The 144,179-nt window shown below is 42.8% G+C and overlaps 1 protein-coding gene across 1 annotated transcript; it reads left to right on the forward strand.

Annotated features, from left to right (window-relative positions):
• The first annotated feature begins 14,152 nt into the window (after nucleotides 1-14,152).
• On the forward strand, nucleotides 14,153-81,014 carry LOC311233098 (uncharacterized protein). The gene is made up of 10 exons (XM_084319974.1): nucleotides 14,153-14,235; nucleotides 16,620-16,713; nucleotides 25,503-25,785; nucleotides 36,743-36,970; nucleotides 46,511-46,571; nucleotides 57,190-57,302; nucleotides 62,031-62,067; nucleotides 75,692-75,840; nucleotides 76,171-76,225; nucleotides 77,400-81,014. Exons 2-10 carry the CDS (start codon nucleotides 16,652-16,654, stop codon nucleotides 77,570-77,572), a joined length of 1,161 nt encoding a protein of 386 aa, XP_084176100.1. The 5' UTR covers nucleotides 14,153-14,235; nucleotides 16,620-16,651; the 3' UTR covers nucleotides 77,573-81,014.
• Nucleotides 81,015-144,179: the final 63,165 nt, after the last annotated feature.

The raw sequence follows: 144,179 nt of genomic DNA on the forward strand, positions 1-144,179 counted from the left end.
GAGCCTGTGTCTGTGTCTCTAGTACCGGCTTCCTGCTGCTCGTCCCAGACAGCGAGGGGAAACATTGTGGGGCTCTTTCTTGTTAGAAATTCGCCGTCACTGTTCTCGGGTTCTTTACGAGCATACACGCTGTTTCATAAATCGGCGTTTGGTCTTACGAGACCCATCAGCGCTGGCCCAGGGGGGTTTTCAATGATTGAATCCGCTTTTTGGGACCGGCGCGCCTTGGTTGCCCAACATCATAAAAACTGCGTTTTTTATGCGGTCGGCTGGGAAGGAGATTTGTATCTCTACCGAGCGCCAGTGCACTAGGTTAGACTCGAGGACTTGCATACATCTCCGGGGGGAGATGACGGAGTAGATCAAACATTGGCAGGGGGTTTCACGCCCGTTAGGTGGGCCACCGGGAGCGGTGCGTTCGCGTACTGACCGTCTTGGTGGCGCCCTCTGTGATGTTTTGGATCGACACGCGTACCTACCCCCCTCTTAGGACTGGGGGCGGCGGCGTGACAAGGGCACGGGACTTGTCCTGGTCACGCCGGACCGGATCAGTTTAACCCGTTGTCCGCCGGGGCGCAGACATGTTTTGGTACCCCGAAGGACCCTGGGCTTTTCCGGGGGGAAAATGCCAGGGCGGGCCGGACGTCACAAGGGTTGATGTCATGACTGTGTGTGTCATATAGATGCCACTACGAGTTGCCCTTAACAGTGGTGTGCATTGGTCCATACTATGTTGTACCTTTTTGCACAATGTTAGGTGGGTTGGTCCTTCTCCATTCGTTTTCACCCCTCCCTCCCTGCTAAACTGGGGATGGGAGGGGGCTGTCGGGGAGGCTGCTTCTGTCAACTCCTCTATGCATCCCTGCCCAGGTCGGGCCTTGCCCTCGTTGACCTGTTGGTCAACGTTGACCTCGTTGACCCTTTTTAAACCTGAAACGCCTTGAACTGCATTGTATAGCCTGTGTATACACGCAGTTATGTTTCCGGGGTTTCTTAATGGGTTAAGGGAGCAACCATTTTCTGTTAATAAACATAGGGGGGTGGTTGTCTCCCCGGTGTGTTGGTAGCAGAGTCGACCCACCGGTTGAGCCCGGGTCTGACCCCGGCTGCCCGAGAGTATGCCCCTGCATGTTTCATGACGTTTGCCAATTGTGTCAAACTCTTTCTCTGAACCTCGACCCAGCGGAATTAATAAATTGGCGGGTCAGGGTTCGTGGTGGAATCTGTTCGCTGGCGGAGTTGGCTAACTCCCGACTCCGCAAGGTTCGTGACCCCATGGGATTGTGACATGGTGCACGGCATACCGAACACCCTTTCCGCCGGGATACTGTTCTTACAGTTAGCCCCTTAGGCACCTGTCTAGTCCGCAGTGCTCCGGGCGCAGGTCGAGTTCTGCTCTTGTTAAGACCTGTCGGCCTGGATTGAGGGATCAACCTCCTTGGAGGGTTGTCTCCCCGGTGCACCAGCTGGCCCCGTGACATTGTGGGGGGGAAAACCTCCTTGGAGCGCTTCGGAGCGGCGTGCCAGGTGGAGAAGAGCCTTCACCTATTGTAGGTCCTGTCCGATACGCTGGCGATGTGGGGGGTGGTGTCACCAGTGACCGTCTGGTGGGGTCTCGATGCCGCAGCCTCGTTGACCTCGCCAGGTCCATTTTTCAGGGTGTCCTGGCCCCCGGGATGTGGCCTGGGGCTGGGGCCTCCTCCGCGCCCCGCTGCTACGGCCTTGCCATGGGGTCTGGGCTTTTTGACCCCGACCCCGCGATGTTGGGGGCTGTGACAGGGTTTTTTTCCTTCACGTCCGTTCCCTGGTGGCGTGCGGGATGCGCGACCGAGTAGTCGCGGGCCCTTCTATACGAAGGTAAGTCCCACGGTCTGCTCACCCTGTGCGTTTGAGGTACTGTTCCCTCTTCGCACAGTCGGGTCCGGTCTCCCTCTCGTCCCTCACTAGGGGAGGCAGGGGGGCCCGGATCCTCCCCGGTATTCTGATGGTTGTAGGGGACCTCAGCGGGTACATCTGTCCGGCTTTCCGCTCTGCTCCGCTCTTGTGTTCCAATAGAGCAGAGCGCAAAGCTATACGAAATATAACGAAGGTTATCCTGGCTATAACCCTAGTTATACGAATATAGCAAGCGCTCTGCTCTGACTCACTGAGGACCTCACTGTGTCTTCCGTTTCAGCGGTGAAAGACTGGGGAAGGAGCTGGTAGTATGGCCATGGACCCGCTTATGTGTGAGCGGATGTGGGTGTGGTGTGGGGGTGTGTGCATGTCAGTGGCGGCTCGCCACTAGGGGCGCACGGGCGCCGCCCCCCCTTCAGGCCCCTGGTTATATGAGAGTAGAACAAGAAAAATTATCTTTTTGTTTTTTGTTTTATAGCCCTATAAATAATATAAACATGTTTCAAATGAATAATATTTACTCATTTTAAGTATGTTTGTGTTTCCAATGCACAATATAACTTAATTTTACAAAGATTAATAATAGTTTTCCTGAACAGGAAGTGACGATTCTGTCTGATATAGACCTTTTCATTACCGTAGCCGCAGGCATTTCTCCTCGCCGTATTTCTCTCTGGGCTAGGCGCAATTGCACCTGAAGTGCGCGTGCCCGCCGTGCACTGGTTCATCACTGTATCCGTCGCAGCCACGCGCTGTGCGTTGAATATGATGTATTATGATGGAACTCGGGCGCTGGTTTGAAGCGACCTAGCAAGCAGCCGAGCGTCTAAAAGCTCTCTGATTGGCCGACGCGGTACTTTCCGTAACCGCAGTTTGCAACATGAGTTCAACAAAATGAGTTTATGCTGTTGTTGTGTTGTGTGATGCAGATATTTGTCTTGGAGCTTGATGGCAAGTTCTTTCAACGGTTAGGCTTAGGCACTCTTTCAAAGTTGGTTAAGGTTAGAGTTTGTCTTAGAGCATGGCGATAGAACACCAGGTAGTTTGCAGGCTGTTCGAGGCGGACATGGACAAAGGCACTCACAGTACTTGTTGGCTATTAACAAGCTATATTATGGATGCAGTGTGGAGGGACATGCATGGACAATGGATGGACATCAACACAGGCTGGATGGACAATGCCATGGAGTGGATATACTTTATCAACAAGCCCTTCTGCCAACAACAAGGTAGATTAGCGATCTTTCTCTCTCTCTCTCTCTCTCTCTCTCTCTCTCTCTCTCTCTCTCTCTCTCTCTCTCTCTCTCTCTCTCTCTCTCTCTCTCTCTCTCTCAGCCACTCAGATAACGCTTCTCTCTCTCTCTCTCTCTCAGCCACTCAGCTAACGCTGGCTTCTCTCTCTCTCTCTCTCTCTCTCTCTCTCTCTCTCTCTCTCTCTCTCTCTCTCTCTCTCTCTCTCTCTCTCTCTCTCTCTCTCTCTCTCTCTCTCTCTCTCTCTCTCTCTCTCTCTTTCTTTTGGATTGAAAATACGTGGATTATGGCTTGTTCAATATCGTCTATGTTTGAATGAATGAATGAATGAAAACTTTATTAACAGATTGCAGAATGGGTACAATACAGTACGGCTCAATACACACAATTGTTAAGGGGATGCAGACCTGAGAAAGACGTTTGTCTTGTTTACATCAGGGTCCCAGATTTTCGATTCATATCGATAGTTTAATAGCTAGCCTTGGCTCGTTTAACAATATGCAAAATATGTGTACAGCCCTGTACTCATACTGAAGTTATTCTTGGTATATAATACTACATATACTAGGTCTGATTGTGTAACGAATCGATTCCACGTCGCGCTGTGTGTGAGAGAGAGAAGGAGAGAGAGGGAGAGATCTGCGTGTGTTTGGAGACGGAGCGAGTTTTGTTTCTAACTTTTCTATTTATATATTGTGTTTCAAGTTGTGAATTAGACTATACTTTATTTGACTGGTTGTGTGTTGTTGTAGTAACAGCTGAGCGACTCGTTCATAAGAGCCGATTCATTGCCGTGAGCGTGAGTCGAATCGCTCACGTCTTGCCATGAGTCGGTTGCGGTACTGTACATGTTTGCAAAATGTTTTGGTATAGCGCCCCTAGTGGAGAGAGAACCAGCAGCCGCTACTGGTGCATGTGGTTGAAAGTTTTCATGATAGCATATGATTATAGGGACAATAGAGCGGAGCGCTCGCTATACACATATAACTAGGGTTATAGGATAACCTTCATTTTCTTTAGTATTACTCAGTAGGACTCATTTATATAGTTTACATTCAGTTTAATCACCTGTACATTGTATACTGTTAATGCACTTTACTGTTACATTTGCACTCTGGTTGGATGCCAAACTTCTTTTTGTTGTACTGTACTTTTAAAGATTTTATTTATAGCATTTTCAGCTTTTTTGGTCAACACAGGACCTTTTGGCCACGCAGGACTGACAGAGGAGATGGGGTGAAACGGGAGGAGAAGAGGGGAAGACATGCGGCATATGGCCACCAGGTCAGGGAATCGAACCCGGGGCGACCACTTCGCGACTCAGCGCGCTATGTGGTGTGCTACTGGAGCGGCCCATGACAATATATTTTTTATGTAATATAATTTAATCTTATACTACATTTACTCAGTAGCTTTGTTATATATTTTCCATATAATAACTTGTACATTGTATATTTAATGCACTTTACTGTTACATTTGCACTCTGGTTTAGATGCCAACTTATTTTGTTGTACTGTACTTGTGCTGTATAATGACAATACATTTTAATGTAATTAGTATTATGCTCTTTGAGAACCACGGCTGGACGACCTCACCACTAACTGTTATGTGACACACAAGTCGTTATACTTTTGACCATTTTCTGCATTATTTATTATACTATTGTATTTGTACACAATAAACCTTTGACCTGAGCAGGTTCAGTGCTATCACTGACGTTATTGTTGCTGATTGCTGGGTGTAGTTTTCACTCTTAAATTCAATAGGTTATAGAACTTAATAGGTTAATAGGTTGAATAGGGCCAAGCGTACCTCCGGCGAAATCTCAATAAGAATCTGCCACCTGCAATGAACCCAGAGGAATTTGGATGGAAAAAGGACACCTGTAACAGGGCACTGATCCCAATCCACCTATGAGAAGATGTCAAACTTGTCCCAGACTATATCCTGAATATGATCTGGTGTGGCTGCAAGAGTGAGACCCCTTGTACCTCTACGAAGTGCAGCTGTAATGTGCATGGTTTGCCATGCACAATGTTCTGTACATGTTTCAGGGTTGGATGCTCAAGACCCTAATATGTAGCATATCTGCAAGATTTGTCCTTCACACCAGTGAGTGTGTCCTATCTACTTATTAAGTTTCATCCAGCAACCTGAAAGTGTAGCAAGTCACCCAGCATGAAACCTCAACTTTAGACGTTTCATCCTCGACTCCGCCCCCTGCTGTGAGGCCACAGATATTACACCCTCTGTTAAACCCTTCACCTCTGTGAGGCCACAGATATTACACCCTCTGCTTAAACCCTTCACCTCTGTGAGGCCACAGATATTACGCCCTCTGCTTAAACCCTTCACCTCTGTGAGGCCACAGTACAGCTCAATACACACAATTGTTAAGGGGATGCAGACCAGAGAAAGACTTTCGTCTTGTTTACATCAGGGTCCCCCATTGTAACTGTACATTGGATTATTGACGAAACCTTACTTGGTCCCAAGGAGAGGGGCTCGTGTATTATTGGGTTAGGACATTTACTGTACATTGGAGGGGGTTGGGTTAGGAAATTTACAGGGGCCAGTTTTGAATTGCAGTCTCCCGTAGGTGCTCTTTGAGAGTGGTTTTGAAAGTGGGTAGCTAGTGATTCACATTCCTTTACAGCTGTGGGTAGGGCGTTCCACATTGATGTGGCATAATTGCTAAACGTGTTTTGTCCCTTGTTTGAGCCGAATCTGGGTTTCACATGATTTGTGGAACTCCCTCTGGTGTTGTGGTCGTGGTTTTCACTGACCTTTGGGAAGTATTTCGACATGTACATGGGTACCTTAGTCGTGTAGTGTATCTTGTAGACCAGGCCCATTGCAAGTTGCTGTACTCTGTCGTCTACTCTAAGCCATCCTATCCTAGGTTGTCAAAGTGGGCAGGGTGAGGTGGGTTCTTGGAGTAAGGTCAAGCAGTAGTCTGACCAGTTTGTTTTGTGATGTTTGTAATTTTGTTTTTAGCGCCTTTGAGGATTGAAGTGGGGATAAGTAGAAAGGGGGGTAGGTGTAAGTAGCAGGAGGAATGGCAGAGAATAGAATACATTTAAGAAAAAGGAGAAAGAGTTCCAGTAAAGAGTAATTAACAAGATAAATAGTCTACTTAGCACTCTGGTGGTCGGAGTCTTCCTCTGAGAATTCCGGGAGCATGTCTATGTACCAGGTGTAACTGAGGGGTACAATTGTACTGTATTGAGAGTATGGTATTATTAAACCACTACTTAGTTATGTACTTTAATTACTGGCCATACAGTACACGGTATATCTGGTGAACACCCACACAAGAATACAACAATGACACTAAAGTTCTATTTGGAGGGATTTATTATTATAGCAGCAACGGTAGGTTACAGAATGAGAATTATACTTGCGCTTGTAAGGCGAAGAACACTTAAGTAGGTCAAGAGCGTAAGTCCATGAGCATAGTAAGATGGGTATAACTGACGCCACCTGTAGCATAAGAATTACATAAGGCACACTCGTAGTCAGCTGGAGACACTAGGGGGGTTCCCTCCGGTTGTAAGCCGGCAGGGTAGAAGAATGTTCGGGAGCAAAGTCTGGGTCAACGAGGAATCAATAAGCTCCAGCTACGGGAGTCGGTACTGTACTCCCCTGATCGGCAGACAAAAGCAACAGCTATAATCCAGTATGCACGACAGCATGGACGAAAGCCAGCCAGCCTCTGTGGTCCTAGAGGCGGGCTCGATGGTGCTCCTCACAGGGTAGATCCCACACAGCAGTGGGGTAGACGGTTCTCTGCTCCAGCAGCCACAGTACCAAAGCAATATAATCCAGCCGGAAAAGGCTCTGCATTCGCCGGTGTAGATTCTCCTGTGCACTATACTTCACATTAAACTATGTCGAACTTGACGTTATTTCACTAAACTCTGACACTTTTACTATCCTATTCGCACATATTCTAAGTGCTCTATTTAGACGCAAAGTTGCTCACTTCACTTGGTCGTTGACTCGTGGTGAAGGCTTTACTGGTAATGAACGAACGATGAACTGAATGAACTGCTGCTGTTTCCACCTGCGCCGTATTTATACGTAAGGTGAATAATCTAGTGCCAACCTCAGTTCTGTCTCGTATTACTGCGCAAACCTGGACATGTTGAGACATGCCTTGGCGGTGGCTTTGAACTCGCCATTGGGGGTATGGTCGTTGGCGCCTAGGGGTCGCTGTCCAATAGGAGAACGAGTATTATGGTCTGGTTTGTACCTAGGTAAAGGGATATTCCGTGTATATATACAAAGAATATACAAGGGATATCAAACGATATACAAATATTATACATGGGATCTCAAGCAATAAATATATTCGGTTTAATCTGACCCTTTGTAACAGCCGCCTCCTAATTAGTCCGCACCTAATTAGATAAGCAGAGACAGATTAACCGTCTTGTCAACTACTCAATGTCCGTTGTGGGGAGTAGGGCAATTCACAAAGTCAGTGGGTCATGGTCGTCATCAAGGGAGTCAGGGAGCCTTGGCAACTCTATCAGCCTCGCCACGGGTCGGGTGTATGTCCGTCCCTGGATAAGAACTTCTGCCGCTCTGACCTTTCCGTCGGCACCAGTGATCACTTTGCTTACGCGGCCGGCCGGCCACGCAGCTCGGGGTAGTGACTGGTCTATGATCATGACGATTGTGTCCACTTTTAAGTTGTCCCTGTCCTTGACCCGCTTCTGACGGGCTGGACGGGATGGAGGGGGGCTTAGGAGGAAGCGGGCCTGAGACTGGTTGATCTGTGCTTGGCTGTGCCTCCACATCCTCCGTCTGTTCCTCTTGTTTGGTCTGTACCCCGTCCAAGGAGGGGCCGGTTCCGGCCGCCCCATCAAGGAGTCGCTTGGGGTGCTGGGTTCGAGGTCAGCTACGTCTGGAGCGCAGCTGAGGGGGGTGGAGTTCGGAACTCCCTCTTGTGCCCACGGTTCTCTCACAGGCCTCTCGTCTAATGTCAATAGCCTCTCAACGGGCTGTACGAGAGAGTGGCCTGTGTCGCTCACCTTTGTGTGCAGGCAGCGTGTAGACGTGGGTTGACTGTCAAGTCCGTAGAGGGGGCCCTGGAGCGTCCACCCCAGTCGGGTCTGAACCGCGACTGGGCATCCTTTGGGTCCGATGTGGGCCGCCTCAATTGGGAGAATGAGGTCCGCGTGGTCGGAGCCGATGAGCAGGGTCGGTGTGGCGCCGTCGATGAGCGGTATAGGTAGTTGACGTAGGTGCACGTACTTCGCCATCAGCTGTGGGATGGGGTAGGTGTACTGTGACAGGCCTATGTCGTGGCTGGTGAAGACGTTGGTGATGCTATACTGCTTCTCGGGCTGGTCCACCACTGCTATCTTGAAGGAGACATTTTCACCCTTTATGGTCTTCTGGTCTCTTCTAATGGTACGTATTGTCATTGTTCCTTTGGCACCCCGCAGACCCAACTGGGCTGCGGCGGAAGCGAGGAGGAGAGTCTTTTCAGACCCATCGTCTAGGACGGCGTAAGTGTCCAGGACCTTGTCCTCGTAGCTCAGGAGCACTCTGACCACTTTGATGAGCACTCGGGGGGTCCCGCTATGCTGGTCTATGTGGAGCACTCCTGTTGGTGGGTTGCCTTGGATCTTCTGGAGTGGTGCCGACTCGCGGTCGTCCGAGTAGCACCGTGACTCCCAGTGTCTGCTGTAGCAGTCGGTACACCAGGGGGCGGTCTGGTGGATCTTCGGTACTGGTGCCACCGCCTCGGCCTGATACATCACCGTGATGGGCCCACTTTGTTGTCCTGGCGGACGCTTGTTGATGTCATGCAGGACCTCCAAGTGGGCGCCGTCACACTTGCTGCATCTCTTCTTTAAGCGGCACTCAGCTGCCATATGGCTGCGCGCGCAGCGGAAGCAGCGGCGGTTGGCCTTGATCCACTGACTCACCTCGTCCGTGGTCAGCTTCTTGAAAGTGTCACATTGATACAGCCGATGTTCCCCTTCACAGTACTGGCATTCAATCTTCCACTCCTCTTTCGTCGAGGGGGTGTTGTGGTTCTTGTGCTGCGGTACTGATTCGGCTTGGTGCAAAACGGTCACCGACCGGCGGTTATCGTTAGATCTCCGAGGTCCATCTCTTGGGCTTGGTCCACTCCACACGAACGTGTCCAGTCGTAGGCTGCTGACCTCCCTGGCGAGGAAATCAGATAAGTCTAGGAGGGATGCCTCTGGGCCGTTGGGGTCGCGGTGGTCTCTCTGCCGCCGAAAACGCTCTTGGCGGGCTGGAGGGAGCTTCTCTAGTATTCGTTCTACATTAGAGTTAGCATATAGTTCATGTCTCCCTTTTTCCCTTTGGGACCCCAGCATCCCTACCAGGGATTGTACCTTGATAGAGAGGTCATCCAATGCTCTATTGTCTTTGGCTGGGGGGAGACGGTCAATGTCTCTTATTTCTTGTATCACGTAGTCCCATATGCGTCCATAACGCTGGTCGAGGGCCACTAGAGCCGCGGAGTATGGGGTGCTTGAGTTGGAATATGCCAGCGCTATATTATGCGCTCTGGGCACCTTGAGATGCTTGAGGAGGATGGCATATTTGTACGGCTCATCGGGGACGTCGGACATCATAGTCTCCAAGCACATCCGTAATTCCGTGTACTGTGCTCTGTCCTCGCGCGTAAAGTCTGGGAACGTCGGTGTGCCAAGGTACGATGCCATGGATGGCTGGCACATCGGTGAGCGTTGGGGAAGAGGCCTCCTGGGCGAGTCTCCCCGTACGTGTTGTCGTGGGTTGGTACTTGGTGGGTACCAGGGGCCGGGTACCCAAGTGCTGTTCCTCGGTGCTGACTGTACGTCAAACTCACCCGTGAGTTGGGTCGGGGGTTTGTAGTGCAGTGGCTCGGGGCTGACGTCGGGGCTGTACTGGGCCTCCTGGTCCAGAGTACGTTGCTGCTGGTCGGGGCTGTACTGGGCCTCCTGGTCCAGAGTACGTTGCTGCTGGTCGGGGCTGTACTGGGCCTCCTCTTCCTCTTCCTCTTCCTCTGCTAGGTCCTGGAGTCTTCTAGTCAGTCTCTCGGCGACGTAGGCCGGTTTTTCCCGGTTGCTGGGTCTCGTATGGACCGGTCGGGGAGGGGGTTCGGAGACGTGGACAGGATCCTCCTGTTGGCGGGGTCCCGGGTCGCTTGGTCGGGTAGGGGAATGTGCCCTAGACCCTTGTCGTGATGATCTCCGGGAGCTCCGTGCGGAGAGAGGGGGTGTCGCCATGGCAATCAATTGTTCTACCATCTGCGCCTGCAGCCGGTCGCGCTCTGCTTCGCGCTGTGCATTGGCGGCGTCGCGCTGTGCATCGGCGCGGCTTCTTTCAATGTTCTCTTCCGTCTGAAGGCGTCTGGTCTCCAGTCTTATGCGGTCGTCTTCACTCCTTTGTTGCGCCTGGAAGCGCTCTCGCTCGGTTGCAGCGTGTTCGCGCTCGCTCGTCTGTTGAGCCTGGAGGCGTTCTCTTTCCATGGTAGAATGTTCGCGCTCACTTAGTTGTTGCGCTTGAAGTCGTTCGCGTTCACCCTGAAGCCGATCGCGTTCGGTGGAGGCTGCCAGGGTGGCGATGAATGCCTGCGCCAGCATCTTGTCCGCTTCGCTGGGGGAAGACACTGACGGAGGTGATCGGCTTCTGGCAGTGCTCGTTGGAGATCTGTTCTCTGGGGGCGCCTCGAGGTCCGTCTCCTGGGCGCGCTTCTCTTCTGGTAGTGGGTCGGGTTCTGTCCCTGGAGCGCTTTCTTTATCCTGGAGCTCTCCGGGGACCGTCCCGTTGACGTTGTCTGGGGGTATAGTCATGTCATGTCCCCCCTGGTCCCCCCCGTGGGGTTGGTCAGTTTCGTTAGAACCCACTGGGGTCTCTACTGGCAGGGTCGCCTGGTCGGTAGGTTTTGACATGCTTTGACTATCCGCTTTATTTATTTTATCCGCATTTAACGTCTTTATAAAGCTAGGTATTAGACTGACAGCGTATGCCTCTAGATAGGGAGGTGGCTGACGTCTGCGCTGCGGGCGTTCTAGCTCGGGAGAGCTGCTTGGGGAGTGTTCACCGCTGGCCATGGTTAATATCAATATTATATTAGATATTACACTGATACCCTCCGGCTCGAAGGACCAATTGTAACTGAGGGGTACAATTCCCTGACTGTATTGAGAGTATGGTATTATTAAACCACTACTTAGTTATGTACTTTAATTACTGGCCATACAGTACACGGTATATCTGGTGAACACCCACACAAGAATACAACAATGACACTAAAGTTCTATTTGGAGGGATTTATTATTATAGCAGCAACGGTAGGTTACAGAATGAGAATTATACTTGCGCTTGTAAGGCGAAGAACACTTAAGTAGGTCAAGAGCGTAAGTCCATGAGCATAGTAAGATGGGTATAACTGACGCCACCTGTAGCATAAGAATTACATAAGGCACACTCGTAGTCAGCTGGAGACACTAGGGGGGTTCCCTCCGGTTGTAAGCCGGCAGGGTAGAAGAATGTTCGGGAGCAAAGTCTGGGTCAACGAGGAATCAATAAGCTCCAGCTACGGGAGTCGGTACTGTACTCCCCTGATCGGCAGACAAAAGCAACAGCTATAATCCAGTATGCACGACAGCATGGACGAAAGCCAGCCAGCCTCTGTGGTCCTAGAGGCGGGCTCGATGGTGCTCCTCACAGGGTAGATCCCACACAGCAGTGGGGTAGACGGTTCTCTGCTCCAGCAGCCACAGTACCAAAGCAATATAATCCAGCCGGAAAAGGCTCTGCATTCGCCGGTGTAGATTCTCCTGTGCACTATACTTCACATTAAACTATGTCGAACTTGACGTTATTTCACTAAACTCTGACACTTTTACTATCCTATTCGCACATATTCTAAGTGCTCTATTTAGACGCAAAGTTGCTCACTTCACTTGGTCGTTGACTCGTGGTGAAGGCTTTACTGGTAATGAACAAACGATGAACTGAATGAACTGCTGCTGTTTCCACCTGCGCCGTATTTATACGTAAGGTGAATAATCTAGTGCCAACCTCAGTTCTGTCTCGTATTACTGTGCAAACCTGGACATGTTGAGACATGCCTTGGCGGTGGCTTTGAACTCGCCATTGGGGGTATGGTCGTTGGCGCCTAGGGGTCGCTGTCCAATAGGAGAACGAGTATTATGGTCTGGTTTGTACCTAGGTAAAGGGATATTCCGTGTATATATACAAAGAATATACAAGGGATATCAAACGATATACAAATATTATACATGGGATCTCAAGCAATAAATATATATATTCGGTTTAATCTGACCCTTTGTAACACCAGGGATAATACCTCTCTCAGGCTTTAATTATATGGTAAGGATAGTACCTCTCTAAGGCTTTACTTATGGTACTACCCACAGGGGAAGGGTTAATTAGATGGGAAATTATTATTAAAGAACAAACACGTTATCACACTCAAAGAAAATGAAAAGGTGGGCCCACTTTACCAAAACAAAAGTCCTATACTAATGCCGGCATGTAATGTTTATGGGGTACCCCTATGAACTGTAGTTAGCAACGTTAGCTTCACCCGTAGGCCGCATCACACTGTGTACTGTGCAATAAGATCCTGAGCATCGAAGCTCTATTGTACTCAACCAAGATGGCGGCCTCGCCGTGCCACCACTGTCCGGGTAGCAAGATGGCGTCGAACGCTCTCGTCACGGGCGCTAGCAAGCGGGGCTGGAGCAGAGGGAGCAGTAGCGGGCTGAGAGCGCGTGCTGGGGGATGGTGACCTCTGCCGGACGGGAAGAACTCCCGTGCTGGGCTGACGACAGCCGGTGCAGAGCAGATGTCGAACGCCGGCGAAGACTGGTTGTTGATGGCCGGTGCTGGGTAGACGTGCGACACTAATCTGGCCCTACCTTAACTGAAGCTACTTTGTGGGTCCCAAACAGCCCTCCTGCTAGCCGCAACATACAATGACGCAGGGTGCCTCTAAACACCGGTCCTCTTCAAACCACGCTGGCTGGGCACCTCACTGGAGGGAATATCGTTAACATAAGCCAACACTTGGCTATACCACGTTTCTTCTAGGATAACTCGTTGTATCACTAGGGTTATTCAGTGGGGAAACATGCAACACGCTACTACGCTTACATTTCTAGTATAACCCGTAATATACTCAAGTTCAATACGTTCACCCGCGTAATCCACAACGGGGGCTCTGTGGAGACACGACCGACCAGGTCCAAGTCCAATGCCGAAGAGGCTGGCTCGCCTCACTTCCGTTCCCGTTGACTTGCTTCTCCTGCTGTCTCTCTCTTGTGCGCTTCGCCTGCCACCGCCGCCCCCTGCTGGTACCGCCAACTAGCCCCACAGGAAGCACTGGGTGGAAAGAATATGATCCAGTTTACTGTTTATAATCCATATTCCAGCCGGTGAGAGAAGGAGAAACCTGCGTCATTGTTCGAGGGAATATCAATGGAAACTAGTTAATATGTCTTTGTGCACAAAGGGGAGATAAAAGGCAAGTCAGCACTTCTGAATAATAGCCACATATTCAGGGTGCTACACCTAGTTCTAATTGCTAATGTCAGACACCTGGCTGTGACTGTGTGACATTAGCAGTTAAAACACTGTAACTCAGAATGTTACTGTAATTTTTATGAGATGGAACAAAATCCTATGAGATGTGTCTCTGGGACTGAATCGTATCAGATGGGGTATCAATCTGACTGTTTATTTTCATTGTTGTATTTCATTATTTATTTACATGTTTCATTATTCATTTTCTATTTGACATGTTTTGAATTAGATTCTAATATTATTATATTTTTTTATTATAATTATCATCATACTACTTTTATTATGATTATGGATTTCTTAAACTGAATTTACTGACTCGAGCCCACAACCATTCCAATCCAGTAGGTGGTGATCTCGCGTTCCTGTCCGACCCACCGCTGATTGGACAGAACTCACGGAAACAGATGCTGACAACAACAGGAAAGTCGTCATCGGTTGCTAATGCTAACTGACGTTAGCTACCACATCGGCTGGATTAAGCTAGGGATATTTGCTCACATGTAAGTATCGCTGTAATATCTCCACTAACAGATATTCTTATTTTAATATTAGTTGACATTTCAAACTAAGTGAGACAATCGTTTCTGGGACTCGCGTGCGCCTCGCTGCGTCGTACACGAGCCCCTGCTGTCACAAACTACAGTTTAAACCTGTTCAACTTAACGTTATATCATCTGTTTATCAGTTACATTATTCATCCGCCTTTTACCTGGTTTATTCTTTTTAAATGCAAAGAGCCCTGCGACGGTAACTATGTAAAACAGTCACCCTAATTTTACATATTGATTTACATAGTAGTAGTACTAGTAGGCTACAGAGTATTGATTGATTGATTGATTGAACATTTTATTAACAGATTGCAGAATGGACTACAGTACAGCTCAATACACACAATTGTTAAGGGGATGCAGACCAGAGAAAGACTTTCTTATTGTTTACATCAGGGTCCCCCATTTTCAATTCATCATAACATAATATGACATACATGACATACAGATAGACAGTACTGCTACATCTATACATTTATGACATACCAGATTTACAAATACAGTACTGTTTGTGATACAAAAATAGTCTAAAAAAAGAGAGTATATACATTTGACGTAGAAACTGTACATTGGAGGAGGTGGGGGGGGGGGGGGGGGTTGGGTAGGTGGGGTGGGGGGGAGAACTGTACATTGGAGGTGGGTGGGGGGGGGGGATGAGTAGGCGGGGTGGGGTCTTGTGTATTATTGGGTTAGGACATTTACTGTACATTGGAGGGGTTTGGGTTAGGGGGTTAGGTTAGGACATTTACAGTGGTCAGTTTCGAATTGCAGTCTCCTGTAGGTGCTCCTTGAGAGTGGTTTTAAAAGTGGGTAGTGATTCACATTCCTTTACAGCTGTGGGTAGCGCGTTGGTTCCACATTGATGTGGCATAATTGCGAAACGTGTTTTGTCCCTTGTTTGAGCCGAATCTGGGTTTCGCATGATTTGTGGAGCTCCCTCTGGTGTCGTGTTATTCACTGACCTTTGGGAAGTATTTTGACATGTACATGGGTAGCAGTTAGTTGTGTAGTGTATCTTGTAGACCAGGCCCATTGCAAGTTGCTGTACTCTGTCGTCTACTCTAAGCCATCCTAGGTTGTCAAAGTGGGCAGGGGTGAGGTGGGTTCTAGGAGTATAAAGGTCAACTGGTCAAGCAGTAGTCTGACCAGTTTGTTTTGTGATGTTTGTAATTTTGTTTTTAGCTCCTTTGAGGTGCTTTGGTACCATGAGGTGCAAGCATAGTCGTAGTACCCTTGAATGAGTGCTCCTGCCAGTCTTCAGGGTATTCTTGTTTACCAGAGAGGAGATCTGGTACAAGAATGTAGTTCGTTGGTTGACTTTTTTATTACATTTGATAGTATTAAAAACTGAGTTATTTGGATTGATATGGTATGAGCCTGCTGGACAGAGATTCAGGAAACAAAGGTGAAGTCAATCGATGGTATTTATTGACAGGAACACACGGAGAAGAGAAACAGTCCTGGAGCCCAACCCTCCATGGGGCTGCAAGGCCTAGAATGATGACACAACCATGGCTTTTATCCTATGTGGGAGTTCCAAATTTAGCGAGCCACTGGTTAATAATGGATGATCAGACAGGCTTGGTTGTATGGTAGTCTTAAGGATGAATCTGGTTTGCTCCTCTCACCTCTCACTGGCCTGTGGCCGGAGGCCGATACAGCCATGCATGCACATTAGGTCACACAGGTCATCAGGTCAGAGTATTTCTGGGTGCCTGGCTTCGTCACTGGACCCCACAGCCACATTCAGCCACATTCCAGAGAGCTGGATGTCAGAATCTAATCCTTCAGGGGAATATTAATGAATCTCCTTACACATTGGATGCCATTTTGTCACAGGAAAGATTTGCCTCTAGGATGGAACCTAGGTATGTAATTTCATCTTTCCTTGTGACAATATTGTCACCCACTGTAACTGAGAAGCCGTCGGCCTTGCTGAGTTTGTTATTTGAACTGAAGAGAATGGACTCTTTTTTACCCATGTGTAAAATGATAGTTTGTTGTCAGCGAGCCAGGTGCAGATTTTGCCTAGTTCCGTAACTGTTACATACTGATTTACAAAGTAGTAGGTTACACTGTAGTCTACTACTATGCAAATCCGTATGTAACAGTTAGGCTACACTCTACTACTATGTAAAACAGTATGCAACAGGTTACACTGTACTCTACTACTAATTGTTACATTTATGTAGTAGTACAGACTAGTGTAGCATAACTGTTACATACTGGTTATTCTCTCTCTCTCTCTCTCTCTCTCTCTCTCTCTCTCTCTCTCTCTCTCTCTTTCTCTTTCTCTTTCTCTTTCTCTTTCTCTTTCTTTCTTTTAATGCTTCCAGTGAGGAACACAACCTGAATCTCTGTAGCCCTCATGGAACATAATGTTAGCGGCCAGACTGAGTCTACTCACCATGGAGGAGCAGAGGATATAAGGTACAATAGGATAATACAATATAATAGTGTATATGTGAGGGATAATCAACAGTAGGTGTTGGTTAAGTAAGGGATAATAAACGAGTAGGTGTGTGTTGAGTAATGGATAATCAATGAGCTGGTGTGTTAAGTAATGGATTTAATCAATGAGTAGGTGTGTGTTAAGTAAGACAACCACCTGCCACTTTATGATAGTAAGTAGGGGTGTAAAGGTACACGTATCCGTACTGAACCGTTTCAGAACTGGATCTTTGGTTCAGTACGCTGCGCGCTGTGTACCGAACGAATGCAACGGTACATTAACCACCAACGGAACGCACATGCAAAACCTTTTTTTGCATGCAGAATTTAATTCAAAACTCCAAGTTCACCCCTTCCAAAATATATCTTGCACAAATGACCGGATGTTCGTTCAGCCCATGCACAACACTGAGAGATTACCTGAGTCATAGTGTGGCGAACACACACACACCCTCTCTCTCTCAGTGCGTGAGGAGGATTGGTGCTAGATTGAGCTAGATTGGGCTGTCTCTCGGAGATCAAATTAATGATAGTTTGCGGTAGGGCTGTCTTAAATACTTAGAAGTAGGGCTGCAACGATTAGTCGACATAATCGACGATGTCGATTATAAAAAATCGTCGACGAGAAATTGTTGCGTCGATTAGTCATTAAAAAAAATTAAAAATATTTTTTTTTTTTTTTTTTGCACTACCTATCTTTGTGAGAGTGGCTTCTCAGGGTTCCAGACAACATCATAACATGATGATCCCATAGCAAATTTTGGACATTGAAAACATTGTTCCCCTGCAGGAGATGATGATCAGACTAGACACACAATACATTACACACGCACTCCTCTCACTCACACACAGCGATCAGAGTAAGACACACACATACACACTCCTCTCACTCACACACAGCGATCAGAGTAAGACACACACACATACACACTCCTCTCACTCACACACAGCGATCAGAGTAAGACACACACACATTCACACTCCTCTCTCTCACACACGGCGATCAGAGTAAGACACACACATAGGGCTGGGCGATATGGAAAAAAATCATATCGCGATAACGATATGATAATTTTATTTTATTTCTCGATATCGATAATTATCGAATTGTTATAAGTATAATTTTTTTTTTTTTTTTTTTACAACAGATGTATGTTTATTTTGCAGCAATTCTTTGTCATTGCCGCCATCTTTAGTGTTACATCCCCTCACACTCCAGTAGGGGTGGGACGATACATCGATCCAGATCGATACATCGATGTAATTATCAACGATCGAATCGGATCGATGCAATGTAATAAGATCGATTCATATCGATACTCTTATTTTGAAAATCCTGTGGCGAGTCTCATATCCGCCCAAGAACAACAGCAGTAGCTCCGTGTGTGTAGACGTTACAGCATAGCATTCTCCCTTTCTGTGTGTGTGTGTGCGCGCGTCTTTGGAAAGACCAGATGAGGTCAGAGGAGTTTGATGTTTAAATGTTATTTAAACATAAACAATATAATACATAATAAATGTAGGCCTATACATGATCATGCAACATCAACAAATTGTTGTAGGAACGGTTTGGGAGAGGGAGGTAGGGAGGGGTTTTAGGTTGTGAGTTTTGAGTTCCAAAAAATGGAGCTTAAAGTTTAAAGCTCAATATATCAAAACGTGGCACTTTACAGTGAACAGGAGGTCTATTTGTATTAAAAACAATAGATTGATTTTCCTTTAAATGTCTGGAAGAGCTCAAAAATACAAATGTCAAATGATATTTTCGTTACCGTTTTTTAGTTGATCTAAATGTTACTGATTGTGTTAAATGGGCATATGATATCATCTCATATCGATTGCAGGCACCTGAATCTAATCGAATCGTATTGTATCGTGAGAGACTTTGGTGATATCGGCAAATATCGTATCGTTGTCCAAAGAATCGATATCGTATCGTATCATGATGAAACTGGTGATTCCCACCCCTACACTCCAGTTCTCAGGCTGCAGCTGGTTTAAAAGCTAAAGTAAACCGGCTTCTCTGCTGGCTGTGGCTCCAGAGGAGTTGAACAGTTCTGGCTCTGCTAGTTTATTTTCGATCTTTTGGCGCTTTTTTGGTGGACTGTGCACTGTGACTCGTGACTGGAGTCTAGTTCTGCTAGCACACATAGCCTACTGTGTACAGACGGTTTCAAAATGTATTTTAAATTAGAAAGCAAACAAAATAAATGGACAAGAGAAAAAGAAATCTGAATTTGGTCAGTATTGTCATTTGGACAAGCACAGCCATTACTTTAAGTTGCAGGCAAGAAAGACAAGTCTGTCCACTGTCTCTGGTTTTAAAACTGCCCTGTTGCAGGTAAAAAAAGAAAAAAAACAACGATTTTTCGATTTTTTTTTTAATTTCGATATTCGATATCGATTATTAAAATATATCGCGATATTTATCGTTATCGTTATATCGCCCAGCCCTACACACACACATTCACACTCCTCTCACTCACACACAGCGATCAGAGTAAGACACACACACATACACAAATTACACAGTACACACCTCTCACTCACACAGCGATCAGAGTAAGACACACACAAATTACACAGTACACACACTCCTCTCACTCACACAGCGATCAGAGTAAGACACACACACACACACATACACACACACACGGACTCCTCTCACACACAGCAAACAAAAGTTATTTAAAGTACACTTCCACTTTAATTTGTATTATTTAATTTATTTATCTTGTTATGAGTGATTGCTGTATTGTTCTTCAAATACATTTTCATTTAAAGTGGCTTAAAGATCCAAATTCAAATGTTTCATGAGTCATTATTTTAATTTGCTATGGGATCATCATGTTATGATGTTGTTGTTTGGTCCTGACAAGAGTCTCAAAGTCTGGGGTGATGGTAGACAAGCAACTCTGAGGTCATGCTCAATGTCCAATCTGTTCCTCTGCTCTGTCTTCAGCTGGACCAGAGCTGAGAAGCCACTTTCACAAAGATGGGTAATAAAAAAAAAAAAAATCCTTTTTTTTTTATTTATTTTTGTTGTTGTTGTTGTTTACATTGGTTTTCGATTAGTCGACTAATCGAAAAAATAATCGGCAGATTAGTCGACTACCAAATTAGTCATTAGTTGCAGCCCTACTTAGAAGCTTCGAAGCTTCGTTCGATGGGCATGGGATTCGAATATGAAAATAAAATTAGATTATTAAAAAAAAATTATAATTTTTTTTGTGTGCAAAATCATCTCTGCCTCTCTTTGTTAACTACAACAAGCAATGCTGTTTGTTATTTAAAGGGGAACTATTTTACTATTTCTTTCACTATTTGGGCACTTTTACACAATTCCTGTGAGTCTATGGAACACCTCTGTATTTATTTTAAATTTTTTTAATTCATTGTTTTGTATTTCTAATCAAGTACTCAAAAACAGCATTTTTCTACCTCAAGATCTCGAGCCGTTTTGAGGCTGGGCTCCAACCACTGTGTGGCCTGGTGCCTGAGTTGCCACATTATTATGCAGCTGAGACATCTCTGACATCACAGATCAGCACATTTTCAGATGACTCAGTTCAGTGAGGGTGAATATTGTGAGAGGAGAATTGGAAGAATGCCCCAATATGAGAATTAGAGACATAGATCATATTAATATAAGTCCTATATCTAGGAAACAATGCTAAACATTGAAAAAGGCCATTTATAGATAGTGTCCGACCCCACTTCTATGTTTCAATAAATTATTTGCATTTAAAACTATTAACGCTGACTCATTCCTTCAGTCCACTCAAAATTATGCTAATATTCCTTATGTTATTTATGATATTAATTTAAAATAGCATATGAGAGTATTATAATAGTAATAATAACACATGGCGATATACTAAAAAGCTATTTATAATTTTGGCTGGTAAGTCAAAAAGTTAATTTTGTTCCCTGACAACAAGCAATGCTGTTTGTTATTTAAGATGAGGTCGGACTCAGCACTGACAGATTTGTGTTCATTGTGCTGCTTTTATAAAGCCTCAAATGACGGCTTACAATATTTCATGAAAACAAAGTGTTTTGTTTGTCTAAGATTTAAAAAATAACGACATAAAAAAAAATTGAATATATTTTTTTTAATCTCGAAGCTTCGAATTAAAATCGAATCTCGGCCCTGAAGCTTCGAATTCCAAAAAGAAAAATTCGAAGGTCAGCCCTAGTTTGCGGCATATAGAACGGACATTCATACACAGCAACACGCCTCCAAATAAGTTGTGATTAGGCCTGCCACGATAACACATTTTGCTGGGCGATTAATTGCCCCCGAAAATATCGCGATAAGCGATATTATTGCGACCGGTTAGAGATATTTTTTTTGAGAAATTTATTTCCCAAAACTTTTATTTTGAAGCCCACCGCTCCGTCTTTTCTGGTTTTAGACTTTTATTTTGAAGCCCACCGACCGGAGCGGAAGTATTGTTGTTATTATCCTAGCAGCATCTCGTCCGGTTCTGTGTTTTTGAGCTAATGATAAAACAAATGTTGAGATTGTTGGTGAGCAACTAACTTTAGATTAGTTTTAACGTTAGCTACTAACGTTAGATGCAGCTACTACAGGCAATCAACGATGAGGAGGAAGCGTCAAAGCCGTATAGAATAGAATAGCCCTGTGGTGCGTAGGCACGGGAGCGCAACTCGATTACCTGTTATAATAAATGTATTCATGTTTAACTTGTCCCCGTGTCCAGTCCTTTGACTAGTCCCACCCGTTCATTGTAAACAATGATGCATGTAATTGTATTAACGTTATTCTGTGTTGTAGCTATGCTATATGTTGTATTTCGTTTGTTAGCTATTTAGCTAATGTTGGCATTGAATGAGCATCAACACTAGATCTTTAATCTTTATTTAGCAGTCCAGTTTCTCCGGGCAGTAGCGAGTAACTACTTGGGTCTAAAAATAGCTAACGTTACACTACAAAGAACGCTATTTGGTTAAAAGGAGCAACACTATTGAGAAATGTAGTTAAGCTATATGTGGCGTTGCTAGTGCCCCACGGAGCTCCCGTGCTGTGCTCTGTAGTAAGGCCAGTGGCCCCCCACACGGAGTGACTGACGAGGGGTACTGGACTGGTTCCGCCTCATTAAAACAAACGCGCAAATAGCAATTAATCGCGCCCGTCAAAATCATTGCATTAATTTTAATTATCGCGGCAATTAATCGATTTATTGCTTATCGCGGCAGGCCTAGGTGTGATAAACATGAATTGATATATTTTCCTTGGCATGAAACGGGAAATATAATTTACCATTAGGGACCTGCATGCAGTGATGGGCAAGCTACTTGGAAAATGTAGTAAGCTACACTACAAGTTACTCTCGATTAAATATAGCTCAACTACAATGGAAGCTATCCCCAGAGAAATGTAGCAAGCTACACTACAAGAACATGGCAAAAATAGCGAACTACATTGGCACTACTTTTTTTTTTTTTTTTTTTTTTTTTTTTATATACTTCATGATCAAGTTTCCACCAAACAAATAGGCAGGCAAAAAAAAGGTTCAGTTTGATTGTTTAAAACTGAAACAAGCCCTCGTCTGGCTTTTTGTGTCATCCTTTTAACATGAACTTGTATATTATGTACAAAAGTTAATAAAGTATGAGGAAAGAACTGTGGAAACGTAATAAATAAAAGGCAGTGAAACAATAATCAAATAAACACAAATATATACGTTTCTCTATTGGAATGGAGACTTTTCAGCACAGGATAAACTACTGTTTCAACTCAAACCACAGTAGCAAAATGACAATAACCTGGCCTAACTAATAATAACTGTCTTACTTCATTTTACTATTATGCTACCATGTCTATACTACTACCAACTATGCTAATATGTCTATACTACTACAGTATGTACTCAGAGTATAACACTCAAGCTTGACACTGCTAGACAAACAATACTACTTATCCTTGGCTGCTAGATATGTACCACTCCTGCTGACTTGTTGTACACAATTTGTAAGTTGCTTTGAATGAAAGCGTCAGCTAAATGACTAAATGTATTTAAATATGTAACGCACAAAACATTCCATGGCCCCACAAAACTGGGGGGACCCCCAGGTTGAGAACCACTGCTCTAGGTGATCTTTTCCCTCTTAGTGTATATGTTAGTTTGTTTTTTCTTTTCTCCACCCCCATAATATTGTTAATTTTCTGCCTACAGTGAAACATGATAGCAGCTATCTGTTAGTTAAAGCAAGTGCACTGGCTTGTGTGCTGTTTGGGAACAGTTGACAATGTTTATGTAAAGCTTTTCATCAGCTCACCTGAATATGTGTTCTCAAGTTAGTGCTGGACGTGTGGGAAGTTGAGAGCAGCTTCGTTTTTGGCTGACACAATAAACACCTAAACACATATGTTTTAGGCGTTTTTTCAGTCAAACTCATACATTTTCCCAGATAGGGCCATGGAGAGGCATTGTTGTTATTGACATCATCTTCATCAATGCCATCAGCCCTGGAAACATCGAATCCCTCTGCCTTTTCGCGTGGACTGGTTCATGTAATCTGTTAAATTGTATTCATTCATTCAGTAGTCTGTATTTTGATTTTCACTTCCTGCTTTGCGGAGCTGGAGTCCCGCCCTATCCTGCCTCTGATTGGCCTACCCGTAATGTTTTGGCTTAACCTTACCCAATCGTGAGTCGTCATACTCGTATCTAAACCAACCAACCAATCATAGTGGGTTTTCTCCGGGGATTTTTTTTTCTTCTCGCAAATCTTTATTTCTGTTTCTCCTGATAGTAGCGTGTAGCGTTTCCTCACGCTACGTCACTACTTCGTTCTAAAAATAGCTACACTACAGAGAACGCTACTTGGTTCAAAAGTAGCGACGCTACCATCACGCTACTGAGAATTGTAGTTAAGCTATGTAGCGTCACTACTTGTAGCTAGCCACTGCCCAACACTGCCTGCACGACGCTTCTTTCTCTATTCAATAACGTTTTACCCTGAGGGATGATTTACAATAAAGTGTTGAAAAAGAAAAGTAGGCTACTTACATTATTGACGCTAGAACTCCCAAAATAGTGTTAGCATAAAAAAAGTTTACAAAGCGGTCTCGAGGTGCCACAAGTTAATCAAAATCCAAAGTATTTCCAACCGGGGTTTGAGAGTGCTCAGAATGGCTTTCCATACAAATCACTGTCTTCGCAAACAGTGGTTGCGGTTGTTGTTGTTATTACTACTCTTGCACGTTATTCAGTTCAATGGCGTTGCCATGCAGCGCATTCAGGCCCACGCCCACAATCTAATATATATATATATATATATTTTTTTTAACAAGTCGATTATTAATTTGAATATAGAATACGGTTCATTGACAGCCCTACTTAACAGTTACTGCATCACCCCTGAGTGGAACATGAAAAGCCAAATAAATAAATAAATTTTCCCCACTGTACTGAAAACCAATACCGAACCGTGACTTCAAAACCGAGGTACGTACAGAACTGTGGTTTTTGTGTATGAAAGGATTGTGCAAATCTAGGAGTAAATTCCCTCTCCACATATCAATTTGCTTTGCGAGCTCTTACCTTGGCAAAAGAATAATCGCTCAAAAGAATAACACTGCGTAATTGCAGAATAACTAAAAAAATAAAAGTATTTCTATTCTATTCTACTACGTGCGTAACTAATATACTTTTATGTGTATTAACACTCTTTAGACCGACTGACTAATAGACTAGGCTACTAGGTTACATAATATTTGTGCAAGGATGTTTCTCTCTGTGTACGTCCCGTCCTTGCAATTCAACCCGCAACAATGAGTAATACAATACAGAGTATATAATGGTATAATTAGATAATACAGTATAGAGTAGGGCTGCTTTATTAATCAAATTTTTATTTCAAATGTGATTTTGGCTTCCTACGATCATGATAATAAGATAATCGACATAAAACTATTATTGTGCTGCATGCCGTGTAATGCTCTCATTTTGTTGAATTGCAACTCTGCACTGTGCATTCAATATGCAGTGCACTCCATCACATCCAGAGACCACCAACTATAAAATGAGAAGGATCACTGTGGTAGTTTTGAATGGGGAAATCTGTAACACTAAAGATGGCGGCAACGACAAAGAATTGCTGCAAAATAAACATAAATTAGTATATATATATATATATTTCTTTATCGATTCTTCCAAATGGCATATCGTTTCAGCCTTACCTGTTATGTAAATGTTATGTAACACACCCTCCCTTCACAGCCGTACGCTCCGCCCCTCCTCTCAAGTCCGAATATGTATACCGTTACACCCCTAATGTATGGTATAATAAAATAAATAATACAGTACAGATTATATAATAAGATAGTACAGAGTATATATAATAAGATAATAGTTTCAAGTTTCTTTAATAGTTGTCATACAGAAGTACAGAATACTTTCATACTTTCTTACAATACAATACAGAGTATGGTATATATAAGATAATACTGTACAGTGTACAGAGTATATGGTATAATAACTAACATCATGTGTTGAGTGTATTTAATACATTAAATCCAATTGGATTTAATACAATAGTAGGGCTATGCTGGGATTTGTTGTTTATATAAATATTATGAAAAATGTGGGCTATAACCTTGCTATTTATATAAATATAATGAAAAATGTGGGCTATAGAATTGCTGTTTATATAAATATAACAATGTCAGCTATAACTTTGCTGTTTATAAATATAATAAAATGTGGACTATAATTTTGCTGTTTTATATGGTGCAGTGCTAATTCGAGGCTTCGCCCAGACGACGAAAGATGCACAGATGGAACGCACAACGAAGAATGTTTCTATGACTGCGAGGAAAGTCTGGAAGCTTCCGACGACTCGGAAAAGGATGATGAGAGGAGGAGAGGAGTGGAGGGAGGCAGAGAGAGGAGGACAGAAATGAGGAAGCAGGAGACACAAGAGCACACAGGAGTTTTCACGAACTGCAGTGATCTGGAGGAGACGGTTGAAGCGAGCGTCCTTTGGGACCAGGTGAAAGGTCTCCGAGAAGACTCGCTGGTAGGACCTTATTCTGAAGAATTTGATTTGAATCTGAAATTCATGGCATTACTCAAATCTGTGAACAATTATTGCCCTTCCCAATAGGGCTGCAACTAACGATTATTTTGGTAGTCGACTAATCTAACGATTATTTTTGTCACACCCTCCATCTCTGCTTCCTGTGGGCGCGGCTCCTTTTCCGGGCTCCAGTGCATTTTTTTACCTCACATGCTCAAGTCTGCACACCTGTGAATGTCACCCTGTTGTCCAGTCCCTCTGCCTTAACAGTTAACTTAACATAACATGATCCCATAGCAAATTAAAATAATGACTCATGAAACATTTGAATTTGAATCTTAACACATTGGTTGCCAACAACAAGATTTCTCGTTATTTCTCGCCATGTGTTGGTTGCCAATAACGAGATTTCTTGTTATTTAATCGTTATTTATTTTATTAGCGATATCCATTCATTTTTCATCCATCCAGCCTGACGTTATCATTGGGAATGGCTCTGAGCTCGAAAAGGGCAAATACCGCCCCCTATCGTCTCAGGGATGGTAATGCACAACATTGGATCTGATTGAGTGGCCATGTGCATCAGAGAAAAACTCCGGTCCAGGGTTTCCCCATCTCTGGCAAGTAGTGTCTGTTACCACATTCACTGGGGAGGCTCGGAGCAGCTTTCGATTATGCATTTCGGACTATAACGTTGGATGAATAAACTCGATCAATATTTGGAATGGCGATCAGGAATTGGATTAATCTTTTTGCAGAACATCTGATGTGAGGTAAGGACTCTATTTTACCAGTATTGTGTTAATTGGATTTTTTCATAGCGATCACAACGTGTGTGTGTGTGCGTGTATGACGTTAGCGCTGACCAGGTCATAGATAATAGACTTTTCAGCACGCTTCTCTAGCGTGGATAAGTACACATATACTATCGATAATCTAGCGTTTATTTGAAAACGATTCATAAATCAGCCGAAAAATGACAACGTGTTTTGTGTATTCCACTAAAGGGCTATTATCGCGGGATTTCTCTGAAATTACTAGAACTCTCCGAAACTATACTCATATTCAAAACGGAAATGTACCAATGAAAAAACAATCCGTTTCGTACATGTTGACTGCAAGCAAGTCATTGATAAGCGAGGGGTGTTTTAGACCCATAGCCATAATTTAAGATATAGTTTAAGCGTTCGCAAATATCCCTGACCTCCCATTGACTAAAGCGCTGGCACTCAAGGGGTTATCTGGGCAAAGGGGCGTGGCAACCAATGTGTTAAGCAACTTGCTTAAAGGGTCTATGTACTGCTATTCCTAGCACTATTTGGGCAACTTTACACAATTCCTGTTAGTCTTTTGTAGACATTTGTAAGTTTTTTTTCAAAAAAATGCATTGTTTTATATTTCTAATCAAGTACTCAAAACCATAATTTTTCAGCCTCAAGAAATCAGGCTGTTATGGCCTGGCTCCGCCCATAAGCACTTTGAGTGACAGTCAGTCCACGGTCTGCACTGGTAGAGGGAGGGAGGGAGGGGGGGGAAGAGAGGGAAGAGAGGGAAGAGAGGGAAGAGTGAGAGTGAGAGTGAGAGTGAGTGAGAGTGAGAGTGTGAGTGTGTGAGAGTGTGAGAGCCGTTAATGACAAGGCCCCCTCTCTCCCTCCCTCTCTCTTCCTTTCTCTCCCTCTCGGCTCTCGGTGATGAGAGTCCGTGGCAGCTTGTGGTTATTTTTCTTTCTTTCAATCTCCCGTTTGCGGGTGTGTGGCGCGCAGCCGGCAGGTGCCCCCTCTCTCTCCATCTCTCTCTCCCTCTCTCCCTCCAGAGCGCACGGGCCCCACTCCGCCTCGCAGCTGAGGAAGTGGCTTCCTCCACTCGCTGTCTAGTCTAGGTAGAATGGGGGCGGGCATTAGCTCCAACCACAGAGCCAATCGCATCACCCAGCGGCCGTATGACGTATATCAGCCGTTCAAATCAAAATGGCCTGATTTACTGGAGGAGAAAAGGGGCTGAGCTGAATCAAAGCAATCCGCCAATATGGTATTTAGACACTAAAATTGATTGATTGATTGAAAACTTTATTAACAGATTGCAGAATGGGTACAATACAGTACAGCTCAATACACACAATTGTTAAGGGGACGCAGACCAGAGAAAGACTTTCGTCTTGTTTACATCAGGGTCCCCCAAAAAAACACATTGATACGAACTCCTATTACTATAATACAATGCTAGAGACTGAAAAATGACATTTATAGTACATGTCACCTTTAAATCAAAATGTATTTATTTTTTCCCTCCTTTTTCCGATTTTTCTCCCATCCCACTGTTAGTCGTTATGCCAATTCCCAACCCCCTTCCTGGTTGTTGCGCACTTTCCCCTACTGTCCGAGAGGCCGGAGACTGTCGCATGCTTTCCTCCGACGCATGTGCAGCCAGCCGGCAGCCAGCCTGGCCGCGCAGATTCTCACTGGGAGAGTGTAACGTGTGGGAGGCCGCACTACCTCTCACCAGATCCTACCTTCGCTGAGCAGGCGCCCCGACCGAACTGTAGGGGTCGCTGTCCACAACGCCCAGGACCCACCCACGGCTCCCCTCCCCCTAACTCAGCCAAACGAGTTAGTATAGCGATCAGCCCGAGCCAAGGCAATGCTGACTCTCCGGGAGTCGAGACCGCAGCCTCTTGCATTGGTGACAAGCACAATCTCCGCTACGCCACCTGACCGCCCCAAAATGTATTTGAATGACATAAATACAATACAACAATCAATCATAACAAAATAAATAAATAAAATACAACTTAAAGTGCAAGTGTTTAAAATGTAAACAAAGAAAAAAAATAAGTAGCAGCATCTGCCCCCAGCACCGTGGCTGATGGGGCTGTAACTTGGTCCAGGAGGGTGACGTGGAACAGCTGTAGGGGGAGAGGAGGATGAGTCAGATCAGACGGACTTCTAGGTCTTTTGTTTGCTGTGTGAGAGGAGTGTGTGTATGTGTGTGTGTTTTACTCTGATCGCTGTGTGTGAGTGAGAGGAGTGTGTGTTATGTGTGTGTGTGTGTCTTACTCTGATCGCTGTGTGTGAGTGAGAGGAGACTTGGAACTTGGCTGGCTACAGACAGCTCACGTTAGCACAGAATGTCGTGTTTTTGCAGACTGACTAGCTAAGTAAGATTGTGACACACACTGCCACATTGAGTATGTGTATATAAAAGCAGCAACGCTGTAAGCTTTGCGCTGTTTAGCTAACGTTACGTTACATACAACATACCGCAGCCTCGGCATAACTGAAATAGCGTGCAGCAACGCTGTAAGCTTGGCGCTGTTTAACGTTACATACAACCTACCGCAGCCTCTATAAGCCTCAGCAATAGAGTTCGCGTAGCAAGCATTATCCATATCCATGAGACGTTCTGTTTTCCAACATGTAAGCTAACGTAAAAAATACAATACTATGGCTAACTATCTAAAACGTACCCATGTTCCGAAGTCACCATGGCACCCCGTTCACATTCTTTCTTCTTCTTACACGGGCCGTTACTACAGAATGCAGTCAGACAATGGAAACGATACTGCAGGGCTGTACGCTAAGCTTTTTCACTAGGGGCACACTTGCCCCTAAATGAGAAATTTAGGGGCAAAAAATATTTTTTAGGGGCACATTTTTAAATAACAATTTTACCATTATTTATATCGATTGTTTTTGATAAAAAAAATTTTATTTTATATAATTTTTTTAATAAAATATATATATTATATAATCATACTTGTAGTTGTATTATCTGCGAGACATCGCCACCACGCAACAAGTCTAAATGCTCGCTATATGCAACCAGCTCCACTGTCTGTGTGTACTCGAGTAGCCTCCAGCTACGGCCAGGATTCCCCGGAGCTGCAGCTGGACCCTATACTGTAGCCTCCAGCTACGGCCAGGATTCTCCGGCGCTGCAGCTGGACCCTATTGACTATATTCAGCGTGCCCTCAGCTAGAGCTGCCGCGATAACCGCATTACCGCGGTATCGCTGTTGCATCACGCTCACCGCAGAGTTAGGCTGAATACCGCGTCACCGCTGTTTTTTATCATAATAATAAAGTTGGCTTGCGGCTCTGCAGATATACCCTACTCGGTTCCAAGCGACCCTATTGGGTAGAAGTGGTACCAGAAAAGTCATGTGAAACATTGCAGACCACTGACTGGTCAGAAGAGAGACGCGTCACACTTTGTAGCCTCAGTCTGAACAAAAACAGAACGCCGGCGCCGCCATCTTTACTGCCTCGCTAAGGATGCATTTCGTTCAGGATTTGTTTGCGACAGAACCAAGCAATAAACAAAAAAGAATGGATTCACTGTGTATTCTGCCTTATTTATTGATGAAACAAAACCGACATCAACCCAATTTACCACCGAGCGGAGAGTTTAGTGTCACAACAAGATCGCTGATGTGTTAAGTTTGTTGTTGTTAATACTACCGTCAGCCGATATACACGAGAGGTAACGTTAAACCCGGGTTTGCTTGGTAGAATACACAATGAGAGGTAACGTTAGCTTTGGCAGAATAGACGCAACGAGAGTCTGGTTAATGTTGTTATTGATTGATTGATTGATTGAAACTGTGTTAAACTCTGGCTTGCTGCAAGCCCTCGGACATCTATGCCCACGGAGCTTTCAGTGTACACAAGCGAGCGGCCCCGCCTGCATTCCCACACGGAGACAAACGGAGTAGTACCTGGCTGCAGTGGAAAAGGAACGAAGTACCAGGTGCCTAAAGCGGGTCGAGTCGAGTAGGTACTATGCAGTGGAAAAGCGCCATTAGACTAGAGGCAGGCTATAAGAGTAGACTACTAAAAAAAAAAAAAAATGCATTCAAACTTTTATTTTTTTGTGCGCACTGTGCGGTAATTACCGCGGCGGTAGGAAATATTTCGCAAATTCGTGCGGTAAGGAAAATATCAATACCGCGGCAGCTCTACCCTCAGCTCGAATACGCATCAACTCTGTGCAGGGTTAGAAATAAAAAAAAAATTCAAGAGCTTTTTTTGCCCCCCTTAATTGATTTTCGGGGGCTTTTTTTGTATTTCGGGGGCACAAAATTTTTATAATGAAAATTAACATAAAGATTATAAAACATTGTTGACACTTTTTTTTACAGTCTTCGTCCCTATGTTTGATAACGTAATGTTAATGTCTCCATATATAGGGCTCTACGCGAACCTTTTTCCCAAGGAGCACATGTGCTCCTAAATAAAATGTTAATAAATAAAATCTAAATACAAATTTAGGAGCACACAAAGAAATTTAGGAGCACAGTGACAATTGTTCAAGTAACACACACACACACACACACACACACACACACACACGATGTGTGACATGGCTTGGTTTCATGTTTTGAGGTACCTTCAATTATCTGTAAATAATACATACATACTCTATCTAAATAGATTAAATATGATTGTCCCTGAGGGCAAGTTGTGTTGTTGTCTTGATATACCTACAAATAGCAGACGAATAGCCGGTTGCCTCTGGATCAATGAATGTCTAATATTGAATAATATTATTAGCTATTTTATTTTTAACATCCCTAATTCCAACAGTCAAGAGGCTTGTTTCAAATTGATACATGAAAAAAAACCACACACGCAACAACATCCACCTCAAACACAACAAAAGAACAGAGCATCTCATGAACTTATGTCATGGACTCTATGGACTATCAGCTGAACTCGCACCAATGCATAGGGAAATAGTCAGACATCCCAGAATTATTTCATAATACAAAGTTTCTGAATGGACGTTTGGATTAAAATCATCCCGAAGACAGCACTGGAACGTTTGAGTATAGGCTCTGGCCAGATCTATCAATGAAATACGTTGCACGCTCAGCGCTGTGGAATGAAGGAAATGCGCATTGGGATCGGATTTGGATGTTATTCTTTGAAGTTGTGTTACAAATGGAACAGTCTTTCCCCGCCGAACACAAGTTACTTAACGTTACACAGGTCGCGCTATGCAGATGCTTAGCTTGCTAACGTTAAGATAGCAGTGTAACTTAATGTTACACTATGCATGCTTGATGAAAGCAGAGCTCTCTGTCTGTCTGCGTTCGCACCTCTAAAGTACCCTGTAACACGCAGCGGGCCCCGCCTCCCTCCCTCCTTGCAACACGGTTCCACCCAAAAACTGAATTTCAGTCCAGTTTCTGAACTATTAACAGCAGAGCTGTTTTGTAATCTTCACTCGTCTCGCACACTGCAAGTAAATGATTTTTCCAGTTTGCACACACACATATTATTAGGGGCAAATACGAGGGAAATGCTCGCACTGTAGAGCATATATATAATTATATATATAATTAGTAAACTGTCAGGGGCTTTTCTTGCCCCCCTTAACTGATTTTCGAGGGCATTTGGTCAATTTTCGAGGGCATTTTTGCCCCAAGCCCCCGTTAATTTCGAACCCTGACTCAGTGTTATAAGACATTGATATCAGGAGCTATCTGAACTATTTAGTTTAATGGGACGTTTCGTTTTGAACAGTAAGCTAACGCGAGCTATCATGCACTACTAGACTTACTGGAGCATTTGTTGATAGCTATCAGTAGCTAGCCGGCTGGCAGGCTCACCGAGGTCCCAGTGTTCCACTAGAGACTAGTTGTTACGAAGGATCAGATTAAACCGAATATATATATTTATTGATTGATATATATTGCATAATATTTGTATATCGTCTGATATCCCTTGTGTATTCTTTGTACATATACACGGAATATCCCTTTAACCTAGTACAGACCATAATATTTCGTTCTCCTATTGGACAGCGGTCCCTTAGGCGCCATTGCCATACCCCCAGGGTCTAGTTCAAAGTCACCGTCAAAGACATGCCTAGGCATGAATGGCTCTGCGCAAGGATACGAGACAGGAATAGGGCTGGTACTAGTTTGTTCGCCTAACGTATAAATACGGCGCAGGTGAATACAGAAGTAGTTCAAGTTACCCAATAAGTTGAAGCCTCACCCACGATACAACGTGCGGTGAAGTATGGCCTGTTTGGCCCCAAATAGAGCATTGAGACCGCGTGCGAATTAATAACTGAAGTATCAGAGTTTAACGCTGTACCGTCGAGTTCGACCTATTCTATTAAGTCAGTAATAGTCTATTTATGTATAGTGTATCGTGCGGCTACCGTTCTACAGTGACCAGCATCACCAACGTTTCCTCGTACCAGCTAGTGTGCTTATCCAGGCTGGGCTGCTTACCCTGGCGCTTTCACCCGAGGAGCCCTAGACGAGGACCGTGTGGATCATGTACACTGGATAACCTACCGACGACTGCATAGCCCTTTTCGGCTGGATTATATTTTGCTTTGGTCCTGTAATTGATGGAGCGGAGAATCGCCTACACCCACAATTGTGTGGGATTTACCCTGTGAGGAGCAACGTCGAACCCGCCTCTCAGAAGCCTGAGGCCGGCTAGCTTTCTTCCATGCGGAGCTGCATGCCACGGAGAACAGCTGTATTCGTCTGCGGATCAAGAGATTATTGCACCGTCTCCTGTACTTGGAGTCTCTTTATCATCGTTGACCCAGACTCTACTACCGACAAATCCTCTCCCCTTGCTGGCTTACAACCGGAGGGACCCTACCAGTATCTCCCGCTACCTTACTAGAGTACCATAGATATAATTCCTAAGATTCAGGTTGTATTATTATCTCCTGCGTAATATGAGAATGGACATACGTTATTGATTTGCTTACGCACATTCCTTTGCCTTATAAGCGCACCTTAAGTAAAGTATATTATGTACTATCATTGCTGCTAATAAATACTTAAACCCAGTTTTGTGTGGAACCGTGTCATTGTGGAGGTGTTCATCATGATATACCCGTGTACTGTATGGCCAGTAGTAATGTACATAAGACAGTAGTGGTTTAATGATACCATACTTATTAATACAGTCAGGGAATTGTACCCCTCAGTTACACTAGTGTTTACAACAGCCACGGGTGCGGGAGGGAGGAGGAGCAGCAGACGCCGCAGCTCTCTCCGTGTGTCTGAGTTCAGTTCGGCTCACCAGCGTTTCCGTTAGAACATATTCGTGCCGGTCTGTTTGTCCTGCAAGATTTCTATCCCCGGACATATTCGAGAAATGCCGGTCAGCCTGGTTTTCCTTTTTACCGGCTGAATGCCACCATCGGCGCCAATGTTAACGTTAATATCGCCTAATCTATGTTTTAAATTATGGCTATGTGTCTAATCTGCCCATCGCATTATCAAAGACTATTTTCCAGTCAGTGCTGTCAAGGCTGTTTATCGCGTCGTTTCCGTTTCAGAGCATTTAGAAAAGCCCCCGTTTTCAGATAAAAAACAGCTCATTCTGGAGCATTCTATGAAAATCGTCTTTTAGTGGAATATTCCACAACGTTGATATTCGTCGGCCTTTTTATGAATCGTTTTCAAATAAACGCTAGATGATCAATATTATACGTGCACGCAAGCACATTACGGCCGCGCGCGGATAATCGCCCCGTTGATTTCCTCTCGGACTTTTAGTGAAACCGAAAGAAGACATTTCACAAAACAGCTTATAACTTCATCAAACTTACTCTGATTATCCTACCACTGATAACATAGAGTCCTTACCTGACATCAGATGGTATCCAACTGGTATATTCCAATTCCTGATCACCATTCGAAAAAATCGATACGTGTATGGATCCAACGCGATACTGTAGAACTCCATGATCAGCGGGGATCTGAGGTTCCAGAATGAACTGTGTCACTGGTAACCCTGGCTGGATCAGTGAACTGGAAAATGTGGATATAATGTCGCACCTCAGCCAGGATAATTAAACTTTCCACTCGGGCCTGATATACCTGTTTGTCGTTATGGTGGCCAGACAGGCTCAAAAAAAGAAAGAAAAAAAGATTCACATCCGAGCGGCGCCATCCGCGCTTTATCAGCGTGAAGCAACATGTAATGATTGTTTCGTTCATCGCATAGGCTATTTAATTAGATCCTATTTTAATACAATTCAAATAATAAAATTGTGCTTAGAGAAATTATTTTCACCGGACATTAATGACCGGAGATATTTAAATATTCGGACTTCAACATATTTTGCCGGTCAAATACCGGTAATTACCGGCTAACGGAAACGCTGCGGCTCACTATAGGAGGTCGAACGCGTCGAAAATATGAAACAATACTAACTTTACTTTTCTTCATAGCTAAATCAGACAGTCAGCCAGTCTATCAGAGTGAGTGCTCAGTCGATTGTTCCCGCTGATCATACCTGCTGAGTGCTCACTGCTCAGCTCGCGTGAGTGACGTCATCGCGTCATCACACGCCTTGGATAATTTAGGAGTGAAATGCGAATGCAAGGCTTGAAAGCACTACTCGCAAGCCCGCCCCCAGATAATATTTACCAATCGCAACGGCCAATTAAAGGGGCAATTCGCGACGATATCATCGCAGTGTACAGCCCTGTACTGCCCCCAGCGCTTCCTGTAGTGCATTTACAAATGAACATTTGCGTCTGATTGTTTTTATACAACGCATCGACGCAAAAATTCCCTGTTGACAATTTTTTATGATCGACGTCGTCGATTATGTCGACTAATCGTTGCAGCCCTACTTCAAAATTATTTTAGCCAAAAGGACCACACAATAATATGGTCTCTATCTGGTGTAAATCTGGTGTCTATCTAGTGTTAATCTGGTGTCTATTTGGTGTTATCTGGTGTCTATTAGGGATGGGTGCGAGTAATCGATTATTTAAGTACTCGCCATTTCAACCGAACTCTAGTATAGTATTTGAGGGTGCTCAATTTTCTTTTCTTTCTTTTTTTTGGGTTACCACCAAATACGTCAGTGTTAGACTAAAGTCCAATGCACACGGCGGGCGACCGACATCGCCTGGCGATGCGATCGTCTGTCGCTCAACGACAATCGCTTAGCACCCCACAGCAGACCCGACCGTTCACATGTATAATAAGCTATTATGTGTCGCTCTGTTTAGCTGGGGGGTGTTGTTACTTGTTTCACCCCGGGAGATATGAGAGGACGGACCGGACGTTAGGTTGTCGTGAAGCAAGCATATTAGCAGGTAGCTGTGTTGTGCATTACGAGGGAAGTATTAACCTGTAAAACCCATATTGAGCTGGAATTAAACCACCATATACGAATACAACCTCTCCTCATTCTTCCTGACATTACTGCATGACTCATCGCTACAATACGTTCACTACCACCGATTGGACAAGTATTGTTATGCACCTGCTGAGAGAGAGTGTTTTTTCACGGAAGACACTGTTCTGTTCTCAACCATCATTTTCTTTGGACAATAAACCTTATAAACTACATCAGCTGCAGCCTGGACATTAAACTCTGTCAACATCCACAACTTATTTTGTTACCCGAGTATAAAAACATCTAGTAGGTGCATCGTGGCGCATTGTAAATCTATTAGTTAATGACAAACGGCCACTATAGCTTCTCCAACTAACGTTATTTATTTAAATTGTTCCTGTTAATAATAATGAACATAAGTAGCATGGTAATAATATGTAGGTTATTGATCAATGAATGTATTGATAAATTAATGGTGTACAAATGATACACCAGTAGAACTTCTTTACTACTGTAGAAGTCATGTTATTTCCTCATTGTCCTTGCTGTGTCGCCTGCCGTCGCCTAAAAAAATAGGATCAAGGCGATTTTTTGCCAGGCGACAGAAGTTGCTGCGCGATCGTCGCTCTAAAATCTCCTGCCGTGTGGGTTCTCTCATTCTTAACAATGGACGCGATACAATTCTGTCGGTCGCCTCGCAAAAAAAGTCGGCCGCCTGGCAAAAATCGCCCGCCGTGTGCGTTGGACTTGACTCCCAAGATGTAGAATCTCCAAGCATGGTTCAGATTATATGATAAAAAAAACTGTAAAATAGCTAATCAAACAAACTGTTTCTTTCCAGCCTTCTTCACAGGATGAAACGAGAGGGGAGAGGACGGAGGAGGAGGACAAGACGGGAGAGGAGAGGACAGAGGAGGAGGAGGACAAATGGGATGAAACGATCGAAGAGGAGCAGAGAGCGGAGGGAGATTCAGATGGAGAGATGAAAGTGGAGGAGAGCGAAACGCAGGAGTTTGACGACGAGCGTCTGAGGGAGGAGGAGGAGAGCTTGACGGAGGAGGAGAGAGAGGTGAGGAGAGGAGACAGGAGGAGGTGATGAGATGGTAGGAGAGGACAGGAGACAGGAGGAGGTGAGGAGATGGTAGGAGAGGACAGGAGGAGGTGCCACGAATACGCCCCACAGCGCAAACACACCCACATGCAGGCACTCGCGAGGTCCGTGCGAGTACAGCGCGCGTGGCCGGGCACACAGAGTCAGACTTCAGAGCGGCGAAAGTGCACTGCAAGTCCAATGTAAAAGGCACATTTACATTGGAACAGCTGCAGGGTCATTACAGTTTTCTTTCGTTTTCTTGTTCGCCCAATAACGTTAACCAAATGAAACCAATGGAAAGAAACACACACGCGTCGCCGACACACACACACGCGCCAACAAACACATCAACATTCTCCCCCGCCGGACTTACAGGCACAATCAAATAAAAAGAAGAAACATACTTTTCCGGACAGATCATCTGAGCTCCACTGTGTTTAAATCCAAATAATCCTCTGCCATTGTTCTAATATGTCATCTGTTCTCTAGTATTCAGTCTGGTCGTGAAGTTAAATTCTCTCTGGAAGTGAAACTGAAATTTAGCAAGGATAAGTTTAAAGGGGCAGTAGGCAAGTGGATGCCTGAACACAGAATGGCACCAGTATCACTGACTACCACAGCAAGCCTATAGAAAGTTATTCTATTTAATAATAATTATTATAATAATTATCATAAATATAATATATAAATTAAAAAAAAAATATATTAACACATTCATGGCCATTTGAATGCGTCTAAAATCACTGTAGACGGCCAGCATTTCTAAACAGACTTGCATAGTCCGTGGGGCTGTTTGTAGAGCTAAATCTATACTTTATAGTATTGCTATCTGTCCATTCTCATTGTCAATTGAGACCATAAACCGTCCCTTCAAAATGGCTTAAAGAAATAATTTTTTCATCAATACGTTCTCATTTTATAGCATCTTGAATATAAGCGTTATAAGGGATTTCGGCTGGGATATTTCCTGGAACGCGAGATACAGTTATACAGATAACGTTAAATCCAATGGCATTTCGGATATACAGAAGCTACAGTTAAAACTCAAACTACATATGATCGGTATGATGGTCCACCACGAATGCATGAAAGGGGGGGGGGGGGGGGGGGGGGCGGGGCGGGGGACGTTGTTTCTGATTATTGATTACCAATAACCGCGTTAGCGTCATTAGCCTCATTCGTTGATCGGGTGGATGGCTATCAAAACAAGCCCTGATCAGCATGTAATTTACGTGAAAAAGATCTTACCGTGGGCCGGTTGGATCCCCCAGAGCATTTCTCAGTTATCGATCACCATCTGGTAGATCGATATGTCCATTGGCTGATGATATATTCCTGTACTGCATAGTGAATTCGGCGTCGCAAAAGGTATTCCAAGCTACTATGCTGCACATCCAGAATCCAGCTAACTGGAAACTCCATTGAAAGTACAAAAAATAGTGCACCGTTCTGCCACAGGGCACACTGCATTATCGAGACAGCGCCCCTAAGAGGATCTGGCCGGTAATGCACTTTTCAGAATTCGAAGAGGAGGGTAGATCTGCAGTGCAGCTCGGTGACATCGAGTAGGTTAATACAATGGAATAAAAGCCAAAACAACCTTGCCACGGACATGTCCGTGGTTGGTCCTCAACCGTTGGATTCGAAACACGGATTTATACGTGGCCGGCCCCGAATGTGTTAATAATAATAAGTATGAATATTTTTTTTCTGTTGTACCGAACTCGTACCGAACCGTGACCCCAATACCGAAGTACGTACCGAACCGTGGCTTCTGTGTACCGTTACACCCCTACCGGACAGTAATCCAGATGTGAAAGGATCAGAGCCTGGATAACATGGATCACTGACTCTGGTGTTAGGAATTCTGCACATCTTCTAATTAACGCCAGCCCTCTCCCCATTTTTTTTGTTATGTTATGTTATGTTATTTATATGCGTTGACCATCTCGGATCACTGTCCAATGTTATACCTAGTAGCTTTGCTTCTTCTACCTGTTCAATTTCAGTTCCCCCATCATTATTTAAAATTTTGGATTAGCAATTAGCATATGGTGAGAACCCATTAAAATACATGTTGTTTTTGCTATGTTTAAAACCATTCTATTCGCTCTAATCCACTCTTCTACTTTTTGTAGCTCTTTATTTAGTGCCACACCCAGATCTTCCACAGAGGAGGACGCCATGTACAGGGTTGTATCGTCCGCATATATAGCCACCTTCGCTTGCTCTAAAATTAATGGCAAATCGTTTGTATAAATGGTGAATAACAGAGGTCCAAGGCAGCTTCCCTGCGGAATTCCATACTTAACTTTTTTCGCTTCAGATAGGCTACCGTTAAAAAATACTCTCTGATTTCTACTGTATAAGTAGCTAGTTATCCATGAAACTGACGATGAAGCAAAGCCATAGGCTTTAAGTTTCTCCAGTAGTATGTCATGATCCATGACATCAAATGCTGCACTGAAGTCTAACCACTGATTCTGCTAATTTCTTTCTATCAATATCCATTAGACAATCATCTACTAGCTGTGTCAACGCTGTCGCTGTTGAGTAACCATCCCTATAGGCATGCTGAAAATCAGTATTCAGTTCATTGTCATTGAAGTAACTCTGAATTTGTGTAAACACTATTTTCTCCATTATCTTCGCTAACACTGGCAAAATGCTCACAGCGCGACTGTTTGCACCTGACAGGTTGACTTTTGCATTTTTCTGTAAAGGAATGATTTTAGCCTCCTTCCAGACTTTTGGACATATACCATATTTGATGCTTTGATTTATAATATGTGTGACCGTACCTGCTACATGCTTTGCTGAAACCTTCAGTAGTCTACCATCCATGTTATCCAGGCCTGCTGGTTTTTCCTTTTTTATATCTGACAACATTTCCTCCACCATTCTAGTGTCAACAGAACATGGACTAAATGAGTTTTTTTTTTATCTTTCATAATCCTTTCTAATATGTTATTATATTTTACTTTACTTATTTTTTACATTACCCATACACATATTATTCCTTAGAGTTTCATATTATTCCTTAGAGTAGGAGAGGACAGGAGACAGGAGGAGGTGATGAGATGGTAGGAGAGGACAGGAGGAGGTGAGGAGATGGTAGGAGAGGAGAGGAGACAGGAGGAGATGGTAGGAGAGGACAGGAGACAGGAGGAGATGGTAGGAGAGGACAGCAGGAGAGAGACGAGGAGACGATAGGAGACGATAGGAGAGAGAAGACAGGAGGAGAGAGTTGAGGAGATGGTTAGAGACGGGAGACAGGATGAGAGAGGTGAGGAGATGGTTAGAGACGGGACAGAGGAGACAGTGTAGGAGCCAAAGCTATATATTTAGGTTACTGTATTATATGAATGTTTAAACAGGACATGTAATGCTATTCCTAGCACTATTTGGGCAACTTTACACAATTCCTGTGAGTGTATTGAAGACATCTGTATGTTTTTTTTCAAAAAAAATTCATTGTTTTATATTTCTAATCAAGTACTCAAAACCATCATTTTTCAGGTTCAAGATTTCAGGCTGTTATGGCCTGGCTCCGCCCATAAGCACTTTGAGTTACAGTCAGTCCACACAGTCTGCGACTGGTAGACAGAGAGAGATAGAGAGAGAGAGAGAGAGAGAGAGAGGGAGAGAGGGGGAGAGAGGGAGAGAGAGGGAGAGAGAGAGAGAGAAAAAAAAAGACAGGCCGTTCTTTTTTTCTCTGCCTGTCGGTGTGCTGCGCGACAGCTTGTGGCGGGGGGGGGGGGGGCCTCCCTTCTTCCCTCTCTCTTCTTTTTTTCTTTCTATCATCGCGCGGACCTCCGTGCGGCAGGTCCCCCCCCCCAAGTGCTCCTGAATGCTCTATATCTATCTCTCTCTCTCTCTCTCTCTCTCTCTCTCTCTCTCTCTCTCTCTTTCTCTCTCTCTCTCTCTCTCTCTCTCTCTCCCTCCAGAGTGCACGCAGACTATGAGGAAGTGGTTTTCACTCGCTGTGTACAGTCAGTCTAGGACTCTAGGTAGATTGTGGGCGGGCATTAGCTACAACCACAGAGCCAATCACATCACTGTCTGCTACCCAGAGCCTGAGTAACGTCATTCAGGCCTTCAAATCAGGATGGCCTAATTTACTGGAGAAGGAAATGATCTGAGCTGAATCAGAGCAATCCGCCAATATGGTATTTAGACACTAAAACACATTGATACGAACTCCTATTACTATAATACAATGCTAGAGACTGAAAAATGACATTTATAGTACATGTCCCCTTTAATAGTGATTGGATTTAGATAAAGTCATTGAACCGTCGTATTTGTCGTAATAGAACATTTGTGATACAGTATGATGTCATGGTTGAACATTCTAGAACATTTGTGAAGATGTCATAGCCGAACATTCTAGAACATTGAACATTCTAGAACATTTGTGGTGATGTCATAGCCGAACATTCTAGAACATTGGACATTCTAGAACATTTGTGGTGATGTCATAGCCGAACATTCTAGAACATTGGTGATGTCACAGTATGACGTCATGATAAGAACGTTCTGGAACATTCGTGATGTCACCGTATGATGTCATTGAACCGGCGTTTTTGTCATAATAGAACATTCTAGAACATTTGTGATACAGTATGATGTCATGGTCGAACATTCTAGAACATTTGTGATGATGTCATAGCCAAACATTCTAGAACATCGAACAATCTAGACCATTTGTGGTGATGTCATAGCCGAACATTCTAGAACATTCTAGAACATTGGTGATGTCACAGTATGACGTCATGATATAACGTTCTGGAACATTCGTGATGTCACCATATGATGTCATAACCGAACATTCTAGAACATTTGTGTCTCTATATATATATTATATTAGTGCTGTCAGGCGATTAAAAAAATGTATCTAATTAATTACAGGATTTGTAATTAATTAATCTAATTAATTGCATTTTAATCGCATAACCATTTTATGCCTGATATTCTATAATCATATTTCAAATAGCATGTGTCCGGATGGCAGAATTCAGTACTGTATCTACAAAACCTTCTGTTTAACACTTTGAGTGCCACTCACGGCTTATCTCGTGTTTACGATAGTTACGTTGAAAGCCACTCACGAGATTTCTCGGATTTTTTTTTTTTTTTTTAGCGATCTGAAATCATATTGCATCATGCGAGCCTACCCGCCGGCGATCAGATGTGAAAAAACCGCCCCCTATCGTCTCCCAGATGACATCAGGGATTTTGGAATGCACTCATTGAAAATGGATGGGGGAAAAAAAATATTCCAGTCCATATTTTCCAGTCCACTGATGCAGCCGGGGTTACCAGCTAGAGCCCCCGGAGGTCGGGGGTGGTAATGTGTACTTTGGCGCACGCCTCACATATCGGCATGTAACTCGAGAACCGCTGAACGGATTTTGTAATCTGAAAGGGCAATTGACAGGCAACAAATAGGGCTTTAATTCTATCTATATATTGTATTAAAAGAAATGCACACATGAGCCGCTAGAGGTCGGCAAAGTGGCGTGTCGCCAATCGTCCTCATGAAGGCCCACATGTGGGCCCTTGGATATTAACACATTGAGTGCCAGCGATGACATATCTCGTTTTATCAGCCCCCCTGGTGAGTGCCGACGACGACAAATGTCGTTTTATTTTTTTATTAGCGATCTGAATTCATATTTCATCAACCGAGTCTCCCGTTGGTACAGCAGCCCCTCCAGGAGCTCGGATGGGAAAAAAGCGCCCCCTATCGTCTATCCCTGTGTAACTGCAGGTCAGTCGATTAGACTGACCTGGGATCTGTAGATCTGTAGAGGTGGAGCCAACTGTGGAGCCATTGATGAACATGGAAGTGATCGCGAGTTGGAAAGCAGCGTGGAATATATATTTACAGCAGCCAATAATCAATCAATAAGCGTGATCGATATTTGGAATGGCGATCAGGAATTGGAATAATCTTTTTGGAGAACATCTGATCTAAGGTAAGGAGTCTATGTTACCAGTCTTGGGGTAATCGGAGCTGTATTCACTGAGATAACAGCGTGTCCCTCTATGTGTGTGTGATGAGGAAACGAGAGAATAGATTTCTCAGCTTGCGTCTATAGCGTGCATAAGTACACATATACTATCGATAATCTAGCGTTTATTTGAAAACGATTCATAAATAGGCCGACAAATGACAACGTGTCTAGTGTATTCGAGAATATTCCAATAAATGCAGTTTATGGGGGAATCTTTCAATTTTCAGAAAATTTTCGAGAGAACGATAGCTTTTCGAAATGCTATAAAAAGGATATGAACCGATTATTAAAAAAAATATATATATATCCGTTTCGACTGTTTACTGCAAACAAGTCATTGATAAGCGACGTGCAGATTAGACACATAGCCATAATTTAAAACATAGATTAGCCGTTTTTAACGCTAACATTGAAGTGGATGATGGCATTCAACGGGGTAAAAATGTAAACAAGGTCGGCACTGAAACTGTTAACACATCCCACGCCGGAAACGGTTTACGACGTGTTTCAAGTTCATGCGAATTCTGCCAATCCACGGCGTACAACGTTATTGAGATCATATTTCATTTTTTCGCCATGTTATTCATAATTCCCTCACGGAGCCTCGTCTGATGCAGTGGGAGCATGCACAACTCTGCAACGCTTCAATACTGCCACCTGGTGGATGATCGGCGAGTTGCCAAACCGGAAATGGATGAGTCAATATCGGTGCGTCTGGGAAATGCGTCCGGCACTCGCATATTGTTGCGGGACTGTATACACACGTCCGTGTGTAGCGATCGCTGCCATAACGCAATAATCGATACGATTTGGCCGTGTATTATGATTATACAAACCGGAAAAGGATTTAGGAGATCGCGTCAAATAAGTGGGATCATTTTCCTCCATCTCATCGTCGAACGGTAAGAGGACACTGACGTCATTTTCAGCGCGTTTGTTTATTCTTATCCATGCAAACTGCTCTGATCAATATATCACCCATACTACATAAAGCATTTACTGACTATCACGGAATTATAAACGACCCCCCCCCCCCCCCCCCCCGTTCATCCGCGCATGATCAGTCATAACGTTTAGGATCATGTACAGTTGACATTTTTTATATAGCATGTATCGCCAACAAACGGCATTTGATAATCTATATATGCGTTTATGCCTATATCTCACGTTCTAGGAATTACTGCAGAAAACGATAAAACATATTTATATTCTAGACGGTATTTTCGTATGAATCTATGAATGAAAAAGTAAAACGTTCCTACATCCTGAACGATAGATAATTGATGTTGAATGGGTCATAGTAATGTCAATTTAGCAATACAATTTAAAAAGTTATAGCCCTGCAAAGAAGGTGAACATCTCCATAGGCTTACAGTACTGGCAGAGAGTGGTATAAGATGCTCAAATTGCATGGCAGGGAATGTGTTAAGGGGTAATTTTTTTTGTGCCAAGAGTAAAGACCATAACCCTATCAAAACAGCAGTCAAAGTGTATATTTTCATTTTTACCGATGTTTTGTAAGATTTACCGAAAATAAGAATTTATCGTAAAGATGCTAATTATATCTCTTATCGTAAAACCGTGAGGAAATGACTAAATCCAGATTTAACCCTGCCATTGGAAAGAGGAGCCTTTTCCCTATCCATAGATGTATGATTTGGCCATAATAAGGTCAAGTTCAAGGTCAAATATGAATTTATAATTAAAATCGATTATCATTTATTACAGTATCTACAAATCCTTCTATTTAATCATCTAACCTTTATTAATTAGCTTAGATTCTTTTGTACACTTGATCTCAATAAGGTGGTGAATGAGCTCATGGAGTGAAATCTCTTTGTTACAATTGTAACATGGTGTTATTCACCGGCACAGATGCAAACAAATATCATCATTTATATTCTCCTTTTTTTCATTACAAATTACTCAAGCCTAGTAATTTCTAAAAAATAGGGCTACACCTTAACAAGGTGCTGTACGTGGTATTTATTTGTTAAAATAAGTGGTCTACATGTTAAAATAATCACTGATATATTATATAGAGTGTTTGGTCAGTAATATGGGTCTCCTAGTCTCGCCGCTCTGCAGTAAACAGAAAATACACGTTATCCAATCGGGAGAGAGAACGCCACACTGAAAAAAAAAATTCGGACAAAAATAAGCTTAGTTTTAAGCAAATGTGTGCTTCATACAGATAAAATAAGCTGCCAGTGCAGTAAGCAAACTGGCTTGGCAAGATTTCTTGAAATAAGTAAAAAAAATAAAATAAAAAGATCTAGGGTTCTCTCTCCAGAAAAAGAAATATCTGTTTACTGCAGAGCTGAGGGACTGGGAGACCCATGTTACTGACCAAACACTATCAGTGATTGTCAGACTATAGAGCTATTTAACACTTATTTTAACAACAAAATAAATACCACTTACAGCACCCTTAACACATTGGGCGCCGGGGGTTGTGCCCATCAAAGTACCCAGTCTGCCACTGTTGAAAGCCTATGGAGATGTTTACCTTCTTTGCAGGGCTATAAAATTTTTTATTTTATTGCTATATTGACATTACTATGGCCCATTCAACATCGATTATCTATCGTTCAGGATGTGGGAACGTTATATTTTTTTATTCATACATTGTTGTGTTAAAAGCGTCGAGAATATAAGTATGTTTTTAATCTTTTCTGCTGTAATTCCAAAAACAGTAGTTATAGGCCCTGAAGCATATGATAGATTATCGATTGGCGTTTCTTTCCTATACACGCTATATTAAAAAATTCAAATGTATATGATCGGTATACATTATGCTTCATCATGCGTGAAGGAAAGGGGGGGGGGGTCGTTTATAATTCCTTGATCGTCAGTAACGGCTTTATTTAGTATGGGTTGATATATTGATCAGATGGTTTGCAGTGAAATGAATAAACAATCGGGCTGAAAATAACGTTACTGTCCATTCGCCGATGAGACTGGAGGAAAAAGATCCCAATTATTTGACGCCGATCTCCTAGATCCATTTCCGGTTGGTATGGCGCAATAAACGCCGAAATCATATCGATTATTAAGTTTAGAAAGCGATCCAAATACACTATAGTGTTTGTCTGGATCCACGTAACAAGATATCACTGCCGGAGGGATTTCCTCGACGCACCGATCGGCACTTCCGGTTTTGGCGAGAGTGTAACTCGCCCGACCATCCACCAGGCGGCGGTATTGAGGCATTGCAATCTCATACAGGGTCCCACTGCAGTCCGGAGGTTGGCTGGATGAATTATGAATGCCATGGCGAAAAAATTAAATATTGATCCCAAAAACGGCGCAAGTCGTTCTTGGCGTTCAACACATGGCGGGCAAAAGCGGCGTAACTTGTTCTTGGCGACCAATGTGTTAACTGTTGTTATTTTAACATTATTTCAATTTAACGATGTTGTTTTAAAATGTTATTTATCTTTATTTATATTGTTGTTTTAACGTGTTATTTAACTTGACATTCTTTGTGCTACAGAGGAGGAGGCAGGAGAGCACGGCTCTGAAGGAACAAGGCAACACACGCTTCAAATTAGGAGGTCAGTCTAACTGTCTCTCTCTCTCTCTCTCTCTCTCTCTCTCTCTCTCTCTCTCTCACCGTCTCTGTCTTTTGGAGATATGATGTTTTAGCCTGACAGCAGTCAAATATCTTAACAGCTACTTTGAAAATGTCACCAACCAACCAAAGCATTTAGAGAGGAACAACGAGTTGAACTTCTGAATGTGGACTGACCCTTAACCTCCCCCTTAACTAGGGATGCCCCAATCGATCGGCCACCGATCATTATCGGCCGATAATCAGTATAAATATGCGATCGGTGATCGGTGATAATGCTTTATTTTCGCCGTTCGTCAAAACCGATTGAAAAACATGATCCAATTCTTAGCGGAGAGATCTCACTTGCTGAGTTCTGTCTCAGACGCTCCGTCTCCTCCTCCAGCCCCTCCCTTCCCCGTGTAAACAAGCTCGGGCAATAGTCTGCTCTAACCTAGTGCATGCAAGCTCTGTTAGCTAACATTAGCTACCGTTACTGTTTAACACTTTGAATGCCCAACCCGAGTTTTCTCGGGTTTACCCCCCGCAGGTTGAATGCCCATAACGAGAACATTAGTTTTTTCTCGTTTTTTTTTTTTTTATTAGCGATCTGAATTCATATTTCATCGAGTCTACCATTGGTAAATCAGCCACCCCAGGCGCTCAGATGTGAAAAAAGCCCCCCCTATCGTCTCCCAGATGGTAATTCACCCTTTTGGATTGGACTCAATGAAAATGCATGGGGGAAAAAAACCCGGACTCCACATTTTACTTCTCACGCATGTAACCGGGGCCGATCAGCTTCATGTTGGACCCTCAGCACAGCGTGTATACGCTGTTTTATAGTATACGCGTGGGATCAATAAAAGGATCGATTTTTGGAATGGTCGATCAGGAATTGGAATAATCCATTTGGATACCATCTGATCTCAGGTAAGGAATCTATTTTACCAGTATTAGGATAATCAGACCTTTTTTCACGGAGATATAAGCTTTCCCCCTATATGTGATATGGCTGTTTTGACTGCGAGTGATCAGGAAATAAGAGAATCGATTTACAGCTTGCGGCACCAGTGTGCATACGTACACATATACTATCGATAATCTAGCGTTTATTTGAAAACTATTCATAAATAGGCCGAACAATGACAACGTTCTAGAATATTACAGTACATCAGCGTTTATCAGGGATTCTTTTTTTTCCTTCTTGAAAACGAGGGCTTTTCTAAATGCTATAAAACGGAAATGAACCGATAAAAAAACAATCCGCTTTGACAATGTTGACTGGAAATGGGTCATTGATAATGCAACGGGCAGATTAGACACATAGCCATAATTTAAAACAGATTAGGCGATATTAACGTTAACATTGAAGCGGATGGTGGGCATTCAAGCACTAAATGTGCGCATTCAAAGTGTTAAACAGAATGACCCAGTCAACTATTCACTTTTAGTTTAATACATGAGGCATTGTTAACGGTATCTAGCCGGCTAGCTACTGATAGCTCCTGATATCAACAAATGCTCCAGCAATAGTCTAGTAGACGTGCACGTTAGCTCACGTTAGCTCACGTTAGCTCACTGTTCAAAACGAAACGTCCCATTAAACTAAATAGTTCACTGAGGCGTTGTCTTAACGTTATCTAGCCGGCTAGCAGTAGCTACAGATAGCTCCTGATATCAATGTCTTGTAACATTGATTCGATGCGTATTTGAGCCCCGGCTTGCATCGTAGTCACAAACGGGGCTAGCTGAGGGAGTAGGGTATATCTGCAGAGCCGCAGATATACCCTGCTGAGGGCATGCTGAATGTGATTTGATCAAAGCAGAGTATACACACAGACGGTGGAGATAGCGAGCATTTTGACTTGTTGCGTGGTGGCGATGTCTCGCAGATAATACAACTACAAGTATAATTATATAATATATATATTTTATATAAAAAACTAAAAAAATTATATAACATTTTTTTTATTTTATTTTGATCAAAAACTATCGATATCGGATCGGTATCGGCCGATATGGCTCAATACGATCGGTGATCGGTATCGGTGGCAAAAAACGTGATCGGGGCATCCCTACCCTTAACACATTGAGTGCCACGGACGCGTTTTGTTAGTTCATGCCGACCATTGAGTGCCCCCGACGCTATATAGCGTTTGTTTGACCTTTTTTTTTTTTATTGGCGATTTGAATTCATATTTCATCAATCGAGCCTCGGGTTAGTGCTGCAGAGTCTCTCTGAGCTCAATTGGGAAGATACCGCCCCCTATCGACTCCCTGTGTAACTGCACCCCATTACTTTACACTGATGCAGGGGGGGTGGCCAGTTTCCTCATTTTACTTTTCCGTCAAGCCAACTGAAGGATCGATTGTGCTCGCCGCCCCGGAAAACGCGTGGATTATGTATTTACAGTACCAACACTGTAATCAATAAGCGTGATCGATATTTGGAATGGCAATCAGGAATTGGAATAATCTTTTTGGATAACATCTGATCTCAGGTAAGGAATTTATTTTACCAGTCTTAGGATAATCAGAGCTGTTTTCACCTATATCTCAGCGTTTGCCCTATGCGTGTGTGTGTGGCTGTGATCGCTGATGAGGAAATGAGAGAATCGATTTTTCAGCCCGCCTCTATAGCGTGCGTAAGTACACATATACTATCGATAATCTAGCGTTTATTTGAAAACGATTCATAAATAGGCCGAAAAATTCCAGTAAATGCCTTTTGTCACGGAATCTATATATTTTCCAAAAAAACGAGGGCTTTTCAAAATGCTATAAAACGAAAATGAACCGATTGAAAAAAAAATAAAAATAATCCGTTTCGACAATGTTGACTGCAAACAAAGTCATTGATAAGCGACAGGCAGATTAGACACATAGCCATAATTTAAGACGGAGATTATGCGATCACAACGCTATCATTGAAGTGGGTGCTGGCATTTAACCATGTTTCCCATGTTAATGGCTGGCACTCAAACTGTTAAAGGCCCACTTGCAGGTTGTATTTTTGTTCAATAAACAATGTGGACTAGGCCAACGGTGACTTTCATGAAGAGGGGGAAAAAAATATCGAAATTGACCCAGTTTTAGCGTTTTTATCAAACATTTTGTCCACCCAACCACAACCACCACGCACATGCATATTTTAATCCATGTTTCATAGCGTGCGTGTGTCATCGTAATGATGACGTCACACCAGGTATCAGTAGGGATGGGAATCGAAAACCGGTTCCAGTTGGGAGCCGGTTCCTAATTGTCCCATTCTTGGAATCGCATGCCTCCGTGCAGGGTTAGAAATTAACATTTTTTTTCAAGGGCTTTTTTTGCCCCCCTTAATTGATTTTCGGGGGCTTTTTTTGTATTTCGGGGGCACTGAATTTGTATGATAAACGGTAGGGGTGGGACGGTTCACAAAATGGACGGTTTGGATCGTATCACGATTTTGGGGTCACGGTTTTCAGTTCGATATACGTTAATTTTTATTAAAAAAAAATGTAACACTCAAATCTAAAAATGCTTCTCATTTATTAAAAATAAAATAAAAGGTTTACAGTGTTTACAGCCTTAAATAATGTTTGGCACACAAAGACCGAACTGACTGAAAAATATAGGCTACATTTGTCAAAGTATTAACTTAGTGCAAACAAACAATATGCTCAGCCAGCACTAGACTTTCCTTTCTTTAATTAATATAAACACACAAAAACAATGTCAACCATGTTTAAATTCCCTGATTGTCAGTTCTTAACACTTTGATTGCCTAAGGCTAAATTCATGATATACCATCCGTTGCCAGCTCTATTTAACATGGAGAAGTTCCCCTTCTTTGCAGGGCTATACCTTTTTAAATTCTATTGCTAGATTGCCATTATTAGGGCCCATTCAAGGTCCTATATGTATTGTTCATGGTGTAGCAACGTTAAACTTTTTCATTCACATATTCATAGTAAAGTATGGTCTAATGTATAAGTATGTTTTCATCTCTTTCTGCAGCTTTCTCCAGAACGTGATTTATAGCCCCAAATGCATTATATTGATGATGAAATACAGTTTGATAGCAATCGGCGCGATATAAAAAATTCCAACTGGACGGACTTCTGGAAGTTACTACACGTCATCTGATGTTGACCGGATGGGCGAGGGGGCGTTTATAATTCCGTGGGCAGCGTTATACCATTCATCTAATGTGGGTCATATGTTCATCAGATCAGTTAGTATCGAACACGGTAATATTACACGCTAAAACTCACCCCAGTCTCCTCGGGCCGTTGGGCGATCAGCGTGGGGTAGACAGTTTTCCATTATGGGATGTCGAAATACCCGGTCCATTTCCAGGTTGTATAATAGTATATACGTCCAAATCATGTTGTTTATCGAGTTATTGGCAACGGATCGCTATGTATTGTGTCGAGATCGAGTCCCGGGACCTATAGCGAGTGCCCGGAAGTAATATGGGTGATCACCACTTCATCCACATGACTTCCTGTTTGGCGCTTCTGCCGATCGGCCACCAGATGGCGCTCTTGAACCGCTAGAGGATTGAGAGGAGCTCAGAACTGTGTGTGAAGGCTGCAGAGGGGAAATATGATTCCGATCACAGATTTTTGAAATATTGAGATTAAAGACGAGTTAGGGCGTCCTCGGCAACTTTAGCATGGCTAGGAAAGACGCCTAAACACGTTTTCGGCACTTAAAGTGTTAATGGAAAGATTCGTTTTCTGCTTGAAATTATTATGTTTCTGTCTACATTTATTTAGACTAACATTATTTAAATATTGAGTACAACTGTGGTGGATTACGTAATTCGGTGAGTTGGAACTATCTATGGGTTGGCGCCGGGTCCCCACGGACATTTTAGCATGTGGCACCTTCAGCTCCGGTCACGTTAGGAGGAGTTCATAACATCAACAAGCAGCGCGAAAGCGGCAATAGTCCCGGTTGGTGTTAGTAAAACACAGTTGTATGTTAGCCTTCTTGGATGTTGAATAAACGCCTATCATTGTCTTTAAACACCCCGCCTCTCAGACTCCCATTTCCTCCTCTGCTACAGTAGCTAGAAGCTACGGTGACATTTCATTGACTGTACAGTATTAGCTTGCGGGCTGCGTCGGGCTACCATAGTTAAAACGTGCGTTGTGTTTACAAACTGCTAACGCTATGGCAAGATGTGTGTAGGCCTATGTAATGTTAATGGCTATGTTTTTAAAGTCGTAATGAAGATTGATTTATATTGTGCGTGCCATTTTTACACAAACTGACTAGCACCAGTGCTGCTGCTGCTGCTGCTGCCTGCAGCCAGTGTAGAACACCGGCTCCGCCAAATGATTTTTTTTATTTGCGCGTCATCTGAACCGTACGATACACAGACGCTCCATTACCGGATAAATATATATATATAATTAGTAAACTGTCGGGGGCATTAAGTGCCCCCCTTAACTGATTTTCGAGGGCATTTTGTCCATTTTCAAGGGCATTATGCCCCAAGCCCCCGTTAATTTCGAACCCTGCCTCCGTGACTATCGATTCCTCTATCGATGCCATGTTTTTCCGACAGTTTCGCATTTCAAAACAATAAGCGTTAGCATGTAGCCATGGCAGACTATTTGATTCCTTACGCTCGAAATTGCCTGGGTTTTGGTCATATGCTCCCGAAATGCTCCCGCTGTTTGACTGTTTCTAAGTGCAGTGATTGAAAACTACTTGAATGCTTTAGAACCGAGTCATTCATTTAATGAATGACTCGGTGGCAACAGCCACGGAGCTAGCGCTGGCTAACGCTAGCTGGCGCTGGCTAATCGGGCTCATACAGACACACAGAGAGAGATAACAGCTGACAGCAGGTAGTAATAATAATAATAATAATACATCTATCTTATATAGCGCTTTTCCACAAAAAAAAAAAAAAGGGGTGGGGGCTGTTGTGTAAACCTTGTACTCTTAGTTCACATATAATAAGAGACGTAGCAACACGAGCCCATAGCTTACAGGACAGGGGCCCAGGGAGGGAGGGAGGGAGGGAGGTGTGTGTGTGTGTGTGTGTGTGTGTGTGTGTGTGTGTGTGTGTGTGTGTGTGTGTGTGTGTGTGTGTGTGTGTGTGTGTGTGTGTGTGTGTGTGTGTGTGTGTGTGTGCGTGTGCGTGTGCGTGTTGTGTTGTGTGGGGACCCCGACCGACCGGAGTCAGAGGAATAACGACCTGTTGAATGCAACTACGGTTCAATAGATTCAATTAGTTTAAGATATTGAACTGTAGTTACATTCAACAGGTCGTTATTCAATAGATTCAATTAGTTTAAGAATAAAAAAATAAATAAAAAAAGGAATTTTTTTAAGAGAATCTCAAATACATTCTTTTATTTTTGTATTTTTCTGACATGGGGGCTCAACAATAAATGACAATCAGAAATGTCAAGTTGCATGTTGTTATTCTAACCAGCTTAGTTCTGTTGCATTTCCAATTTATTTATTTAAATTATATCGATAAAATCTTATCAATTCCCATCCCTAGGTATCAGGGCAGCAGGGGGGGCGCTGAGAATCACACGCAGGTAGTGGCAGGAAGCAAAGAGCATTCTTGTTACTACTAGCTGAGGAATCTGTGGCTAGTATCTGTTTCACCTAACACTAGTGCTCCGTGATCATAGCCATTTATGCCGAGTGCATCACAGTCACGAAAGGGGCTACTATTGTATCAACATGCCGTGACGTGTAGCTAGCTAGCTTGCTAGCCGGCATGATGCATGCAGTGCTTTGCCCCACAGGTCTGAGAAGAGGACCTGCAAATTTTACTCGTTCCCGAAACTCCTCTACATGCCCCGATTTAAAATGGTTCACGACAGTAGACACAATGCTAACGTTAGCTAGCTAGCTTGGTACTATGACCCGTGACGGGGATAAGGCGACAGCCAATAGCGCTGCGTACTGAACAACAGGCTGCCTAGTGGTAAATGTAGTTCTTTTTTTACGACATTAAAAATCTTATAACTACCTTTGTTTCAACCAAAAATGCAGTAGTAGCTGGTCCATCAAATTCTCTCCGACGATTAAACCCATTTTCGTCTTGTAAGGCGTCCATTTGGATCAAGGCAATGGCTTTCCTCGCTCGCCAAACAACATTGTAGTGTATGAGAGGTAGGGAAAAGTTACCTGCAGTGACGTCACGGCACTGATAGCGTCTGATAAGCTTTTTTCATTGGCTCCATACATGTTATTCGTGCATGGACATTTTTAACCCTTTCTGAGTGGAATTTCCGGCGTCAAATGGAAAAAAATAAAGAATGAAAATAGATACCAATGATGTAAACTACACATAATTGAAGACTAGGGTTTAACCTGCAAGTGGCACTTTAACTCAATCAGCGCTGCAGCGATATGCATGATATAGGTCTAGAATGCCATTGCTGTAAGTCAATGGGGAGACCACGACTACTTGCGAGTGCTTAAAATATATGAAATATTATATAGCTATGGATCTAATACACCCGTTGATTGTCAGTGAGTTGCTTCCAGTCAACATGCACAAAACGGATTGTTTTTTCATCCGTACATTTCTGTTTTATACCGTGGTGAATAAGAGTATATTTCCAGAGCATTCTGTCTAATCTCAAGAAACTCGAGCAAACGGCGCTTCAATGTATTTCCTTAGAAATCATGCCATTTGTCGCTTGATTCATGAATTGTTCTGAAAATAACGCTAGATTATCGGTATTATGTGTCATCATGCACGAACAGAAGTGGGGGCTGAAAAATCGCTTCTCAGTGCTTTACCTGCAGCCAACTGCAGAAACACACACACACACACGCTCCGATGGTGGCGAAAGAAACATCGGATTAACGCAAGATTCGTAACATAGAGTCCTTACCTGGTCTTTGATGTCCTGCAAAATGATTAATCTAATTCCTGATCGCCATTCCAATTATTGATCGCGTTTATTGATCTAACGTTATATGTCCGAAAAGCATAATCCACGCTGCTCCCAGTCTCCCCAGTCCATGTGTTATAAACGTTACGCTTGCCCGAGAAGGAAAACCTGGACCGGACTTGTTAGATTAGTGTACAGCCCAAGGGGGATGGATTTCAATGATGTGCAATACCGGCTGGAAGGCGTAGGCGGTGGTATTTGCCCTTTGCGAGCTCAGACCCATTCCCAATGATAACATCAGCTGGATGGATGAAAAATGAATGGATATAGCTAATAAAAGAAATAACGATTAAAACCCGAGATTTCTCATGATTGGCGTTCAATGCATGGAGAGTTAACCCGACTTTTTTCCGTGATTGGCGCTGAATGAGTTACGCTTACCCCCCATTGTGCAGAAAACGAAAGCGATTTGCATACCTTTTTTGCAACGCTTAGCTTTATACTTATAGCACATGCATGAGTCTGGTCTCTTCTGAAAGGTAACATTCTGAAGTATTTGAGAAACAGAGGTTTGAACACACTGAAATATAATATTTGTCCTTACTTTTTAGTTGACTTGTTGCAAGATTCCTGTTTTTAAGTTCCAGCATAGAGTTGTGAGCTGGAAAACACTGCGGTTCCATAGCCTGAAGTCTTAACCTGTTAAGCCCTAGCCCTATTTTCTGAAAATCTGCCTAAAAATACATAAGTAAATGGAAGATTGCTCCACTTCTACAAGGGCTATTTGCATGTTCTTGGTATCTATGGACCTCTATGGATCTCATGGAATGTATTCCCAGTGTCAGAAATATCGTTACTGGGCTTGAGTAAATTGTGATGAAACAAAGGAGAATATAAATTATGATTTTTCTTTGCATCTTTGACAGTGAATAACACCATGCTAAAAATGACCAGACATGGAAAACTGCCACTGGGCTCGTTCAGCACCTTCTTGAGATCATGTGTACAAAAAAATCTAAGCAAATGAATAAAGGGAAGATGATACAGTAGGAAACTACCTTTCCCAGCTGATTCCAACTTCCTGCAAGCAAATTACTTCTGTATGGATTCTCTATCACAAAACGGAATGTTATTGGCATAGATTGGAGCGCAGTTAGGGTGTCTACCTTCTGTGAACATTTGGCAACAATCCCTGTTGCAATCCGATCCAAAAATGGCAGAGCCATATCCATTATAAGAATGGAACTGTCCATACAGTAGATTTCATTCACGGTTCTTCCTGCACGCCTGGAGATACTAAATCCAAATTGAACTCTGCCATTTGAAAGAGGAGATTTGTCCCGATCCATATAGATGTGCGAGGTGGCTATAATAAGGTCATTTATAGCCTGGTATTCTATATTCTATAATAATATTTCAAATTGCATGTGTCTGGATGGCAGTATTCAGTACTGTATCTACAAAACATTCTGTTTAATCATCTTCCCTTTATTCATTTGCTTAGATCTTTTGTACACGTGATCTCAAGAAGGTGCTGAACGAGCTCAGTGGCCATTATTAGCATAATAATGCAGGACCTGTCGCAGAGGTCTTTAATTTGCATTCAACGACACTCAATGTTAGCTGCACACAGCGGTTAGTTAGCACACACACACCGGAACACACTCGCATGCATTGTCTTTAGGATCGCCGATGCGATACTCCTCTGCGCTTAACCCATGGTGTTATTCACTGTCAAAGATGCAAAGAAAAATCATAATTTATATTCTCCTTTTTTTCATCACAATTTACTCAAGCCTAGTAACAGGCACAATATTCCTGACACTGGGAATACATTCCATGAGATCCATAGATGTCCCTAGATACCAAGAACATGCAAATGGACCTTCTAGAAGTGGAGCAATCTTCCATTTACTTAGATATGTATTTTAGGCGGATTTTCAGAAAATAGGTCTAGGGCTTAACAGGTTAAAGAGGAACCTCATTTTCAACTTGACAAATGTTTGAAGTTGTACGCTGGGTTTTGAATGCATTCAGTGGGTTTTAGGATGAATTGAGATGACACATTCACATGTGTGGAGTAGTGTCCCTTAACCCTTGTGTCTGAAAACTAAAGTGTTACACTCTTACCATTAGGGGACTAAATGGTCCTCTTCAAAAACTCCATACAAATATTATATGTTGAAATAACTTTCCACTTCTTTTTCATAAATCTTTTATTCAACTTCAACCCTGATCATAACCACCAAATATTCAATTAATTTTAGATGTCTTTTCTATGGGGGATTATTACAGGCTAGCGTGTTTCAATGATTAGCAACAATTCTGATTGGATTTTTAGTTTTTTGCAATGTCAGATTTAACAACAACTATTTTCAGAAAAGTGGGAGTACCCGGTATTTCATTTTTAATCTGACATTTATCCAAGATAATTCAAAGATACACACCTTTGCCACATATATTGGCTACAAACATAACCACTGCAAAGTTAAAAAAAAACAAGAATCTCAAAGGTCAATTTTGTCCTTATCAGACACAAGGGTTAAAGGTGCATACTGCTAGAAGTAGTAGAATTGTAATGTGTGTGTGTGTGTGTGTGTGTGTGTGTGTGTGTGTGTGTGTGTGTGTGTGTGTGTGTGTGTGTGTGTGTGTGTGTGTGTGTGTGTGTGTGTGTGTGTGTGTGTGTGTGTGTGTGTGTGTGTGTGTGTGTGTGTGTGTGTGTGTGTGTGTGTGTGTGTGTGTGTGTGTGTCTAGAGCACACAGAGGCGGAGCGTGTGTACACGGAGGCGTTGGGGGCGTGTCCAGTCTGCTACAGTAAAGAGAGGGCTGTGCTCTTCTCCAATCGAGCTGCCACACGGCTTCACCTAGTAAGACACAAAACACTGCATCTAGTAAGACATAACAAAATATCTTCATCTGGTAAGACATGAAAAGCTATCTTCATCTAGTAAGACATGCAAAGCTATCTTCATCTGGTAAGACATGAAAAACTATCTTAATCTGGTAAGACATGAAAAGCTATCTTCATCTGGTAAAACATGCAAAGCTATCTTCATCTGGTAAGACATAACACAATATCTTCATCTGGTAAAACATGAAAAATTATCTTAATCTGGTCAAACATGAAAAACTATCTTCATCTGGTAAAACATACGAAATATCTTCATCTGGTAAGACATGCAAACCTATCTTCATCTAGTAAGACATGCACAGCTATCTTCATCTGGTAAGACATGAAAAACTATCTTCATCTGGTAAAACATGAAAAGCTATCTTCATCTGGTAAGACATAACAAAATATCTTCATCTGGTAAGACATGAAAAACGATCTTCATCTGGTAAGACATGCAAAGCTATCTTCATCTGGTAAGACATAACAAAATATCTTCATCTGGTAAGACATAAAAAACTATCTTCATCTGGTAAGACATGCACAGCTATCTTCATCTAGTAAGACATGCACAGCTATCTTCATCTGGTAAAACATTAAAAACTATCATCTGGTAAAACATGAAAAGCTATCTTCATCTGGTAAGACATAACAAAATATCTTCATCTGGTAAGACATGAAAAGCTACCTTCATCTGGTCAAACATGAAAAACTATCTTCATCTGGTAAAACATACGAAATATCTTCATCTGGTAAGACATGCAAACCTATCTTCATCTAGTAAGACATGCACAGCTATCTTCATCTGGTAAGACATGAAAAACTATCTTCATCTGGTAAGACATAACAAAATATCTTCATCTGGTAAGACATGAAAAACTATCTTCATCTGGTAAGACATGCAAAGCTATCTTCATCTGGTAAGACATAACAAAATATCTTCATCTGGTAAGACATAAAAAACTATCTTCATCTGGTAAGACATGCACAGCTATCTTCATCTAGTAAGACATGCACAGCTATCTTCATCTGGTAAAACATGAAAAACTATCTTCATCTGGTAAAACATGAAAAGCTATCTTCATCTGGTAAGACATAACAAAATATCTTCATCTGGTAAGACATGAAAAACTATCTTCATCTGGTAAGACATGCAAAGCTATCTTCATCTGGTAAGACATAACAAAATATCTTCATCTGGTAAGACATAAAAAACTATCTTCATCTGGTAAGACATGCACAGCTATCTTCATCTAGTAAGACATGCACAGCTATCTTCATCTGGTAAAACATTAAAAACTATCTTCATCTGGTAAAACATGAAAAGCTATCTTCATCTGGTAAGACATAACAAAATATCTTCATCTGGTAAGACATGAAAAGCTACCTTCATCTGGTCAAACATGAAAAACTATCTTCATCTGGTAAAACATACGAAATATCTTCATCTGGTAAGACATGCAAACCTATCTTCATCTAGTAAGACATGCACAGCTATCTTCATCTGGTAAGACATGAAAAACTATCTTCATCTGGTAAAACATGAAAAGCTATCTTCATCTGGTAAGACATAACAAAATATCTTCATCTGGTAAGACATGAAAAACTATCTTCATCTGGTAAGACATGCAAAGCTATCTTCATCTGGTAAGACATAACAAAATATCTTCATCTGGTAAGACATGCACAGCTATCTTCATCTAGTAAGACATGCACAGCTATCTTCATCTGGTAAAACATGAAAAACTATCTTCATCTGGTAAAACATGAAAAGCTATCTTCATCTGGTAAGACATAACAAAATATCTTCATCTGGTAAGACATGAAAAGCTATCTTCATCTGGTAAAACATGCAAAGCTATCTTCATCTGGTAAGACATACAAACTATCTTCATCTAGTAAGACATGCAAAAATATCTTCATCTGGTAAAACATGAAAAACTACAACTATCTTCATCTAGTAAGACATGAAAAGCTATCATCATCTAGTAAGACATGCAAAGCTATCTTCATCTAGTAAGACATGCAAAGCTATCTTCATCTGGTAAGACATAACACAATATCTTCATCTGGTAAGACATGAAAATCTATCTTCATCTAGTAAGACACGAAAAGCTATCTTCATCTAGTAAGACATGAAAAAGCTATCTTCATCTGGTAAGACATAACAAAATATCTTCATCTGGTAAAACATGAAAAATTATCTTAATCTGGTAAAACATGAAAAACTATCTTCATCTGGTAAAACATATCAAAATATCTTCATCTGGTAAGACATACAAATTATCTTCATCTAGTAAGACATGAAAAGCTATCTTCATCTAGTAAGACATGCAAAGCTATCTTCATCTGGTAAAACATGAAAAGCTATCTGGTAAAACATGCAACGCTATCTTCATCTGGTAAGACATGAAAAGCTATCTTCATCTGGTAAGACATGAAAAGCTATCTTCATCTGGTAAAACATAACAAAATATCTTCATCTGGTAAGACATGAAAAACTATCTTAATCTGGTAAAACATGAAAATGAAAAAAAATTACAACAACAGTGTACACCGTATATAAATGTATCTGGATATATATATCCATACCTACTCATATTAGTTAAACCACTGGCTAGACTGGTTTATTACCATACTTGTACCACTATATATAATAACACCGTACATACATTAGCTTAGCATATTTACTCTGTAGATTTGTCATATACATTACATTTGTTATATACTCCACACAGGGTTCGAAATTAACGGGGGCTTGGGGCATAATGCCCTTGAAAATGGACAAAATGCCCTCGAAAATCAGTTAAGGGGGGCACAAAATGCCCCAGACAGTTTACTAATTATATATATATATTTATCCGGTAATGGCGCGTCTGTGTATCGTACGGTTCAGATGACGCGCAAATAAAAAAAAATCATTTGGCGGAGGTGAGCACTGGCTGCTGCAGCAGCAGCAGCACTGCAGCTGAGCCAGGTGCTAGTCAGTTTGTGTACAAATGGCAAGCACAATCTAAATCAATCTTCATTACGACTTTAAAAACATAGCCATTAACATTACATAGGCATACACACATCTTGCCATAGCGTTAGCAGTTTGTACAACACAACGCACGTTTTAACTATAGAATCAGCCCGCGAGGTAATACAGTCAACGAAATGTTACCGTAGCTACTAGCTAGCAGAGGAGGAAATGAGAATCTGAGAGGCGGGGTGTTTAAAGACAATGATAGGTGTTTATTCAACATCCAAGAAGGCTAACATACAACTGTGTTTTACTAACTCCAACCGGGACTATTGCCGCTTTCCCACTGCATGCCATCACCTCCTAACGTTACCGGAGCCATAGATATATCTATGACCGGAGCTACCGGAGCTGATAATAACATTGCCTGAGCTGAAGGTGCGTGACACTAAAATGTCCGTGGGGACCCGGCGCCAACCCATAGATAGTTCCAACTCACCAAATTACGTAATCCACCACAGTTGCACTCAATATTTAAATAATGTTAGTCTAAATAAATGTAGACAGATACATAATAATTTCAAGCAGAACACGAATCTTTCCATTAAGAACTGACAATCAGGGAATTTAAACATGTTTGACATTGTTTTTTTGTGTTTATATTAAAGAAAGGAAAGTCTAGTGCTGGCTGAGCATATTGTTTGTTTGCACTAAGTTAATACTACAAATGTAGCCTATATTTTTCAGTCAGTTCGGTCTTTGTGTGCCAAACATTATTTAAGGCTGTAAACACTGTAACACTGTAAACTTTTTAATTTCTTTTTAATAAATGAGAAGCATGTTTAGATTTGAGTGTTACATTTTTTTTTATAAAGATTTACGTATATCGAACCGAACTGAAAACTGTGACCCCAAAACCGTGATACGAACCGAACCGTCCATTTTGTGAACCGTCCCACCCCTACCGTTTATCATAAAAATTCAGTGCCCCCGAAATACAAAAAAAAGCCCCCGAAAATCAATTAAGGGGGGCAAAAAAAGCCCTTGAAAAAAAAAGTTAATTTCTAACCCTGACTCCACATATATACCTGTTACACTGTACACTACAGTGCACTTTACTGCTACTTTGCACTCTGGTTCGATGCCACCTTCATTTCATTGTACTCTGTACTGTATACATTACTGTATACATCGAATTTAATTAAGGCTAAGACGATATGCCATTTGGAAGAATCGATAAATCGGGACAAAATTGTCGATAAATATCGATTTTCTTTTTTATTATAATTTTTTTTAATTATATATATTTATTATTATTATTTAAACAACAAATTAATGTTTATTTTGCAGCAATTCTTTGTCATTGCCGCCATCTTTAGTGTTACAGATTTCCCCATTCAAAACTACCACAGTGATCCTTCTCATTTTATAGTCTGTGGTCCGTCTCTGGATGTGATGGAGGAGTGCACAGTACAGAGTTGCAATTCAACTGAATTTACATGAAATGGGGATGTTTTAACTAGACCTAGTATTTTAGTATAGTATAAAGTATTAACATTAAAAAAAAAAAACATGCCAAAAAATCGATGCGATTTCACAGTTATCGATAATTATCAATAAGTGGTCTCACTCTTAAATTTAATGTAATCTAATATTACTGTAGCTGATATATGGGTGCAATATTATGGTAGCTGTAACAGGATCAGTAGCTAACCTGAGGCTTTCATGTTCTCTCCTCAGGACCTGAAGGAAAAGGCCATTGCAGACTGTTCCAGAGGTAACAACAATTATCTGTCTTATCTGTTCTGGTTGGGTCAGATCTGTGTTCTGGTTGGGTCAGATCTGTGTTCTGGTTGGGTCAGATCTGTGTCCTGGTTGGATCAGATGTGTTCTGGTTGGGTCAGATCTGTGTTCTGGTTGGGTTGGATCGGATCTGTGTTCTGGTTGGGTCAGATCTGTGTTCTGGTTGGGTCAGATCTGTGTCCTGTTTATTTCCATATTTCCATCCATGTCATGTATAATTTCCATGAGCAATGACTGACGAGACACACAGAATCACAATGAAATAATGCTAGCTAGCCACCCACATTGTGTGTAATAACTAACTTATAGTTTGTCTGTTATATTCTGACTCTGATCATTTGTCTGTTATATTTTGTCTGTTATATTCTGACTCTGATATTTTGTCTGTTATATTCTTACTCTGATCATTTGTCTGTTATATTATTTTGTCTGTTATATTCTTACTCTGATATTAAAAAAAAAAGGTGGGAAAACAAAGAAATTCCAGGGGGCAATCGCCACTGGAATAACGTTGTTTTTTTACATTGATTTTACACCATTGAACAACATTGAACATTTTTTGTGAAGAATGAGAATCTTCATTGATCTCTTCGTTAGGAATGTAAAGTGTTCATTAGTTCTCTTCCTTTGTCCCATGTTCTCTTTTTTTTTGTTGGGAAGAAGAGGGGTGAAAAAATTTAAAATACAGTTAAATAATAAAACAAATATAATGCAATGAAATTAACACTTTGATCGCCATGGTTAAATTCATAATTTACCATCCCTCGCCAGCTCTATTTGTCTATGGAGAAGTTCCCCTTCTTTGCAGGGCTATAACTTTTTAAATTGTATTGCTAAATTGACATTATTATGGCCCATTCAATGTCTCATATCTATTGTTCAGGGTGTAGCAACGTTATACTTTTTCATTCACATATTCATACTAAAATACGATCTAAAGTATAAGTATGTTTTTATCGTTTTTTTTTTTTTTTAACTTACATTTTTTTATTAAACATTTATAGACAAACAACACGACATATACAATAACATCAACAACACTATTAATCAGACATAAATAATAAATAAAACATTTTAATATCCAAAAGACGAAAAATAAAAAATACTGACTTAAGCAAATAAAAAACATAAAACAGTTGTCATACCTTAAACCAAAATGAAATTAGAAAACATTAAGTGTGTGACATGGGTTCAGAGACCCTCTTTGAACCTCTTTCCTCCTTTACCCTTCGCCCTCTTGTGGTGTATTTGGTTCTTCCTCTGTGATGTCGTTTTCGTTCCCCTTGTAATCCTCCCACTTACCCCATCTTTCTCCAAATTTCTCTTCCTGTAACCTCAGCATGTGTGTTATCCTCTCCATATCCTGTATTTCTTCCACTATTCCTACCCATTGTGCTATTGTTGGTGGGTCTTCCTTGTACCGCAGTCTCGTTATTGCTTTTCTGGCCGCTATCAACATTATCTTTATTAAATATTTGTCCCCCCCTTGTATTCCCTCGTGTGTCAGGTCTCCTAAGTAAAGCACCAGTCCTGTTTGTGGTAATCCGTATCCTAATATTCTGATCATTGCCTCCCCTATCTCCTCCCAATACCCCTTCAGCTTCTGACATCCCCAGAATATGTGTGTGTGATTTGCCCCCTCCTTCCCACACATCCTCCAGCATGCTCTTTGTGTTGGTGTATATTTTCCCTTCAGCTCTGGGGTTATAAAGAATCTGATTATGTTTTTCCATCCAAACTCTTTCCATATCCTCGATCCTGTTGTTGAATGTTGCACCTCGCATATGTTCCCCCATTCCTTCCCTGTTATTTCTATCTCTAGCTCTCTCTCCCATTTCTCCCTTATGTAATCGGTCGTGTGTCCCTTGCTGTTCATTATAGCCCGGTATATTGCTGATATTACTCTTCCTTGCCCCCCTTCGTATGCCCATACTATCATCTTTATTATTCCATTCTGTTCTTCGTCTTTGGCCCCCCTTATTTCTTTGTTGTAGTAGTCTCTAACCTGTAGATATCTGAAGTGGTCCCTGTTTTCTAGTCCAAATTTCTCCTTTAATTTTTGTAGCGTCTGCATTTCCCCCTTCTCTATCATTTTGCATATCGCTGTTGCCCCCCCCCCCCCTCTCCCACCTTCTGAATCCATGGTCTAACCTCCCTGGTTTGAATCTCTTGTCATGTGCTACCCATCTCAGAACCCCTGACTGCTTCTCCAATTTGTGTGTTTTTACTACTCTGTTCCATATAGTCAAGGTGCATTTGGTGATTGGATCTAATAGTCCCTCTTTTTCTTTAAATAGTTCCCTATCTCCCACCAGAGCTTGTACCTTGTATCCCTCCCCTTCTTTTTCAATGTCTTTCCATCTTGCCTCATATCTGTCGTTACACCAGCACGTCACTGCTCTCAGTTGTGCTGCATAGTAATAATATTGTAGGCTGGGTACTGCCATCCCTCCCTCTTCCTTTGGTAGTTGTAGTGTTTTATATCTGACCCGTGGTCTTCTCCCCGCCCATATGAACCTCGATATCAGTCTGTCCCACTCCCTGAATTGATTCTCTGGTATTTGTATCGGTAGTGACTGGAATAGGTACAGTAACCTTGATAGTATGTTCATTTTAATGACCTCTATTCTTGAATTGAAGTCCAAGGGCATTACTGTCCATCTCTCTAAGTCTCTCTTGATGTTCTGATTTATCTGTGTATAGTTCGCCTCAAACAGTTTCTCCACCCCTCTCGTGATGTTCACCCCTAAGTATTTAATCTTGTCCATGTCCCATCTTATCCCGTACTGTTCCCTAATTTCCGTCGTTGGGGTATAGTTCCATGCTAAGGTCTGTGTCTTTGTCACGTTTAGTTTGTATCCTGAGTAGTGGCCATATTCGTTCAGTAGATCCATCAGTGCCGGGAAGCTCTTGTCTGGTTGCCTCATGTATACTATCACGTCGTCCGCAAATAGGCCTAGTTTATATTCCGTTCCCTTTATCCTTACTCCCTTAATGTCCTCGGTCTGTCTGATCAGTTGTGCCAGTGGTTCTATGAAAACGGCGAAGAGCGTCGGTGAGAGACCACATCCCTGTCTGGTAGCCCTCTCTAATCTGATTCTATCCGTCAAGCTGCCATTCACCTTAACCCTCGCTGTCGGTTCTTGATATAGCGCCTTGATCATCTTCATCGCCCTCCCGTTCAGTCCGAACCTCATCAATGTTTTATATAAAAATGTCCAGCTCACACTGTCGAATGCTTTTTCTGCATCTAGGCTAATCAGTACCGCGCTACCACCTTGTTTTTGTATCTCTACTATGTGTAATGTCTTTCTCACATTGTCCTGTGTCTGTCTCCCTTTAATAAATCCAGTTTGATCTTCATCTATAATGTCTGGCATAAACGTCTCAAATCTCTTTGATATTATCGATGTATACATCTTGTAATCCACGTTGAGTATGGACACAGGTCTGAAACTACTACATAATTCTCTATCCTTCCCTTCCTTCGGTATCGTGGTGATTATGGCTTCCTTCCACGAGGGGGGCATTTTTCCCTCTTCCATCGTGTGTCTGAACGCCGCCCCTAACATGGGTGCTAATTCCGTTCTAAATGTCTTGTAGAATTCCGATGGGAATCCGTCGCTCCCCGGAGACTTGTTGTTTTTAGCTCTACTAATTGCCTCTTCCAGTTCTCGTTCCGTAATTATTTTATTTAATTCTTCATTCTGTTCTTTCCCTATCGATGGTAACTCTAGCTTCTCCAGATATGCTTCTATTTCCTCTTCTCCCGCTGCTTTTGGCTGTGTGTATAGTTTCTCATAGTACTCTCTAAATGTCCTCTCTATTTCAGCTGGGTCCCTCAATATTTCATTAGTCTTTGTATCCCTTATTGTGTGTATCGTGTTCAACTTCTGTTGCGTCCTAATTCTCCTTGCCAACAGTCTGGCCGCTTTTGGTCCCCCTTCATAGTACGTTTGTTTCATGAACCTCGCTTTCTTTTCTATTTCCGTCAATAATTCCCTATTTATCCTGGCCTTTACTTCTTTGATTTCTCTGAGCGTTTCCTGTTCTTTTGATATCTGGTGTCTCCCCTCTAGCTTCTTCAGCTTCCCTATCAGATTGTGATATGTCTCCGTTCTGGCCTTCTTCAGCATTGCTGTCTTCTCCATCAATTTCCCCCTTATCACCACCTTCAGTGTGTCCCATAGAATGTTCGGATCTACCGCCCCGTTGTCATTTTCTTCCTTAGATCTGGCTATCTCCTCCTTGATCTGACTCACCACCCCCTTGTTATTTAATATTCCTACATTTAGTCTCCAGATCGTGTTCCTCCGTCTCCCTTCTAGATCTACTGTCAGATATATGGCACTGTGATCCGATATGTCCGCTACTCCTATTCTGCTCTCCCGTACCCTGTAACTGTCCCCCGTCGTCATCAAAAAGTTGTCTATTCTCGCATATGTCACGTGCGGGTGTGAGTAATGTGTGTATTCCCTGTCCATGGCGTGCATCCCCCTCCAAACATCTGTAATTCCCATTTCCGTCATCTGAATATTCATATATCTACTGATTGGTGCCCGTCCTTTTCTAGTACTCGTGGTGTCTAGGTCGTGATTCAGTACTACATTAAAATCTCCCGCGCATTTTCTAGTTCCATCACTATCATATCAAAAATGGTCTCATATAAATCCCTCTCACTCTCTGGGGGTGCATAAACATTCACTAACGTAACCATTTGGCCCTCCATTTTCCCCTTCACCAGAACAAACCTTCCCTCCTTGTCTCTTACTTCCTTGATCAATTCAAATTTGACTGTGTTTTTGATTAACGTGATTACTCCTCTCCTCAGGTTCCGTTTAAAGGAACTATAGTATGCATTTTCATATCCAAATCTCTTCAGTTTCTCATGATCCTGTGCTACCAAATGTGTCTCCTGCAGAAAAATCACTTCCATCTCACTTTTTTTACATTTCAACATCACTTTGCCCCTCTTTATCGCATTATTCATTCCATTAACGTTTAACGACATCATTTTTATACCTTTAACCATTGTCATCTTTCTTCTTCTTTCGTCTGTCAGTCCCCCCCATGTCACATTCATTCCCCCCTCTGGTTGTAGCCTCCGCTCTCTTCACCGAATACATATAATGATTAACATAAATAAAAAACATAAACTTTACATAAAGTGCTCCCAAGGCGTTCGGGGGGTCCCTGTGTCCCCCCCTGTCCCCTGCTGGTGGGTGAGGAGTAATTGCTCTCCTAGTGAGAGGCCTCCTCCTGACGGCTTGGGGGTTTGAAACCTTTGCCCCCAACCGCTCGTCATATTTGTCCAGCATTCTTACTGTTTTTACTGCTGTCGTGCTCCTGGTCAAAAGCGCTCTGTCCTTCATTCTGTTCAAAGACCCCCATTTCCTAGGTCCCCCTCAATGCGGCTCATATGTTCCAATGTCCCTCTTTCCTCCCAAACCCGTGTGTGGTGTCTTCTGTGTACCCCTTTTTATTTTATTTTCCTCCTCTCTATTTTCTATGTGATGTCCATTTATCCCCTTAATCCCTTCCAACTGTGTTACTCTCAGCGTGTGTCTATGTACTTGTTTCAATATGTTCTGTGTTCCGTCTATCATACCTAATTATATTTCCATTTATTTACTCCGTCGGCCTGTGTATTATGTGTCCATGTATACGTTATGTTCGTTCCTATATCCTGCCTCTACCTGCCATTAATAGAGACCCGGCTTGTATTTGAGACCCGGTTACTATTAGAGGAATTACGGTACGTCCAAATCATGTTGTTTATCGAGTTATTTGCACCAATCGGTGTTCACTGTGTCAAGATGGAGTCCCTCTAACGATAGCGAGTGCCCGGACGAAATATGGGTGAGCACCACTTCATCCACAGATCACTTCCTGTTGGGCGATCTGCCGATCGGCCACCAGATGGCGCTCTTGAACCGTTAGAGCAGGGGTGGCCAACCCGCGGCTCGCGAGCCGCATGCGGCTCTTTGCCCGTCAATGTGCGGCTCTTCCATCCATAAAAAAAAATAAAAAAAAAATATTTTTTTTAATATTTTTTTTACTTTTTTTTTTTTTTTACTTTTTTTTTTTTTTTACGTCACTCATTCCATGAGGACGTAGAATAAACATTTACAATTTTTTTTTAAATGGTCCATTTGCATGTTCTTGGTATCTGAATCTAGGGACATATATGGATCAGTGTCAGAAATAGTGTGTCTGTTACTAGGCTTGAGTAAATTGTAATGAACCAAAGGAGAATATCAATTCTATTTAAAAAAAAAAATTATCTTTGACTGTAAATAACACCATGCTAAAATTGACCAGACCTGAAAAATCTAAGCAAATGAATAAAGGGAAGATGATTAAACAGAAGGTTTTGTAGATACAGTACTGAATTCTGCCATCTTTTTTATAATGTAAATTTCTCCACCATTTTTCATCATATTGCAACACCGTTTTTTGCAAGACGTTCACAGAAAGGTAGAGAAACTAACTGCGTTCTGTTTTATGGCAATAACGTTCAGGTTTGTGGGAGATAATCCCAAAAAATAAGAGAAATTAAAAAGTAAATCCAGAAGTCAGATGATTGACAGGGGCTGGTGTGAGCTGGGTAGGGTAGTTTTTCGAAATTTGAAAGCCCTGAGTCTCTTCCTTCAAAAGACTACACTCACTTTTGGATGTGCCACTTCCTCCTGTCAATATGCGCCGGTTTCCGACTCAATGCCCTGAGATTTCTATAATCTTATATTTCACTAATAACAGTTAAAATAATTGGTAAACAAACATAATGCTGAAAATATACACTTTTACTGTATATCTCGGGCTTAAGAGGTTAACCCTGTGAGGCCCAAATTAAAAAGAAATTAGCAACTTCAGAGGCCAGAGGGTGGGACATATAAACACATTTACTATCAAATAGCATTGTGAGGCTGAACAACAGGACCAATTGACTATACATGTGCTTAAAGGGGAACTATCTTATAAATGGCTTTTTTCAGTGTTTACCATTGTTTCTTAGCTATGTGGACTTATATTAATAGGATATATGTCTCTAATTCTCATATTGGCGAATTCTTCCAATTCTCCTCTCACAATATTCACCCTCACTGAACTGAGTCATCTGAAAATGTGCATATCTGTGATGTCAGAGATTTCTCAGCTGCATAATAATGTGGCAGTTGATGTGGCAGTTGGCACCAGGCCACACAGTGGTTGGAGCCCAGCCTCAAAACGGCTTAAGAACTTGAGGTAGAAAAATGCGGTTTTTAGTACTTTATTAGAAATACAAAACAATGCATTTTTTTTTGAAAAAAACCTAGGTGTTCCATAGACTCACAGGAATTGTGTAAAAGTGCCCAAATAGTGAAAGAAATAGTAAAATAGTTCCCCTTTAAAAAAAATTAAATAAACATTATTTTTTTAAATGGCTAAAAGTGATTTTGTAATTTTGCAACCGTGGGTCTCACAGGGTACTTTTAACCCTGTGAGGCCCAAATAAAAAAGACATTAGCAACTTCAGAGGCCAGAGGGTGAGACCTATAAACACATGAAAGGTGCCGTGACTGAAAAAAAAGGTTGAGAAACGCTGGATTATGGTGTGGCTCTTTGTGGTACCACAGTCATTTTTTTGTGGCTCTTAGTCTCTGACTGGTTGGCCACCCCTGCGTTAGAGAGTTGAGTGGAGCTCAGCAGTATATCTCAGGTCCCCAGGGGAGAAATATGATTTCGATCACAGATTTTTGAAATATTGATATCAAAGACGTGTTACGGCGTCTTCGGCAGAATGAGCATGGCGGGGAATGACTAGTTTCGGCGTCTCCGGCGATTAAAGTGTTAAAATACAATTAAATAAATAAAATCAATTAAAGTGGGCGTGCTAGCGTCTGTACAGAGGTGAGGCTCTCATCTCCTGTTTCGCGACGATAAGTGTATAGTTCTTAGGTTTTCACACATTAACTCAATGAGCGCCTAGAGGTCACTGTTTACCATCTGGTAAGAAGGCCAGCGCTCTGTTCAATGGGGTTAATGCCGGTGTTTGCGAGTGCTAAAACTATTAAATATTATAGCTATGGATCTAAGACCCACGTCGATTGTCAGTGAGTTTCTTCCGGTCAACATGCAAGAAACTGATAATTTTTTCATACATACATTTCCGTTTTATACCGTGGTGAATATGAATATAGTTTTAGAGTGATCCTGTCGAATCCCAATAAACTCCAGCAAACGGCGCTTCAATGCATTTCCTTAGAAATCGTGCCATTTGTCGCTTGATTTATTATCATTCTGAAATAAACGCTAGATTATCGGTATTATATGTTTCATCATGCGCGCACGGAAGCGGGCGCTGAAAAGTCTAAACCGCTGGCGCGATAACCCGACTTTTTTCGTGATTGGCACTGAAACAGTTAAGTACATTTCTCCTCTTATCCCTCTAACCTTTCAGCTAAAGTCTGACCTTTCATGTTTGACATATTCTGTCCATTTCGTCCAAATCTGGTAGAATCTTTCCAGTTGGATTCTAATTGAGAATGAAATTTTTTCCATTACATATACCGTACTTTTCGCACTATAAGCCGCACCTGACTATAAGCCGCAGCAGCTAAATTGAATGATGTATACATATATAAGCCGCACTGGACTATAAGCCGCAGGTGTTTTAATGTTTAATTACCATATGTAATTAGCATTGGGACACAATACTGTTGGACAAATAACAAGAATGAACTCATTTACAAGTTGTATTAAGTTTAGCAAATAAGGGAACAGATAAATAACATTTCAATGCAGTCAAAAAAGCAATATTTAGATTTTTACATTTTCGGGTTTGGTCACGTCGAGTCACATATAAGCCGCACCGTTATATAAGCCGCAGGGTCGAAAAATGGGGGAAAAAGCCGCGGCTTATAGTCCGAAAAGTACGGTATATCATGAATTACATCTATCCAGTCTTCAATTGTGGGTGTCTCTGGTTTTAACCATCTTCTCGTGATAGCTTTCTTACTTGCTATCAAAAGCATCTTGATCAATTTCTTATCATTGAAATCCCATTTTTCGAAGGAGATGTTCCCTAGGTACAAGGTGTCAATCAAAGGGGATGTCAATCTAAAAAATGGCTTCTAGGTTCCTGTGTATCTCTAGCCAGTATGGTGCCAAAGTCTGGCATTCCCAAAATATATGTAAATGATTAGCTTCTATCGATCCACAGGATCTCCAGCAACCCACCCCAATTCCCTGGTGTCTTTTCTGTTGTGGAGTGATAAAGAACCTTACTAGGTTTTTCCAACCGAATCCACTCCAGTTATTGGAGCATGTTGTATCCCATTGTTGTGTACATAAACGATCCCATGCATCCTCTGAAATTGACATATTACATTCCTTCTCCCATTTCTCCTTTATATACATTGTGTTGGTTGAATTCAATTTGGCCTGACAGAGTCCACCTAAACGTTAAAGGATACTATTTTTACCTCTTGCATTACAGGTTATGATATGTGATTATCCCATTATGTACATAGGAGCCTACCTCGATACTAGCATGCCGAAAAAAACTTTACACTGAACCCAAAAGAAAAGGAGAAAAAAAGTAAATAAAATTAAGTCAACTTTTGTGACTACCAAGGTAGAGGTCACTTCTGTGACCCTCCACAAGCCTATAAGAGGCTCCAAGGGGAATCCCTCTTCTCGCTGTCGATAGAGGGAACCCTTGAGGAAAACAGTGTTAGGGAGATCCATAGTCCATTCATTTCCCTGTTCTTATTTGTATCTTATTTAGACCGCTAGGTGTTTCATTACTTCTCAGTTCTCAGTCATTTCTAAAATGTGAAGTACATACCCGCTTACCGTAATTCCTCTAATAGTAACCGGTATTCAATTAAAAACCGGGTCTCTATTAATGACCGGGTGCGCTGTTGAGCTAAGCAATTATAAGCCGGCCTCCTAATACAAGCCGGGTTTCATGTATATTAGAGTTATTGTTGTTATATGCTGGCCTGGCTGTGCAGTAAATACCATATAATGGTATGGTGTTAATGTTATCAAGAGAGTAAGCCTACCTCAGAATTGTATAAAACGAAGTTATTATTATTATTATTATTATTATTATTATTATTATTATACCAGTATTGTTGTAACTGAGGGGTACAATTCCCTGACTGTATTGATAAGTATGGTATCATTAAACCACTACCGTCTTATGTACTTTAATTACTGGCCATACAGTACATGATATATAAATATGATGAACACTTCCCACAATGAATCGGTTCCACACAAAGTTGTAATTAAGTATTTATTGCAGCAAAAGGTACATAATATACTTCTCTATTTTACTTTGAATGCGCTTATAAGGCAAAGGAATGTGCGTAGGCAAATCAATAATGAATGTCCATTCTCTGGTTACGCAGGAGGTAATTATACAACCTGAATCTTAGGGAATTATATCTATGGTGCACTAGTAATATATAGCGGGAGATACTGGAAGGGTCCCCCCGGTTGTAAGCCAGCAGGGGTAGAGGATCTGTCGGTAGTAGAGCCTGGGTCAACGATGATAAAGAGACTCCGAGTACGGGAGACGGTGCAATAAGATCTTGATCCGCAGACGAATACAGCTGTTCTCCGTAGCCTGTAGATCCACAGGGAAGAAAGCTAGCCTGCCTCAGGCTCTCTGAGGCGCAGACTCGACGTGGCTCCTCACAGGGTAAATCCCACACACGTGTAGGCGTCGGCGATTCTCCGCTCCATTAATCACAGGACCAAAAGCAAATATAATCCAGCCGCAAAGGGCTATGTAGTCGTCGGGTAGATTAATCCAGTGTACATGTCCACACGGTTCTCGTCTAGGGCTCCTCGGGTGAAAGCGCCATGAAGCAGCCCAGCCTGGATAAGCACTCTAGCTGATACGAGGAAGCGTTGGTGATGCTGGTCACTGTAGAACTTTAGCCGCACGATACACTATACACAAATAGACTATTACTGACTTAATAGAAATATGTCGCACTCGACGGTATAGCGCCAAACTCTGACAATTCAGTTATTAATTCGCACGCGGTCTCAATGCTCTATTTGGGGCCAAACAGGCCATACTTCACTGCACGTTGTATCGTGGGTGAGGCTTCTACTTATTGGGTAACAACACTAAGTTTCTCTAAGACTAAGTGCTTCTGTATTCACCTGCGCCATATTTATATGCACGGCGAACAATCTAGTGCCAACCTCATTTCTGTCTCGTATTCTTGGGCAAAGCCGGGCATGTACAGACATGTCTTGACGGTGGCTTTGAACCTGACTTTGGAGGCATGGCCTTGGTGCCTGTGGACCGCTGTCCAATAGGAGAATGAAATATTATGGTCTGTACTAGGCTAAAGGGATATTCCGTGTATATGTACAAGGAATATACAAGGGATATCAAACGATATACAAATATTATGCAATATATATCAATCAATAAATATATATATTCGGTTTAATCTGATCCTTTGTAACAATTGTGATTGCACTATTTTACTTTATTTAACTTTTTTTGACCACCTGTAATTGCACTGTTTACTACCGTATTTCATACAGTACTTGCTTGGTTTCAATAAATGAACCCAGTACATTTTACTGGGTTCAAACTGACACAAAATGTTGATTTATTCATTATGATCTGTTTGAAAATTAGAAATATAGGCCTCTCTCTTATACATGCCTCCTCCTAATACAAGCCTGGTATCCGCTACAGTTGAAACAAATACAAGCCGGGGTTACTATTAGAGGAATTACGGTAGCTTACCCTTTACCCCTTAATTATGCTCCTGTTATTCTTAATCTTATCTTTACTCATTCTTCTACTATGATCCTGTTATTTCTCCTGTACCCAATTATGTATTTACTTCCTTACCCTTAATCCAATCATTATCATAGCCATGGACTAACATTTATACTATCATTTTCATATAGTTTGTTTCTGGATGTTGGGTCGCTTCCTCTTGTTCGCCTTCCCGTTGTCTGCCATGTCATCTGCTTCAACTGTTCCATCAGTGTCTCCGGTACCTTGATTGGGTTGATGGGGAAGCCCCTTTTAGCCATGTCTTGTGCTGCCTCCCTCACCGTCTCGTAAACCATGGTTTCCTCATCGTATTTCACTCTCAGACGGGCTGGGAATATCTTTTGGAAGTAAATGTCTTGGGCCTTGAGGATCCTCCTCACCTCTGTGTATTATTTTCGTTTTTGGAGAATACGTGGCGTGTAGTCGTTGTCTAGGCTTACTCGCATCCCTTTCCAGGTTAATCCTTTCTTTTGCCATGCCGACCATAATGTCCTTTCTTTGGTTCTGGAGCTGAGAAATTTGACCAGAATTGATCTTGGGTGGGCGTCTGCTGGCGGCTGGGCTGGGCGGGCTGGCGGTGGGCTCTTTCTATCTGTAGATTCGTTTTTTTCGGGTATGTCGAGGCTCTCTCATTATCTTCTCCACAAACTCAATCATGGACGGGGAGTCCTTTTCTGCCCCCTCGTGTCGTGGATGCCATATATCCGGATATTGTCTCGCCTCGCACGGCCCTCGAGGTCTGTTAGCTTGTCGTCCATTTTAGCTTGTAGCTTTAGCATCTCCATGATGTCATCCGAGTTCTGAATACTCTCTTCTGTTTGCATAATTCGCCCCTCAGCCACGTCCAGTCTTGAGTTTGTTTTCTTTAATTCCTCTTTGATAACGTAGAGCTGTTTCTTGTTATCTCTTCTAAAGTATCTTAATTCTTTTGAGTATCATGGCCCAGTCTGCTGCGTCATCCTCATCCTCATCGTAGCTATCTCTAGCTGGGGAACAGCTTCAGCTTCGTTCATTTTAATTTAGCAAGTTTTCCTGTGTTTGTTTCTTTCCTCTTTTCCTAGCGGTCATTTCTGCCCTCTTTATTTCGTTAGTTTACTTTACTTTGGGGTTTAAATTTCTCGTTGAGGGGCTTTTTAAAAAAAAAATTAACAGGAGCTCTCACCTCACACCGCCATCCTGTCTGTCTCTCTTACTCTGATATTTTGTCTGTTTTATTCTTACTCTGATATTTTGTCTGTTATGTTTTGTCTGTTATATTTTGACTCTCGTCATTTGTCTGTTATATTTTGTCTGTTATATTCTGACTGATATTTTGTCATATTTTGACTCTGATTATTTGTCTGTTATATTTTGTCTGTTATATTCTTACTCTGATATTTTGTCTGTTATATTTTGACTCTGATCATTTGTCTGTTATATTTTGACTCTGATCATTTGTCTGTTATATTTTGTCTGTTATATTCTTACTCTGATATTTTGTCTGTTATATTTTGACTCTGATCATTTGTCTGTTATATTTTGACTCTGATCATTTGTCTGTTATATTCTGTCTGTTATATTCTGACTGATCATTTGTCTGTTATATTTTGTCTGTTATATTCTTACTCTGATAATTTGTCTGTTATATGTTGTCTGTTATATTCTTACTCTGATATTTTGTCTGTTATATTCTGACTCTGATCATTTTGTCTGTTTATATTCTTACTCTGATATTTATCTGTTATATTTTGTCTTATATTTTTGACTGATCATTTGTCTGTTATATTCCTACTCTGTTATATCTCATCATTTCCAGCCATTGAGCTCAACCCAGCGTACCTGAAGGCCATCCTGAGGCGTGCAGAGCTTTATGAGAAGACGGACAAGTTGGACGAGGCTCTGGTAGACTACAAGAATGTGCTGGAGAAAGACCCGGGTCACCACGCTGCAAGACAAGCCTGCATGGTAAACTATTACACTGACGCTAGCAAACAAGCAGAGGTTAATTCTCTCTTTGTTTATGGACAGAAGTGGGAAACGTGTTGTTTCCAACCTACGTGTTCGAGCTACAAAGTTGAGAAAACATGAATGCCAACCTTTTGGCAATTATCATTTTTTTTATATATATAATTAGTCTCACAATATATATATTTTTTAAATACACATAATAAATTGAGGGAAAGTGAATATTGATAATTGATAAACAAAGTAAGATTAATTATTATTAGCAGATTAACAATTATTATTGTCTCACACTCTGCCTCTCTCTCTCTCTCTCTCGCTCTCGTTCTCTAGTGTCTTCCCAGGCAGATAGAGGAGAGGAATGAGAAGCTGAAAGAGGAGATGATGGGTATGCTTCTAACCCTAACATTGTACATATGTATGCTTCTAACCCTAACACATTGTACATTAAAGAAACTACTATTTTTTTTATAATAAACTACCATAATTCCTCTAATAGTAACCGGTATTCAATTAAAAACCGGGTCTCTATTAATGACCGGGTGCGCTGTTGAGCTAAGCAATTATAAGCCGGCCTCCTAATACAAGCCGGGTTTCATGTATATTAGAGTTATTGTTGTTATATGCTGGCCTGGCTGTGCAGTAAATACCATATAATGGTATGGTGTTAATGTTATCAAGAGAGTAAGCCTACCTCAGAATTGTATAAAACGAAGTTATTATTATTATTATTATTATACCAGTATTGTGATATTTTACTTTATTTAACTTTTTTTGACCATCTGTAATTGCACTGTTTACTACCGTATTTCATACAGTACTTGCTTGGTTTCAATAAATGAACCCAGTACATTTTACTGGGTTCAAACTGACACAAAATGTTGATTTATTCATTATGATCTGTTTGAAAATTAGAAATATAGGCCTCTCTCTTATACATGCCTCCTCCTAATACAAGCCTGGTATCCGCTACAGTTGAAACAAATACAAGCCGGGGTTACTATTAGAGGAATTACGGTATTACTATTTCAACAATTCATACAAAAGGTAACAACCACATTACGGTCGACTTTGATCCCTGTGAACAATAATTCAGTTATAAAAATGTTTATAACCCGTCCCTAGCTCATACTAAAACACAAACATATAATATTATATTTATAGTTGATTTTGATGATTTATGTTTAATGAAACTACAGTAGTTTTAGAGGCAAATGTGATAATATCTAAACATACCTATCCAGACAAAATCACAATTTTCAGTGGTAGTGCCTCACCTTAATTTCCCTGATGAAGTGTGTGTGTGTGTGTGTGTGTGTGTGTGTGTGTGTGTGTGTGTGTGTGTGTGTGTGTGTGTGTGTGTGTGTGTGTGTGTGTGTGTGTGTGTGTGTGTGTGTGTGTGTGTGTGTGTGTGTGTGTGTGTGTGTGTGTGTGTGTGTGTGTGTGTGTGTGTGTGTGTGTGTGTGTGTGTGTTAGCATACAGTATACCAGACCTTCCATCTTGAGTCCTTTATGCTGACGTTGTGGAGGTTTTGATCTTTGCTTGTTTCTCGTCTCCTCAGGGAAATTCAAAGAGCTGGGCAACATGTTCCTGCGACCTTTCGGTCTTTCAACCAACAACTTCCAGGTCAACCAGGACTCAAATTCTGGCTCCTATTCCATCAACTTTGTTCAACAACAAAACTCCTCTACTACCAATAACAACAACAACAACAACAACAGCAGCACACAATGACGCCATGATAGCTGTATCAACATGACAGCTCTACCAGCACCAACACCATCAACATCAACACCAAAAACAGAAGCACACGATGACAGCTGTACCAACAGCCACGGCAACACCAACTTCAACAACAGCAGCACACGATGACGCCATGACAGCTGTACCAACAGCAACACCAACAACAGCAGCACACAATGACGCCATGACAGCTGTACCAACAGCAACAGCAGGCACACAGTGATGCCACAAGGGCTGTACCCATTGTCACTGAGTCTGTTTTCATACACATTGCTATTCCAGATATTGGCTAATATCCTGGTTAAAGCTAGTGTCTGTAATTCTACCAGATTAAAATAAACACAAAAAAATTTAAACAAAGTAGGCTCTTTTTTATTTGCTAATGTTCACTGTTAGACAGCGTTACAGATTCTACCTATAAGGTGTTATTCAGGATAAGGTGTTTTAATAATATCCCAGATACTAACTAATATCCTGGTTAAACCTGCACTATGTAACCTTTTCACTGGAAAAGATGGCTTCTTCAGTGTCTTAAGTGAGAGTTGGACTGAACAAGAGAAAACCCTGCCATCGGATGAAACCAGTGGAACTGTCACTCTGAGGTCTTCTGGTTGGGCAGCACCAGCGACATGGACTCTCCTCTGCAAACAGGAGGTCTGTGATGTATGTATTAGAACTACTATCTCTATAGCAGACATGTCAATGATACTAATGAAAAACAGTGTCCACACTTGCCATGCTTGAAGTTTTATCCTCTGTTTGTTTCTGTAGAAAACACTTAGTAGTTACCTCCCACGGCCACAGGGGGCAGCTTTAAGGTCTCATTCAGAATAAGGTGTTTATGCACATTCATATTCCAAATACTAGCTAGTGTCCTGTCTAAGGTCTTATACAGGGTAAGGTGTTTATATACACATTAATACTACAGATACTAGCTAATAGACCGGTTTCCTGTTTACAAACATATCGCGTTTGAGCCAATCGGCAATACCAACTGAGTCACGTGACTATAAGTTGCTCCGGACCTGCACGAGGCTCTATTGAGAAACCATGACATTCCCCTGACTAAAAGTTGTTTAAAATGAAAACGGCTGGATGTCATTTAGCCAAATCAGTATGGCTGTGAGTGTGAGTCGTTCACATTTTACATATCTAGCTTTGACATGTATTGATTGTTTAGATCGCTAGCATGCCTAATGGCTTGTGTCCATAGGGGACGTTTTATGAGTTGTCAGCTCCTTTCTGTCATTCATTTCTATGCTGGAGAAGCGTCAGGCGCGCTCCTCTTCCCAGAGCCGCGTCTCGCATTGTATGAGCTCTCGACGGCAGCGTTTTTGGTGGAGCGCTCCCAGCTCATAAAGTTGAAAGTAGTTCAACTTTTTTCGAAAGGAGCGCGCTCATCAATGTAATTCATCGAGGAAGGGGCGGAGCCGCGGCTGGCGCAAGCTCTGGGGAGACCCAGAAAGACGCTCAAAGCTTTTTTTTCTTCTTTTTTCAAAGCGGTCTGCCATAAAAAATAAAGGCTTTGAGTGGACACATAGCCTAACAATGCAAATATATTTTAGTCTGCCCCGTTGTTCTGACCAGTTACGGTCTTATTCAGGATACGGTGTTTATGTACATTAATATTCCATATATTAGCTAATATCCTGGTGGTTAAGGTCTTATTCAGGATAAGGTGTTTATATACACATTAATATTAAAGTGGCCCTTTAACACTATCAGTGCCTACCTTGTTTACCTTTTTACCCTGTTGAATGCCATCATCCACTTCAATGTTAGCGTTAAAAATGCCTAATCTATGTTTTAAATTATGGCTTATGCGTCTAATCTGCCAGTCGCTTATCAATGACTTGTTTGCAGTCAACATTGTCGAAACAGATTGTTTTTTTATCGGTTCATTTTCGTTTTATAGCATTTTGAAAAGCCCTCCTTTTCAAGGAAAATATAAAGATTCCGTGATAAAAGACATTTACTGGAATATTCTAGAATACACAAAAACGTTGTAATTTTTCGGCCTATTTATGAATCGTTTTCAAATAAACGCTAGATTATCGATAGTATATGTGTACGTATGCACGCTATAGAGGCGATCTGAAAAATCGATTCTCTTATTTCCTCATCAGTGATAACAGCCACATCACACATAGGGCAAACGCTGAAATCTCCGTGAAAACAGGTCTGATTATCCTAAGACTGGTCAAATAGATTCCTTACCTGAGATCAGATGTTATCCAAAAAGATTATTCCAATTCCTGATCGCCATTCCAAATATCGATCACGCTTATTGATTCATTATTGGCTGCTGTAAATATATATTCCAGGCTGATTTCCGTCTCGCGATCAGATCCCTCTTGATCTGACGTCTCGCCAGCACAATGGAGCCAGTTGGCTCCACCTCTACAGATCTACAGATCAGTCTAATCGACTGACCTGCAGTTACACAGGGATATACGATAGGGGGCGCTTTTTCCCATCTGAGCTCCTGGAGGAGCTGCTGTACCAACGGGAGACTCGGTTGATGAAATATGCATACAAAAATAAAACGATAATTGTTGTCGTCGGCACTCAATAGGGGGGCTAATAAAACTAGCTATGACGTTGTTGGCACTCAAAGTGTTAAGAAACATGTTCTGTTGATTTTTGAACATCAGAAAACTATATTGTCGCAATATTACATCTCCGTAAAGTTTTTTTTTGTTTTTTTTGTTTAACCTTTATTTACCCAGGGTAGGTTCGCTGAGCACAGATGCTCTTTTTCAGGAACGCCCTGCTTCACATTCACACAGTTCCATTCACACCTGGGAGCTGCCCAGTACAACCAGTCAACACCATTGGCCACTGAGAAACTCCACTGGAGCAGTTGGGGGTTAAGTGCCTTGCTCAAGGGCAGTTCAGCGGTAGTTGTTAAGGGGATGGGAGAGAGTTATGAATTCAGTTCCCCAGCCCAGATTTTTCCTGCCAGTCCCGGGGATCGAACCGGCGACCTTCCAGTCACAAACCCGCTTCTCTAACCTTTAGGCCACCGCTGCCCGAGGTCAAGCTTCAGGTCATGGTATTTTTCACCTCCGTCGTCACATTGAGCTGAAATGAACACAAATGATTCTGTGTTCTCTGATGACATCACTGGATGACTCGTTCAAACTCATTAACTCAAACATCAGCAACTATCAAAGCAAATTAATTTGCGCAATGCATTTACATGTGTTTTTTGGTCAAGTGCCTTCAAGAGTTCCCATCTGTTTCTTTTCTGTGCCCTTGTGAATAAGTACTAATAAATTGCAAATGAATTACGGCACAATACCTATAGGGAGGTGTAGTGGTTACGTCATTGTTGTTTCCCGCGCGGTACACCCCACTTGAAATTGCAATGTATTCTCAATGGACACATTTCTAAATTGTCTCGTTTAAAACTAATAAAGCATGAACATTGGCATGGTGTACCTTTCTGTGTGTATTCATCCACAATCTATAGCTCAACATGAAAAAAGCAATTAATCGTAAAAGTAGCAAAATAACGTTTATGTTTTCGTTCACTGAGAAACTACACAATGGCTGTGACGTGTGTTAGAGTCGAGAGAGTCAAGTCAAGAGTTTTATTTGTCACGGCATACAAGTATACAATGAAATGCGGGTGGTCTTGCCCGCAACGATGTGCAATACAGTGGTACAACATATAATAGAATCCAATAAAAACAACATTGTGCAATAAACAGGTAACATGGTGGGACATCTCGGTATCTGTACATAGTTATTTACAGAGCATATAGAACATGCTAGGTAGCTTTGGTAGTGCAATGCACTGTTACTGTTGTTATACTAATTTAAAGTGGCCTTTCCTTTTGGCCATAAGTGTGTGTGTGTGCGGCATGAGTGTGTGCCCGCTCATGTTAAAGTGGCTGCTAGTGTGTGAGCGTGCACAGCGTGCGTGTCGTGTGTGTGCTCATGTGTGCTTGTGTGTGGATAGTTCAGTGTTCTGTGGCACTCAGTGTTCATTGTTCAAGGCTCTGATGGCCTGGGGGAAGAAGCTGAGCCTAAGCCTCTCTGTCCTAGTAGCTGGGGTTCGCAGGCGTCTGCCTGACATCAGCAGCTGGAACAGGCTGTTATTGGGGTGGTGGGGGTCTTTCATTATTCTGCAGGCTCTGGATTTGCACCTCTTGTTGTATAGAACCTGCAGGGGAGGTAGTGCAATAACCGTGGTACGCTCGGCTGAGCGCACCACTCTCTGTAGGGCCTTCTTGTCCTGTGCCGTGTTGTTTCCATACCAGGCAGTGATGTTTCCGGTCAAGATGCTCTCTACAGCTCCTGAGTAGAAGGACTGGAGTATCTTCCCCGATACTCTGAACTTCCTTAACTGTCTCAGGTGGTAGAGGCGCTGCTTCGCCTTCTTTACGACTGTGTCTATGTGTGTTGACCATGTCAGATCCTCTGTTAGGCGACAGCACTGAACGACAGGTGTGCTGGTAAGTGTAGTTCCTTTTTTACGACAAATTAAAAAAATTATTTAACTTTATTTCAACCAAAAATGCTTAAACAATCATGTTAGTGATAGAAGGGAACTCATTTTGTGCAAAAATGGAAAGCTTGCCAATGTTCATGAGGCAGAATTATTACAATAGCCGATAATACATTTTCCCAATGATAATCCCTATACATGTGGACCGCGCAGGAAACTAAAGTGACGTCAGACTACACCTCCCTATTAGTATAGTAAAATAAGATAATCCTTTATTGATCCCCTTGTGGAAATTCGTGTGTCAAGCAGCATGGGGGGGAGGATACACTGGGGGATGCATAGCTTCACAGTCCTATACAGTCCAGTATCATACACTATAGATACACTTAAGGTGTAGATACAAATACAATATAATAATGTAAAAAGTACAAACACAAGATGGTCCAGTGATATGAGTGTCTAGTGCAAAATACAAGATAGTCGGTACGGGCTGGGTGGCGTAGCGGAGATTGCACTCGTCACCAATGCAAGAGACTCCGGTCTCGAATCCCGGTGTCAGCATTGCCTGCGGCTTGGGCCAGTCGTCATACTATCTCAATTGACAGAGGTAGCGGGTGGAAGTCGATGGGTGGGGATTGGACGTTGTGGACAGCGACTCCTACAGGTCGGTTGGGTGACGCCTGCACAGCAGAGACAGGAAGTATCGGAGGCAGCGTGAGCCTCCCACGCGTTACTCCTCGCCACTGAGAGTCCGCGCTGTCTGGTGAAAAGATGCGACAGGCTGCCTCCTCGTGTACCGGAGGGGACACGTGATGCAAGGCTTCTATCCTCACTACAGCCGACCAGTGGGAGGCATAGTCTAGCAACGTTCAAGACAGGGGAGGGGAGAATTGGCAATACGAAATTGGGATGGGAGAAAAATAGAAAAATAAGGAGAAAAAGTGGATCAAAAAAGATAGTCGGTACAGTGATGTGAGTCTAGTTCTCAAGTCCCGAGTTGTGACAGTGATAGTTCTGGCAGCAGATCCATAGCCTAGATATCAACCATGTCACCGCACTTCTTAGAGAGCTGCACTGGCTTCCCATTGCTGCACGAATCCGCTTCGAGGTCCTTGACCATGTAGCGAGGGGAACGGCTGCCTCCTACTTCCAGTCAATGGTCTCTAACTACACAACCCGCAGACTAAGACCTCGATGCTCTGCATTTTCTGGCCACCTGAGACCCACTCCTGTTCAGGCTCCTATAGTAGGGGGTCATCAAAGCGAGGCAGGCTATTCTCTGTCCTCGTGCCACGATGGTGGAACAAACATCCCACCACAGTCGGGACAGCTGAAACCCACCCAAATTTCCACTGTTGACTAAAAACTAGTGCTGTCAATAGATTAAAAAAAATTAACTAATTAATCTCACAATTTTCTGTAATTAATCTATATTAATCTAGATTAAAAATAGCATTTTTAGATTTAAGACCGAAGCTTGTAACAGATATTTACTTGAGTAAAATCATGGAATTAATGTAAAATCAACACGAAGAAAGTATATTTAGATTAAAATACTATTTTAATAGTAATATAAATCATATTGAAGGATCTCGAGGTTTTTCAGTGTATATAATGTAAACAAAATGTATATAATGACAGCACTGTTTATAGCCATCTGAGAGCACCACAGGCAGAGAGAGAGTGTGTTAGATAAGGATTGAAAGTGCAGACAGGCTTTGGACGTTTAGTGTGTGGTATAGGAACTGATTAACAACCTGCAGATGAGGCTGTGCTGTTGTCATCACCAGCTGATAGCCACAGCGTTTGTTTGGGGTAAGTTAATATCAACATTGCTGTTGCTATAGTGATCTGGGTCAAATAGCTGTGGCCAAAGACAGAGTGTCACATAGGAACGATCATCATTGATGATGATGATGATTATTATAATGTGTTTTCTTCCGCGTGTGAGTTAGAACAGGACACAGCGTGATACGAGCAGACGTGGAGAGAGAGACTAGAGGGTGGTGGGAGGGGCCTCCCCTCCCCCTCCCCCCCTTCTATGCCTCGAGGAGGCTAGCTTCGGCTAACAAAGAAGGGTTTTGGCTAACGACGAGGCCTCAACCACCATTGGACTAACAGAAGCAGCTAGCAGAAGGGACGATAGAATAATGAATTTAGTGTTCCATCAAAGACTTTTCAAGGACAATACGAAATGAGTAACATCTGAGGCTTTTGTTTATGTAATAAACAACGTGTTCCGAGAAAGGTAACATGTCTGACGGTGTGAATTTATTATGATTATGGATTGCATTAAAGGGGAATGACAAAGATTGTACAGCCAGTATGAGAAGACGTCAAAGAAATAAACACAACGCAGAACTACACAAGCCAACAGATGAAGAGGTGATACTGGCTGATTGATCGAAATCTAACAACATTAAGAACAAAAATGTGTTTCATCTTCATGTCAGATTATTTTCAAAAAGGTGCATGAGTCGATGCAAAAAAGAACAAGCAAATATACTGCTGAAAGTTCAGAACGTTGAAGATTTTTCACTCCATAGATTAATCTAGATTTATTTACTTATTTTAATGCTTTAATTAATTTAAATTAATCTCCAAAGTTAAAGCATTAATTTTGACAGCCCTACTAAAAACACTTCTTCAATCAACATCTGAATGTATTATTATTTACAACTTTTTTTAGACAGACGTATTATCTATAGATCCCAAATGATGATGATGTGACACATCAAGTCCTGCACCTTTCAATGTAACAGACAGCGGCCACTGGTGGTTTCTATGTATGATATGTCTATATGGGCACACAGCTGGTTTAAGCAGGCTAGTAGTAGGAGCACGGGACGCACCACTATCAGCAGGGGCGGACCTTCCTACAGGCGATATAGGCGGTCGCCTAGAGCGCCACCCAGAGGGGGGCGCAAAAAAAAAAAAAAAAGTATTTTTTTATTTTTATTTTTATTTTTATTTTATTTTTCTGTGCAGTTTTGGCGCCCCCCCCTCTATATCTGCAACCATTATTTTTACATTAAAAAAATTCTAACATAAGGGAAAATGAGCCAAAAATCTAAAACGGTCGGTCGGTCTGAGCCTCAGCTTTAGGTGTTCACAGTCAGAACATGCTAGAGCGCTGTGCATTGATGGGTATCGGTCAAGTGTTTATAGAATTGAACGTTGAGGAAAGAAAGACTAACGTTAGAGAACTATGAAGAAAAAAGCCAAAAAAAAAAAAAAAAATTACAAAAAGAAGAAAAAAAAACATTTTTGGGGGGGGGGGGGGGGGGGGGGGGGGGCGGCGCAGTGGTGAATCTCGCCTAGGGCGCCAAATGGGCTAGGTCCGCCCCTGGGCAGAGCGAAACACTGTCTAAAAACAGATAAGCCTTCTCATCTCTCTCTTTCTCTGTGTATATCAGTATTAGAATGACTTTATCCGGGCTCAACAAAAGTAGCAGATGATATGCATGCCGGCTACACCAAGGCATATTGTGTATAATATGATTCGTAATGCATTATATTTTCAGACCTCTGGTCTCCGTGGAGACAAGAATATATCATTGACAATAAGAACAATCTGGAATATTCTGGGCTTATCGCTCGACTGCTCTGGGTCACTTAGAAATCTCCCGAAAATACTAGTAGTCATGAACCCTGGGTAGGAAGATCATTCTGGAACATAACAACAGTCTGTTAGTATATACTAGTGTATTCTACAACCTTCTAGAATATAATGCACCATTACAACGAAGGCCTGCAACTCTAACATTAACATCCGGTGTGTATAAGCATAAGCATATGATCAATTGACTGAAGTTTAATCAGGCCTTAATAAGACTTAAAAAAATCAACCACACCTAAATGTATGAGCACAACAAGGTTAATCTAACAATTTAAATAATCACTCCACTGATGTAGAGATTGGCACATTGTAGCTCTAAAAGGCTCTGTTTTTCTCTTTTATCTAATTACTCAATTCTGTTCTAGTGGCTTCTCCATGTTGAGTTTTATTCTATCTCTCACTCCTTATTTTTTTTTTTTTTCTCTCTCTTTTATCTTACATTGTTCTTTCCCATTGTTCTTCATATTAAGGTGTTAATGTTTCTCTACAATCTTTTCCTTTTTTCTGATGTTTCCTACATAAGTTAGTAGAGGGTTCAAATGAATATATCGATGAAATTTTTTTTTTTTTTTTTTCATTTTTCATAATATTTCATTACAGTAAGGGAAGGCGCAAGACCAAAAGCGACATTCTATTGTATTAGAATGAAAATGTTAGATCCTATGGCAATTAGCATAGGAAGATTAGGATTACAAAACTCAGTTTGGGCAATCCGGTGGCCTAAGGGAGGGAGTCATACGCGGAGGATGTGTTTTTGGAACACAGGCCTGTACGACTCTCTGGGTGAGGGGAAAAAAGGGGATTTTTATTTGTATATATCTATGTTTTTAAGCTCGGCTCTCAACGGGACCTCAATAATTGGATGTACATCTATTGTAGCTTCGCACTCCAGAAGCATTACCAAAAATTACACAAAAACATGCATAGATTATGGCTAGTTTGAATATAATGATATGGAACACTGGTGGGATAAACAAACAACACAAACGCAAAAGCGTGCTCACACTGATGAAAAAAGAACATGTGGACGTGGCTCTACTAAGCGAAACGCACATTTTAGAGGAAGACATAGATACGTTAGCGGATAACACATACCATAATATTAGTCACTCTTCTTTTGGTACGAGAACTCGAGGTGTAGCCATAGTCGTCAGACGTAAGTTAAATATTGAATTAAAGGGGGTATGGTCGGATGCGGATGGGCGTATAACTATAGCTAGGATTGTACACAATAACAGGAAAATAGCGTTGGCAGCGGTATATGCCCCAAATTTGTACGAAGAGGGTTTCTTCACTACACTAACCGATGAAATGTTAAACCATCCTGATTACTCATTTATAATAGGTGCGGATTTTAATGCCATTTGGAATCCAAGGATGGACAAATCTTACCTCGCCTTTTCCAGCGAACAAAAAAATTCATCTAAAGCATTAAAGGATTGGTCAAAGATTACAGGTGTAAATGATTTATGGCGTTCACTTAATCCCACGACCCGAAAGTACTCTTGTCGATCGGCGAGACATAACACATTATCCATTCATTACACAACTCAAAGAAGCTCTCACAGTATTCCTACGGGAGAATGCAAACTCGGTGCAAGACCCCAGAATAATATGGATGTCGGTAAAGGGTATGATCAAGGATTTCACTGATAGATTTTCCTCCATAATGCGCAAGAATCAATGCACAAAACTGTCTGAACTGGAAACGCTTTACTCAACGTTATTTAATTCTTTAAAATACAACAACTCAACTAGACTAGAAAATCAAGTTAACGTACTAAAAACAGAGATCAATGCCATATACAGACAACAATCGGAAATGCAAATACGCAGCACAAGACAACAGCAGTACTCCCAAGGTTCTAAACCTAGTCACCTATTAGCCATGCGATTAAGAATTAATGCAAAATTTGCAGATATAACTGCCATTAGAAAACAACAAGTACTTGAAACAGACCCCAAAATAATAAACGATACATTCAAAGAATTCTACTCCGACTTATATAAATCAGAAACGACCTTTGATAAAAACAAAATGGACACATATCTTAATCAAATTATTCTCCCTAAACTTTCGGAGGATGACGCTAAACAGTTAGAAACACCGATCACACTAGAGGAACTCAAGAAGGCCATATCCGAAATGAAAAATGGTAAGGCTCCTGGAAGAGACGGTATCCCATCAGAAATGTACCTTTCTTGTTGGGACATAATTGGACCCTTATTACTAAATATGATCTTATACTCAGTCAAGGAGGGGAGCTTCCATAAACACGACAATATTGCACTCATTTCAGTCCTTCTCAAAAAAGACAAAGACCCCACCGAGTGCGGTAGTTACAGACCCTTAAGCCTCCTCGGAACCGATGTCAAACTGTACTCTAAGGTATTAGCCATCAGATTACAAAAGCATATGACGTCATTAGTTCATCCGGACCAAACTGGCTTCATAAGAGGTCGCCTGATCACTGATAACATAAGACGAATACTGCACGTACTAGATGCAGACAAAGAAGACACCATACCTAAGGCGATGCTGTCCCTGGATGCTATGAAAGCCTTTGACAGGCTGGAATGGTCGTATCTATGGGCAGTATTAGAAAGGATGGGGTTAGGAAAAGGATTCATTGATATGATTAAAGTATTATACAAAGACCCATCGGCCATGATTACAACAGGTACATTCATCTCCAAAATCTTTCCGGTATCACGCTCAGCCAGACAGGGTTGCCCTCTTAGTCCCGGACTATTCGATCTATCATTAGAGCCTTTAGCACAATATATAAGACAATCCCAATCCATAGAACCAATCGTAATCAAGGGCACACAACATAAAATTAGTTTATATGCGGACGACGTAATATTGTTCATGCAAAGCCCCAACACCACGTTGCCTCATCTACTTAAGTTGATTGAGAACTTTGGTGATTTATCGGGATTTAAAATAAATTGGCCGAAGTCGGCTTTCCTTCCACTTAACACCCATGCAAAAAAAGATACAACCCTCCCAGGTGAGATACCTATTTTAAAACATTTTAGATGCTTGGGTGTGGAAATATTTCCCACCATAAGACAAACGGTGAAGCACAATTACACAAAAATACAGAACAAAATCAAAGACGACCTGGACAGGTGGGCAAAACTTAAAAACTCAGTACAGGCAAGGGTATCAATAGTTAAGATGGATGTACTACCTAGAATCAACTTCATCAGTTCAATGCTACCGTTACCCCCTCCAGAGGGTTACTGGAAAAGATTACACTCCTCCACATACAAATTTATTTGGAATAACAAACCACCTCGCATAAAAAGATCCACAGCACAGAGAAATAAAGCAGGCGGTGACATGGCAGTTCCAGATTTTTTCCAATATTTTAAGGCATACACATTAAGACCATTGACAATATGGTTTGATCCCCAGGCATTGGTATCCTGGAGAAAATTGGAAGAAAACATAGTAGCCCCACATAGACTGAAGGACATAGCACACACTAAACTACCAATCAAGCACTGTGAGCGGAAATTTGGCCCCATAATTACCCATGCAATCCGGATATGGCGTGAAACACAAAAAAAATATCCTAACCCACAAAAATGGCATAATCACACTCCCTTATTCAATAACTGTTGTGAAGGATCAGATTAAACCGAATATATATATTTATTTATGGATATATATTTAATAGTATTTGTATATTGTTTGATATCCCCTGTATATTCCTTGTACAATATGCACTGAATATCCCTTTAGTCTACTAAACAGCCCATAATAGTTTCATTCTACCATTGGACGAGAACCTGGCGCCAGCAGCCATACCCCTAGGTTCAAGTTCAATCGTGCCGACCAACATGTCGTGGCAAGCCCGGTTCCGCGTAGGAATACGTCTGGCGAAATACGAATGGTACTATTTGTTCACAGCGCATATATATATGGCGCAAGTAAAGTAGAACTTTCTTCTAGTCCATTAGTTCTTTACCCTCCAACCGAGTAACAGACGCGAAGCCTCACCCACGACGCACGTGTGGTGCAGTAAGGCCTACTTGGCCTCAGAATAGGCATTGAGATATCGTGTGGATTAATAGTTGAATTGTCATAGTTTGGCACTATACCGTCGAGTTGGACGTATTTCTATTAAGCTAATAATAGTCTATTATGTATGGTGCATCGTTCGGTTAGAGTTATAAAGTTATCAGTACCCCCATCGTTCCTGACGTTATCTGGAGTCTTAACCAGGCTGGGCAGACCACTAGTGGTGCTTGCATCCGAGGAGCTCCGGGCCAGGACGAGGAGACCTGTACATTGGATTACTTTACCCGGACGACGGCGAGCCTTCCACGGCTTGGATTATGCTTTGGGTGCTTTGATTATTCCATGGATAACGGCCAACACTGCTGAGTGTTGGAACTACCCCCCGGAGAGTAGTCCAGGTGAGACGGCGCTCTACACCAGTGAGGTCGCCTCACGTCTCTCCGTTGTGGACCGGCAGCTACCGTCCACCAGAGGGTCCAGCTGTATTCATCTGCGGACCGAGGTTCTGTGGGCACCGTGTTCAAGACTTTGAATTCTCCCAAGAAATCGTCGGCCAGATGGGATACCGCCAGCGGCTCTTCTAACCCCCCCCTCCTACTGTCTTACAACCAGCGGGACCCCCCCCCCCCTTAGTGTATCCAGCTATAATCATTTAAGTACCATCGCTATAGTTCCCTAAAGAACCGGGTTGTATACTTACTCCCTGCGTAACCAGAGATTGGACATTCAATGTTGATTTACCTACGAATACTCATTTGCCATACAAGTGCATTTCAAATCATAAATGTCATCAAGTGAACGTTGTATATACCCTTTGCTATATAAAATATTCGATTTGTACATTTGTGTGGACTTCGTTTCATCAGGTGGGAAAGTGTTCATCATATCTATATCATGTACTGGATGGCCAGAAGTTAAAGTACAAGAGGTAGTGGTTTAATAATACCATACTTATCAATACAGTCAGGGAATTGTACCCCTCAGTTACAATAACAATGCACTCTTAATTGAAAAACGTCCTATAAGATTCCCTATATGGGAAGAGCAAGGCATACACTCATTAGGGGATATTTTTAACAACCAGGGTTTTTGTAGTTATGGAGAAATATGCACAAAGTTTAACCTCACCGGGTCCACATGGCTTTTTTACATACAGTTACAGCTATGTTTGAAGTCTCACGGTGTTCCATTAGACATACCAGTTGAACACCACAGATACCACAAATTCTTCTATGAAAGAGAGACATCGAGAGGTTTTGTATCAGGTTTTTATTATCAATTACTAACGTCCTCGTATGAAACCCTCCAACTAGACTCTGTCTGGAGGAGGGATATACCAGACCTGGAAAGTGACTTTGATTGGCAAGGAGCATGGGCAAATGTCCGTCTTACATCAAGGAACCCGGACCATCAACAAATCAATCTTAACTATATTCACAGGACATACTTGACTCCTATAAGACTGAACAGAATGGGTCTTAAACAAGACTCAAAATGCTCCCAATGTACAAATGGAGACGAAGGGACATTTATGCACATGTATTGGGACTGCCCACCAGTTAAGGCATTCTGGAAAGATGTGACCCATCAATTATCAAAACTCGTATCTTGGAATATACCAGTACACCCCTCTGTATTACTATTGAATGATGTTTTTGAGTTTGCAGTAAATCCACAGCTAAAGAGATTGGTTTTATCGGGTATCACAGTAGCTAAAAAACTGATCGCATCACGCTGGTTTCAACCGGAAAAAATGTGCCGGAAGGTTTGGTTTCTTACATATCTCGATGTGATTTATCAAGAAATATCTACAGCAAGAATTCTGGGTCTCAACGAATCCAAAATGTCAATGTGGTTAGAAGTGGTGGAGAGAATAAAAGCTAGCTTATAATGGTAGTGTCTGGTTAGGAGTGAGGGATAATGGAGGTACTATCCAAGGAGGGGTCCGGGAGGGGGGGGTTCGAGCTGGAGCATATGTGTGTAGGGTTTTAGATAATAGGTATTAGGGGTATATCCTGTATAAGGCATTGGTATAATTGGTAATTTCGTTGGATATACACTGTATACGGTAAAATATTATTATAGACTTTTTTTTGTTTTCTGTTTCTGTACTTGCATGTCATTTTAGCCACCTCAATTGTTAGTTTCATTATGCATTGTGTGTTGAGTACTGACTTTTAATAATTTTTGTTTTGCAATAATAAAAAAAAAAAAATAATTACAAGTTTATATGCTTCCCTTTATCTTCTCCACCACAGCTACCCAGACTGCTATTGTCGCGGGTGGGGGTATGTGGGTGTCTGTATGGGGGTGTGGATGTACCTGCGGGATCCCAAGAGGAGGACGTGCCCCGGGATGGTCTGGAGGAGGACCTAAAGGCTTACCTGGCTGATATAACAGGCAAGTGTATATCGGCCTATGATGGGTATTTGAATCACTGTCACTGTACTGCACCATGCTGTCCCTTCTTTCTTGTCTAGATGGAGTCCAGGAAGTCCCGGTGGGAGAGTGGAGAGCCATCCTGGGAGGATGGTGATTTTGTGCAGAAGACAGCGACAGCAGGCGAGTGCAGGACCACCAGGGGGAGGTAGCCTACTTAACGTCATGCAGTCTACACATGTGTGCCCTCTTTCTTACGCAGCTGGGGAGTGTCGTTGGAGGGAGCAAGAAGTGGATTGGCTGGCTGGCGTGGCGGGGCGGTGCCCGGAAGTACTGGCGCTGTTGAAAGGAGGATCAATGGTGGACAGTAGCAGAAAGAAACGGGAGTCGAGAGGACGACACCAGAGGACGCGGAGCTGCAGGAGTACGAGGACACGCAACTCTTTTTGTCTTGTGCTTTTCTCCAGTGGAACATTTTCCTGTTGCCGGCTGCGGTGTCCCCCCCGCTGTGGAACGGGTGGAGCCTCAGACAGGAGAGACATTGTCGCAGCACTGCACGCCGTGAGTAAATGGATACAAGATATCAGAATACGTGCCTGACAAGCGAACTGTTTCCCGAGCGGTCAATGAAGAAATAGAAGAACAGTGACTGCATTGGAATTATGAATAATATTAACAGTGTGGAGCTGAAGATTATCAGAACGGCATGCAGTAAGCCAGTAAAACTGTAGAAGATTTGAGCCCAGTATTTTGGACGCTCCACCCTCTGTGAACTACCTCTCTCTCTTTGTTTTATCATATGGAGAATATATAAATTGTGCATAGTGACGAACCCGTGAACGGGGGGACTTTGCTATTACTGACTTTGCCTTCCATTGCAGGCGGGAGGACATTATTATACGCCCTCGCTTGGAGTATACTAAAACACCCCAGTACGGACAGAACGGTTTTAGCCCGAAGGCGTGAGGGGCTACGGGAGCGGAAGGGGGAGGCGTCCTTCCGGCCCTCACCTTCAGGCCCCGGTCATAACTAAACTTTTTTTGTATTGTTTGTAACTCAGCGCTTCCACTGCCCCAAACCTAGGTTAGGATATGAGAGGAGTATTCTAGGCCTGGTCACAACCCCTAGCGGTGAACAGCACCCACTATTCTATCCCAGCCCCCTTAGTTGCTGTGTGACACTTAGTGTGTATTTACATAACCTGTGTTCTCTATAATCATTTGCCGTGACTCCCCGAGAGATGGTGTGATATATATACCTATTTTAGGCTATTTGCAGTGAACTGTGTTTTGAGGTGTAGTGTGATTCTAGACTAGTGTGTGATAGTCATAGACCTGTGTGCAGGGTGAGCACTTTTATTCACGTGTGTAGTGCCTCAGGGGCGGGGATAGGTAGCGTGGGTGGGAGTAACAGCCTGGGGGTGGCATTGAGCGCTTCCTCCTTTTTAACTACCCTAGGCCTAGGAGGCGTGGGTCTTTTAAATAGGTTAACTAGTAATTATTTATGTAAAGTATAACCATTGTGTTAGATATCTATTTTTCCTACAATAAAAGCTTTTCTTACTGTTTCTCAAAGCATTCTCCCGTGTCTGTTTGTGGTCTTGGGGAAATTCATTGTGGTAGGTCGGCTGAGCCCTTTGGGAAGTGTATCCGTGCATTTGCACACCTTAACCTTAGACCTGGATACTTCCCGTGGGGGTCTGGCGACACTATGCTGGCTTCATTAACACCTAAAATTCGTGCAGTGGATATCTCTATATAAATCACATCGAGATAGGTAAGAACCCATAACTTCCGGCACATTTTATCCGGTTGAATCCAGCGTGACGCTATCAACTTTTTGGCAGCGGTAAGACCGGCCAAAATTAGTCTCTTTACATATACACAGGGTGCGAACCATGGGTAAGCTCGGTGAGCCATTGGCTCCCCTAGATCAGACATCAGCTCCCCTGAAAACATGATTTGTGAATTTTTGGGGGGTCTCTAAATTACTGAAAATAAATGCTATTTTTGCCATGCATTTCTCATTTTTCTGTAATTTTTTGTATCATCATCGTGTATAATAATAAACTTAGGCTATTTTGATGTATGATTAATGATTTGCGCACTAATTCACACACACCATAATATGGCAACATGCATGCTATTCTTGCAATTACCATTCGGAGCGCGGCGGCGCTGCAGCCTGCAGGCACACACAAATCAAACTTCACCCACGTTGTAACCTGTGAGTGACAGTGATAGTTTGACAGGTAAATAAGGTAATCACTCAGGATGTCGAAACGAAAAATGCAACAAGTAAGCCTTTTTTTTTTTTTTTTTTTGGTCTTTTTCCCCCTCCATTTTCCTCCGATTTTCTCCCCATCCCAATGTTAGTCGTATGCCAATTCCCAGTCCCTTCCTGGTCGCTGCGCACTTACCCCCCACAGTCAGATCATCTGGGAGAGTGGAGGCTACCACGTGCTTCCTCCGACACACGTCCAGCCAATCACCGCTTCTTTTCACCTGGCAGCGCGGATTCTCATTGAGAGGGCGTAGCGTGTGGGAGGACCACACTATCCCCCTCACGTCCAATCCGCGCTTAGCAGGCGCCCCGACCGAACTGTAGGAGTCGCTGTTTACAACGACCCGGACCCACCCCGCCAGCTTCTCCCACCCTCTGATACAGCCAATTGTATCAGTGCAGACGGCCAGCCAAGCTGGTGACAACCCCGGAGCTGTGAGCTGGATTCGAACAGGCAAATCCAGCTCAGCTCCGGGGCTGGTGACGAACGCAATCTCCGCTCGGCCACCTAACCGCCGCACAAGTAAGCCTTTTAACCAATTTTGGTTTCACGAAGAAGGTGAAGCAGCCAATCGACTTGACAGAGCAGAAGGCGGGATCATCTACGTCTTCGATAGCAGAGAAATTGACAGCTGCCGACGACGCTGTTACACCTGCTGCTGCGGTGGGGACTATGTCTCTGACAACGCCCGGTGACCGTGCCGGCGCCGGCGGTCGTATCAGAACACAGGATAGCCCTATACTAAGTCAGGAGTCGGAGAGATAATCACGAGATACTGTAGACAGTGTTGGATCTATCCAATCTAACTAAATGGATACTTTTTTTTATCATGGAATGTGCTGTGCAAGCCCAGACCGTCCAGATGGCCGGACCACAACAACAACAAGTGAGTCTATTACAATATGTGTTCTGTAGTTACTGAAACTGATTGAATATATGACAAGATTCAAGAGGTTTATTTGTCACATACATACATACACAAGGCCTACTACAGGCTACAGTATGTCGAGTACAGAAAGCGATCACAGTATCCTCCGACAGTCCGACTCCTCCCTGCGAGGCAAATAATGAGCTCCCGGCTCCCCCGAAGACCATGCTATGGTTCGCACACTGCATATACAGAGGTCGATAACTGAGAAACATCATTCAACAACAATACAGAAGGCAGTGTAGGTATGGTCAGAGATAAAAATTCTGATAATTGAGTGGTTACTTTTTCCCAGAAAATCTTAACAGGAGAGCATTCCCAATACATATGCATATATGTACCAATAGCACCGTTTGAACACAAGGAGCATCGAGAGTCTTGTCTGAGACCCATTAGGTGCAAACGTTTTGGAGTCAGGTAAGTCCTATGAACAAAATTGAGATTAATCTGTTTGTGATCTGGGTTGCGTGATGATAGCCGAACGTTTGCCCAGACTGCATCCCAATCAAAATCTACTTCGAAGTTTGGGATATCCTTCCTCCAAACCAAGTCTAGGGGAAGGACCTCATATGAGGACGTAAGTATGTGGCGATAAAAGTCAGAGACAAAGCCTCTCGATGCCTCCTTGTTATAAAAGAATTTGTGAAATCTGTGGTGCTCAAGTGGAATTTTTAATGGGACTCCGTAAGCCCTCAAAGCTGCTCTTATTTGTAGATAGAAAAAATAAGTGGAACTGGTGAGGTTAAATTTGTTAAATATGTAAGGGATAATGTATAGCTACGAGGTCATTGTCGCAAAATAATTGACCGACACAGAGTTTAAAATACCGAGCCGCCTCGGCGAGGTGTTTTAAACGTCAGTGAAGGTCAATTATTTTGCGACAATGATCGAGTATAGCTATACATTATCCCGCTTATTACATGGCTAACTTACTAACAATATACCTAATTCATTTTACATCGACTCGCAACACTGGTTCTGGCTCCGCTCGTCGCTCCGCCCCCTGTCATCGCCGGCAGCTTCCCTGGCAGCTGAACACCGGCAGTGTCTGATTGCACTGATGTCAGTGGGCTTGATTGCAAACAGCTGCGCACAGCGGTCATTATTGTCCCACAGCGGTCATTATTGTCTGATAACTGACCTCTGACGCGCGCTATTGACCAATCACAAGCAAGCATTTCTGCGAATGTGAAAACGCCATGTAATAAATCTTGATAACTGCGGAAACCATGGTCATCGAAGATATCCCCCAATGTGTGTATGCCTTTCTTTTCCCATCTAGGAAATCTGATAGGTTGTTGTGCAATAAGGAGTAAATTGTTATTAAATAGGGGAGAATACCTGTGCCATTTATGGAGGTTAGTACACTTTTTCTGTGTGTCACGCCATATCCGGATCACATGTGTAATAAGAAGGCCAAATCTCAAGTTGCATTGCTTAATTGATAAGTTGGCAGCCACGTTGGAACTTTAAATCGGTAGGGGGTGCTGGGGGGTCGCCAGATAAAAAAATAAATAAAAATGTAATGTAATTTTTTTTTTTTTTTGGTCAGGCCACTGAACTTAGAAGCAGGCCAGGCCAGTGTTTCTAGTTGCACCAGCGCAATAGTTAGATAACCTAGGTGGGGAACAACCAGGAGATCACTGCAACTCACACAAGTTGGAGAACTATCTCTCTCTCTCTCTCTCTCTCTCTCTCTCTCTCTCTCTCTCTCTCTCTCTCTCTCTCTCTCTCTCTCTCTCTCTCTCTCTCTCTTGCTCTCACACACACACAAAGGGAGCCGCATGTGATTGGTGGAGGCGGGATCCTTACGAAAAACTGCTAATCATTGACACATGCTAGCCTGTAATAATCCCCCCCAGATAAATGTACTTTGCATTTGATATATTGCAAATATATGCCATCACACACACTGGCATTTAAAGGGTTAGAATTATGAAATGAATATGTGGTGTTATGATCAGGGCTGAAGTTGAATAAAATATTGTATTTATCAATTACAAAAAACTGAAAATCCATACAAATCTGTGTTGTTGCTAATCATACATATGCTAGCCTGTTTTTTAACAATAATTTGTGATGCCATCACAAACACTGGCATTTAAAGGGTACAAATAAAAAAAATTCCTGCACCAGAATGCAGGAAATGAAGTCTTTGTAACAACCCCCAGACCCCCTGCTTAAAAAGTGGCCTGACTGGGGCTATATTTCCTCGCCTGAATGATTTCCCCAGTCCGGCCCTAGTTAAAAGCCTCCAATGCTTATTAGTGTGTGTGCGTTTGAACGTTTGCATGTTTCAACCATACATTTCCGTTTAAAATTAAAAAAATTTTTTACCTCCTATAATAGTGGGGGTCGCGGCTCTCTGACACAGTTTTTTTTGGGTCGCGGCCTCAAAAGTTTGGGAACCCCTGGTCTAGCCTGTACCCTCCAGACATGTTGCTGGCCCCGTCAAAACAGTATCCTATCAGCCTCTCCATGGGCAGGTCGAGGCGTAAAAGTATTTTATACACAAAAACAGCGTCTCGGCTGTTGTGTCTGGGCCGGGCATTGTAAAAACCCCAAAAGAAGTTCTGAGCTTCCAAGTTGTCATCGGCGAACTGTATATTACACGAGAATTGTTCTTTTCCATTGAGTGACATCAGTGGTTCCGTCAGCGCTCAAGCCAAAGAATGGGCTTTTGGATGCTTTGCCTCTAATTTGTCGCTGAATATCATGGGCAAACAGCTGTAAGATTTCGTTTTGGATGTTGTTGGACATCCATTCCAGTTGTCTCTCTTTTGGAGCCAATTCTTCAACTCGGGATCAGACTCGGTGCGCACCATTTCCATCATGAGCTGCCATAACGCCCCATCCCTATTTGCATCACCCCTCAGTGGAAGCCCCTGACGCCCGAGGGGGGGTATAGGGGAACAGACTGAGACTACGTTTAGACGGAGAGAGTCTGAACAGAAACCGCAAAAGTCGTCTTGCAGTCTCACTTTTAATTTTGCGTTTAGACTAGCGTTTTGGGATGGAATTCTCCGTGCAGACGAGGCTGTAACGACTCGAGACGACTGAGCCCCGCTGTCACACGATTGGCGCATATGTCACATGACGTGCTGTGAAGACCCGCCCTACTCTGCCTCTGATTCGCAGACTGTGGGTGGGGAATGTGATTGGACCAAAGCAGAGTCACTCACAGACAGTGGGTCCAGTCACTCAGGGGCGGACTGTAGTAAAATCCCACAGACTTTCTACAATAATTTGAGGTTATTGTAGTACAATACAATGAGATTGATTATCTGGACGGAGGAGGAAAGATTCATACTTGATAGAATGGTTGGTCTCCACATCTGGCTTAATGCAGATGAAGAATAAAACGTGTACGCCAGACAAACCAGAATTGTAGTTCAACTCAGCTGATTTATTTGATCAGAGCCAGGGGTGAATAAAAGGTTGACTTCTACATACAAAAGATGATCAGAGAATATTAACAGCTGTCTGTTGTACAGAAATATCACAATCAGGTTTGCATCTCAAACCTAAATACTGCATATCAAACAGTCACTTGGTTAACATAATTTGAACATACATGGTTTACTGTACACATTATACATGAGTAAATCTGGTCTACAGATCAGGGATCTGTACATTACTCTAATCTATAAACAATCATTGGTGTTTCCCATGATTTTACTCACGTAAAATGCAATCAGCTCACAGTTGTTTCTGGGTGGTTTCGAAGCGGTGGGGGAGCCCCCAGACCCCCTTTGGTTCCGGCCTGAGAGCTCCCGAATTATCATTTAGGGCCCTCCTATATACTATAATTTCTAGCCAATAATAGATATGGCTGGTCCAATCCAGCGTCTTCTTGTGGGGGTTGATCTCTTGTGGGGGGTGTCCTTGTGGGCGCTGGCAGCCCCCCCCTTGGGGTTGTGGCGACGTTGATGGGACAGAGACAGAAGGGGCCCATCGGTGGCCCACGTCCGTGTGATCTTTTGCTGAGATGAAGGGACCTGGCTTGTCTCACGAGGGGGGGTGTGACATGATCGCTTTAACCCTTTGGTATGGCTATAGATGTCTAATATCATCCAAGTACAGTCAGTGCTTTCCAAGACTGATACCAGACATCATATGAGACCTTTTGATACTAAACAGTTGATTAATCGATTACTTTGTTTGTGAGTTAGTGTCCATGCTTCAACAAGTCTAAACTGGTCTGCCCTGTGGTCAACCCAGCTGTCTCTGATCAGCATTTACATACAGTCAGTTCGAGAAGGTGTCGTTTGTTCTCTAATTTAGTCATTGCTTGAGTGGGGGTTGAAATAACTGTTGCAGCTGTTATCTGATGCAGCTGTCTCAACTGACAGTTGAGACTGTTTAGCCACTGAGTCCACTCTGCTATTGAAAGGTACATCTGGCTTTACATTTATGGTTCTCTAATTTATTCACACATATTAATTATGAAATTCAACGTCAATATTTACCACATTTCCCCACTTTGACAATTCTCATTGTCACATACTGTATATTGACTTGATTTTCTATACATACCAACCATACAATATAATAATAAAAATCATTTTTTTTCAAATTTCTCAATTTTTTCTTTTTTCTCACATTTCTTTTTCCATTATTCTTTGGTACATATCTTCAATGAGTTTTTTCTTGTCTTCTTCTTTTCTCCCCCACATTCCCCTGACTATGGCCCCCTCCCGGGGAATCCTGGTGACCCATTCATCCAGCTCCCCAATTAACCTATTCTGCCTTAATGAAACAGTGTTTACCACCTACTATCATCAGGCTTTGTTCCTCTGGGCTCACAGCCAGAGGCTTATTTGTTGAAAACAATTAAAACAATGTAATCTAAACATTACACATTAAAGTAAAACACAATTTTTTTTTAAATTATGGTATCCGTTGACATGATCTGTGGAGACACAGAGATTATTCTTCATTCTTTCATACATTTTGCTTCTCCTCTCCTGTTAATTCTTTTTCCAAGTCAGCCCAATCACATTTTGCACAATCAACTCAGTTGGTCTTCTCACCTCTCCCCCCTTTTATGAACATCCCTATGGACATAAACCTTACCACCTCTGCGCACAGACGGACAGGGAGGGCGGAGCACCACGCAAGGGGAAAAAAAAAATTTTCACCATGTCGGCCATAACCTACACCTTACTTTTTACTCTACCTATGTGTATGTGTTTAGTTTAGTACTCTTGCGTTGTGTCATAATCTATACCAGTTGTTACCGTTCAGTCACTTCCCGTCCAACACACCAATCAATCACACAGAGGCCCTTGTTCAACGCTTTGGTTGCACAGTCTCCGACCGTTTTCGCCCCCCCCCCCCTCCACCCCATGTCGGCCAGCCTCAGCTGAAGCCACTGTTTTTAGGCCTGGACCTCGTCATATTCTGTCCCATGACTGTATTTCCATGGATCTACAGACGAACGACTCCGTCAGTCTGGAGGTATGTCTCAACCTCCGGCCTTCGTATTTGGGGCTATATTGAAGGAGGGGTAGAGTCCCAAGCGACCTCTCTCCATAATCCAACAATCTCCCACAGGAACTGACTGAACGGGTCACACCATCGTGTCATAATCTAATGAAATGTATTCCTACACATTTTCCCCATGATCCCCCCACTTGTGATGGTCCATCCTCCCTCTCCGACTGAACTGCAAGGGAACAAAAACACAGAACAAATTTTCCTTATACAATATGTCAAATATTTCTCAAGAGACGCCAAATGGTCAATCATTATGCAAAACGTAATGGGACCACTTAACTGCCATTGATCTGATCCAATGTACCTCACGCTCCAACCGTCCTCCCCCCAGATCATGACAGAGAAACAACAAACAAAAGGCAAATAATCAAAAAAACATTCCAACAGATCTCACATGTAGACCACCTCAATGGTTATTAAAAAAGAAAAGAAAAGAAACCTAAAACCCTACATCCAAACCTCATCACATCTGTCATTGTGATTTTGACACCTTTCAAGCCAGCACAGTCACCCTCTACAGGCTCCATTCACACCCATTCAGGCCACACAATCATAGATAAAAATAGAAAAGAAATCTAAAAATTTAAATTCAATACCTCATCCCTACAAAACATTCAACAGAAATCAACTCAAATGCAGTAAAACAAATGATATGAAACAAATGATAATGGTATAACCCAAGTGGTTCGATACACTCCTTACCTAAACACATTTTGTTATTTTTAAGACTAGTCTCACCTTAAGTGAAAGCTAAGTTGCGTGTGTGCATGCATGTGTGACCAAATTGTGTGAATGTGTGTCTGTGTGTGTCTGTGTGTGTGTGTGTGTGTCTGTGTGTGTGTGTGTGTGTGTGCGTGTCTGTGTGTGTGTGTGTGTGTGTGTGTGTGAATGTGAATGGGTGTGTGTGTGTGTGCCTGTGTGTGAATGGGTAGACAAAGCCTCCTTGCCCCCATCCCCCGCTCAATCATTCACTAAAGGACATCTCAATCTCACACATACATACAAAAATTAAATTTAAATAAAAAATACCATCTGTACCAGCTCAACCAAAATTACGAGCTCCAGTAATCATTCATATTATAAACATATATCTCTCTCATACACTCGTTAATCAACCACAGACCGACAATGGGTTAGTTCCCCTGCGCTCATCTCTTCTACTCTCTCATCCGGCTACACTCATCCCTGGCTAATACAATTCACACTTAATTTCTACACTCCTACCTACTGCCAGAGAGAGTCTAGGAACTCTCCCTCAACGACAGAACCTCAAAGCAGTCCTAGTACCCTGAGAGTCTACCGCTATTCCCCCTAACCAAAAAGCTAGCCCTCCAAAAGTCATAATCCCATTGAACGACTACCTCCCTGATTGTCTCACTCACTCACCCAGCTGTGTTCTGTATTAGCACGCTTCCTGTCTCAACATTTCCCCCGTCATAAAAATAACTGCCAACTGTTCTCTCACTCTACAACTGTCTCCTGCATCTTCACCTCTCTCATCCTGTTGCATCTAATCACTCCCATCCTGTCATAAAAGAACAAACAGCCATTGTAAACAACCGCTGTATGCACGACCCCCCTTGGGCCCTCCTGTAAACACCAAAAAGGGTAACACTCACACATTTCATTCCCCAGGGGCAGCTGTCCCCTGGTTTTTGAATTAATCACACATTCCCAGGGAGAAGTCCAACCCCCTCCCCAGCGTATAAAATTATTAAGGATTAATAAAAACAATCATGTCAAAATGTGTCATCTTCAGCAAGCCTTCATCAATAAATTATCCTACAAGTCGGAGGCTTGTGCCAACATTTCAACAGTGTATTAAAGATTTAATAATCTAAAACAAGCATCAACACATGTCTCAACCATATTAACAGTGTATTAAAAATTTAACAACCTAAAACAAGCATAAACTATCCTGCTTCACAACCGGGCTTGTATCAAATTTCACTATAAAACATTTAGCAACTAATATAAACATTATCCTATTTAAATCAATGGTGTCATTAAAACTATATCAAGTATCAACATCTGACATTCCAACATCACTGCATTCTATACAAGCATCTTAATTCAAGCTACATAAAACACAACATTATTATTCCAAGCTTACAATTGTACACATTACACAAATTAAAAAACTGGAAATGTCCATCAACTCTAATTATTATACATGTAGGCATCCTCCATCTCAGCATAACTTTTGTAGTGGTTAGTCCTAAATGCTCCTTTCTTCATACACATGTGATAAATTGATTTTACTGCAAGCATTGTGTAACTCTAGTGTAGAGCCATTTTCCAAATTCAGCCCATAGCCACTCTCAATTTTAACACGGGTGACTGAATTTGCAAATCTGGTATGTAGTTGTAGCAGTACTGACTGACTATCTGATGAATTGAAACTGGGGGACCCTGATGTAAACAAGACAAAAGTCTTCCTCTGGTCTGCATCCCCTCAACAATTGTGTGTATTGAGCTGTACATATTTCTAATCAATCCCTATACATGTTACCGCTTCCCCTGCTTACACAAAAATACAATGCACAATATACAAACACCGCCATATTACATAATGCAGAACATCCTCTTACCCGTCTCTATCCCCTGAGCGAACTACTTCGAATAGACCCAATCCACGTTGTACCGCGCATGCGCAGTGGCAACCGATGCGGCTGTTATAACGTTGCTATGACAACCAAGGTCTGCCACGACATTCATAATAACATGCCCCGATATTCATAAACTGTCACGACATTTATCACGTTTCTTTACCCCTTCCCCAACATCTTTCTCAAAACTCGAAACGTAACATATGCCGCGCCCCAAACGCCACAAAACAACGGCATGCAAGCTAACTAGCTTTAGCCAGCTCTAATGCGACGTTCAAGGCCCTCACGGGAGCCGTGCCTTTCAAGATCCGTTCACCCACGCAATTCGCTCAGTACCATCCAAAGCATAAACAATTCACACAAGCTTCAAATAACCAACCACTCTAACAGAAAATAATTTTTAACACACTCACACCAACCAACGCCGCACATATAGTTCAACACGAATCCTTTCTCCTACCTTCCCCGCCTCACTTCATAGCACCGCGAACGTTACATACTCTCCACAACACCATGACGTCACCAAGCAGCGAATCCTTAATATCATTTACCACGTTACCGCATTAATAATAACCCTCAAAACGGCCACAATTTTGCCACCCTGCGTCTCAACCGCCTCTTACTTGTAATCGCCGCCACAGTGTTTAATCAATCCTCTCATAACGCCATCGTAACGTCCCCAGCTTCACAGCGGACTTTTCCACAGAGCTAGCCAGCTAGCCCCAACCAACAGCAGGGACTCGCCTCAAACATAATATGTCCGTTGGTCATTAAAATATCATAACAAAACCATTAAGTACTTATCAGTCAGTTCGACCGAATCGTTTTTGTATCACAGCGAACGTAATTAATCAACAGGCCGGTTTCGCTCAAGCTTAAAAAGGATACTATGCCTAAGGACGGCAAATATATCTACATTTAATTTGTGCTATAATCCTACCATAGAACGTACAACGCACCCTGAACACGCCGGCACCCTACACTTCCATTAATTACTACGTTTTAATCCTGCAATCGCACAGACCCCTGCGCTGATCATGCCAGGGCCTAACAATCTTTCACCATACTTGACTTTACATGTTCTGAAATAGTAACAGAACCCTTAGCCCGATGCATTTATGCCCATACTGACCCACTCACGGTCCCCGTCCCGCCTATTCTGTGGCTACAAGCAGGGACACAATGCACCTTGGACCCAGCTCCCCTTCCATTTCAGAACAGTCAAATCTCCTCGTCTTACCTGCGCCCTCTTCCTGAGAATAATTTTAGGGCAATTACATACTCAGAACGCGCTCCTGTCGTATACAACAGAATAACCGTGCTTCCTAGCAAGAAAAGCCTTTTACCTGCCGTCATGCGACGCTATCTTCCTTTACAACATGACCAGATAGTCTGTGCGCCACCACCCTTCTTGGTGCAACTCCCCCGTATAGTTCATAAAGTATATTCCATACGAGTTAACTAACCCCCGTGGCCCGCTGGGCCGAGACCGGCCTCCTGTGTCTGAATGAACATACAAACATAAAAAGCCTACGTTTGCATGTTCACTGCACAACAAGCGCGATCGTCATACCTCCGGACACACAAGCTAAGACACCGCAACCCCCAACCCTGCATGCAGACGCCATATTCACCGCGGGCCCCAAACAGTGGCGTACACAACCAACCTCCATCCTGCTCCTCTCCCTCCTCCATTCAGACAACAAGCCCATCGTTAATCACTTCAAACGCAGCAACACCCCAGCTCTTCGCCCCGTGTCCCCAACACACAGCAAGATCCAGATATGATACATATTACAAGACCCTACCGCACCTTTCCAGGGGGAGACACAAAGGGTAGGGCAGCACGGCACCATTTCTGTAGTAAAATCCCACAGACTTTCTACAATAATTTGAGGTTATTGTAGTACAATACAATGAGATTGATTATCTGGACGGAGGAGGAAAGATTCATACTTGATAGAATGGTTGGTCTCCACATCTGGCTTAATGCAGATGAAGAATAAAACGTGTACGCCAGACAAACCAGAATTGTAGTTCAACTCAGCTGATTTATTTGATCAGAGCCAGGGGTGAATAAAAGGTTGACTTCTACATACAAAAGATGATCAGAGAATATTAACAGCTGTCTGTTGTACAGAAATATCACAATCAGGTTTGCATCTCAAACCTAAATACTGCATATCAAACAGTCACTTGGTTAACATAATTTGAACATACATGGTTTACTGTACACATTATACATGAGTAAATCTGGTCTACAGATCAGGGATCTGTACATTACTCTAATCTATAAACAATCATTGGTGTTTCCCATGATTTTACTCACGTAAAATGCAATCAGCTCACAGTTGTTTCTGGGTGGTTTCGAAGCGGTGGGGGAGCCCCCAGACCCCCTTTGGTTCCGGCCTGAGAGCTCCCGAATTATCATTTAGGGCCCTCCTATATACTATAATTTCTAGCCAATAATAGATATGGCTGGTCCAATCCAGCGTCTTCTTGTGGGGGTTGATCTCTTGTGGGGGGTGTCCTTGTGGGCGCTGGCAGCCCCCCCCTTGGGGTTGTGGCGACGTTGATGGGACAGAGACAGAAGGGGCCCATCGGTGGCCCACGTCCGTGTGATCTTTTGCTGAGATGAAGGGACCTGGCTTGTCTCACGAGGGGGGGTGTGACATGATCGCTTTAACCCTTTGGTATGGCTATAGATGTCTAATATCATCCAAGTACAGTCAGTGCTTTCCAAGACTGATACCAGACATCATATGAGACCTTTTGATACTAAACAGTTGATTAATCGATTACTTTGTTTGTGAGTTAGTGTCCATGCTTCAACAAGTCTAAACTGGTCTGCCCTGTGGTCAACCCAGCTGTCTCTGATCAGCATTTACATACAGTCAGTTCGAGAAGGTGTCGTTTGTTCTCTAATTTAGTCATTGCTTGAGTGGGGGTTGAAATAACTGTTGCAGCTGTTATCTGATGCAGCTGTCTCAACTGACAGTTGAGACTGTTTAGCCACTGAGTCCACTCTGCTATTGAAAGGTACATCTGGCTTTACATTTATGGTTCTCTAATTTATTCACACATATTAATTATGAAATTCAACGTCAATATTTACCACATAGCACATTTGGCGCCCTAGGCGAGATTCACCACTGCGCCGCCCCCCCTCTTCATAGTTCTCTAACGTTAGTCTTTCTTTCCTCAATGCTCAATTCTATAAACACTTGACCGATACCCATCAATGCACAGCGCTCTAGCATGTTCTGACTGTGAACACCTAAAGCTGAGGCTCAGACCGACCGACCGTTTTAGATTTTTGGCTCATTTTCCCTTATGTTAGAATTTTTTTTATGTAAAAATAATGGTTGTCGATATAGAGGGGGGCCCCCCTCTGGGTAGCGCTCTAGGCGACCGCCTATATCGCCTGTAGGAAGGTCCGCCCCTGGCTCTGCCTTGGGGGTTCTGCTCCATGTAGATTCCAGTATTCCTCGGCTTCTTTAGGCGTGTGTAATCCTACCCTACGGCTGTCACTGCCCACGATCGATAGTAGCGCCGGGTATGCTAGCCTTGGTCTGAGGCCAGACTTGAACAATTTCTGCATCACCTCCTTGTAGGGGAGACGCCGAGCGATGGCCTCTTTGCAAAGATCCTCGTAGATAAATATTGGGTTTTCACCATGTTTCAGCTTTCCCCTTTGGTTGCGAGCAATTTTGATGATGTCATCTCTTATTGCCGTCTTCCGCAGAGTAACAATGATGACTCTTGGCCCGTTGCTTCTTTGATCCCGAGTACCGATTCTGTAAGCTTGGTCCACTGTCGGCACTGTGTTTAGAAAGTTGTTACCCAAAATCTCTGATAGCACTGTTGGAAAGTTGTCGTCTGCGCAATTGACTGCTTCATCAAGTCCTACAATGCGGATGTTATTTCGCTTGTAGTAGCGTTGGGTTTCGAGTAGCCTCTCCATCGCTTCATCTTTAACTTCTTGTATTTTCCTCCGGCATGCCTCTTCCACCCTTTTTATCTCCTTTGTTACCTCTGTCATACCAACGTTGATGGTGTTCTCGTTCTCTTTGACTGCCCGTGTAATATCTGTGACCGTATTCTCCACTGTCGTGATTCGCTCGGACTGTACAGCGACCGCTTTCTTAACTTCTTCTAATTTAGCATCGATGTGTTCGAATTTAGTATCGATGTGTAATTTGAAAGCGACCATCTGTTCTTTCATCAGGATAGTCAGTGAGTTGAAGTCGGGTGGTGTAATTGCACTGCTTGTGTCAGTTGATGATATGGGTGCAGTGAGGGATCCGATGGATTTGTTTGCTATTATCTTCTCAAAATCACCTGCTTTATCTCTCACGGTACTTTTTCCTGTCGTTCCTGTTATGTTGTCATCTATTGTCTCCCTCTCGGGGCCAATAGTCGTTGGTCCCGGTGTATTCTCCTCTATATTCCCCTCGTCGGGGCTTGTCACGACGGATCTGCCGCAGCGTCGCCTGTTATTTTTCTTGAACGTGTTTCAATCTGCGCCGTTGGAATTGCTGTTTCTTGTTTCTTTCCAATCTTTTTCTTATCCTTATCCATGTTGTCTTTTGATATAGTTAGTAGAAGGTCTTATCAATACATACGATGTGGTTTAATCTCTTTTGGTATTGTCCAAATAAGGTTTTTAAACTAAATTAACGTTAACGGGAGCGGAGCTATAACCAAATGCGTGCGCTACATATTGCAGCTAAACCGAACTTGTAATTTTCTGATGTTAAATGAAATAGTGGATGTATAGTCCAAGTGGGGGTCCTGAGGGGGGGGGGGGGGTGGGGGGGGGGGGGGAGGGGAAGGAAAGAGCGAGCAAGAGCACATGTATTGTATTTATTATTTTTATGTCTTTTAATCTACATTCATTTTGATTTAATTACTGGACTGTCATTATTGTTATTATTATTCCTGTCATTGTCCTGTGATTTATCATTGATTATTACTGTTACTGTATTGTTTGTCTAGTTTCATGTTAAAAAAGGAAAAATAAAAAACATTTGTTAAAAAAAAAGGAGTAGGCTGTTCATCAACCTCCTCCCGATAGGCCTTCTCGTCATTGTTAGAGATCAGCCCCACCACCACCGTGTCGTCCGCAAACTTCACTATGGAGTTGGAGCTAAACCTGGCCACACAGTCATGTGTGTACAGTGAGTACAGCAGGGGGCTCAGAACGCAGCCCTGGGGGGACCCGATATTCAGGGTGATTTTGCTGGAGGTATGACCCCCCACCCTGACCGCTTGGGGCCTGTCACTTAGAAAGTCCAGGATCCAGGCGCTCATGGCGGAGCTCAGACCCAGATCGATCAGCTTATCAACAAGTCTGGTGGGGACTATGGTGTTGAAAGCTGAACTATATGAACAGCAATCTCACATAGCCCCCCTTCTGACTGTCAAGGTGAGATAGTGTGTTGTGCAGTACTTGGGAGACCGCATCGTCAGTGGACCTGTTTGCCCTGTATGCAAACTGCAGTGGGTCCATGTTACTAGGGAGGGAGGTCTGTAGTCATTCAGGCTTGTTGGAGATTAGTGTTTTGGCACAGGGATTATGGTTGACATCTTGAAGCAGGCAGGGACCACGGACTCAGCCAGAGATATATTGAATATGGATGTAAATACTGGGGCCAGCTGGTTTGCACAGGACTTAAGTATTCGTCCTGTTATCCCATCAGGGCCAGTTGCTTTCCGAGTATTTATACCCTTAAACATCAATCTCACGCTGTGTTCCGTCAATGAGAGAGTGTGTCGTCCACCCCCCCCCCCCCCCGTGGATGAGCCCCCCCTTCCCGCGGCAGCCGGTGCGTCGGTGACGTCGTCATTAGCCGGTGAGCTAACGTCGCCACTGTTCATCCGCGAGAGAGGCGTCGGCACTCACTATTGAGGGGGGACTGACTTTATAATCAGTTATTGTTCGTACTCCCCGCCATAAGCCTCTTGTGTCGTTCTGTGCCATCTGTGTCTCCATCTTGTTTGCATATCGCCGTTTAGCAGCCCACACCTCCTTGCGTAGCATATAGGCTGCTACCTTATACTCTTCCATACTTCCCGTTGCTCGGCCCGAGTTGTAAGCAGCGGTACGAGCATTCAGGGCCACTTGGATGGAATTGTCCACCCACGGTTTCTGGTTTGGGAAAACCTGCACCTTCTTTGTGGGGACAATACCGTCAGCTAATGTTGCTATATAGCTAACAACAACATCAGCGTATTCACTGACGTCACTGGAGCTCGACTGTATCATCCCTCAGTCTACGCCCCCCAGTGCATCCTGTAGCGTGGCCTCTGAGCTCTCGGACCACTGCTTCACCTCTCGCGACACAACAGCCTCTCGGGCTCGTTGTTAGTAGCTTGGTAAAAGAAATATGGCATCGTGATCTGATTTACCTAGTGGAGGCGCTGGTACTGCCTTATAGCCCTGTTTGAAAGGGGTGTAGCAGTGATCCAACGTGTTCCCTCCCCTAGTTGTGCATTTGATGTGTTGGAAAAAGTTTGGCATAACTTTTTTCAAGTTAGCCTTGTTGAAGTCACCGGCTACGATCATAGCCACGTCCGGATGTTTGTTTTGAGGTGCGTTGCTCATGGGACAGGGTTGTACAACGTGCAACCAAGCTTTTGTGAGCAGAAGCATGTGCATGCACAAGCACGGATGTGCACGCACGTGCACACAGGAATGCGCTGCACTCGACTGATGCGTCAACTCGCTAAGTAACCAATGGCTACTTTGCATATCAATAGCGCCGGTCGTCAGGTGTGTTCAAATACGTTCCCAGATACATTCACACAAAACTTGTGAATGAAATGTGTTACATTCCATTTGTAGAGGCAATTAGGCACTGTCTTTAGTCTGTGCTTATGCGAGGGAATATTTATGCGCATGCGCGGGAGCGCGTGCACGCGCCCGGGAGCACGCATGCACGTGGCGTCATTAGCGTGCGTGCAACCAGATTTGATATCAGCAACGCAACACTGCATGTCAGTCCTAAATCACTTTCTGTTGGTGCCGATGGGGAGAGCAGTGGAGAGAAAGGTGCTGTGTCACATACAATTTACTTTACTAGCTAGCTAAATAAACTAAAGCGAAACATTTTGTTTATGTTGGCCTTTATTTAAAACTCGTTTTGCTATGCTAGAATCCAGTCATGGGTTTGGTTATTTATCTGCCTAGATAATTTACTAAGTTTAAGGTAATGTTGGCTAGGATAGCTGGGCGCTGGCGAGAGGTGGCTACCGGCTGATGCCTGCCAGCTGATAACTAACGCTACATTAACTTTTCCGCTTTAGATAGTGCATTGTGTTTGAGAAATGCACGTTATAAATAAAAATCATTATTATTATTAACCTCTTAACTCATTCCCCGCCAACAACGTTTATATACGTTATTGGGCGCCATCCTTTGAACGCCAACCACGTATACAGTATATACGTTATTTGATAGTTTTTCCTTTTTTTCAATATTTTTATTCATTATTCATCCGGGGACCTCGGTGTTACCATAGGGAATGAGTCTGAGATCGCCAAAGTGCAATACCGGCCGCATCCAGCTAGACAGCGGTATCGAGCACCCTTTGAAACCTTGTATCTTGGCCTGTGCAATGGTGAAATGTCACCGGGCTCACTTTTCTTTGTCGGGCGAATGGAGTGGTTATAACGATCAGATTGAGAAGCGTCAAATGCTCCTGATGCATGATGTGTGGTGGATTATGTTGGCGACACGATCGATACCAATACTGGGACTCGTGATCAGATAATTGGAATATTCTTTTTGGGGTACATCCTAGTGAAGGTCAGTGATGTACCTGAACGCGTTCAATGAACGAACGTTCAGGAAAGTGTTCGTATTTTGGGCGAACGTGAACTGAACAGGTGTTTTTTCCGCTAGATGAACGTAATTGAGAATGCGTTAATTCTCAGTGCTGTATAACGGCGTTCAAAAGTGCGTTCATTCTCAGCACTATATTATAACGGCGTTCAAAAGTGTGCCAGATTTCATATGCCTTTCAGCCGAAAACCCAGTTAAAACACCGTAAACAGGCTTTAAAATAATGCGGAAAACCACCCATTCTGGCAACCGCTCTGGGCGGGGCTTCGGGGAGTCTGGTAGAATAGCAGCTGCACTCGCACTTGGCTCTGCACTCGCTCAGAGTCAGACTCTACGACGTCGGTGTATGAGGTTTTATAAGAGTTTTAGTTAAAGTCAGTAATGTTTTGCACTTTGAATATTGAACTTTGAGGTACAACCTTAGTTTCATACCTCAGCCTGGTTCCTACCTCGTGTTGTGTTAGTACGGAGTTATGTCGGGATTGTCGGCACATGTTTATATGTTTGCACAATGACTACTTTCACTTTTGTTACTTTAAGTATATTTAGATTATTATACTTAATAAAGACCATTCAAGCAGCACGTTTTTCCTCATGTTTTTGAAAATATACTGTAGAGATGAAAGCTGCAGCTGCTACTAGTGTGGACTGAATGGGCGGCAGCAAAGCGTTATGGAAATGCCAGTATTCTGTGGTTCTATTATGGGTTGTGGCAATAAATTTGACAAATAATAGCTCGCAGCAACGTATTGAAAAAAGAACTATAAACTATAAATTAGTTCATTTTTGAAACCATGAACTTTAGTTCAAAATTTTGAATTATGAACTGAACTAGTTCATTTAAAAATTTGTGAACTGTGAACTGATAGTTCCACTGGTGAAGGTAAGGGCTATATGATATCAATCCTGTGTTGATCCAACGGGGTCATCCCTATGTTCCCCGGGTCCTATGTTCCCCGGGTTCTATCTTCCCCGCTTTTTTTTTTTGCTTTTTTTTTGAAAAATGGTTCTATGTTCCCCCGTCCGCAAAAGGGTTCTATGTTCCCCGGGTCCTATGTCCCCCGGTAGCCACAAAAGGGTTCTATGTTCCCCGGGTCCTATGTTTCCCCGGTAGCGATAAAGGCTTGCCCCAGGCTCGCCACAGCAGTGGATTTCAAAGATAGTTACTTTTATAGATTCATTTGTATCGCAACGGAGTCACGGATCTAGTCGGGCCACGTAGCATTATGTAGAGCGTTCGTTCTTATTTGCAGTCTCTGTGTGTGTGTGTGCCTTTCACCGAGGAGAGGACTTAACCCTTTCACTGCAGTACACAGCTGTAACGTCTAATTAAGTTATATTTCGTATAGCTCTGCTCAGCGTCATATTGCAATACTCTTCATATCCAGTATTGAACTGAAATAAATTCATACATGTACCTTTACTACCACCATCTGTCTGGCCACACCCCCATCCGCTACCTACAAAAGTAGGGGTGTGGCCATACCATCAGCTCCTTCTTCGAGAAAATACGGCGATAATGTCTTCGTCACTGGGGTGTCTGGAAGATGATGATGATTCTGACCTCCACCGGCATTTTCGTATTAGGGGCTCGCGTCGCTGGTCTAATCCCCACCTGCAGTCCTCCAAGCTGCAGCTGGACAGGTATTACCTTCGGTTCTGCAGCTGGACTGTGCAGGAGGCGTCGGCTGCTGTGAGAAGCTGGCTACCTCTGGGTGAGTGATGTTTTTTGCTATGCGAGCGCCAGTTGTGTTGCTATGGGGGGTTAGCTGCACAATTTACGAAGACCGGCCCCAGACTAGTATCCTTTTTTCTGCCTCTTAGACGGCAGAGGGAGGGTCCTGGTTTGAAGCCCACGGTAGTCAATCTAGTGGGCCGTGACCAAGGTCTGTGGTTAAAACCCGGGATCTTTTGGACAAGCGGATTCTTCTCTGTCATGTGAAGGCCCCATCTTTCAAGTTGAAAGTTACCCTCACGAGGAAAAGTGTGTTTGGTGCTTCTTTATCGGAAGCTCCATGCTCAAGTCGGCTGCAGCCTATGAAGGAATTGTGCCGACACCGCTGTATATCTGCACCGTTCTGGAAACTGTGTTGATTTCTTTTTCTCTTCTCTCTTAGGATGAGGAGGTGAGTCAGACGGCGGCTGTCTGAAGTGCTGGCTTATTGTGTTCTCGTGTGCAGTTTCGGTGGTAGCTGCTTAACTTGCGTGCTAGCTGGGTGAGCTAACTGTTAGCCAGTTAGCTGTTAGCTGCGGTGCCGGCTCGTTATGTTCACTAGGCCAGGAGCGTTAGCTTGTTGCTACCAGTCGGCCTTGAGTTGGCTGTTAGCTTATGCTACACCGTTGAACATTAGCCGTGAGGATAACAGGCCATAACACTCTGACTACGACGTCATCTTTGACAGAGGATGTTAGTCGGCCCTACACCGTGTTGCCCCGCCAGCGAGGACTTTTGTCAACATGGAGAGACCAGTGGTTGCAGTCCTCTCAGCCTGCGCTCATGGTATAGGTAAGAGTCCTTCTGGACACTTAACACCTCTTCCTTCCTTCCCTTCTAAATGTTTTGTAATAACGATGTTTTTTTCCAAAACGTATGTTGCTGCACTACATTGGGGATACGACATGTGTTGTGTGTGAATTGTCTTGTCGCTGGTATAGTTTCTCTCTACCTAGAAAATCGGCGTTGTTTTTTACGTGAGTAAAAATGAACTGGTTGGTTGTGATGAGAACTTGTGTGTTCATGTAACGTTAGTTAACGTGGTTGAGCTCACAACTAGTTGGGTTAATAACCCTGCAAAGCTATGCTTAGTGACATATGATCGAGGGGTGAGTCCTTCTCTCAGCCTGTGATGACAATAAACAGGTAGCGTGTTCACATATTAACAGGGGTACCTGCTCAACCTAGTCGTATCAAGGGAAGGTGGGGAGGGGTTTCCTGGGGCTTCCCCCCCTCCTCTCAAACATGTTTTGTTTACAATATATTGTTTCACTATGTTTGTGGGGATACGGTGTAATCCCTCAGCTTCTGCTGGGGTTGTGCTCCTGCTTGGGAAAAATATTTTTTTCCTAGGGAAAAGATTGTTTTGGTCGCTATCATGTGGACTTAGCAAGGCCTGTGGCCAATATTTAATCGAGGACTTGTGTCTACTCTCGTTATGAAAAACGGCATTCCTCTTACGGTAGTGAGAGTGTACTTTTGCCTTTTTTGTTGTGATGGAGGGTTGTGTGTGTCGTTAAGACCCACAACTGGATTAGGTGTTGGCCTACAGAAGTCACATGTGTAAGCTTTGGTACCAGGGCTCTTAAAGGGGCCCTCTCTGGGTCTGTGTTTTTCTTCTAAAATTCAGATGGCAGGGTTCGCACATGAGCTGTTAAACGCTTCATGTAGCATGCTATGACTGGTGTCATGGCTCTACTTTGTCATTACATCGTATCAGGGGTGAGGGGTCATAAAGGGGTGAACTGGTAAAACCTTCCTCCCCTTTTTCTGATTGGTCAGGGGTTAAAACCCCCTGTCCTTCGGGCTTCCTGTCACGTTGCTGGATCAGCGTGTTACAGGGTAGGGGGGGGGGGGTTTCCTGGTCCCACGCCATATTGGGCGGTGGACCACGGAAATTCCCCTGCCATAGAGTACGTCACTGGGCGAGTTTCTATTGGTAAGACTTCCGTGGGTTATTCAGGCTCCATGTTATGGACCTCTGTTACAGGGAGTTTCAGAGCCTCCTCCTCAGGGAGTTCAGAGCCTCCTCCTCAGGGAGTTTCAGAGCCTCCTGTGAGTTCAGACCCTCCCTCCCAGTGAGGGAGCCTCCTCAGAGTTTCAGAGCCTCCTCCTCAGATTGTCAAGGTGAGTAGAACTTAAAAATAAGTTCTGCTCTGTTGTATGTGTATTGAGCTTGGTGGGTGATGCAACGCAGTAGAGACGTTGTTCTTCTGCTCTGCTCCCTACTGGTAGTGTGTGTATTGGGTCAGAGCCTCCTCCTCAGGGTGTTTCAGAGTCTTCTCCTCTGGGAGTTCAGAGCCTCCTCTGTGAGTTAGAGTCTCCCTCTCAGTGAGGGAGCCTCCTCAGAGTTTCAGAGCCTCCTCCTCGGAGAGTCCTAATCCAATTGTTACATAGCTCAATGTTGCAATATGTTTTTTCAATCTATTACTCACGTGGGAAGTCTCTCTGGGGGTTCCCCGTCCTCTCCTTTTTGGAGTAGGTGGACGGGGTATTGTTTAGGGTTTCCCTGACTCCTCGCCTTAAAGGTCTGTTGAGTCATGGGTTTCCCCCGTCATAGGGGTACGTCGCTCCCCGTCCCCTCTTATGAAGTATGGTTGACGGGGTGATGTTTTCCCTCAGCCACGTCGCATGGGACCCATGTCCGTATTTTTGTCTTTTCTGTAGAAAATAAAAAAATAAAAAAACGGCTTCTTGTCGTTCTCCCAGGCGGCTTGGAGGAACGGTATCTGGTGTCTTGTTAGAATATCCATTGATGTGTTTTGGGTCTCGACGTGTACATAGTGCTGGCCCTGGGTGCTTCTGATAGGAATCACGCATGGGCTTGCATGCCTTGGTTGCTCATCATTAAAACAGCGTTTTTTTTTTTTTTTTTTTTAACACACATATAAACAAACATGACAACACACGATAAGATACACAAGCATTAATATACAGTGTATATCCAACGAAATTACCATTTATACCAATGTCTTATACAGGATATACCCCTAATACCTGTTATCTAAAAACCTACACACATATGCTCCAGCTCGAACCCCCCCCCTCCCGGACCCCTCTTTGGATAGTACCTCCATTATCCCTCGCTCCTAACCAGACACTACCATTATAAGCTAGCTTTTATTCTCTCCACCACTTCTAACCACATTGACATTTTGGATTCATTGAGACCCAGAATTCTTGCTGTAGATATTTCTTGATAAATCACATCGAGATATGTAAGAAACCAAACTTTCCGGCAAATTTTTTCCGGTTGAAACCAGCGTGATGCGATCAGCTTTTTAGCTACTGTGATACCCGATAAAACCAATCTCTTTAGCTGTGGATTTACTGCAAACTCAAAAACATCATTCAATAGTAATACAGAGGGGTGTACAGGTATATTCCAAGATACGAGTTTTGATAATTGTTGGGTCACATCTTTCCAGAATGTCTTAACTGGTGGGCAGTCCCAATACATGTGCATAAATGTCCCTTCGTCCCCATTTGTACATTGGGAGCATTTGGAGTCTTGTTTAAGACCCATTCTGTTCAGTCTTATAGGAGTCAAGTATGTCCTGTGAATATAGTTAAGATTGATTTGTTGATGGTCCGGGTTCCTTGATGTAAGTCGGACATTTGCCCAGGCTCCTTGCCAATCAAAGTCCCTTTCCAGGTCTGGTATATCCCTCCTCCAGATAGAGTCTAGTTGGAGGGTTTCATACGAGGACGTTAGTAATTGATGATAAAAATCTGAAACAAAACCTCTCGATGTCTCTCTTTCATAGAAGAATTTGTGGTATCTGTGGTGTTCAATTGGTATGTCTAATGGAACACCGTGAGACTTCAAACATAGCCGTAACTGTATGTAAAAAAGCCATGTGGACTTGGTGAGATTACATTTTTTGCATATTTCTCCATAACTACAAAAACCCTGTTTGTTAAAAACATCCCCTAATGAGTGTATGCCTTGCTCTTCCCATATAGGGAATCTTATAGGTCGTTTTTCAATTAAGAGTGCATTGTTATTGAATAAGGGAGTATGATTGTGCCATTTATGTGGGTTAGGATATTTTTTTTGTGTTTCACGCCATATCCGGATTGCATGGGTAATTATGGGGCCAAATTTCCGTTCACAGTGCTTGATTGGTAGTTTAGTGTATGCTATGTCCTTCAGTCTATGTGGGGCTACTATGTTTTCTTCTAATTTTCTCCAGGATACTAATGCTTGGGGATCAAACCATGTTGTCAATGGCCTTAAAATAGTGGAAAAAATCTGGAAATGCGATGCCACCGTCTGCTTTATTTCTCTGTGCGGTGGATCTTTTTATACGTGGTGGTTTGTTATTCCAAATAAATGTGTATGTGGAGGAGTGTAATCTTTTCCAGTAACCCTCTGGAGGGGGTAACGGTAGCATTGAACTGAAGAAGTTGATTCTAGGTAGTACATCCATCTTAACTATTGATATCCGTGCCTGTACTGAGTTTTTAAGTTTTGCCCACCTATCAAGGTCGTCTTTGATTTTGTTTTGGATTTTTGTGTAATTGTGCTTCACCGTTTGTCTTATGGTGGGGAATATTTCCACTCCCAAGCATCTAAAATGTTTTACCATAGGTATCTCTCCTGGGAGGGTTATATCTTTTTTTGCAGGGGTGTTAAGTGGAAGGAAAGCCGACTTCGGTCAATTTATCTTAAATCCCGATAAATCACCAAAGTTCTCAATCAACTTGAGCAGATGAGGCAATGTGGTGTTGGGGTTTTGCATGAACAATATTACGTCGTCCGCATATAAACTAATTTTATGTTGTGTGCCCTTGATTACGATTGGTTCTATGGATTGGGATTGTCTTATATATTGTGCTAAAGGCTCTAATGATAGATCGAATAGTCCGGGACTAAGAGGGCAACCCTGTCTGGCTGAGCGTGATACCGGAAAGATTTTGGAGATGATTGTACCTGTTGTAATCATGGCCGATGGGTCTTTGTATAATACTTTAATCATATCAATGAATCCTTTTCCTAACCCCATCCTTTCTAATACTGCCCATAGATACGACCATTCCAGCCTGTCAAAGGCTTTCATAGAATCCAGGGACAGCATCGCCTTAGGTATGGTGTCGTCCTTGTCGGCATCTAGTATGTGCAGTATTCGTCTTATGTTATCAGTGATCAGGCGGCCTCTTATGAAGCCAGTTTGGTCCGGATGAACTAAAGACGTCATATGCTTTTGTAATCTGATGGCTAATACCTTAGAGTACAGTTTGATATCGGTTCCGAGGAGGCTTAAGGGTCTGTAACTACCGCACTCGGTGGGGTCTTTGTCTTTTTTGAGAAGGACTGTTATGAGTGCAATATTGTCGTTTTTATGGAAGTTCCCCTCCTTGACTGAGTATAAGATCATATTTAGTAATAAGGGTCCAATTATGTCCCAACAAGAAAGGTACATTTCTGGTGGGATACCGTCTCTTCCAGGAGCCTTACCACTTTGCATTTCGGATATGGCCTTCTTGAGTTCCTCTAGTGTGATCGGTGTTTCTAACTGTTTAGCGTCATCCTCTGAAAGTTTAGGGAGAATAATTTGATTAAGATATGTGTCCATTTTGTTTTGATCGAAGGTCGTTTCTGATTTATATAAGTCGGAGTAGAATTCTTTGAATGTATCGTTTATTTTTTCAGGGTCTGTTTCAAGTACTTGTTGTGCACTAATGGTAGTTATATCTGCAAATTTTGCATTAATTCTTAATCGCATGGCTAATAGGTGACTAGGTTTAGAACCTTGGGAGTATTGCTGTTGTCTTGTGCTGCGTATTTGTATTTCCGATTGTTGTCTGTATATGGCATTGATCTCTATTTTTAGTACGTTAACTTGATTTTCTAGTCGAGTTGAGTTGTTGTATTTTAAAGAATTAAATAACGTTGAGTAAAGCATTTCCAGTTCAGACAGTTTTGTGCATTGATTCTTGCGCATTTTGGAGGAAAAGCTATCAGTGAAATCCTTGATCATTCCCTTTACCGACATCCATATTATTCTGGGGTCTTGCACCGAGTTTGCATTCTCCCGTAGAAATACTATAAGAGCTTCTTTGAGTTGTGTAATGAATTCCTTGTTATTAAGCAGCATCGATTTAAATCGCCATCTTGGGGCTCGGGAAGATAGTATACCAAATGTTCCTTTTAGGAGTAAATAACAGTGATCTGATAGTGCATTGGGTATCATTTCCACTTCATATTTATCAAATAGTCTCGGGATGCAAAGACATAATCTATTCTGGATAATGTGTTATGTCTCGCAGATCGACAAGAGTACTTTCGGGTCGTGGGATTAAGTGATCGCCATAAGTCATTTACACCTGTAATCTTCGACCAATCCTTTAATGCTTTAGATGAATTCTTTTGTTCGCTGGAAAAGGCGAGGTAAGATTTGTCCATCCTTGGATTCCAAATGGCATTAAAATCTGCACCTATTATAAATGAGTAATCGGGAAGGTCTAACATTGCATTGGTTAGTGTAGAGAAGAAACCCTCTTCGTACAAATTTGGGGCATATACCGCTGCCAACGCTATTTTCCTGTTATTGTGTACAATCATCGCTATAGTTATACGACCATCTGCATCCGACCATACTCCCTTTAATTCAATATTTAACTTACGTCTAACGACTATGGCTACACCTCGAGTTCTCGTGCCAAAAGAAGAGTGACTAATATTATGATATGTGTTGTCCGCTAACGTATCTATGTCTTCCTCTAAAATGTGCGTTTCGCTTAGTAGAGCCACGTCCACATGTTCTTTTTTCATCAGTGTGAGCACGCTTTTGCGTTTGTGTTGTTTATTTATCCCACCAGTGTTCCATATCATTATATTCAAACTAGCCATAATCTATACAAGTTGTTGTGTAGTTTTTGGTAATGCTTCTGGAGTGCGAAGCTACAATAGATGAAAAAAACAGCGTTTTTATGGGGCAACTGGGATGGAGTTTGTCTCTTCCGAGCGCCAGTTTACTAGGTTTGTCTCGACGAATTCTCGTTCATATCTGGGGGATGTTAACGGAATAGATCAAAGCATAGGTAGAGGCAGGGAGCGAAATAAACTTTTTGACTCACCGGCCAGTGGCGGGTAGATGGGAAGAGTCTACCCGCCAAGCATATTTCTTACCTGCCAATATATATTTTATATATACATTTTTTTTTTAAATAAAATATATATTATATAATCATACTTGTAGTTGTATTATCTGCGAGACATCGCCACCACGCAATAAGTCAAAATGCTTGCTATCTGCAAACAGCTCCACTGTCTGTTTTGGCTGTGTTGCTCTTCTAGAAAAATAATCCTTTCAGGGTTGCCTATTGAAATACTGTACACTTTCCTACTGTACACTTTCCTGATTAATTGAAATGGGAGACCCTGATGTAAACAAGACGAAAGTCTTTCTCTGGTCTGCATCCCCTTAACAATTGTGTGTATTGAGCTGTACTGTATTGTACCCATTCTGCAATCTGTTAATAAAGTTTTCAATCAATCAATCAATCACACCTCCAGTACAGAAACATTGTTTGAGTTTGCGTGTCAGGTAGACCATTGATTGACAGTCGAGTCTGCCAATTACATCACATCGCTTGCACTCCGGTGCTGCAGCTGGACCCATTGCCCACCTCTGCTGTTGATAACGCTAGCCAAGTTATTATACACACAGATACACAGTGGGCCAGTGACTTTGGTGTAGGGGTGTAACAATGCATCGATCCTAAGGGGGAAATTCAACTGCATCGATTTGAAAATGTTAGAATAGATTATCGCAATTTTAATGTGTACACGTTATGTTATTATTGTCATGTCCGTTACAGCCAACACACCGACATACGCTACTGCATCAACGTTATGATTAACAAAGCAAGGCATTCGTTTTGTTGCATTAACGTTATATTACTATTGCTATCGATAAATCTAGGTGTTCTAAAATCTATTGCTATTGGTAAGAGAGACTATAATAAGTTGGTGTCTCGGAAAACGAGAGCCCTGATCGCGGAGTTTCAGGAAGTAAACAAGAAAAATGAGGGCTTCCGATTGGTCATTTGCTTTATTTCCCATGAAACCAGTCACTTCACTCTACTGTGATTGGACCGTTGGCTTGAGTGCAATGTGGGACTTGTAGTTTTTTAACGATCTCGCAGCGGAGGAAAAAAAGACGAGAGAGGCTATAATCTGTATTCGCACAGCGTGCGCGTAATTGATTTTTACCGTTCGCATACAAATATTTTTAGGGGCCTGCTTATGAACTACACGCCACGCGGCAGGCAGCCCTCTAAGTGTCATGCGCCAAAGGTAAAAACAGACCGCCCCTGGCGGGCGGCGGGCTTTAGTTTCGGTCCCTGGGTAGAGGGGTCTCACGCCCTTGGGGTGGGCCACCGAGCGCGGTACGAAAGGGACCGTCTGGGTGGCGCCCTCTATAATGTTTTGGATCGACACGCGTACATACCCCCCTCCTAGTGTTGGGGATGTCAGCGTGATTAGGGCACAGGACTGATTCTGGTCGCGCCGGTCCAGGTCAGTTAACCCGTTGTCCGCCGGGGACGCAGATCTGCTGTTCTGGTACCCTGAGGGACTTGTGCTTTTTTCGGGGGGGGGGGGGGAATGCCGGGTCGGCCCGTGTGTTGCAGGGTTTGACGTTATGGAGATGTTTGTGGTTGTGATTACTACGTATTACCCCTCACTGTTGCTTGGTCCATGTTGTGTTGTACGTTGCGCTGCGCTAAGGGGGCCTGGTCCTTCTCCATTCCTTTCCCTCCTCTCTTCTCCTGCTTAAGCATGGCTGGGAGGGGGCTGTTGAGGTGATTCTTATGGAACTCCTCTGGCATCCCTGTGTACGTCCCGGTCCGCCGGGCCCGGTCCGGAATTGTTTCGTCGACCCGTAGGCCTGGGATAACCCCTTTTTGAAAACTGAAACACTTGTACTGCGGTATAGCCAGTGTATACCCGCAGTTGTGTTTTGGAGTTTTTTCTTGAGGGGTTATAGGAACAACCACCTCATGTTTGAACAAAGGGGGTGGTTGGTTCCCTGGTGTGTTGGAGCGGAGTCAACTCTCGGGTTAGGCCGTTTGAGTGTGCCACCGCACGTTTCATGACGTCTGCCAATCGTGTCAGCCTTCTCTGCCTCAACCACTCTAGAGAGTTGGGGTGTTTTTGTGGAGGCTGTGACATGGTGCACAACAATGCCAGCATACGCCCCTTCCACCGGGGTGCTGTTTCAGCTGACCCCTTTGGCGCCTGTCTAGTCCGCAGTGCTCCAGGCTCAGGTCAAGTGCCTGTTGCCTGAATTGAGGGATCGACCTCTTCTGGGGGTCGTCTCCCCGGTGCGCTGCCTGCTCCCGCTGTGGGTGTAGCCTCTTGAGTGCTTCGAGCTTACAGCCATGTCAACCTGAACACACCCGATCTCGTTCGATTTCGGAAGCGGTATAGGTTCAGGCCTGGGTTGTACTTGGATGGGTGACTGCCTGAGTATACCAGGATCAGTGAGCTAGGCGGCGTACTATACGGGGGAAGGGCCTGCTCTTGGATGGGCCCTGTCCAAATACGCTGGTGATGTGGGGGGCGGTGTCACTAGTGACCGCTTGGTGAGGTCTCGATGCTGTCATTGGCCTCTCCAGGCCCCCTTTTTCCGGGGGGGTCCTGTCCCTTCTGGGTCTGAGTCCTCCTTTGCGCTCCGCTGCTACGGCCTTGCCACAGGGTTGGTTTTTTCTCTTGACCCTGTGATATTAGGGGTGGTAACGGGGGTTTGTCCCTTTCCGTTCGTTCCCTAGTGGCATGCGGGTTGTGCGTTTGTGTAGTTGTGGGTACGCCCCACGGTCTGCTCACCCTGTGCGTTGAGTTGCTGAAGTCTCCTCTTCGCGCAGTCGGATCCGACTCCCTCCCGTCCTCCGCTAGGGAGGTTCGGGGGGGCTCGGGCCGTCCCCGGTTCTGATGGTTGTGGGGGGCCTCAGCGGGTACATTTGTCGAGTTTAAGCTCTGCTCAGCTTCTGTGTTGCAATATGACGCTGAGCAGAGCTATACGAAATATAACGTACGGTTATGTATATAACCATAGTTATATGAGTATAGTGACGCTCAGCGTCAGGACTCACTGAGGACCCCTTGATCTGGCCTTGTGGTGAAAATTGGGAAGGAGCTGATGGTATGGCCACACCCCTGCTTTTGTAGGTAGCGGATGGGGGTGTGGCCAGACAGATGGTGGTAGTAAAGGTACATGTATGAATTTATTTCAGTTCAATACTGGATATGAAGAGTATTGCAATATGACGCTGAGCGTCACTATACTCATATAACTATGGTTATATACATAACCATACGATCAAATCGCATTCCTATTCTGCAATTACATAAATAAATGTGTTTTAGGATATTTTAAGAACTACACCTTGCAAAGCACAGCAGACACAGCTAATAGTTGCTGTGTATATATACTACATACACAAAGTAACATACACAAAGTATATACTGTCATGAACCAAACTCAAGGTACAGACAAAAAAAGGGAGACCACACAAGTACTTAAGGTTTTTAAAGAAAAGTTATTTAATCGTAATGGTAATTTAATCATGAAAAACACATTCTATTAACTCATTAATTCAACATGTATTTTTTTGCTACATTATTCTGTAATCAAAGAAATACAGTAGAGATATCTGTCAATAATCAATCCAACATAATACACAAATGCAACCATAATAATAATAGTAATTGTATTGCTTACATACACACACACATAGAGGGAGACTGTTATGGACTCTGTCCTTATATCATTATGTATGTATCCTTGTAATATTATATTGTATTGTATAGGGTATTATATATATTATGTGTTATGTATGTAGGCAGGTTGTATTGTTTTTTTGTCTCCCTCCTGTGTAATCTCTCAGGGTCAAACACCATCTCACTCCAAACAGCAGCAGCAGCAGCAGCAGTAGCAGCAGCTGAGGCTCGTCAGGCAATTAACCTCCACATCCCTTCATATATCCCTGTGTGTGCAGTGTTAGCTAGAGCTCTGGGTTTTGCAGAGAAGGGATTGGGGAAAGATGGCGGAAGGAGGAGCGGCTGGGTTGGATAGCGGCTGGATGTGGTCGGAGCAGAGGAGGTTGAGGTTTTCGGAGGAGATGGTGGGAGGCTTGTTCCGAGTCGGTGGCGTGAGGATGACGGAAGGGGAAGTAGAGTCGCTCCGCCAGGAGGGAAGCGTTTTGCAGATTGAATGTATGGAGTCTGGTCCTGGTGTGCCGGAGCGTTGGTGTCGAAAGCGAGAGAGACTTAAGTTTACTTGTCGAGAGAACTGTTTGATGGGATATGGAGACATGGAGGCGGCTCTAGCATGGAGGGTGGGCTCCCGCTGTCGTGCTGTGTACCCCGGGGATGGCAAGGTGTATCTGGGGTTTGTTTCCTGGATCGAGGGTGAAGACTGCAGGGTCACGTTTGACGGCTATGAAGAGAATGAGCCGATGGGTATGTCCGCCTTGCTGCTCCCTGAGGGAGTGCGTTTGGCGATGGGAGATGAGGAGGGTAGGGGGAGCGGAGGTGGTGGTGGGGTAGGGAACGGCTGTGGCATGGGAAAGGGGTCGGATGATGACAGTATGGAGTGTGGTGCGGGGGGTGAGAGCGGGGGAGAAGGGTGGAGTAAGGTGGAGAAGAGGAGCAGGGATAGTGGGGGGAAGGGGGTGAAGAGGAAGAAGGGTAGGGGGGATAGCTCGAGTGGATCAGATGGTGAGGGTAGAGACAAGGTTGTTGCGGAAGTGATTCATGTAGTGGTTAGGTTTGAGGGGGAGGGGGGAGTGAGTAAATTAGGGTTGTTCGAGTTGCCCAAACTCATAGGTAAGCAGTTAGGAGAGGTAAAGTATGCTATAGTTTTGGGAGATGGGAATCTGGCCATAGGGTGTGTAAGTGTAGGGCAGGTGGAGATGGCTAGGAAGATGAGGAGCATTGGTGGAGTGGGTATAAGTGAGGTAGTGAGAGTAGGGGAGAAGAGGGAGGGGGGATGTAAGGGGGTGATAGCTGGGGTACCGGTCGAGGTTAGCGTAGAGCAGCTGGTGGAAGAATTAGGGAGGGACGGGCGTAATGGCATAGTTAAGAGTGCAGAAAGGATGAAGAGGGGAGCAGATAGGATAGAGACGGAGACAGTAGTGATTAAGTTTGAGGGTAAGGTTGTTCCTAGTGTAGTGTTTGGAGGGTATAGGATGTTTAGGGTTAGGGAATTTGTTCAGAGTCCTCTTAGGTGTTATAGGTGTCAGGAGTTTGGCCATATAGCTGTTTCATGTAAGAGGGGACAGAGGTGTGCTAGGTGTGGCGGGGAGCATGAATATGGGATGTGTGGAGAGGGAGTGAAGCTGAAGTGTTGTAGTTGTGGTGGGGAGCATAGTGTAGCGTTTAGGGGTTGTGAGGTGATGAAGAGGGAGGTTGAGGTTCAGAGAGTGAGAAGGGAGGGTAAGTTGTCGTATGCAGAGGCGGCTAGTAAGGTAGGACAGGGAAGTCAAGATAGGGTGCAGGGGTTTGGAGAAGGGCATGTGGCAGAAAGGGTAGGGCAGGAGGATAGAGAGAGGGTATGGGAGGATAAATTGAGTGTTGTGGCCTTCGTGGCGAGAGTAGTGAATACAATAGTGAGGGTTAGCAGTAGGACAGAGAGGTTAAAGTTAGTAGTTGAAGCAGCAGTACTAGACATGGGTATGAAGGGGTTGACAATGGGGGACGTAGTAAGAAAGGTAGGGAAGTTAGGGAAGAAGGTTGTTGTGAGTGATCAAGTAAGAGAGTTAGGGAAGGGGGTGGTGAGTGTTCAAGAAGGCCAGAGTCAGCCCACAGGAGGCAATGAGTGACTCATAGACAGTGATGCCAGTAACGCGTTACTAAGTAACGCGTTATTGTAATCTGATTACTTTTCCCCGAAAATAGTAATCTAACGCGTTAATCTTTAAAAGCCAGTAATCTGATTGCAGTTACTTGTCCAAATGGCTGTGCGTTACTATTTCGTTACTATCTCATCATAAATTCATAATGCAGGCGGAATGCAGTATTTTATTTCGTTTTCGACAGTCAAAAATACATTTTGAGCTATTTTTCTTATTTGGGAGTGACGTGGTGTGGCAGTGAAAGGGTTAAATACAAGAATGTGTTCCGCGGCGTGACTGGACTCTCTGTCTGTGAGTGACTCTGCTTTAGTCCAATCACATTCCCCATCCACAGTCTGCGAATCAGAGGCAGAGTAGGGCGGGTCTTCACAGCACGTCATGTGACATATGCGCCAATCGTGTGACAGCAGGGCTCCGTCGTCGGAGAATTCCACCCCAAAACGCTTGGCAAAATTAAAAGTGAAACCGCAAGATGACTTTCTGTTCAGAATTCCACCCCAATAGGGATAGGAAACAAAATACTGTCTACCGCTAAAAACAGCACATCCAATTGCATTGAAAGCATCTGGAATAACAACACTAGCCGACGCTTCGACTAGGTACAGGAGGGTTGATGGTGACTTATTTGCCAGATTTACAGTTAATTTACATGTTAAAGAGAGACTGATTGTATGTTTATAGAGAGACATTTATAAAAACAATTTAATAGTTACAGTTGATATAATTGAATAGTTCAGCCTGCATTTGTTAGATGTGATACACTGGTTTTGTAAAACCACTGGCTGGCTGCTCTAATGCTGTGAGCATCATAGACTGTTGCTTTACCATACTTGATGGTACAGAAGCTGAAGCACTAGTTTAACAATTTACGTTATGTGCAGAGAAACAAGTTAAAAACAATTTATGCACTTTCAATAAAGCGTTTAAAAAAAACTGTTGGGGGAACGACGACGACTTTGTAACCTAGTTACTTTCAAAGTAACTAAGTTACTCTGATAATCAAGTAATCAGTAAAGTAAGTTAGATTACTTTTTAAAGGAGTAATCAGTAATCAGTAATCAGATTACTTTTACAAGTAATCTGTGGCATCACTGCTCATAGATTAGGTTTGGATAGGGTGGTGATGTTAGGGATGGGTTTTGTTTTTGTTTTGTGTGTTATGGGGTTGAATGGATTGTACAGTAGGTGGCGGTATGCACCTTTTGTGGTCGCGATCTGACATTAAACCATTGAAGAAGAAAAAGAAGAGGGGAGAATGGAAGACTGGCCCGATTTCCGGGTCGGTAGGTGGCGGTTTTTCTTGTTTATTAATCTTTTGTTTTGCACACAGGGACACTGAGGACAGGAAGATATCCCTGGCTCTTCTTTGAGTGCTAGTTTTTTTGGCCCTTATGCTATCGAGAAGAAGTTGAGTGATACTGACTATGTTGTCAGGACGCCTGATAGGCGAAAGAAAACCTGTGTGTGTCACATTAATATGTTGAAGCGTTATCTTCCCAGGGACAACCTGCAGAACAAAGTACGCCCCCAGGGGCCGCTGTGGGAGCTGCAGTACCAGTGGCTGTGATTTCTGTTCCTTCTACTCTGCCAATGGGTGATGAGGATGGTTTGAGTGGTTGTAAGGTCCAGCAACAAACTCCTCGCTTGTGCAACTCTGAGATGTTGTTGAACCTTCCCTCTCTGATGCCACACTTGGGTAAGGAGCAGGAAGCTGACATGGTGGCGCTCATTCACAGTTATCCTGTTTTGTTTGGGGATGTCCCAACCCGCACTACCGTTCTGGAACACGACATTGATGTCGGTAATGCAAGGCCAGTCAAACGGCATCCTTATAGGGTAAATGCAGTGAAAAGGGATATAATGAAGCAGGAGGTGGCGTATTTATTGGAGCATAATTTGGCACATCACAGTTTGAGTCCATGGAGCTCACCATGCCTGTTGGTTCCGAAACCAGACACTACTCATCGGTTTTGCACTGATTATCGAAAAGTTAATGCAGTAACCATTCCTGATTATTTTCCTATGCCACGCGTCGATGATTGTGTGGATACCATTGGGTCAGCCCGGTATGTGACGAAATTGGATCTTTTAAAAGGTTATTGGCAGGTGCCACTCTCGCCAAGGGCCTCTGAAATATCTGCGTTTGCTACGCCCGATGCTTTCCTACAGTATTCTGTGATGGCGTTCGGGATGCGAAACGCACCGGCAACGTTTCAAAGACTGGTCAACATAGTGTTGGGAGATGTGCCCAACTGTACGGCATACCTGGACGATGTGGTGGTACATTCATTGAGTTGGTCTGCTCACGTGAGCTCACTGAGAACGGTGTTCCAGCAGTTGGCAGACGCTTCTCTGACACTGAACTTGGCAAAATGCGAGTTCGGTAAGGCAACAGTGACCTACCTGGGAAAACAGGTGGGCGGTGGTAAGGTGCGTCCTCTTGAGGCCAAGATAGAGGCCATAACCTTATTCCCAGTACCGACCACACGGCGGGAGCTACGCCGCTTTCTCGGGATGACTGGTTACTGCAGGGGGTTCTGTAAGAATTTCTCCTTAGTTGCAGCCCCTCTTGACTGACCTGATCAGTCCCTTGGTGTCAGGTGGCTTTTGAAAGCTGTAAGGCCCTTTTGTGTAGTGCTCCAGTCCTTAATGCTCCTGATTTTAGTAGACCTTTCTCTGTTGAGGTTGATGCGAGTTGTGTTGGTGCTGGTGCGGTTCTGATGCAGGTGGATTCTGAGGGTTTGGTCCATCCTGTGGGCTATTTCTCGAAGTTTAGTGGCAGCCAGACACGCTACTCTACAATAGAGCAGGAGACGTTGGCATTGCTGCTTGCGCTCCAATTTTTTGAGGTTTATGTGGGGTCAAGTGTGGAGCCTGTGGTTGTCCACACAGACCACAACCCACTTGTTTTTTTGCTCCGCATGTATAACCACAACCAGCGATTGATGCGGTGGTCTCTGCTTATGCAGGGGTATAATGTTGTGGTCCGTCACAAGAAGGGCACAGAGAATGTGTTTGCCGATGCCCTTTCTCGAGGTTAGCTCGTTGGGAGGTGTTTTGCTGTTGGGGACGGTTGAGTGTTTATTTTTATGGTGTTGATGGTGTTATGTTTTAGTCAGCCATGGGCTGACTCCTTGTGGGGGGAAGTGTTACGGACTCTGTCCTTATATCATTATGTATGTATCCTTGTAATATTATATTGTATTGTATAGGGTATTATATATATTATGTGTTATGTATGTAGGCAGGTTGTATTGTTTTTTTGTCTCCCTCCTGTAACCTATCTATCTCTCAGGGTCAATCACCATCTCACTCCAAACAGCAGCAGCAGCAGCTGAGGCTCGTCAGGCAATTAACCTCCCCATCCCTTCATATATCCCTGTGTGCAGTGTTAGCTAGAGCTCTGTCGGTGTATGTTGGTAATTATATCTGGTGGTGTTGTGGTAGCGCTCATTGTTTGTTGTGTGAGCTAGTTAAAGCTCTGTTGAGCTCATGTTTGGTGCATGAGCTAGTTAAAGCTCTGTTGAGCTCATGTTTTGGTGCATGAGCTAGTTAAAGCTCTGTTGAGCTCATGTTTGTGTGAGCTGGTCAAGGCTCTGGTGGTTTAGCCATTTCCTATAGTATTGTACCTTTTGTGATCCTGCCTGTTGTACATTTCTGTTTTACCCATAACCTGTTTGTGTAGTTGATTCCTTGTCACCCAGCCTATGGTGATTGTTTTTCTTGTTTATTAATCTTTTGTTTTGCACACAGGGACACTGAGGACAGGAATATACCCTGGGTCTACATTACCACCACCTGTACTTTGGGGCGTCCGCGCCTGTAAGGGGGGGGGGGGGGGCTTTTATTTCTTTTTGATATTTCATTTGGTGCTCACTGGTAAGTCCTCCTTGCTCTGTGTAGCTGTTTTGAATTTTGCGAAATAAATATTATTATTTAGCAAATTGTCTCCTGCGTTTTGTGTCACTGCACCCTCACCTACCCTGTCTGTGGCCTTGTGTTACGTCTCCCCACTGGGGTACGTAACAGACAATACCAACATCCAAGTTCGGGAGGTCAAAGACATGTGCAGGCCTACACTGGCTCCCGGTAAAAAAAAGAATACATTTCAAAATCCTCATGTTCACATACAAAGCCATCAAATCCCATATGGTCTATCGGTTAGGATTCCTGGTTTTCACCCAGGTGGAATTTTAACCCTTTCACTGCCACACTACAGAAGGTTAATCCTTTAAATCAGTCAGTCGTAGCATCTCTATATAGGATAGGCTAGGATATATATATATATATTATTTAAATTTTTTGTGGTTTAGAGCTCTGGTCTGGTCTGTCAGGTGGTTTAGAGCTCTGGTCTGGTTTGTCAGGTAGTCTCTAGAGCTCAGCAAGGTGACAAGAGAAAGGACACTTGTGGCTCCAGGCTCCTGGGTAGAGCTGTCACTCTCAGGCCATGTCCTCACGTATATGGATCTTTTGCCAAACGGATATTCTCAGGCTCTGTTTAAAATAAAATCCCCGTCCACACCAGTGTTAAAAAACTCCATCCAGACACAAACACATAAACGCATATGAATAGATAGATATAGCGGTGGATTAGATGCAGTCCAGAGGAAACAACCAATCTAGATATGTCACGATTTAATGCTTTACTTCTGCGCACTGGGCGACGGAGAGATACAATGTCAATGTATTCAACGGATTCTGAAACTAAATATGGCGAGTCCTTATCACAAACTATATATATACTAATTACAACAAGATATTCATTAATTGCATTGTACTGTTCACATGCCGTCGTCGCATATATAAGTAAGGATAGTTTAACTTTGAATGACATTTCAGCACGCAGGCGCTGTCCACCGAAGTTATTACTTCAAAGCGCTACTGGCTATATGGATAAAACAAGGTGTAATAAGGATGTTTTAGGTGGTGGTGGTTTCTCTGTTAGGACATAGTCGGTCTGATATATATTAGAGAAATAGTAAAGTAATATTCGCCAAACAATCTGACGGGCAAGATATTATTACAGCCCGCCGCCCGCCACAGTCTGAGCATGCGTAGTGAGCTGATTTTCATTGGCGCCGGCAACTACAAATTGAAATCCTGTAGTGACAGAAAAACCTCTCAAAAAAACAAGTTATGGCGAAACAGACAGCAAAAACGTGATTCCTTTGTATGGACAGATGCCGAGATGGAGTTGCTGCTGAGTGTAACTATACAGTACAAGACGACCAAGACACAGGAGAACGTCGACTGGGAGTCGTGCTACACCAAATATGTCGAGCTGTTAATGCGTATGAATGTCTGTGTCCACGGGCAAGCTATATTCACGTAACTCACATATTCAAATGATTCCTGTAATTCCTGTACAGTAACTATTCAACTTATAATGTTAAGTTATTATTAGGTCATTCTGGGACCACTCACGCGTGATGCCAACATCCTCAACTATCCGCAACATCAGAGCGCATCAGGTTTACCTCTTCTGTTGCAAGTCTATATTAACTGAATTTAGAATGCAATTTGGCTTTTAACTGAAGCAGGGCGCAAAACTAGACATGTTTAGCAAAACATTAAATATCTTTGCTACAGTTTGTGATAATGCCTTGCCTTATTTTGTTTCGGAATCGCGATATTGTGATCTCAAGGTCTCAACATGACATTGTATGATATCTCTCAAGAAATAAGCAGACGAAAAAAACGCCACTCGCCACTTTAATAAATCAAAAGCGTGTGTTTAACAACCTCAAAAACGTTCGAAACACGGTTTATATTAACTTAATAAATAAACAGAAACGTAAAATCTACTTATGTAAACGAAAATGTCCAGTATAACTAAATAACAGATACATCCCTCCTATTACACGCAAGCAGTGTCTGATGGCCGAATCTGTCGGCACTGGAGTATACAGTAGCTGTTACATCTAGACATTCATGAATGATATACAAGATATACAAATATACAGTACTGCTTAAGAGGCAGAGATCAATAAGAGAAAATATATACATTCGAGGGGGAAGAAACTACATGCTATTTCTGTCTGTCATTTCAGCACCAGGCGCTGTCCATCTTATTGCCTCTGTGCGCTTCAAGGCTACGGGCGCCTATTGTATTGCCATGGATGGAACAACAGTCTGAGCATGCGTAGTGAGCTGTGGCGTCATCGTTTATCTAGACTATGCGTTTACAGTGGCTGCACGGATCCACTGAACGGATATTTTGGAAAATCTTCACTTTAAAATGCGTTTAAGAAAGTCTCTGTTTATGTCTCTGAAAACACCCTTTACGTGTGGATGAGAGGCCCAATCGTGGAATAAAATGTGCGTTTGGCAAAAGATCCATATACGTGGGGACATGGCCTCAATATACATGCCTGTAAATGTATGTAGAATTGGAGGTGACAGAGAGCCACGTCATACTTTGAGCAAGGACTGAAAACTACTCTTGAAACGGAGTTGCCACATTCATTTTTGCAGAGTAAATTTTACTCAAACTAAGTATAACTGTACACAGTTTGAATAAAATTTACTCAGTTTGAGTTAAAAAAAAAACACACACACACAGGCTTCTCCAGTGTGGCTGTCTCTCTCCTCCAAGCTGGTCATGGCATTTTGGTTCTGTTTGTTTTGTTTTTGTAAATAGTTTAGCAGCATAATTAAATAACTTTTCTTTAAAAACCTTAAGTACTTGTGTGGTCTCCCTTTTTTTTGTCTGTACCTTGAGTTTGGTTCATGACAGTATATACTTTGTGTATGTTACTTTGTGTATGTAGTATATATATACAACAGCAACTATTAGCTTTGTCTGCTGTGCTTTGCAAGGTGTAGTTCTTAAAATATCCTAAAACACATTTATTTATGTAATTGCAGAATAGGAATGCAATTAGATCTTAATATGATGTTACAGCTGTGTACTGCAGTGAAAGGGTTAAGTCCTCTCCTCTGTGAAAGGCACAAACACACACACACACACACACACAGACCGCAAATAAGAACGAACGCTTATAAAACAATTTAATAGGCTAAACTTCGTTTTAAATTCTTTAATTTACACTTGTTTATTGTATTTGATTTTTCTCAACATAATGCTACGTGGCCTGACTAGATCCGTGACTCCATTGCGATACAAATGAATTATCTATAAAAGTGACTATCTTTGAAATCCACTGCTGTGGCGAGCCTTTATTATCGCTACCGGGGAAACATAGGACCCGGGGAACATAACCCTTTTACGGCTACCGGGGAACATAGGACCCGGGGAACATAGAACCCTTTTGCGGACGGGGGAACATAGTAGAACCCTTTTACGTTACTCCACAACGTATGCCATTGGTGACGATCAAAGCATCAAAACACGACCCCACCCCTTTCATGCATTCATGATGAAACATAATACCTATGATATAGATTTTATTTGGGAATAATAGCGTGTACAGGCAAGAAACGGCAATGTTTATAGTAAAATTGACGTATAAGGCTATTACTCAGCCTTTCGGGAATTACCCCAGACCACGCTATAACTATACTTATATTCACCACGGTATAACACGGGAACATATGGATGAAGAAATTCATTATTTTTCACATATTGAACGATAGATAGGTGATGTCAAATGGGCCATAGTGTGAGGGCTGGCCCAGCACTGCGCGCTTCTCAGCGTCAATTACCATCACGCACCTGAGAGGAGTTTCCAATCAGCTCATCGGGAGGACTCTTATACACGGTTTGCAGAACATTCATTGTCGGGTCGTTTTGTCACCACCAACTCTACTGCTGTTCCCTCTCGTGTTTCTCCAGTGCGAGACGTTTCGCTTCTCCGCCGTCCCCTGGAGTTTGTTGCTGTTTTCTCTCTCTACCTCACCGTGGACCCGTTCCTCGTTTTCCACTTCGACCTAGCTCCTGGTGAGTCCTTCGGAAGACTATTTTTCTCGGAACTTATATCCACGTTTTTGTCCTGGACTCACTGCCTTCGTCCGTTTTTGTGTGTTTCGTTAAACACTGAAGATTTGTTGTATTGTTTTTGTTACTGGACTCTGCCTTGCACTAATGACATTCTACGTTTCGTTTTTCCCCTCGAGTGGTAAAGCTGCAGTGCTGCAGAGCTGCGGAGCCGCAGAGTCTACTTTGCTAAGGACGACTCAGCCCTGCTGGTCTCTGACAAGAACAAGTTACAGGTGGAAAAAACCCTCGGCTCGGAACTAGGCAGAATCTGCATATGGCTCGCTGATAACAAACTATCATTACACATGTCCATTCTCTTCGGTTCAAATAACAAACTCAGCAAGACCGACGGCTTCTCAGTTACAGTGGGTGACAATATTGTCACAAGGAAAGATGAAATTACCTACCTGGGTTCCATCCTAGAGGCTATCTCTCCTGTGACAAAATCGCATCCAATGTAATAAAAAAAGTCAATCAACAAACTCGATTCTTGTACCGGATCTCCTCTCTGGTAAACAGGAATACCCTGAAGACTCTGGCAGGAGCACTCATTCAAGGGTACTATGACTATGCTTGCACCTCATGGTACCAAAGCACCTCAAAGGCGCTAAAAACAAAATTACAAACATCTCAAAACAAACTGGTCAGACTACTGCTTGACCTTACTCCTAGAACCCACCTCACCCCTGCCCACTTTGACAACCTAGGATGGCTTAGAGTAGATGACAGCAACTTGCAATGGGCCTGGTCTACAAGATACACTACACGACCAAGGTACCCATGTACATGTCAAAATACTTCCCAAAGGTCAGTGAATACCACAATCACAACACCAAAGGGAGCTCCACAAATCATGTAAAACCCAGATTCGGCTCAAACAAGGGAATAAACACGTTTCGCATTTATGCCACATCAATGTGGAACGCCCTACCCAAAGCTGTAAAGGAATGTGAATCACTACCCACTTTCAAAACCACTCTCAAGGAACACCTACGGGAGACTGCAATTCGAAACTGGCCCCTGTAAATGTCCTAACCCAACCCCCTCCAATGTACATTAATTTACCTAGTATAGTTTTGTCAATATCCCAATGTACAGTTTTGCTTGTTTGTACAGTGTTTCCCCCCCCCCAACCCCCTCCAATGTAAATTAGCTAGTATGGTTGTCAATATCCCAATGTACAGTTTTGCTTGTACAGTTGTACAGTGTTTTCCCCCCCCAACTCCTCCCTACCCAACCCCCCCCCCCCCCCCCCCCCCCCACACACAACCCCACCCAACCTCCTCCAATGTACAGTTTTTACGTCAAATGTATATACTCCCCTTTCTGGACTCTTTTTGTATCACAAACAGTACTGGATTTGCAAATCTGGTATGTCATAGATGTAGCAGTACTGTCTATCTGTATGTCATGTATGTCATGTATGTCATATATGTCCTGATGTCCTGCAATCTGTTAATAAAGTTTTCAATCAATCAATCAGAGCTGCAGAGCCGCAGAGTCTACTTTGCTAAGGACAGAGCTGCAGAGCCCAACTTTGCTAAGGGACATTCCCCTCTACTGGAGTAACATGTTTGTCGCACATTTCTGTTCAAAAATAAATACGCCCTTCGTTTTCGGCTAACTCTGAACTACCTGTCTGTGTTGTGCTGTTGGGGTTGCTTACAAACCATAACACATCCCTCTGAGCAATTTTACGTTGAATAGACGTTTAAAAGACGTCTAAATGGCCCATAGACGTCTAGGCTAAATTCGGTATAGAATGGGGTGAAAAGTGAAAGTTTGGTAGACGTCTATTCTAGACGTGTTTTTAACGTCTAAGCTTAGACGTGTTTTTAACGTCTAAGCTTAGACGTTGTTTCAACGTCATGACATAGACGTCTAAAATCAGTCTATAATGGGGTGAAAAGTGAAAGTTTGGTAGACGTCTATTCCAGACGTGTTTTGAACGTCTAAGCTTAGACGTTTTTTGAACGTCTATGTTTAGACGTTGTTTCAACGTCATGACATAGACGTCTAAAATCAGTCTATAATGGGGTGAAAAGTGAAAGTTTGGTAGACGTCTATTCCAGACGTGTTTTGAATGTCTAAGCTTAGACGTTTTTTGAACGTCTATGTTTAGACGTTGTTTCAACGTTATGACATAGACGTCTAAAATCAGTCTAGAATGGGGTGAAAAGTGAAAGTTTGGTAGACGTCTATTCCAGACGTGTTTTGAACGTCTAAGCTTAGACGTTTTTTGAACGTATATGTTTAGACGTTGTTTCAACGTCATGACATAGACGTCTAAAATCAGTCTAGAATGGGGTGAAAAGTGAACGTTTGGTAGACGTCTATTCCAGACGTGTTTTGAACGTCTAAGCTTAGACGTTTTTTGAACGTCTATGTTTAGACGTTGTTTCAACGTCATGACATAGACGTCTAAAATCAGTCTAGAATGGGGTGAAAAGTGAAAGTTTGGTGGACGTCTATTCCAGACGTGTTTTGAACGTCTAAGCTTAGACGTTTTTTGAACGTCTATGTTTAGACGTTGTTTCAACGTCATGACATAGACGTCTAAAATCAGTCTAGAATGGGGTGAAAAGTGAAAGTTTGGTAGACGTCTATTCTAGACGTGTTTTCAACGTCTAAGCTTAGACGTGTTTTGAACGTCTAAGCTTAGACGTTGTTTCAACGTCATGACATAGACGTCTACCAAACTTTACATTAAAGCATGAGCGTTGAAAATGCATTGTTTAAACATTAACACATCAATAACATGGAATAGTCAAAAGTTAGCAGTTTTTATAATTTTTTTTATTTTAAAATACTAAAGGCCGGCCCAACACACACATACATAGCAAATGAATATTTTGAAGATTAAAGATAGAGCTGATAGCGGATCTATTTGAGCTAAGGGGCGGCGCAGAGAGGGTCGCATCCTCCCAGTCTTCAGCTTCAGCACTTCGAGACAGCCGGAGAGGGTTGCATCCTCCCAGTCTTCGGCACTTCGAGACAGCCGGAGAGGCGCAGAGGGGGTCGCATCCTCCCGGTCTTCAGCACGGGACGTCCAACACTCCTGGACAGCCACTCACAGGGAGACAGGGAGACGGGACAGGCGTTAATACAGCTCACGTGATTGTGATGGGCGGACATAGCAATAGATACAAGTGGTAAGCATTAGTAGGTTACAGCAGGACCCCGGTTCTAAATGGGAACCGGTACTATATTAGAAAATACCGGAGTATTTATAAGCTCTGACGTCATCGGTACTGCTATCGATACTCTAGAGAAATTATTATTATTATTTAAAAGTTGTGAACGATCTCTCCTCTCTGTCTCTGCACGAGAAGCGAGCCGCAGCGAGTCATTATTACACACTCCTCGCGAGTCGCTACACATACGGGTACTTCTTATACATACAGGCAGTGGCGTCGCGTGGGTAAAATAACAGGGGAAGCCAAAAAAAATTTATTAAAAAAAAAATTATTAAATATTTTTATTGATAATTTTTTTTTTTTTTTTTTTTTTTTTTTTTTAGTCACGCAGTCACCATGTACACTACAGTATGGCTCGGCGGCCAGTCAAACGTTCTTTTTATTTATTTAACAGATTGCAGAATGGGTACAATACAGTACGGCTCAATACACACAATTGTATAAGGGGATGCAGACCAGAGAAAGACGTTTGTCTTGTTTACATCAGGGTCATTAATACTGCTGGAGCATTGGTTAATTTTTGGTCCGATTTTTCCTTGCGCGATTTTGCGCGCCGCGTGGGAGCAAATTCGAGACACATATTCGGTTGCAAAAAGGTGTCCCACGGTCTCCTCTATGGCCGTGAATATTTTCACGCGGATCGGAATCACGGCGCGCCCGTGGGATACTTTTCCGTTTCGGCGAGTTTATTCCACGCTTTCTGTTTTCCTTTTCTAAGCATTTTAGGGGCTACATGTGAATCAGTAAAAGTTGCGGGACGCCCAGATGTTTCCACGATAGAAAGCTCGCGTGGATCCCATAATAGGCTCACTTAATACAGCGTTTTTAAAATCACGCGACATTTTCAGGGTCGCGAGTCGACCTTTTCCCCTCGTTTTCGATGATGGAAGTGATTTAGGAAAAGCTTCGGCACGCCGAGAGGTCCCAGTGGATTTAATCTCGCGAGGATCGGGGCAATATTCGGCCCGTGGGAACAGTTACGGGTTAATACAATGTTCAGAGTGCAGAGGGGAAAATATGCTGAGTGTTTTCCTCTCAGCCCCGTTTTAAACTTTTAGGGTGTGGCAGTCAGCTCGAATCTGATTGGCTAGGATCGGATTTGGACTCTATAATGCTGGAAGCCTGGAGAAAGAGACCTACCATCTGCCTCCTCTCCTGCTGCAGTGAGCATAGTGAGGCTGACAGTGTGTTAGAGGGAGTGAGAAGGAGAAGAGGGAGACATTTAAAAAAAAAATAAAAATTATAACACAGATGCACAGATGAAAAAGAATGTAAACTATATTAAAAAATATTTTTTTTCTTTTTTTTTCTTCTTTTTTTTATATTTCATATTTGATATTAATTCATATTTTTATATTAGGGAGGCATGGCTTCCATTGGCTTCCATAAGGATTCGCCACTGCATACAGGTACTCCTTAATGAAAGTGCTGTCCCCGTGCTGAAGCGCGCTGCACACAGACAGCTCTGCCTCTGAGTCTGCATGCACTGAGTCGTGATGGCGGATAGAGCGAAGCGTTCTAAAGAAGGCAGATATGTTGTTTTTTCTGCATAAGAACTGTTAGGATAATTTTCTAGGTTCTTTAATCTTGTTTGTTTGAACTTCTGTTAGCCTTTTGCATTTGTTGTTTATTATAAAAAGTCTATAATTCAGAGTCAGACACATTTAAAACATTGTTGCTGCTGTTGCTGAAGAAATTATATTCATTTATTATATTTATTTATAAAGTTATATAAAAGAACATTGCTGCTGCTGTTGCTGAAGAAATTATATTTATAATACTTATTTATAAAGTATTAAAGTTGTATAAATAATAAAGCAATGTCGATTCTGTTCTTAATTAATTGTCTTTTTCTTGCAAAAAAATAAGCAAAAAGAACTGATAAGAGTATCGATAAAGTACCAAACCGTTAAGCAGTATCAATAAGAGTAGTAGTATCGATAAAATCCTAACGATACCCATCACTGTACAGCAGTAAGCCTTAGGTTGCACAGTAAATTATGGCCAATTCGTTTTATATTGTTTAATAGTTAAATAAATAAATAAATAGATAAATGAAGCAATTTTTTTTTTATTCCCCCCCCCCCGAAAATCGTACGTACCGAACCGTGGATTTTGTGTACCGTTACACCTCTAGTAAGCATATATGTGAATAGAATAGAAGTACTTAACCCAGCAATGAAACCACGGACAGAAGACGGTAAGGAGCCGATCCATTGCCTCGTGGTGCACGTAGAACAGTCACTGCAATCTTGGCCAAGACCCCGAGACAGTGGCGGCTCTACCACTAGGGGCGCTCGGGCGCCGCCCCCCCTCAGCTCCTACCCTGGTTATATGAGAGAACAAGACAAATAAGTTTTTAGTTTTTTTGTTTTATAGCCCTATAAATAATATAAACATGTTTAAAATTAATAATATTTACTCATTTTAAGTATGTTTGTATTTCCAATGCACAATATAACGTTATTATCTAAATTAAAAAAAAATCGTTTTCATGGGCAGGAAGTGACGTTTTTTTTTATTTTTTCGTATTTCTCGCCCGGGCAAGAAGCGATAGCGCTCTGCGTGCGCGTCACAGTTTGATCGCTGTCTCCGTCACAGCCAATCAGTGCATACGGCGTTGTGCGTTGAAATATGACTATTATGTTGGAATCCGAGCGCGATTTGAAGCGGTCTAGCCCAGCCGCGTGAACTTCCGTGAAGAATTTTCCATAGCCGCATTTCGTGGAGACGCTCTCTGATTGGCCGACGCGATGCCAGTTTTTTTCCATAGCCGCATTTCTCGGGTTGGCTTACAGAGAGCAGTTCAGTCGACTCGTCAACAACAACAGCAACTACACTGAGCTTAGGCACTCTTTCAAAGTTGGTTAAGGTTAGAGTTTGTCTTAGAGCATGGCGATAGAACGCCAGGTAGTTTGCAGGCTGTTCGAGGCGGACATGGACAAAGACACAGCTCTTCACTCACACAGCTTGCAAGCTATAATATGGATGCAGTGTGGAGGGACATGTATGGACAATGGATGGACATCAACACAGGCTGGATGGACAATGTCATGGAGTGGATATACTTTATCAACAACAACAAGCCAACAACAAGGTAGATTAGCGATCTTAACTCTAGTTTAATACATGATACGTTGTCTACTGATGCCGCATAACGTAACGTTACAGCTACTGCTAGCTGTCAGCTCCGTTAGCCGGCCACTTTTATAATTACTGCATGGAAACGGAGTAACGTTAACGTTTAAACGTTATGTCGAGGTCATACAATACTACAGTCGACATAAGGTTAACGTTACCCCGTTTCCATGAAGTGTTTAAATAGCAGCAATCTTGTTGAAAATGTAACTTTACTAGTAAAATGCTCTCTCTCTCTCGCTCTCTCTCTCTCTCTCTCTCGCTCTCTCTCTCTCTCTCTAATTTCGCTGCATGTGGGACATAACCACTCAGACAATGAATGGTAACTTGTTTAAAATAACGAGCTTTACAAATGTGTTTATTATTGAATGGATCTGACATCATCTGAGAGAGAGTGAGAGAGCGAGAGAGAGAGAGAGCGAGAGAGAGAGAGCGAGAGCTGTGCGTGTTTGTGTTGCTGCTGATGCATAATGAATGAATGGTGAGTTGTTTAAAATGACAACATACATGTGTTAATTATTTGATTTGATTGATCCGAGAGACAGAGAGAGATTGCTCCAGAGCATCTCAGAGCATTACATTTTCAACTCGACCTATTAACGAGAACTGCGACCTACAAGGCACCAGCGTCAGCGGCCGCTACTGCCCCGAGACATCCACCACCTTGGTCCGCACTAAGAGACGAGCACTCAGAGAGATGGGGGGCGTTGGGGGTTAGAGAGTTCCCATGTTTGTAGTGGGTGGAGATGGAGCAATAAATACATGTAGTGAGCATATGCATACATGGTGAAAGTAGAATCATAGTATATAAGAATTTTGCAATTGAGTAATAGATAGAACTACTGCAGGCGTATGGATACAGGATGAGATACAAGACAGGAAGCATTTGAACCTTTTATTTTTTTCAATATATTATAATTAGCAGTTTACAATGAATAAAAAAAATGTCCCCCTCCCTCCCTCCCACCCCCCTTGAGACATGTCTCCGTTAGTATGCCCCACTTGGAGCATACGCATTTATAAATAAATAAAAAATAAATAATAATTGGGACAAGGTCAAATGACAAATAACCCTAACCCGTGGTGAAAATCCGCCTAAAATATATACCTAGGTAAATAAAATATTGCTCCACTTCTACAAGGCCATTTGCATATTCTTGGTATCTAGGGACATCTATGGACCTCAGGGAACGTAATCACAGTGTCAGAAATATTGTGTCTATTACTAGGCTTGCTTTGTGATATTATTCATGCTGTGATGTGAACGTTAGTTTACCTTCAATGGAGAAGTGCATTAAATAATTTTAATGCAAAAAAAGTGTCCTCTGTTCTTTCATTTCAGCATGGTCTATCTGTCACAGAACACGTTCCATTGTGGGCAGAGTGTATGCTTGGTTTCATTCCAGCCTTGCCTAAACACCAGCTGATGATTTCACTAATTGGCTCACCTCTTCAACTAACTCACCTGGCAATGTATAGTTAAAATGAAAACTTGGCCGATGATGGAATGAGTTTGAGACCCCTGGTCCATTCCTTTCCAAAATAAATTACTTTTACTTTTTAGTACATTTAAAAGTAGGACTTTTTTACTTTTACTCAAGTGTGTTTTTAGCCAGATACTTTGACTTGGTCGCTTTCACACAGGGGCTGTTTGGTCCGGACTTTCGGACGAGAATTCGATAGTCCGGTTTTTCAGGTCTGTGTGAATGCGCGTCGAACTCGGTTCGCGGACCAAACAGTCGAACTCTGGTCCGCCTGAAAACGTCGGTCTCGGTTCGGCTTCATCGAACCAAACGCGAACCAAATATAGGAAGTGATTATTATTACCACTGCTCGCAGCACTCACTGCAAAACAAGCACACTGCATCTAATCTCTCTATCTATCTATCTATCTATCTATCTATCTATCTATCTATCTATCTATCTATCTATCTATCTATCTATCTATCTATCTATCTATCTATCTATCTATCTATCTATCTATCTATCTATCTATCTATCTATCTATCTATCTATCTATCTATCTATATATATATCTGTGCATCTTGGGAAGAAGGAAGAAAAAACGCGGCTTATTATTATTACAGAGCGCGGCTTATTATATTATTAATAAAACAGCTACTTGTGGGCACTCATAAAAACACTGTGGTCTACAAGTTGTTTAGTGAGAGGATGGTGGTAATGTGCTTCAATAGAACAATGGATCAATGCCATGTCAAAACTCGGCTCCGCTGATCTGGAGGGCTCCGCAGTCCACACACAGACACACACACACGCGCGCGCGCGCGCACACACGGGATCGCAGCCACACACACATTTCCACTGTCCAATAGACAAGCGCCCTTTTCGACCGCGTGACATTGTTCACAAGGTCTCGGTCCGCCTGACAGATTTCTATGTGAATGCAGGCGAACCAAATGAAGAATGCAACAATGTTGCAACTTCACCCCCAGAACCGCACGGAGTCCACCAAAACTATATGTGAAAGCGACCTACTTTAGTCAGATTTTGAGACAGTACCCATACTTTCACTTAAGTATAATTTCTGGGTACTGTTGTGGCTGAGTAGTCGTTTAACACAGCAGGAGACGTTATTTCCAGTTTCAACAGGCAATTTATTTAAGGACAGAAGGTTTAACAGCAGAAGCTATGGATCAGCAGACAGTCACCACAGTTGAAGAAAAACACTCTGACTTCTCAATCCCTCTGCTTGTCCCATAAATCCCTTCTCAGCCCTGCCCCCCCATGACAGATATGATGACGTGACATATTATATCAGATATGACATGACGTACATTAAAATGACACATAGATTTAACATCGAAGAGAGATGCGATTGAGTGAGATGTGTGTGTGTATATGTATGTGTGTGAAAGAGAGAGTCAAGATTAGTGAGATGTGTGTGTGTATATGTGTGTGTATGAAAGAGAGAGTCAAGATTAGTGAGATGTGTGTGTGTATATGTGTGTGTATGAAAGAGAGAAAAGATTAGTGAGATGTGTGTGTGTATATGTGTGTGTATGAAAGAGAGAAAAGGACAAGATATGATGTACAAGATTAAAGCACACGATATGATGTACAAGATTAAAAGCACACAACGTGATGTACTGAAATGTCTATCTGCCTATCTCCAAGTTGTTTTAAGAACATCAGCCAGACCGTCTTTCAGTACTGCTTAGTTGACCCATATTAAACTAGTTCACTTCATATACACATTTTCCCCAACATTCCCCCATTTGGGGCTATCCCTAGTCCCACCCAAATCATATAACCAAGAAAATGTGAACGTCTAACTAAACGAGAAACCATATTTACATAATAAAAGTTTAAATGCCTAATCTAAACAAGAAACCTAATACATTTTAAATGTCTAACTAAACAAGAACGCTTACTTCATTCACTGGACCCCTAACGGACCAACAAAGGCTGACTACCATTCTCACAATAAACACAAAACCGCTCAAAACAAGAGTAATAATAAAACATCAAAAAAACACCCCAATTTATAATCCTAACCTGACAGACAAATCCCCCCAACCTCCACCGCTTACCAAATGAGCCACAGTTCCGGCCGGAAACCGCGACTCTCATCAGGGAAAGGAGAAGTTGACCGTCAGAACTAAACATAGAACATCCCTCCCCCAAAAAAAATGACATTGTCTCTTCCATAACATTGAGTCCTAGTGTCCATCGCTCAGCCCCCCTTCCATGCCCACGCCATAGTCTCCTCACCGTATTGCCAAAAGTCACATTTTTGTATTGGAAAGAACCAATACAAAATGTCTTCAAAAAACCTTTACATGTTTTTTTTTTTTTTTTTTTTTTTAAGTAAAAGGAATAAAACAAACAAAACTGAACCAAACAGAAAGAAAATGTCCCTTCCTCACCATACGCCTAGTTAAAGGAATAAAACAAACAAAACTGAACCAAACAGAAAGAAAATGTCTCTTCCTCACCATACGCCTAGTTAAAGGAATAAAACAAACAAAACTGAACAAAACAAAAAGAAAATGTCCCTACCTCACCATACCCCTAATCCTCTATCCCCTCGTCTCCCTCTAAGGCAGCATAAAGCTGAGGGCATGGCCCGATT

Source organism: Notolepis coatsorum (genome assembly GCF_963971535.1).
Source record: "Notolepis coatsorum genome assembly, chromosome: 8".
NCBI classification, from domain to species: domain Eukaryota; kingdom Metazoa; phylum Chordata; class Actinopteri; order Aulopiformes; family Paralepididae; genus Notolepis; species Notolepis coatsorum.

Excerpts from the sequence above, each read along its gene's own strand:
- LOC311233098 (XM_084319974.1), top strand. The coding sequence starts at position 16,652 with ATGGAACATAATGTTAGCGGCCAGACTGAGTCTACTCACCATGGAGGA. Across the intron at positions 16,714-25,502 it reads GGAGGAGCAGAGGATATAAG|TGCTAATTCGAGGCTTCGCC; the intron begins GTACAATAGGAT and ends TATATGGTGCAG. Across the intron at positions 62,068-75,691 it reads CATTGCAGACTGTTCCAGAG|CCATTGAGCTCAACCCAGCG; the intron begins GTAACAACAATT and ends CATCATTTCCAG.